Source organism: Lytechinus pictus, chromosome 8 (assembly GCF_037042905.1).
Source record: "Lytechinus pictus isolate F3 Inbred chromosome 8, Lp3.0, whole genome shotgun sequence".
Lineage (NCBI taxonomy): Eukaryota > Metazoa > Echinodermata > Echinoidea > Temnopleuroida > Toxopneustidae > Lytechinus > Lytechinus pictus.
The window spans coordinates 24,297,880-24,442,058 of NC_087252.1; the positions used below are offsets into that span (position 1 = coordinate 24,297,880).

A 144,179-nucleotide genomic window follows, 5' to 3' on the forward strand; every position below is an offset into this window, starting at 1 on the left:
CTTTAGTGAGACATTCTGGAATGTTCTTAATCATTCTATGCTAGGAATATCCTTAAAGAGAAAATAACTAAATAAAATGAATGTAATTGCTCTTACAATTCTACTTATATTAAATAAATAATAATAATAATGATAATAATAATGGGGCGTCGGGGTCTAGTGGTTACGACTCTCTCCTTTCAATCAGAACCCAAGCGATGGCGTGATTTCCTTCAGCAAGAAATATACCAATTTTGTGCTGCCTTATGATTAGAATAATAATACATCCAAGAGAGGGTTGTTAGAAAGAAATAATTATACTCATGTCGTATTTTCACAACATTCGTTCTCTATAAAGGACAGTCTTGGATACGGTAACATTTTTTGTAATCCAATTCCGTCTTGATTTTATTTTCGTCTTCACTTTAATTTATTGTATTTAATAATTTAATATATCGATCTGTTTTTGTATTACTGTAATACCTGTATATCATTTTTTTATAATTCAGTTTTTAATTTATAAAATAATTATACAACAACAATCAAGAAAACAATGGATTATCACACATAGCATTACAATATAAACAAAAATTGAATAAAAAAAAGAAAAGAAAAAGGAATATAGGAGCGACATGAATTTCATCGCAAAGAGATTAATAAAGATAACCATGAACATTCACAGCAAATTACAGCTCAAATCTCCCTTTGCGGAAATGAAGAGTTATTTAACCTGGCTTTTTAGCTATCCTATACTCTGTTTCTCTATTAACATTCAAATATTTTTTTTTTAAGACTGGTCAATGGTCAAACATATTTTTCATTTTTTAAGACTAGCCAAACATGTATAGGGTATGTTTTTTCCCCAAGCTTTTCCCCGGGGGATATATTCTGGCGACAACTTGTTTAGGGGCCAAAATTTATAAATAAAACCCGCGAAAATCTGGTTTAGGCGGGGTTATTTTGCGCACAGAGAAAAACTCGTTTTGGGCATGTTGGGGTGTTTGGAAATAATTTGGCCACGCTGTGTACAGCAATACATTTGACTGCCACCCCGGGCTTTTTAGCAACGGGTGGGTGTTTCATAAAGCTGTTCGTAAGATAATGACTTTACGCACGACTGGTGACCCCTTCTTGTGCCAAAATGATACAACCCTATGTCATTCATTTATGACCTAAGAACATGTTCCTGTCGTTCGTAAAGTTGTGCGTAACTTTACGAGCAGCTTTATGAAACACACACCGGGGGGGGGGGGGGGCGTTTCATGAAAGGACTTGTCAGACGTTTTATCCGACAAGTCCCATTTTATCCGACAGTTACCATATTAGTAACAGTACCTCTCAGCCAATCAACATCAGAGAAAGATGTCAGATCTGACAACTTGTCGGATGAAAATGTTGATGAAACACACACCGGGTGTGAAATGATATGTCTATTGATATACCAAAGGCACACTAAAAACCATTATCATTTTTTTGGGGAGAAAATTACATTTCTTTGATTTTTTTACAATACAATGTAGAAAAGCTGCTCGCATATGACGCCACAAATCAATTAATTGAAATTCTAATAACTTTTTTTATTATTTGATGGATTTTTCTCAAACCTTGGGCAATATATTTTTTTTGCTATTATTTTTTACAGTATATTTTCACAGTAAACTTTTTGTCAGGGTGAACAGAAATAGTTCAATTTGATAGGCTGGTAGTAATCTTGTTATATGAATTAGGCATTTGTTATCTTTATGAAACCGGGACACTGATCTTCAGGTGTTTTACACAAGGGTGGAGCCAGGACATTTGATAGGGGGGGGGGGTCTGGCAAATATATATATATATATATATATATATACACACACACTTCCTATATTCGTGATTTGAATAATAGTTAAAAATTTGTCAATTTTTGTCAATTTTTATACTATAGATCTGCCACGTTTTCAACTTCGCGCTCGCATTTTTCATTAAAATTGTGAAACATTATGTGAAACACATAATAGTAGACCGGCCAAAAGTAAAAAAGTGCTCTAGATAAGGATTCGACGGCAAAATTTGTTAATGCTTGGCATCCCAGCTAAAAGTCTTGCAAAAATACCCAGGAATAGCGTACGGCCGGATGCCAAGCGCAATTTTGCGTGAAAGTATCATTTTTAGCGTAAAAACTGAAAGAATGTCGAAAATCACGCATTTTGATATTTTGACATATTATCATCATATTTTTTATTATCTTTGATATGAGATTATTTTTATTCAGAGTTTCAAATTATAAGTCTCATAAATATGAATTTCAAATTTTAATATTACACACACACATATGGCACAGGAAAACATAAAACCGCGATTTCCTCAAAATAAAAGTTTGTGAAAACTATCAATAGTTTGAAGTTTTTTACGCAGCTTAAATTCTTCGATTTAACTGCGTTTATCCATCAAATGTATAGTAAATGTCCTAATGTCACAAATATTAAAAGAATTTTTAAGTAAGATGGAAGATATCTCACTTTATGTTATCCGAAAGGAGACAATGTGCATTTTACCAGGTGCGCATTTTGAAAGAAAAATTGAAAATACCGTACATTATGTACATAATTACATGTATAAGTACATACTAAAGCGAGTTTTTAATTACATGTATAAGTGCATTCTAAAGCGAGTTTTTAATTGGATAGCACAATTTGTCAATTCTTTGCATCCCAGCTAAAAGTCTTGCGGAAATCCTGAGGAATAACGTATGGGCGGCTGCCAAGTGCACTTTTGCGTGAAAGTATCATTTTTTGCGTAAAATTTGAAAGACTGTTGAAAATCACGCATTTTGATATTTTGACGGATTATCATCATATTTTTGGTTATCTTTGATATGGAATTATTTTTGTTTAGAGTTTTTAATTATAAGTCTAGTAAATATGCATATCAATTTCGAATATTACACACACATATATGGCAATATGAAATATAAAATCGTGATTTACTAAAAATAATAGTTTGTGAAAACTATCAATAGTATAATGTTTGTGTTCCGCATCTCAATTTCGTCAATTTTAGCGCTAACCGAATAAATACATAATAATTGTTGTCATGGCACATATAGTGAAAACAAATGTTGAAATAAGATGCAAGATATATCCTTTTATGTTACATATGCGAAAGATAACAATGAACATTTATCGGATGCGCATTTCTGATAAAATACAAACAGCGCACAATATTACATCTATATTGCATATACTAATATCAATCAGTGCGATACTCGTCATGATATTATATAGGATTATATTTACTTTTGTAGAGTTCGATCTTCTTGCTATTTCCGCGAATTAATTGGTGCTGAACGTAAATCTACCTGTGGCGATATTCATAAATAGGTCTGATATTTAATTTGCCGTTACCATGGTAACATTAATTTTGTAGGAATATCTATATCCAAAATCATAGAAACAGTAGCGTATCTAGGATTTTCCACAGGGGGGGGGGGGGCAAAACCGTCGGCCAAAAAAATTGACAAGCAAAAAAAAAAGGTCTTCAAGCTCGTTGGGGGGGGGGGGGGCATGGATACGTCTTTTGCATGGGTTGGGACTCGTCAGGGGGGGCAGACTGCCCCCTCTGACCCCCCCCCCCGTAGGTACGCTAGTGCATAGAAAATATACATGTATGAATAAAACGATCGAGCTAGCATTTTTAAACTACTCTGTCAATCTACATTTTACTTCAATTATTGGATTATCAAAGTCTAAAAAAATATGGCCGTTGCCACGGCAATACCTATTTTTTGTCTCGCCTGCATGCATAGCAGAGCAGGACTAAAGGAGCCACTTTTCCGGCGGAGGCGACGGTAGCTTTGATATAACAGCGTCATATCAACCTTGAAATCTTAACCAAGGTTACGTTTTCGAAATTTCGTTATAACTTTGAACGTATATGAAAAAAATTAATGACACTTATGACATTATTCAGGTATTACTGATCGTCTTGCACAAGGTTTAGATCACATGATTAAGGTCAAAGGTCATTAGAGTCACTGAACTTTGGCCATATGGGGGTATTTTTTCTTAATGTCATCATAACTTTTGAATTTTATTTATCCAGTTCATGATTAAACTTGAATATAAGGGTATTAAAGTATGATGGATCATTTTGCACAAATTTCAGTTCACATGATCAAGGTTATACGTCATTTAGGTTCGATGAGCTTATTATTTTATTATCACATGAATGGCGCTTTTGTGAATAATTATTAGTTTCAGTTGTTTCTAATGTTCTGCTGCTATAATTATTATGTGAAAATATGAATAATAAATGTTGTTTGGTCTTTTGCATTGCAAGTTATAATTTTCATTCAATTCATTTTGCTTCATTACAGTTTTCGCGTTTGCTATTATCATAGGTCCATGCTGTTATATATCGTAGTCTAAGACGGGGGCCGGACAGTCCGACCCTGGGCAGCCCTGGACATACATGTATGTATTGCCAATGCCAATTTGGGAAATGCAATCTATATATTACAATATCTGCGCTGGACGCTGGTCATAAAGCCCCTTTCACAATTGACGTACGACCTGTTTACGACCACCTGCAACAGTTTTTTCTTGTTGTTGCACGATCGATCCCTTGGTGTCTTGCGAGCACTCGCAGTCGTTGTAGACGATCGCACAAACTCGAGGTGGTCGGAGGTGATCGTGACTGGTCGCATCTGAACTTTGAACATGTTCAAAATCCAAACGCGATCAAATACGATTGATTCACTCGCAACAGGTCGTACCATCGGTCGGGCGATCATCGTGTGAGTGTTGTTCAACGTTGTACGACTTGGTGCGAGAGGTGGCACAAGACAAGGTTTCCACTTTGGCGAGTTAACATCGCGAGTTATGGCGAGTTATAGCGAGTTGCCAAAATGAGGCACTCGCGATAACTCGCATAAAGCTCACCATGAAACTCGGGATAACTCGCGACAACTCGGCATGGCTCGGCGGAGCTCTTTTAAGCTCGGGACAACTCTCCTTGAAGTCGTGAGCAGTTTCAAAAATTTTGAACATGTTCAAATTTTTTGCTAACTCGCCGTAACTCGTGCTGAACTCACCTTAACTCGTTATATACTCGCAGTACTCGCAATAACTCGTAAGAAGCTCGAGATAAACTCGTAATAACTCGTAATAACTCGCCACATCTGAGTATACGCGAGTGCGTTCCGAGTTTCCAAGAGCGAGATACGAGCATTGCGATCGTTTTACGAGTCAACAGGAGGAGCCCACGAGATTAGCGCGACCTTAGATCGAGCACCCCGAGTTTCGTATGAGTTTATTCCGAGTGCGTGGCAAGTGCTCAGAGGCATGCCAGCTGAATGATAAATATCCAGTGATCTATATTTTCCCATACATATTTCAAAGTGAGGGCACATTTCAAATGACCACGCACGTATACACACGTACTTTTAAAGAGGCTGTTGTCAATACTTCTAACAAATATTAAGGAGAAATATGCCTCGACCCAAGAGATCTAAGAGTCGTGCAGGTATAAAAGATGTCATTCAAACAGGAGTTGAACTAGAAGAAGTGGAGGATGAGACGAATGGAAAGGAAGAGGGTATAAATGTCGAGCAGAGTCAGGAAAAGGAAAAAGAACAAGACCAGGTCCAAGCTCAAACTACTGAGCACCAGGCATCGCCTGGTCGGATAGGTGGGGAGGAAAATGAACCCATCCTTCTCCACTCGCAGGGTTCTTTGTCTGGCACCCCAGGGAAGACGAAAAAAAGAACAAAGAAGTCCACCCCTAACAAGAAGTCCACCCCGAAGATGCGAAAAAGGCACCTAATCGCATACACATTTACCGATGAACAAGAAGTTGATTTAGCAGAGTGGTATAGAGATAACGACTGTCTGTATAACAGGCGACTAAAGACATACAAGGATACTGCAAAGAAGACAAGGCTAGTAGAAGAAAAGGCAAAGGAGTACAACCCCGTGTGCTCCGGTAAGTGAAGATGAATATTTGGGTGGGGGGCGAGCTAGCTCTGGCGGCAAAACGAAGCTTCGCTTAATATTTTTTGCTGCATTCATTACTATAATTTCTACTATGATTATGATAGCAATAATTATCGAAAAATCCTGTAAACAACTGCCAATATTTGGTTCTGAAAATTTTGATCTCCAATTTTTCGTTTATCCCGTTAGCTAGCTAAGTATTTCACTGTATGAGGAACATCAATTTAATATTAATAAATTCGTTTGTTTCTTTCCATTAATATCTGAGATCTAAATTACTAGTTTTTGTCTCACCTGCATAAAGTACAGAGTTAGACTATAGGCGCCGCTTTTCCGACGGCGGCGGCGGCGTCAACACCAAATCTTAACCTGAGGTTAAGTTTTTGAAATGAAACTTGGCCATAAGGTTAATCAAGTATTACTGAACATCCTGCCTGCGTTTCATGTCACATGACCATGGTCAATGGTCATTTAGGGTCAATGAACTTTGGTCGAATTGGGGTATTTGTTGAATTACCGCCATAACTTTGATAGTGTGTTGGTCTAGTTCATAAAACTTGTATCACTGAACATCCTGTGCGAGTTTCAGGTCACATGACCAAGGTCAAAGGTCATGTAAGGTCAATGAACTTTGGCCACGTTGGGGGTATTGTTGAATTACCATCATATCTCTAAAGTGTATTGGTCTAGTTTATAAAATGTGGAAATGAGAGTAACCAAGTATCACTGAACATCTTGTGCGAGTTATAGTAGTTTTCAAAATCAGCACTGCTTCTATATTGAATTGCGTGATGCGGGTGAGACGGCCAGAGGCATTTCACTTGTTTAATTTAATTTTTGCAGTTGAACAGCTGAACAATTTCCTCAAGTCTATGAGGACACAGTACAGCCGTCTGACGAACCCAAAGTCTGGAAAGGGGACCAGAGACACACCTTTAAGTGAGAGGGATCAGTGGATTCTCAATACATTCCGCTTCCTCGAGGGACATATTGTGAGGATGAAAGGGAGAACATTGGGAAGGGTAAATATTTTATTTTTATTTTATTTTATTAAGATCTGTACTATCTGATCTATTTGCTACATTTAAACAAATATATAAAAATCGCCATGGTGTGTCTTTGTCCAAGAGATGTTGATAGATTGACTTTTTTTGCAGACCTCTAAAGGACGAGTAGCATCCCAACCGAGAGAAGACGAATACTCTTCCCCCGACCAGGATACTGAGACTGATGAGCGTGATGACAACAGTGAGAATGACCAGACCGCCCAAGAAGCTGATGACGCCACCTCAGAGCATGAAGCTGGCTCTTCGTACATCAACTTATCAACTGTTGGCAAGGGCAAGGGCAAAATGAAGAGGAGGTGTACAACACCCAAGGTTGATTCCTCTGACGAAGCCAAGGAAAGAGAACTGCTGGAAAAGGTAAATTTGGTTTGTTGTAAAAGAAAAGACAGTACAGAAGGAGTAATACATGTATTTCATCAGTGTTCATGAGTATTTATTTGGGAATGCAAGTATACACTAAAGTAAATTCAAACATCCCACATATTACAAAAATCATTCCGTTCTTTGGGGTCTTTCTGTGATACATTAATAAGTAATTAAACATTATGATACAGAACATTGTAATGTATTTAAAGAAACCGATCATAAAAGTGTTACATTAAGATCTCAAAATGTGTTTTATATCGTGTGCAGAACATTTGGTTAATTGTGATTTTTGTTTCAGTACTCTAGAGATAATTTCGTGATATCGTAATTCCAGGTTAAATGCTAGATAACTTATGAGTTCTGTGTAACATGGTGAAATATAAACGATGCACCCATAAGTATTAAAGTGACTGGTATCCTTATATTTTGTTTTAGCTCCTCCAGCGAGCAGATGAGGTCAGAGATCTACGAAGGTCTTCTTTCGCCTTGTCATCTCCCCCCACAAAATTACCCCCCCATGAGGAACAGGTCAACGGTTTCGTAGCGTACTTGACCACTCAGCTGCGACAGATCCCGCAGGAACGGTGGCTTAACTTCACCATAGACATCATGAAGATGGTGCAAAGCTACATTTCACCTCCTTCAATACCTGCTCCACTTGCTCAAACCCCTGTTCAGTCCCAACATGAAGAGCCCTTCCATTCTATGCATCAGACGTCCCAGGGAGCATTTTCTTACGGCAGGATGCCACCAACGCCCTTCTCTCCATCAACATTCTCTTCACGCCAACAGATGACACCACAACGGATGACAAATCCACCTGGAATCTTCCACGAATACCATGCACCGTCGCCTGCGTCATCGTTCATGCAACAGCAAAATCCAGGTCCTTCAGGATTCCAGAGATCGTCAAGTGGGTTTTTTCAGCAGGACTATACCAACAACATCGAAACGCTTCAAGCTCCATCGATGTCTCTGAACCAGATGGGAGTTCAGGACGGTGGGATGAGAAGCTCACCGGAAAGTGCAGCATCAGCAGCAGTTCCGCCACCCTCGACAACAAACGCCTAGAGTAGGCTCTTCGGCATGTGGCGATATCTGTTTTTGTCAGTTGTTAAATTAGTGTTCTATTTCTAAAAGTTTGGTTTTAAACGTTCAGATTTTGACTTGCATGTTTATTTTTTTGTTCTAAAGTAGTAACAGGGTTGATTCCTCGGTCCATGCAAGATGTTGAGACTCATATTGCTACAAATTTTGACTATGTTTGATGGATAGAAAAAAAAGATCACCAATAATGGATGAGCCAATTGTAGTTTTGCATTACGTGCGTTTAACTTGACTTAATTGTTCTGTATTCAAAATCATTGGTCTTGATTTACGAAGTAGAATGTGGCTAGTACTCCACTGTCATTTGAGTTTGCCAATTAATCCGATGGTAAGATGTGGTAGGTCCAGTTCTCCCTGAAACATTAACAAAGAACAATGAATAATTCATCAAAATTCTCTCAAAAGCGTACAAGTGTAGAATTGAAAACATTATAAAAGTAATTTAATTGTTTTTTCTCCTATCAACAACTATTAACATGTGAGAAAAGGACCTCTTATTTCCGATAAAAATGATAATGTTTCTGTCGTAGTTTCCGAATGTGTTCGTTTACAGACCTTTTGTGTAGTTGAAATTTTGACAATAAAGTGGATTGCCATAAAATAATTTATTCTTCTTTGTCATGTGTTTGTGGTTTCCTAGCATGTACAATTTTTAGAGTATAAAATAAAATGAGATAATCCTTAATCGATACCATTGTGGAAATGACATGAAATTCTTGAAGGAAATTTGTTTTGGGATAAAATGTAATTCAGAAATCAGGTAACATGCATCTTTGGCAAATTTACTACACGAAATCTTACATAGCAATAAGTCAACTCTGAATATTTGTATGCCTATGTGGGGAAGACTCTAGATACAAATGCGCACACCGTATCACCTTTTAGATCATCTTCTCTTGCCAAGGGACACTACCAGCTGGAGAGGTGTAGTAGCTGCGGAGGTAGTCACGTTGTGCCTTTGCCGCTTTGGTGGTATTGTTGCCTCTCATGACGTCCAGGCTCGCCAACTCGCGATCGCCCCTCCATATTCCTGGAATGATGTTGTGGGTCGCTGGGTCCTCAAAATCCACTAGATTATTGTGCAGCTTTGGGAACCGGATCCTCAAAAGGTTATGAAGTACACAACACGCCAGCACGACAGATTGTACTCGGTCAGGGGTCAGGTACAGTGTCCTTAGAAGGCAGCGGAACCTGAAATAAAAAAGACCAAGGCGATTTTTTTAAACAATATACGTTGAACCCTATCCAATGTAGCAATTAATTTAACATGTTTAATGCTCTGTATGGCATAATTATCATACCTGTGCGCCAGTATTCCAAAAGCGTTCTCGACAACGCGTCGTGCTCTTGACAGCCTGTAATTAAACAGTCTTTCCTGGTCGGTCAACAGGCGGTGAGGATAAGGCTTCATCAACCAACTACGCAAAGGAAATGCGTCATCAGCGACAATCGAAAAGGGGATCGGTTCATCGTCGTTTGGCAGAGGTGATGGTGGGGGTATTCCCGCTGTGTCATCTTCCAAGGCTTTTCGAAGTTCGCATTCCGAGAAAATCCCACCATCTGACCAGCTATACAAAATAACGATGAAAAAAATTATATATGCATAAAAATTATGAATATACATATATATATATATATATACACATACTTAATGAACAAATTGAAACAATGAAAAAGTAACCTGGTCCATGAACCTATACTGGTTCAAGGCAATATATATATATATAAAGTATATATATCATCCTGACACATGTTACGTAATTTTTAAAGAAACCAATTATTAATTCCAATTATTTGGATAACATTTTTCATATATTGTATCCAAATTGAGAACTTGACACACATGACTTGAATTATATTTATCGTGACTCACCTGCCGTTGCTCCCAACGTCGACATACAGAAAGCGATATTCTGCGTCTACAAGGGCAAGCAATACCACAGAATGGTAGCCCTTATAATTGTAGTAGACTGACCCTGCATTCGTCGGACATTTTACAGCGATGTGCTTCCCATCTAAAGCCCCGATGACATTGTGGAAGTTCCAACGTTCCGAAAACCCTTTGCTTACGGACATCCACTTGGCTGGCTTGGACGGGAGGCAGCACACTTCTGGAGCTAATTCTGCTATGATAGCTTTGCATGTTTCTGGGACAATGCGGCAGATGCTACACTTGGCGACTCTGAAGTTGTACTCCAAGCTTTGGTATGAATCCCCTGTCGCCAGGAATCTCAGGGTGATAGCAAGACGAAGTCCGGCACTTAATGCTTTCCGCATGAACGTGTCCTGCTTCTCGATGCGAGGACCAACACGGGATAAGAGTTCTTGAAAAATCCCAGAGTCAATGCGTAGAAAGTTACGAAAGCCGTCCAGGTCTTCGCCAGCTAACTCCGCCATCAGCGTCTCATAGTGTCCGTATGTTGGCCTCCTTAACAACCATGGTCTTGTCCAAAACCTCCTTTGGATCTTCTTGGTCTTCTCTTGAACATCTCTTTTTCTGCGGCGCCTCCTTGACAACAGGGTCGCACCAATTGTGCAGAAGATCAGGGTCTCTTCTTCTTCAAGCAGAGCGAAAATGCTTCTGGCATCCATCTTTGAGCGCCAAAAATGTGCATTTCCCGCCCCTTGGTCGTATAAACTCTTATCTTGATAACTCGTTCATAGCTCGCTTTAAGTCGTATAAAGGTCACTGCAACTCATACTAAGCTCGGTCTGACTCGCTTCGCACTCGGTTCACTCGTACAGCGAGCGTAGTGAACTCGATGTTGAATCTTTTGTCACTCGTGCAAATTCCAGAAAAATATGTAAATTTCACGCGAGCTTGTGCGAGTTAAGGCGAGTTGGAGCTCGCGCAGCTCGCGTATGACTCGCAACTCCAACTCGCCAAAGTGGAAACCTTACATGTTGCACATGTGCTTGGAGACCTACAGAGACCAGTCTTGCGACTGGGTGCGATAATATGAGACTGTTGCAAGACCGATCGAAATTACGGCTTACTACATTCCACTACCGTTGCATTCGCATGTATGCGACCGTTCAGCCCCTTTCACAATTGACGTCCGACCAGTTTACGACCGCCTGCAACAGTTTTTTCTTGTTGTTGCACGATCGATCTCTTGGTGTCTTGCGAGCACTCGCAGTCGTTGTAGACGGTCGCACGAACTCGATTTGGTCGTGGCTGGTCACATCTGAACTTTGAACATGTTCAAAATCCGAACGCGATCAAATACGATCGATTCACTCGCATCAGGCCGTACCCGGGGTCGTACTATCGGTCGGGCGATCATCGTGCGAGTGTTGTTCAACGTTGTACGACTTGGTGCGAGAGGTGGCACAACTAAGTAGTCGCATTTACTTGACTGGAGGTCGTGCAACACTTGCACATGTGCAAGCGACCTACATGTACAGAGACCTGTCTTGCGACTGGTTGCGATAATAATATGGGCCATAAGACTGTTGCAAGACCGATCGCAACGGCTTACAACATTGCACTACCATTTCATTCGCATGTATGCGACCGTTCCACTCGCAATCCCTCGTGCAACACTCGCATGTGATCGCACGAGCACAATAAGAGCATATGCGACTTACTCGTGCAACGGGGTTTACTGGTTGTTTTTGTTGTACAACAGCTGTTGCAACTGTGAAAGCCTCTGTGCGATCTTATGAGATGACTAGCGATTGATGCCTGTTGCAGCCTGTCGCACGACCAAAAGGTCGCAAATGGTCGTACGTCAATTGTGAAAGGGGCTTTAGCCTTTAGATTTATTTGTCATAATGGTCGTGCGACTACATTTCCCAACATGGCAATACATGTGATGAAATGAGCTTTAAGAATTAAAATGTGAACTTAAAGAACCTACTCTTTTAGTATTTCAAACATCATTCTCCACAGATAATTTTTTTTAGCTTATGCAAATGGTTATTGACCGATCTATTTTAATTTCTGGTCTAATGAACTGTTCAATTAACTGATCAAAGAGACCGCAGTTGCATGAAACAACACCTTCTACATTCTAAAATTGGGAAAATGAGCTACGGACACTGACATAAGCCTTTTGATAGAAGATGCATGGAAGTGAGGGGGAGGGGAAACTTGCCCCCCCCCCAAAAAAAAAAAAATCAAGAAAAGGCATAAAACAACAGAAGCAAAATAATAGAAAACTTGTTGGGGAGGGGGTCATTTAGTTATTTATTTATTCATTTATTCTTTTATTTATATATTTATATATATTTATCTATTTATTATAACCTCAATTGAATGTAAATATTGTAATTTTAAACATTTTTTTTGGTTAATAAACACAAATTCTTCCCTAAATTAAGGCTTTTGCTTAAAAGACTTGGTCAGTCAGCTCACTCACCAGCAGCGTAGCTAGGATTTTGTCAGCAGAGGAGCACGGGGGCAGGGCTTGGTATTTTGCAGGGGGTACCAAAATAGATTGATTCATCAAGTATTTATTATTAAGTACATATTAGCTTTATTCTCACAAGCACGATTAAGTATCTGACAAGGCCCATTTGAATAATGCGAGCGCGAAGCGCAAGCATTTTATAATATGCCATGAAATTTAGAGCTGAAAGTTAGAAAGTTACACAATTCGTAAGTGTAATCATGAACATGTAATGTAATGTTAAAAATTTCAGATATTTTTTTATATTCTGACGTGAAAACGGAGCATTTAATACATATTAAAAAAAAATGATATATAGGCTATTGATGCGAGCGCGAAACGCAATCTGATTTTTATATTCCAATCCGTAAACTGGACATTTTGATGACATTTTGAAATAAAGAATGTTATGTATCTGTTTTTGAAAAAATCCAGCACAAGCCGAGCTGGCTTTTTTTTAAAATTAGAAACGAAACATTCTAAGGCGCGATAGCTCAATCGGTAGTGAGGGGGTTTCGGATTCCGGTGGCCTGGGTTCGATTCCCACTTAGCGCGCTAGTGCCAAATAAGGCATTTAAATGGTAGTAAGGCATTTTAATCCTATAGGTCCCTCGGAGAGTACCTTAAGCCATCGGTCATCTGGTTGCTTGCTTAGAAGCATTCACGCTTTCTTAGCAAATGAGGTAAAACAAAAATCGTGAAATCATGAACAATGATCAGTATTTAATTATAGCATTTGATGCGAGCGCGAAGCGTAAACTGAAAATGTCGAATTAAACGAAGGATTTTAAACATGTTTTTAATGTAGAAAAAGATGAATATCTTACTTAACAAAAACGTTAGCGCAAAAGTGCGAGCTAAAATTGGGAGAGACTAAGAGCTAAAGATTGGACATACAGTATTCACATTCATTTAATAATGGACTGGATGCGACTGGATTCTGAGAAATTGACACTTCAAGCAAGGTTTTTTTTTTAAACAGATAGCAAGTTGTTTATCTCATATATTAATGCCAGCGCGAAGCTCGAGTCGAAAATTTATTTGCCATCTTTTTGTAATCCCGTGTAGGGTGCCTATCTCGCTAAATCACAATAAGATATACACTCGAATCGCGAGCAGAATACTTTGGGTATATTACAACGGCGTACAGTACCCAGGATTTTCCAAAGGGGGGGGGGGCAATTTTTTTGGAGGATATTTCGAAGGTTTTCAACCACAAATAAAGGATTTTGTACCAGAAAAAAAAAATCGTCAGGGGGTACGTCCCCTGCATGAGTTGTGACTCGTCGGGGGGGGGGGGGGGGGGGGGACAGTCTAGCTGCCCCCCCCCCCTTTACGCTAGTGGTATATTATCTTGAAAACGGGATACTTTCAGCTCCATGTAATCCTTTCGGACACTACACATGACCTTAGGCAGCGGGGGGAGGGGGGAGAGGAAGTTGCGGCCAGAAATTTTGTAACTCGTTTTAAGTATGTATACTTATTCATGTAATTATGTTAATAATTTACAGTATCTTCAATTTTACATTCAAAATGCCCCCCCCCTCTCCCCGCTAAATTTTGCATGCCCCCTTTCGGAAAATATTTCTTCCATCCTACTTGAAAATTCTTTTAATATTTGTGACATTAGAAACGATCGATATTCGTTAGATGAACCAATTTAAATCGAAGAATTTAAGTTGTAAAAAAACTTAAAACTATTGATAGTGTTCACAAACTTCTATTTTGAGTAAATCACGATTTTTTATGTCATATTGCCATATATGTGTGTGTAATATTCCAAATTGAAATGCATATTTAGTAGACTTATAATTTGTAATTCTGAATAAAAATAATTCCATATCAAAGATAATAAAAAATATGATGATAATCCGTCAAAATATCAAAATGCGTGATTTTCGACAGTCTTTTAGATTTCACGCTAAAATGATACTTTCACGCAAAAGTGCACTTGGCATCCGCCCGTACGTTATTCCTCAGTATTTCCGCAAGAATTTGAGCTGGGATGCAAAGAATTGACAAATTGTGCTATTCAATTAAAAACTCGCTTTAGTGTGTACTTATACATGTAATTAAAAACTCGCTTTAGTATGTACTTATACATGTAATTAAGTACATAATGTACGGTATTTTCAATTTTCCTTTCAAAATGCGCACATGGTAAAATGCACATTGTCTCCTTTCGGATAACATAAAATGAGATATATTCCATCTTACTTGAAAATTCTTTTAATATTTGTGGCATTAGGACATTTACTATACATTCGATTAAGAAACGCATTTAAATCGAAGAATTTAAGTTGCGTAAAAAACTTTAAACTATTGATAGTTTTCACAAACTTTAATTTTGAGGAAATCGCGGTTTTATGTTTTCCTGTGCCATTTGTGTGTGTGTAATATTAAAATTTGAAATGCATATTTATGAGACTTATAATTTGAAACTCTGAATAAAAATAATTTCATATCAAAGATAATTAAAAATATTAAAATAATCCGTCAAAATATCAAAATGCGTGATTTTCGACATTCTTTCAGATTTTACGCAAAAAATGAAACTTTTACGCAAAATTGCGCTTGGCATCCGGCCGTACGCTATTCCTGGGTATTTTTGCAAGACTATTAGCTGGGATGACAAGCATTAGCAAGCATTAACAAATTTTGCCGTCCAAAGTATAAAAAATCGTTTTGGCCGGTCTACTATAAGCTCTTTAAAAGTTTCATCCATGTCAAACAACCCTTCACAAATGTATTATTAGGATCAGTAAATACAGCTCACGCTTCGCTCTCTAGGGGGGGATAGGTCTTCGATGCCCTTTTTCTATTTTTTTTTACATCCGAAGGCGTCACACATGTTTCAACGATAGAGCATGTTTAATAGCTCCATGCACAGTAAAAACGCTGTTTAAAATTTTTATACAACGCTGTTTACTATATGAACCTTACAGTAATTGTTTAAACAGTTTAACAAGTGTTTAAATCTTAAACAACAAAGTTTAATTTTCAATATCTAATCTTCAATAAATTAAACATGACTGTTGACACTGTTAAAAAACTACTGTAAGGTTCATATAGTAAACAGCGTTGTATAAAAGCTTAAACAGCGTTTTTACTGTGTGGATAGAGGTAATTTTTAGGCATTATGTACCATAACGCTTTTTTATGTTCATACGCAGAGAGAGTGAGAGAGAGAGAGAGAAGAGGGGTTCCTTCTTATAGCTATATTTATCCAGGGACGCATAAAATATCGCGAACCTGCTTTCGTAGACATCTGCCTTTGCGGTTAGTCTTTTAATCACAGACCCTGTAAATCGAAACAATCCATCTCTACTAGTAGATGCGAACAACAGGTGCGGATCCAGGGTTTTCCAAAAGGGGATGGGGGCATTTTTGTACGGGAAAACTTTGACAAGTAAAAAAAAAGTTCTCTCTACAAAATAAGGGGAATTTTGTTCAGGAAAAATTTGACAAGCAAGCAAAAAAAAAAAGAAAAAAAAAAGGTTATCAGAGAGGTTTCTCTACCTCATATGCACTATGGGTTATCACTGCAAAATACAAAAATGGAGGTTATTTTGTTCCAGAAAAAAATTGACAAACAACCCCCCGAAAAAAGGTCCTCACTTGCAAGTTTCAAAATTTATTGATCAAAATCCACACATATTGGATCATTTCAATTTTACAAAACAAATACTAATGTGGACAATTACAGTGAAACATGAAGTTACAAATCCAATATATAATGTAAATAAATATAAATACATGAGATAATTGCATGAGATTTTCCCATAAAAAACATTGTTTGTGCCTCTCAAGGAGGGGGGGGGGGGGGCGGATGTAATCTCACCTGGATCCACCACTGGCTAACAAGAATTTATTTGTTTAAGCTTTGAAAATTGTTTATTACAAACTCTTAAAGGCTTATTAGTAAGTTATGCTGTTAGGGGTTTGTTCTCTAATAGGCCTCATTTAAAGGACAAGTCCACCCCAACAAAAAGTTGATTTGAATAAAAAGAGAAAAATCCAACAAGCATAACACTGAAAATTTTATCAAAATCGGATGTAAAATAAGAAAGTTATGCCATTTTAAAGTTTCGCTCAATTTCACTAAACAGTTATATCCACATCCCGGTCGGTGTGCAAATGAGGGAACTGATGACATCACTCACTCACTATTTATTTTGTATTTTATTACATGAAATATTCTAATTTTCTCCTCATTGTCCAGTGAAACAAAGTTTTATTTCTCCCTGAACATGTTGAATTACCGTTGCTTAACATTTATGGTTCAGTCAAGTTGGTCCTCATTGTCAAATCTGCAAATTTTTTTATATAATGTATAATTCGAACAGTAAAAAACTAAAGAAATAGTGAGTGAGGGACATCATCGATTCTCTCATTTGCATGTGACTATATTGTGCATATAACTATTTTGTGAAAAATAAGCGAAACTTTAAAATGTCATAACTTTCTTATTTTGCATCCGATTTTGATGAAATTTTCAGCATAATGCTTGTCTGATTTTTCTCTATTGATTCAAATCAACATTTTTCTGAGGTGGACTTGACCTTTAAGAATTTGTTTGCATCAGTGGTCTGAACCGAAAATATAACATGTCATCCTCCTAGGATTATTCAGCTAAAACTAGTTGACCACACCTGGATATTGCGAACCAGTCGGCCTTTGATCACATATCGAACCGACGAGAAAAGACCTGGGTGCTTTTGTTCTTTTTATTTTGCTTATTTCTTTCATTCGTTCGAGACATACACACAGCGTGGAGTTGCAACAGATAGAGAGAGCGCGGGAGAGAAAAATAGGCAATTTTACCGGGGCAATATAATCACCATTCATTAGAATACAAGCTCACAACAAAAAGGTCCCCGGTTGAACTCTTTCGCTTGCCACTGCAAAACACCATGGCACGATGCTTGTGATGTCACTCAGATCCACCGTGATTGGTCGAATGAACTCATTAGTATGCTAAAGAGGCGGAGTCTCTATGTTGGCTAATCAGAATATCGCTTCGCCCATTGGCTACTTAGCTCATTGTAGTAAAATTACCTGCGAGGATTTCGGCGTGCGCAGACACTAGGCAACACATTCTATTTTTACTCGACCAATGTAAAATACCGCTGCCCTTTACGTAGTACTGATATATATTCTCTTTGTATTGGTTGTGGTATAATTACCAGGGAGTATGAAATGACACTCAACAGAGTGAAGCTAGGGTTTTAAGACAAGAAAGCATGTCACAAAAAATTGCAGTGAAATGCAAAGGAATTCCACTGGAAAAGCGAATAAGCGATTGTCTTTACACTACTCTGCGGGAGGGTAATTTATTCATGACGGTGGGATTTAAAGGACATGACAATAATAAGTAGTTATGCAAATCATGTTTGTGTCGCAACTGAACATGAATAATCATGATGAAATATATCAAGAATCCACCAATGACAGTAGTGATGAATATTCATCAGAAAATTTTGACCAATCACAACACACTAAGCCGAAACCTTCGCTCTCATTCACCATTTTTAGAGTAAGGGGTCTGTGGAGAACTCACAGTATTGGATCACAGATTACGTTGGATTTCCTCACTTTTTTGAGCCCGAATTCTTCCGAAAAGGTAATGTAACGTAAGAATAATATATCAAGATTCATAGCTTATTGATAGAATTTTAAATTTGTTTTATTAAGATGAAGTTTAAGCTGTTTGTTTGCAAGTATGTTGGTGTAGTGCAGTGTTCGATAGTTACTACGCCGGTACTCACGTATAGCTCGCGTGTACAATTCGCCGCCCAGCTGATAGGTCGGCGAGCTGATACTGCGTATAATTCGTATTCGTAGGCTAGTGCACTGCCGTAGTAGTACGCTGCCGATCGATGAGATCTGCACTGGCACTGCACTGCAGAATTGCACACAGTTCTATGCAATGGGCCTATGCCTGGCTATGTGAAAAGTATTTTTTTACCCAAATGGATTGAATACTAGTGCCCTTACGGTACTATGAAAATTATGAAGATGATTGTGCATGACTTGAGTTTTACTAGAATTATTACAATTCCGGTACCGTAGCCTAGGCCCTGTATAAACTGATAAAACAAACGTTAGATAATAGATGATTTTTAGATCACGATTCACTCACACAATCGTATTAAACTTTAACTTAAAGTTTAAGTTTAAAGTGACAAACCGACTCGAAAGTTGTTTGGTTGGGAGTCTACAAACAGTCTAACTAAGTTAGCGACCTTTAAAAAAATTATTGATCGATTTTGATTAATTTTAATTCCCCAAAGTCATATGAAGCATGTAATTTTGCAGGTGAATGTTTTTAAAGTTGATGAAGAGTTGATCTAGGCCTTGCCGCCTTGGTCTATATTTGTTAAACATAATAATGCTAATAATTCAGATCCGAGAAATGGGCCCCTCTCTTGTCGTTATTAGCATTCAATTTGTTAACCCCCTTTTTTTATAAATATTAACAATTTATTCCATGGGAGAGGAAAGCTGTCGTCTCACTGACGAAATCAACAGCAGCGAAACGGTCTGGAAACATTAGTTTACGAAAATGCTTATCTATTGAAGAAGAAACAAATAAACCGGAGGAGTCAGAAAAAGGGGGGAAGGGGACCCCTTAAATACATTTAGATTCGCTGTTTATGGCACAAAACAGCACTGTTGTGAATTAGTCTGCAAATAAAGACTAATATTTGACACTTAAACCAACAATACCATGTCTAGAGAGAAGACTAGAGTCCAAACTCTTTTTGTGTCTGGTACAGTACATAATGAATCTAGTCTCACTACTTCAGACTCTGTATTAATATGCAACTATGCAAATTGTGAAAAACAAACGTCTGTGGCCTGCAGACTAGGTGTGAACGGGTGTGAGTGTGTAAAAATTACAAGCGCATTCTATATCTGCACCGAAAGAGAGTTCAAGCAACTACATTTATCAGTACAGCTCATAAAAAGTTTAGCCAAAACCAATTTTAAATTTAAAACATGATTGTTATGCAAGAATGAGTGACCCATTTTTATTACTTATTTTCAATTTATGAATGTATTCTTACTATCCAATACAGTTCTTACATGTTTTAGGTGTTTAGCATGATAGAAGCTGATCACTCAAGCGTCAACATACTTCAATTGATTGATTTGGTGCACAATACTACTACTACCCACTTTGGTTTTTATTTGTTCTTAGGGAATGTGTAGGCCTTTTGAGTAATCTAGAACATGTTGAAACTTGCTCCTCACAACTGAACTGTAGAAATCTTTCAAAAAGTATATGTAGTAAACAGTACTCACTATTTATTGTCCACAGAATGACTGACTGCCCTTTCACACAGTAAAAAAAAAAAATCATAATTGAAATGATGACTCCAGTGAAAAATAAGGCTAATGACTAATCAGTCACAATTACAATCGTAATCATTATTACAATGATGATTCAAGATTCACATGTGAAAAGGCCCTGACTATCTTGTGAAATGAACATTAGGACTTTAGGGATACTCATACTGTTGCAAATTTTAATCAGCTTTTATATCGAAGGCATGGGTTATAAATGTTTGAGAACAAAGCTGAAAAAACAGTGAATTTAAACTATCACTATTCAACAATTATTATTATGAAGGCTAGGAATGGCATTTCACCATGATTTAATGACTACCTTCCTAATTGAAAAGTAATTCATTGATTTTATACAATTATACAAATATTTAGTAACCCACAGCAACAGCTAATAATAATAAATTGCATTTTTGTAAATGGCAAAATATATTTGTGATATGGTTGGTAGGGCTTAAAGTGTGCATTAAAAATGCTTTATAGTGGTATTATAGATTTCATAATATTGCTTCTGTAATGCAACCCATTTTTTGTAAAAAAAATAATAATGTAAATGAAATTAAAGTGGTGCTATGTTTACATTCTTATTTCTTACTGTACCTCAGACAATAAGACTTTAAGAAAATTCCCATTCTTGTATGGAGTACAATATTGGACTTCACAGATCCCGTGAAAAATTGTTATGGAAGTCACATAGACCTGTTGAATCTACCAGAAGCTCATATAATTTTGCTTTCTCAAGTGCTTTCATCATACAAATAAACTAAAATACATAATGGTCCATTGGTTTTTCCCCTATAACAACACAACAGCAGTGTCGCATTTAAAACCTTGTCATCCAGCCATGGATGGTAGTATTTTGGGAAGTGTTATTTCTTTGTTTTGGGCAACTATCTCCAACAGGATTTGCCAATAATAAAGCAGCTTGGGTCATTAGCAGGTCACTCGTGATACGTTCACACTGGAAACATCACACATAATGACAACATAGTCAACATTTATTCATGTTCACACAAGTCACCCATCAAGCCAAAGTACAATGTAGTAGTATGAACTGGTTTTATAGATCCCTGTTTTTGTCTTGCCTTTGCTTAGGTCCGGATCTCACAGTTTTGAGTTTGGGTAGTTCTAGTCAGAATGAGGCTTGTTCCCACAATGTACTATACATGTACATGTACATGTATGGCTCAAGTCATTGGCGTAGAGAGAATGGGGGGGGGGGACTCGGGGGTACAGGACCCCTCAAAATTTTCATGTCCAAGAAAGAAATATTTAAAAAAAGCAAAAGAAAGAGAAGGAAAGGCCAAAAAAAATGTAAAAAGTAAAATTTTCTTTGTACATAGTACAAATAAGATTTAAGTTCAAAAATCAAAAATTTTGTTCGCTTGCTTCTCTCACTCACAGATTTTTAGAACTAATTAATGCCTCATTCGTCAACGCCATGTCATGCTCCTTAAATTTTCGGCTATAATTGAGCTACTGGCTCTTAACTATAGGTTCCATTAGAATAGAGAAATTAGTGCTGTGGCATCATAGTCGTGGCGGTCATTTTGTTCAAAGTGTTGTGTGTTCAAGTCCCGGGGGGCCAGTCAAATATTGCTGTCCACATGGGTGACCAAAAAAAAGCACATTTAAACAGGTGTTTTTTCAGTTTTGTACGCGGGCCGCGCATGCACTCGTTAAGGGTATCAAAAACACTGATTTTCAAAAAAAAGTTTTTTTAAAAAGACTGGTCAATGGTCAGTCGCGGGGTCAAACGTATTAGGGTATGGTTTTTTTCCCGAAGCTTTTTTTAAAGACTAGCGAACTAACGTGTTTAGGGTATGTGTTTTCCCCAAGCTTCCCCCCCCCCCCGGGGCTTTGTATTATTTTAACCCTAACTGAACTGGGGGCATGCAATGCCCATTGTTTTTGTCTAATTATTAAAACTTATTATTATCATGGAGAAAAACTTGTTAAGGGGTCATTCTGGTGATTACTTGTTCAGGGGCCAAAATGTGTGAATAAAGCCTGCAAAATACTTGTTTAAGGGGTTATTTCTCACACAATGAAAAACTCGTTTAATGGGGGGTGTTTGAAAATAATTTGGTCATGCATGTGAACAGCAATATATTTAACTGGCCCTCCCAAGTCCCTCTGCAGCACTTGTGTCCATTGGCAAGATGATCTCTCTCCACTTTTACCACTCTTCATCCTGGTGGGTGTTTCATGAAGCTTTACATATGATACAAATGACTTTACGCATGACTGGTGATCCTTTCTTGTGCTATGTGATATCCCTATGTAATTGAGTTATGACCTAAGAACATGTTCCAGTCGTGCGTAAAGTTGTGCGTAACTTTACGAACAGCTTTATGAAACGGCCCCCAGGTGGATGTCATAAAGCTGTTAGGAAGTTGAGAGCTACTTTAAGAACGACTGGTGATCCTTTCTTACGCGATACATAATCACCAATGAACATTTTGGTGTTTACCATTTACCATAAGAAAGGATCACCAGTTGTTCTTAAAGTCGCTCTTAACTTACGAACAGCTTTTTATGAAACAGCCCCCCTGGTACCCATTAAGGCGACCGCACACCTTACGATTGGTCTGCTACCCGATTTCAGAATAAAATGTAGTAGAATTTGATGCTAATATCGAGACATGGAATATCTTACTGTGTAATGTTCTAAATCATCGTACGAATACCTATGTTCAAATCTGTGACTATGCTATCATCCTTAGAATAAAAGCGAATGTAATATCTAGTCGTAGTGACGTCAATCACGTCATAGCAGTCGTACGATTGGCTACGATTTGAAACTAATTTGGCCTTTACTCCAGAATAAAGGCTTGCAATCTTTCAAAATGATTATATTAGTATTCTTTCAATTGATTTTTACCTCAAATAAAATGATACATTTATGTTCCATTCACATTTTCAGAAAATGAGCAAAATGCGATTTGTTCCAAAATCGGATCGCGAACAGTCGTAAGGTGTGCGGTGGCCTCTTTTATGCAAAAGCCAAAGTACAGGATGCCTTTGAGTTTGGGAACTATTGCAGGAATACTTCTCAGGGAGTGGAGAAAGGGTATTGTGTCCAGGCAAACGAGCACCCGGAGGTAGTCTGCTGTGCAAACCCTTTACTTGAGTTTAAGGGTTCTGAAATTGAAACATAAAATTTAAACTGTGCTAGTCCATTGCGAAGGCTCACTTGTTGATCAAATTTTCAATCAGGGTCTGTGCCTGCAGACTAACAGCCTGGAGAGATTTCTCCACATTTTAGTACAGATCAACAGCAGAATGTAATACATGAAGTATGTTTCATTAAAAAAAAAAAGGGTCTGCAACATGGAAGTAGTCTGTTTCTGTTTTGATTGTGAAAAGTGGCATCATGATGGCATCATAATGAGATAAATATATGGATCAGTTGATACTTGATTTTCAGTCAGAATAAATTGTATCTTGTAAAGTATGTGCTCTGATCGAATCATTAATTTGTTGCTTCAAGATCCTGTGATTGCAAGTTCAGGTTTCTTAACTTGTAGGCTAGAAGTGTATGGCAAGCTACGAAATGCTGCAATTGGATTGACTATGATTCTCATATTCAATCCAAATATTTCAAAGCAAAGATATATTGCTCTATACTTGTATTACAGTATAGAGTAGGACAGAGCCATAAACACAAATTGAAAAAAAAAATTATCTGATGACATCATTACAGGAATAAAAGAACTTCAAACTTTTCAAGGTTTTTATGATAGACATCATAATTACTGATTAAAGATCAGGAAGCTATCTATACATTCATTGTTACTCACAATCCAGCAATATAAACGATAGATAAATTATGATTAGAACCGTTTTTTTCAATAAAGTACAGCTACAGTACTTGCAACTTGGCCTGAGTCAATTTTCCAATTTACCCAGTAGGTAAAAATTATGGGCTATGCAGAAAGTGCAATGTATAGCAATGCCAATACTATTCTGTTCTAAAGTTGATCTGTAAAATCTTTAATAATAGTCCAGTTCATGCTTTGTATTCACTACGGTTCTCTTTTTTTTAATGAAGTGAAGACTTTTTATACAGCCCCCAAAATATCAAACAAATCGGCAAAACAAATAAAACACCATACAATGAGTAACAATACTTTGTTCTAGTGTAAAAATGAAGTGTACATGTATACGGTATAAGAATGTTTTAAAGGTGTTTTTAACACTTCATGTAGCTTTCAGAATGCCTCTTCTGCTTCTGGATAGATAATATAAATATTGATGATGTTTGCCAACATGAACTTTTTGTTCTTGGTTTCGTGATAACGATGTGGTTGTGTGGGTTGTGTGTCGCAATATTGAATGGATGTTTAATAGTCCAGGGCTCTTTGCATGTAAGCCTGTGGAAGTGAGTCATATACAGTACACCCACCATCAGTTGACCATATTACTGAAAGGAAAGAAAGAGAGAGAGAGAGACAGAAAGAGAGAGCGAGGGAGATAATTTAGAGGGTGTGTGTACTAAAGAGACAAGGACAGAGAGAGTGAGCGAGACAAATTTCGAGGTGTGAACAAAGAGATAACTGACAAATATAGATAGAGAGAGAGAATGATAAATTTAGAGATATGTACATGTATGTATTAAAGAGAGAGACACAAAGAGACAGGGAGACAGAAAGAGAGAGAAGAGGGGGGGGGGGAGAAAACAACTTCCATGCTTAATAGGGTAATGAGTGTAGATTGTTTGGCAATTGGGATAAAGAATTAAAGAAGAATCGGACACAATTGATTCTGTTATAAGTCAAAATTTGTCAATTTGTTGTTTGCATAAATTTGCCCTGTATGGTTTATGAAAGAGGGCATTTGGTAAACCTTAACCCCAAGACTCCAGGGCCCCATAGCACAAAAGGTACTATTATGGTAACTTTGCCATCCAATGGTAACTACCATGGTAATGCTGATCACCAACCAATCAAAATCAAGGATTCCAGACAAGTTACCATTTGATGCCAAAGTTACCATAATGGTAACTTTTATGCATCGGGTCCCAGGACTGAGTAAATGACCTTCTAAATTATTTTTCTTTTGTGTGTAATTTTCTTACAGATCACAAGATGAATGGGAAGAAAGACAGAAGCAGGCGGAACAAAAAATCAGAATCCCCAGCGACCCCGGCAACCCCAGACTCCAACCCAGGAAGGACCAGAAGAACAAAGCTCTCCAAAGACGAAGATGCAACAGATGACTTTGTGAGGCACAAAAAGTTACGGAACGCCAGCAGGAATGGAAGCAGAATGGCAGTGTCCAGTGATTCGGGGACCAGTGAGCCGTCATCGTCAGGAGCAAGTACACCAAGGCCTGGTTCCCTTGAAATCCCTATAAGAGAGACAAGTACAGAATCATCTCCTGTAGGGGAGGTCCAAGAACTGCCAAAAGGGAAAGGAGAAGTGGTATCAAAGAGGTTGGTTGTTAATAGTGATATTGTAAGTGCCAGGACTACAGAATCACGGCAAATGGTGCAAACGGTTACTGAAGTTAAGAGCATGGCTGAAGTGGTCCAGGATAGTGAAGATGATGAAGAAACGGACAGCGCCCTCTCTGGGGATGATGAAGCCATGCAGTCAGAGTCAATGAATGAGCCAGTATCTGCCTTGACTCCTGTCAGGACTGGTGTGAAGAGGCCGGGAGAGTTCCCAGAGTCTGCTACACCCCAGAAGAAGCTAGCTGTTGATGCCAAAGAATTGGAAGGCCAGAGGGTACTGGCGAGAAGGGGTGAAGCATTTTCTCCTGGAATAATCAAACTTGTAAAAAAGAAGAGCATTGGTGTGTTGTTTGAAGGGGACCAGGGCCTTACTATGTTCAATGATGTTATGGACTCAGATCAGATTTGTATTGTCAGTGATAAAGTGCCTCCAGTGAACACACTGAGTAATGGGTCCAAAGTATGTGTCCAGAGAGACGGCAAAGGACAGTATTTTGAGGCCTTTGTCAGGGAAATGAGACCAAACTCCATTTATCAAATTGTTATGGCTTCTCAGTTACGAGAAGGCTCAAGTAGCAGTTCTGAAGACATGACAGTCCCTCTTTGGAAGCTGAGGATGTTACGACCTCCGTGGCAGAACCCTCCCTCTGGACCTGTTCAAACTCCTGGTGCAATTGCCAGACAGCTGACATACAGTCCCTTTGAATCCAAGAATGAATCTATTCCACTGCCTAATCTGCACTTTGACTTGCATAAAGTGACACCTCCAGAACAGAAGACACTTTCGGATCGACTTGTCCAAGACAGGAATGTCTTTATCCGTGACAGGCACTTGAGTGGTGAAAGGAGAGTTCAGTTGCCTCTGGAGGATATTGGGTCAGATGACGAGCTCAAGAACTTTGACAGGCCCCTGGAATTCCGTGGACGACCAACACTTACTCCAGGAACAACTGGTACGTCCACCCCTGGTTCTCTCTACTCTCCTTTTGAGAGCAGCCTGGCTCGATTACCTACCAGCTATTCAAATCGCAAAAGACACATCAGCAGTGCCAGTAACGCATCAACCATCTCCATTGGTAGCACCCATTCCCTGACACCTCCACCAAAGTACAAGAAGGGTGAAGTCATCTGCAACGCCAATGGAGTCCGCAAGAAGTTCAACGGTAAGCAGTGGCGACGACTGTGCTCCAGGGAAGGATGCAACAAGGAGTCCCAGAGACGTGGTTACTGCTCTCGACATCTTTCCATGCAGGGTAAGGACCTGACAGGGGAAGCATCTTCTGGCCAGGAGCAGGACTGGGACAGTGACTCAAGGTGTTCAAGTGCCAGGACTGTCCGCACAGGTAAGATGGCTGATTATCATATACAATCCTACACCCAATTTGCACCTCACAGAAAATCCCTGAAAAATCACAAGCAAATAATCCCATGCATGGAATATGTGTGTAATGGATTTGTCTGAAATGTTGATGTGATTTCTAACTCCCACTGGCTAAAATTTGAAGTCTGTGGCACCTTTGGCTATAGGTATGATATTTCTTTTTAATAGGCGAGACTAAAGATTTTTTTTTATATTTAAAGGGAAAGAGTGACATTTAGAGGTTTAATGCAAGCGCATCAATTTGTTTATTTCAATTATTAATCTCTTAAAAATAGGGGATTCCCTCCTTGTGCTCCTGCACGATCATATTTCTTAGGCTTGGCTTACGTTTTTTTATAACTAATATCTTGGTAGTTCCGGGTTTTCTCTGTGGATTGATACTTGCACAGAGTATGCAGCAAGTAATAGAACAATGAAGAAGGCCAAACTGATTTACACATTTAATTTGAAATAGGAAAATTACAGCATACTGTACTTGAGCTGTAATGCAAATTGCATCTCTGGCTAATCAGCCTTAGCATAGTGAACTGCCTGACGATGATTAGTCTGTTATCGTATTGAGTATTTGGATTGAAAAAAAAATCCCTTTAATAAACAAACATGACAGTCTTATGATCTCAGGGAAAAAGAAAATTGGGGGGGGGGGGGTGGGAGTTCAGGGCGATTTCAACCCCCAAAGTATTAAAGTGCGCAAAAGAGAACCAGAAAAACTTATTCACTGCAATGTTCAATTTTATCCAATATGGCAGGTGTAGGCAGTACTGTACCTTGTTTGTGAAAAGTGTTCCCCTGAAAAATGAATGTGAGAACTACATGTATATTATTCAAAACAAGACATGATCAATTATAGTTTTATGTTCAACTTAAAAACATTTTTGAAATAATTTGTTGGCTTCCAAAGTTTATGAATTTGACTTGCCCTGCGTGGAGCTTCATTTTCGCTTTTAATGAGCTGAATACAAACCAGCTTACAATTTGAGTGTACTGTAGAATTATAAAGGAGCTTTTTCAGTACGTGCGCTTTTCAAGGAGTGAGCTGCAAAATTTTCTTAAATTTTTGTCATTTCCTGGATGGAAAATGTGCAACACCCACTATACTCTGTGAATAATTTATATCACTCGTGGCCCTGGGCCTCCTCTTCATGAAGGCATGCCTAATTTGTACTTTGATCAGAAATGTTTTAATAGAAAACTGCCTGAATGGAAGCTTAAACGTATTCAATTGACATTTTAAGGACCTTGTGAAGGCAGATTTTCAGAGTGATATGATATGAGCACTGCTGCTATGATAACATCATTCACAATTCTGTAAAGTGCAGTGTCATGTCTGGGATTTAATATGCCTGATAAATAAAATGCCCTGCATGCAAGTTTTAAGCGATGAGAGACACCCATGAAGCACTTCATTAGAGCTGTAGAGTTATATGACCCTCCCCTAATAATTTCTGGAATAGTGATTTCAATGCTCTCAAATCACGCCCCTTTACAAATAGAATTTTCTTTGAGATTTAATTTTCACATCCAAGCGAGGCAATTTCATTTAAAGATTTTTGGTCTGTCTCAGGGGGGGGGGGGGGTGGGGGTGGGTGGTGGGGAAAAGATGAAAAACTCCCATTGGCTGAGCACTGTAGAAAGTAGAAATTTGAGGGGCCATGACTCCCCCCCCCCCGGCAAGTGGCCATGCTTCATCATTCGATACATGTACTGTATCATCAATAGCGTTTAACAATTTTGTGATTTTATACATGTAGTTATTCTACAACATTTTGGTTAATAATTTTATACACATTCATTCAATTATTGTTTGAAATAAATATTCAAAACTATAAAGAACAATGATTTTTTAATTAAATTGAAGAGCCTCTATTTGTTTGCACTCATAAAAAAATAAAGGATAAGCATTGATTTTTTTAGTTTTCGTAACAGTTTGCGAATTGGACTGTGATATATGTTTGATATCCCGAGTCCTCTATATGTGCAAATGACTTTGTTTAACAATCAAATATTCACTGTGTATTCATGATAGCACTCATTACAGTTGCACAATATCAAGCAGTCAGCACTTGTCGCTTTGAATTTGTGCCTTATTTACATACATTATTAAAGAGAGAGAGAGAGAGAGGAAAAAAAAACTCTGCCAAGTTCATTCACATTCACCATCGATTGATTTTGATCATTTTGTAATCGCTTTTCACAACAAACAGTCCAAGCTGGAAAATCATGTCTGCTTTTTGGCAGTAACTCCTAGCAACAGGAAATTAATGTTATGCTTCTATTGAAATGAGGATGGCGGCTGGTAAATAGCATCTATAGGGGATGTGAAAAGATGGAAAGAGAGGGGGGGGGGGGCATGCTACATGACAATAGAGAAAGGGGGGGGGGGTGTAGAGTAGACAAAAGCATGCGGAGCGGGAAGATGTTTTAGGAGACAGGAAAATTATTCAGGAAGATGGAAAGGGGATGGTAGGGAGGAGAAAACGATCCAAGCTCAGTTAAAAATGTTGAATTCCTTGGATGAGGCTAATAACCTGTCTCTGTCAAACCGGATTTTGACATTTCGTCGTTGGTTTCCAGAAAACTTTAGTTTGAGTTCAAGGGCTGGATAAAAAAAAGTAGAGTAAAGAATTGAATAGAGAACTTTGGTCTATGCTAGTCTGGTAAATCAGACCGTACACTGTATAGAAGTTTTTCTTTGTGCACAATACATTCCCTGGTATCTGCTTTAAACCAGATTTAGTGGTGCAAAATAATTGATTTGATTTGAATTTACTTTTTCCTTGTTTTCATTTACAATTCATAATAATGCATACAAGTACATACATGTACAGCCTGATAAACAGAGAATAATTATAATTCATGAAAATATATTTAAATATGGTAAACAATATATAAATATGGTAAACAAAGAATGATTTGATTTATGTACAATGTACATGTACAGTAATGAAGTTGAAAACGTGAACATGACTAGAAAAATAACAGTAATGGATTGGATCGCTAATTCTGGGCTGTGAGAAAACAAAATCATTGTATCATAAATTTACATTATGTATTTAGTGTGCATATTCTCCTACATTAAAATGTCAAATAAACCGAAATGATTCATTGTTTATCATGTATACATGTATGTACTGTACATGTACATGTACATGGTAGAAAGCAGTATGTAATCCTTGAATTAGTCTAGTGAAAATGGGATTTAAAAAAATTATGTGTTTATTTAGTATTCAATCACATGTATACAGTACAATCACAATATTTACAAGTAATTGAACATTATTTGAAACTGTTCAAAAGTAGTAAACATCACAAAAACAAAGGAATAAAAAATTGATTTCGAGCATTAATACTTGGTGTATTCTGTGTACATCGCATTGAAACATTTTACAGGAAAATATTTTGGATGACTTTGTTTTTATTTTTCTCCCCAAAACACCAATTATAAATACATGTACACTGCCTTGCAGCCTTCCGGAATATAGTATGTACAGTATAGGCAGGATATTACATGCAAAAAAAAAAAATGAATTTTCAGGGAAAATACCTAATGTACTTTGAATTTTGGGAAATGACTGCCCCCAATGTACATGTATCTGTGCCCGATATACTAAAACTGATTTTTTTTTTTTAATTGTTTTTTTTCTATAATTTTGGTACCGGTACATTTTGTTTGCATCCATGGGCATTATACGTATGTACATGTACAATTTATATTTATCCAATCATTTGGAATCGCTTGACACGTACATGTACACTCTGTAATTTGTTACTTGATTCTGAATTAATATTTTATCATTGTGACAACCGTTCCAGTCTTCTGTTATAGTAGGGTGATGTATGGTCGGTCTGTGTTAATTGATTATGAACCCAGAACTATTGAAGGTCTTTATGAGGTCGCTCTCATTACGCTTTCTAAAACTAGCTTACTGGAAACCGATTCAGGAAACCAGTTTGGAAGTTTGTTTTGCTAGCGTTCCCACCTGATCACACGAAAGTGGTTTTCAAAATCTCTTCGGGTATTAAAATCAATCTTGTTTTGCCATGGAAACGCTCTCAGTGGGGTGACATGTTTCACGTGAAATTCGAAAACGCAGCGTAGGCATTACACATCTGTCGTGCGGAGTAGTGCCCTCAAATGTGCGAAGATCGCTTCCCGACGAATGGTTGTGTCTTCAATACGCTATAAAAACCAGTTTAACGAGGCAAAGCGATCTTGAAAACTACATCGCGTGGTGGTTTTCTAAACCAGTTTGGAAGATCGCTTCCAAGATCGCTCCGACTGTTCTCACTACACGTTAAACTAGTTTCCACTAAACTAGTTTCCAGTAAACTAGTTTTAGGAAGGTAGTGAGAACGGTGTTTATGTGGTTTATACAGACCCTCTTGTCTGGACTTGAATTTCCTTTGAACGGTTTCCCTCCATAGTCACATACACACACAAAAATATTTTTTCGATCATGTCTGAAATAAAAGTACGAGGAAAAACATTTTGAGGAAGAAGTAGAAAATTAGTCACAGCCGAATGCTGATGATAAAGGCATGGCATCTTGTACATTAGTTTTGATCAAAACCTCCCTCCATTTCGGAGTTCAGATACTATAGTGGAGGACAAAATATTTTACCTAAATTTTGAATGTGCATGCATCTTTTTTCTGGGTGGGGGGGGGGGGGGGAGGACACCCTTCTTGCATTGGCAAGGTTAGGTCAGTTGATCAGGATACAAGTACCGTATTAAACATTTTAAATTTGATGTTGAAGGTCTGGGGTTCAAATCCTACCGCAGTGTTCCTTTGTCAAGTCGTCTGTCTGCGTTTGCCACTCTCCACCCAGGGGTATGTTATTGGAACATGCGATGCTTGAGTGCCACTGAGGACTTGGTCTGCTTGTAATCTACTACTAGTATATTTTCCATGTGAGCGTTATAATGTGCCCTTTGCAAGTGGCCATCTCATGTTCTCTCTACAGGTCTAGGGCATGTTTCTTGAAACATCTTGTTTACGATTTTCACCGATTGATTGGCTCTGAGCCAATCAGATGCATGGATTTCAGAAGCTAATGTCATTGAAAAATCATTATTTGTTTCATGAAATGCTTCCTCGTTGTCGGCCTACCACTTTAGCCTCCATGTACAAGTAATCTACATGTATATGGAGAGTTTTTTTTTGGATATAGCAAAGTGGAATGATGCAATATTTTTGTCAGTCTTTGCATTATTAATCCATAACTACACGTACAAACTTCATGTTTGATAGAGTAACTGCAACTTCCAGTAGCCAGAGTGTTAAAAATAATCATTATAGTCTGTGGTCCAGACTATCAGATCTGTTGATCACCCATAACAATAGATCGAAATCCATTGACGGATTTTCAATAGTGGAGCTAGTCCATCCATATCTCATTGTATGCAAGAGTGTGGAGGTGTGTTTTTTTGGACTTTAGACTTGAGTTATATGTGTAGTCTGTCGCCACAGACTCTAAATAAATTTACACTTGAATACCATATGAACTTTATAAATTAGGTTTTATGAGTGTATATTTAAAGGTAAAATAAAGTAGTTGGAGCAAACAATTATTTAATGAGAAAATCTTTTAAAGGTTTAAAAGGTTCATGCTCACAACATTAACATGCATCTGACCAATGTACCGGTAAACTTATCTTTGTGATATCATGAAATTTAGCTGAGCACCGATAATTCTGATCATCACTAAACACAGAAAGGCATATGTGGGACAGTGTGTTAATATCGCTTGGAAAAATACCTGACATTTGATGGAATTCTGTGCATATTTTGCTCATTTCTCAGCAATTATGCATTTTCTTCCAGAGCCATTTGGCATATATATATATAGGCCTACAGTATTTTTTATTTATACATACAAACACTTGGTGGTATAAATTTCATTGGATTCTGTTCGAACTCGTTTTGAGGTCGTTACCACAAGTATTTATCTTTAAGGGGCCTACATACTTGCAGGGTGTTCAAGTGTTCAAATTTTACGTGGTTTACCATATTGACATTATAACTAGGCCAGGTTATAAACATTCAATTTTTTTTTTTGCTTTTTTTTTTTAATTACAACTCACTCAAAACTCTTGTAAAGTATTACAGAATAAAACTCACAAGAAAAAAATATGCCTGTGTGGAATAGATCATAATTCAACTCCAAAATCAGACAATTCTGAATGCTAAACTACTACATGTGTAATACTGTACTTGTTGCAATGACAGGCAGTCCTTTGGCATGCTTGCAAGTTTTTGATACTTGCACATTACATTTGATTTGATTTGATTTGATTTGATTTTACATATTTCACAAGTACAAACAAAATTATGAAACAATATCAGAAAACTTATGAGAATACAAATCAGACAAGGCATAACAATTAATTCAAATTAAAGAAAATAGCGATTTGGAATTAAAAACAATTTAAAAGAGTGAAATATGAGGGAACCTACCTGTTGGTAGGCACCTTATAATGTATAAAAAGCCTACAGAAAATAGGCCTAAATGTAGGAGTCTCCGCCTTTGCACACTAAAAATAGCCTGGGTAACTGGTGCATGCATTGTCTTGATATGCAGACCTTTTTTTTCATCAAAATGTCCCGTGACCAATGTTGTGTGGACATGTTTTATTTTGGGCCATTTTCAAAGAGTTTGAATGATGAGACTACTGGTATGTACTTGAACCAGCTGAAGCTCTCCTTTCATAACAATAGGGGTGGGCGGGGTCACACCTTACATGTATTTCCAACTGACAAACAACTCATAACTGAAGTCAATGACATGGGGCCCTTTGCAGAAAGAGTTGCAGTCAAAATCAAACGCAACCTGATTTTTAACCAATCAAAAGCAAGCATTTATAATGTACATGTAGGACTTGCATTTGATATTTGGACTTGTGTTTTTTATAACGGAACTCTTCTTGCAATGGTCCCATGACGTGTAACATAGGGGCAAAAGGGAAGGGGGGGGGGTGTAGGGTGGAGAGGGGAGCGAGGTACATGTAGGTAGGGGAGAGAGAAGGGAAGGGGAGGGATGGGGGAGAGATGGATATCATACATGTAGAATAGCTGTCAACTCGAATGTAGTTGTTATGGAATTGTACCATTCAATAGCTCTCCTTTGTAATAATTTTTTACTTCAATGGCAAAAAGAAGCTGCTGAAAACTGCTTATCTAATAAAATTAGAAAGTCAAAAGGGGCCTAAGCTTTCGATCCTAGCAGAATCTTTGTCGGAGGCAAAATGACCAATGACCATTTTTTACTTCAACGTAAAAAAATAGTCCAAACCTCATCTAGGGCCTATTCAGATTGAGACTGCATTATCAGCAAGTGTCTTCACTGTATTAATCTTGTCACTATTGCTACCTCAGATTTCACATATGTTGGCCCACCCTCTACAGTATGTCTGGCGATTGTTCATTAATGATTAGTAGTGATCACTCTCCACCTTAAATCTTGTTTTGTCATCACTCACTGGTCTGAGTGGCTTCCTATGGGGGCTGGTGCCCTTCTATGCTAGAGCTCCTGTGAGTTCTGAGCCGATACGGGCTTGCCCCTTGAATTGTCAGTGAACGGAGCAGCAGGTAGGAGGGCACCAGCCCCCACCAGGATCTACATGTAGCTAGGAATTCCGATGGGTGATGCAAAACTGTTCTCTTTGAAATAATGTACTTGGTTGTATTTGTTAAGATCTCTTTTTTATTTGTTTATATTTGTTGTTGTTTGTATATATCCAAAGGAACTGTTGCTGAGCTAGCGCCATGAGCGTATCTGGACGGTATGTGCGCTCAATAAGATACCACAATTATTATTATTTTATCAGGAGGGGGGGGGGGACACCACATCCCCATTATTTTCAAATTTTGTACAGCAACCTATGGGAGAGGGACATCTGGGGTCTCTTTCAAAAACTTGTTAGACGGTACAACAGTTTAATTAGAGCCTAGATGCTTCTGAAATCCTCAAAACTGATTGGCTGATACTATTAGTAAATTTGTTGTAGAAATTGTGCATTCGTTATTTAATATGACAATTCTAAAATATGAAACACACTCCTGGTCCCCCCTAGATGGATAAAAAAATATCAAGTTTAAGTTTTGAAATTTATTGATCAAAATCCACAATTATTGGATCATTCTCAATTTTGACTGTAAACACTTTTATGAACAATTACATGTACATGTACAGTGAAACACAAAATTAAAATCAATTACAAAAACAAATTTAGAGAGAGAGAGAGAGAGAGATGTATTCATGTAGAATATATTGGGCCCTTTTTTTTTTACAGATATATTGTAATAGTTTTTTAAAGAAACGTGTTGTGAACCATTATGTGAACTATATCATGAGATCACTGCTTTATGCCTGTGAATATTGCACAATAATGAATGGAAATGTCACAATCTTTATAGGGACACCCCCATTTTCATTTTGAAATACATGAGAGTTCTTTCATTTTGCTGTCACCCTGAAATTTTTTGTGACTAGTTTTAATAATGAATGAAATTCTAGTGTTCAAAGAGACACAATTAAAAGTGTGTACATGTATGTACATGTATGTACATGTACTGTATAGTACAAATATTTGTAAAAATTCCCCTTTCTAATGCATATTCTGCCTTGCAGCCTGACCAGGGTAGCTTTTAATACAAAAGAGTAAAGAGGGGATGATATGCAGTGCTCAAAAATAGAATATTGCATACATGTTTTATAATTGATTTTTTTAATATGTGATTGTCTCTTTGAAACAATATTGTGATACTGTACAAGTAACAGTACTGTACATGTACATATTTTGTAGGCCTATGTTTTTTTTGTTTTGCAATCCAATAGAGCCTGTTGTAGTCTTATACTGCAGACGCTACATGTATAAATGTTGATTAGCTTCTCTGCATACATCATACAGCCACAATTCTACAACTGAGGGTCATGAAGATTTGGCATTATTTATTCATAGCTAGTATTATTGGGTATTTTCATGACTGTGCACTCTGAGTGTTGTCTTTGAAAAGCAGAAATCAATAACTTTTAGTCTACATCATTGAATGCCCCTATACATGTAAAGTCTCCTTTCATACAATTTCACAGAAACATGTAGAGGGGAGAGGAGGGGGGGGGGTTTAAAGGGAAGATTCGATGCTACCATGATAAAATTAGTGGTCAGGACCTGAAATAGTTTAATTTGGCCTGTGGGGTACATGTACAGTAGTTTGTTGTGCAAACCCTTTTATACTCAAGGAAAGAGGTCTAAATATGTAGTCTACGGTCCCTGCCAATTGAATTGTGTACAGGAGGCCCTTCATTGCCCTGAAATTGTATCAACAGCAAGTTGTATTTGTGCTATTCTTGTGTAAAGACCTACTTGTTGATCAAAGTTCCAAGCAGACTAGGGGTGGGGGCACTTTACACATGCACATCATGGTTTTGGACAATTTAGGGTCAACGGGGGGGGGGGGGGGGGGGGGGGGGGGGAGGGGGGAGGGATGTGCCCCTCTTACCCCCGGATCTGCACCAGTATACAAAGAATCCTCTCACTTCATAATAAACATGGGAAAGTCTTTTCTCAGATAGTAATCAGGTCTGAGTGCACAGACTATTCAAATTCAGCAGCAAAGGTCAGAATTGACAGGCAAATGTAATTTATTCTCCCTTCCAGGTGTTATTCTATAATTTACCCCAACCCATATTTTTTTTTTTACTAAAGGCCAAGTGATGTACATGTAGGCCTACATGTGCATGTACATTGTGTCCTCATGAATACATGTACATGATAAATTGGATTCTGATTAAACTACATGTATATCTATAGTACTATAAAAATTGAAGTATTTTTTTCTTCAGATCATGTACATGTAATATGATAACAAAAAAATGAGAATTTATTTTATTGTGATTCTTTTTGGCATACAGATACAGTACATTATGCTTGTGTCTGATAATTTGTAAGAATGCATAACTTTTAATATTTTACATCAATCTGTGTGCTTTTGATTTTTTGAGTACTGCACATGTTTTCTCACAATCAACTTGAGTTAAAGTGGACTTTTGTCTTTAAATTCCATACATATAGTATGGTACCTAATATAATAGTAGTGGATCTCATCACACCCAAACTGGACTCTCTGTAAATACATGTACATGTAGGCATGCTATCACATTCTAACTTGTGTTTGAATAGGTTGAAAGCCCCCCCCCCCCTAAAAAAATGGACTGATGAAAAAAAAAAGTGGATGTTAGCAGTTATTAGTTTACAAGTACAGTACATCCCAAGTGCACACTTCTGGACCATATTAAAAAACCTCAATAGGTCTAGTTAATGGGCCATACAGGTACAAAATGATTGCTTGACTTTAAAGATTTTTATGTGTACAGATACAGTATGTGCCTTGGTCATGATCAAGTTGCATTTGATTATTTTAATCGTGGCAACTCTTTGTGGAATGTGCCGAAATCCGTAGGTTGGGGATCTCCTGGTCAGAGTTTGATTCCATAGTGTCCTGAGGCCTATGTCTTCTGAATCACTGTACAGTATGTTTCCGCCCTCAAACTAATTGTTAGATGTAGGGCATAGGGTGTTAAGAGTCAAGGTCTACTAAAAATTGTGAAGGCCAAGGTGACTGTCCAAAATACTCCACAGGGAGTGGAAACTGTACATTGTTGTAGTACTTGCTTTTCAGTGTGAACATGCTTCTCTCCAGTACCATGTAGACTTAAAATGTACAGTGCCTTTGCAGAGTATTCTCCTTCTAGACACCCATAACCCTCTCCATCCACCATCCCCAGGGAGTGGAGGATGGACAATGTGAAACATTTGCTTTTCAGTGTGAACATGTTTTCCCACTTGACCCTGTAGACCTACAACACTATTGCACAGCCTTTTCATTCCAGACACTGTCCAACCCTCTCCATCAATCTTCCTCAGGGAGTGGAGAATGAAATTAAATTAAAACATGCTTGCTTTTTTAGTGTGAACATGCTTCCCTCCTTGACCCTGTAGACCTACCTACAGTGCCATTGCAGAGCTTAACCCTCTCCATCAACCCTCCCCAGGGAGTGGTGAATGACCATTAGTTGTGTGCTTACTTTTTAGTGTGAACATGCTTCCCTCCTTGACCCTTTTAGACCTACCTACAGCACCCTTGCAGAGCCTTATCCTCCCAGACACCCTCCAACCCGCTACATCAATCATCACCCAAGAGCTGCGTTCAGCTCAAGAGCTCTGCAGGATTTGATGAAACGTCATTTTACATGTAACCAATGATATATCACCAGAGCTTGTGAAAACTATAGTTACATGTACACTGTCATATATTTTGACCATTGCAGACCTCTTGAACTATTCATTGCAATAATTTTCTGAAGTCAATAACAGGTATTAATCAAAATATTTCAAACATAGTCATAGACCATACAAGTACAACAGAAAGTACAATAAATGACCAAAGTATTAGAGAACAATGATATAAAAATAAACTTGTTACCTGTGGAAAGAAGAGCAATATAATGTTATTGTACTTTTTATAGGGTGGGATTTATTATATTGCTATTTTAGAGAAGTGGATAATTGAGAATTCACTGTCATTAACTTTTAGTCTGCTATTACGATATACTGTTGTAAAGTTGCTGCAGACAAATTAATGAATATGCTCTGTTCTATGATAATAGGTTTGTACATACACCGCTCTCTGCATTTCACTTTGTACACCTCTGCCATATGGCTCTATTAAAGCCTGGCATGGAGACTAGTGCAGTTGGGTGGTTACTCCAGCAGTAGGGCAGCAGCTCATAAACATGCGTGGGTGTCAATACTCAATGACTGCCAGGCTCCCAGGGTAAACCCAGTATGCAAATAGAGATGGTAATCACATGCAAATGACATGCAAATCAGTCAAGCGGCAAACCTGGTTAGTCCGCTCGAGCAAGCCCGTGTTGTTGACATCAGCAGGGCCCAGCCAATGGGGGCTAAGTAAGCTCAGGTCACTGCACGCCCCCTTATGGCAACCGTCCCCTGATTGGCCGGGTGGGTGATGATGTCATCAGACTTGCCTGGGTCAATGAAAGCCCCGCCCATCCTTCACAAGCCTTCTACTCCGGATTACTATAGACTCCTGTGCATGAGTGAAGTCTGCAGCTCTTGCTCTGTCGCTCTCTCTACTCTAATGCAAAGCCTATGAAACGCCACAGCAAGGTCATAGGACTACTACTATTGTAAATGTTCGTTCTTGCCTGGCTGGACTACGGGGCCTTTAACTGCTCTGTAAAAGTAACTGCGCCAACTCGGCACACTGGCGTTGTGTTGTGGGAAAAAGAAAAAACACAGGAGATTTTTGCTTCAGTGATCAATTGTTTGCCCTTATAAACTACTGCCACAGCAAGGATACCATTATGTCGCCAGTAAGCTGACTTTCATTCTTTTGCTTTTGCTTCAAAGTTGTCAAACGAGCTTTGTATTTTATTGTTTGTTGTGCTAATTTTGATTAATTAATTGCCATTCATTATTGGTCTGCCATGATTTTATGTTCTTTTCATTACCCTTTAATTTGATTTCAAGTGAATTGAAATCCTATACTAGATAGCCCTATAGTCTATGCCTGGCTAGTCATACGGCATGTTGCATACCTCTTTTTATTTGATCGTTTATGAATAATATCAATTTTTAAAATTTTTTTTAATACAAGCATTAAATGGTCAGTCCTTTTATTACCATATAAATTTTCTCCTGTTGCTGAAACATATATATGTAAGACTAGTATGCCTAGATCTATTGAAACCTTGGCCCTGTCAATTGATTTCAAAGTGAAAATAGGTCATTTCCATCTGGGGTCATTGTCTACTAAATAATATCCTGTCAACTAGTTAATAGTGTAACAATGAATGGATTATGTATCTTTTGATCAAGTTTATTCCTTGAATATCACACCTAGCGATGTGTTAAAAATAGATATTGAAAACAAGTGTTTTTGTTTATGTTATGTGCATTACAAAACCAATCCTTCAGTAGTGCTGATATGAAATTTCATCATCTGCATTTTCAATTTTTTTTTCCTCTCCCTTTTTTGTCATTTCCACCAGTCCAGATGTTTCTTTAAAAGTGTAAAAACTGTTAAATCCTGAACTACCTTCAATTTTATTTCATATTCACATTCTTTGGTAAATGATTTTATACACATTGTCAAAAAAATGAAAGAGAAACAGAGAGGGAGGAGGGGGGTTAGAAAATTTGATTGAAAGTATGTTATTTGAACCAAAATTGAAAAATGAAAGAGAAACAGAGAGGGAGGAGGGGGGTTAGAAAATTTGATTGAAAGTATGTTATTTGTACCAAAACTGAATTCATTTAAAAAATCTTATTTTGATGCATCTGTAAAAAATAAAAATTAAGTAAAAAAAAAAAAGATTTACTAGTATACAAATCTTCATATTTCATTCAATTTCCCTACATCTTTTGTTGTTATTTTAAATGAAATTGAAAACATTTATAGTTTATTCATCTGAAAGGTCTTGATCAAGATTTTCTTATTACAAAAATAAAAGAAAAACAACCTAGAATTTGTTTGTACATGTACAGTGTATATATACATGTAAGTGCAAGATTAAAAAGAATGAAAAAAAAAAGGCATTGAATTAATATACCATCATAGTTCTTATTTCTCATTATTGGAAGGTGAGATGCTAATACATACATGTATGTACTCAACTTCCTCTTTTAAAGGTCAAGTCCACCCCAGAAAAATGTCGATTTGAATCAATAGAGAAAAATCCAACAAGAATAACATTGAAAATTTCATCAAAATCGGATGTAAAATAAGAAAGTTATGACATCTTAAAGTTTCGCTTATTTTTCACAAAACAGTTATGTGCACAACTCCGCAACACATAAATGAGAGTCGGTGATGTCCTCCACTCACTATTTCTTTTGTTTTTTATTGTTTGAATTATACAATATTTCAATTTTTACATATTTCACAATAAGGACCAGTTTTACTGAACCATGAAGTGTTAGAACAATTGTAATTCCCCATGTTCGTGGAGGAAGAAAACTTATTTCACCTTCCAATGAGGAGAAAATTAAGATATTTCACATAATACTAGAATACAAAATAAATTGTGAGTGAGTGATGTCATCATTCCACTCATTTGCACACCGACCAGGATGTGCATATAACTCTTTTGTGAAATATAGCAAAACTTTAAAATGTCATAACTTTCCTATTTTACATCTGATTTTGATGAAATCTTCAGTGTTATTCTTGTTGGATTTTTCTCTATTTGTTCAAATCAACTTTTTGTTGGGGTGGACTTGTCCTTTAAAGTAGATGGTCAAAGAAGAATAGAAAAAGCGGCTTCATATTCCTCAAAGATTTGATCATTAAAACACAAGTGCTATTGTATTAAGTGAAAGATCAAAAGAAATTGAGTATGCCATTGACGTGATGGATATAGTATCATCAAAATATTAATCATAAACAATTTTATATTTCTTAGGATCAAAGACCTGCAATTATTTTTAAAAAGATTGTAATAACAAATTAACAAACTCTCCCACAAAATACAATTTATTGGACATTCCAAGAAATATAGACTCATTTACATTTAAATAGAAGCTTTGAAGCTATAAAAAGTAAAAGTATAACATCCAAAAAATAAACATTATCCCCACAAAGCATAAACTGTTTTAATGTTTGGTCATTCCAAAGTGAGAAAATATAAATCAAAGACATGGCCAAACTAAAATCACCATATACCTTGTATTCATTTACAGATTGAAAAGGAAATGAGAAATATACATTTATGGAAACATATAAATCTTTCTGTCAAAAGCATGTCTGACATTTAGTTGATACCTTCTTTTTTTTTACATGCTCCCACTCCTTAACTCGTTAAGTTTATATTTCAGTGTGGAGAGTAATCCTTATGAAATATGTATGGATATATTTTATCTTTTGTACAGTTTAATAATCGCCATCTTGTGAGATTTGTTTTTTGTTGTTGTGATATTGCCTTTCAAGATATGGAGATATTTTAATGATGTGATTTGGTTTGTTTTGGACTGTTCCTTTTCCCCAAATTATAAATTTTTACAAATATGCAAGTAAATTTGAAACACAGCCTCTCATGTAAACTTAAATGACAAGTCCACCCTAACGAAAAGTTGATTTGAACAAAAAGAAAAATCCAACAAGCATACAGTAGCACTGAACATTTCATCAAGATTGGATTTAATAAAATAAAAAGACAGTTATGACATTTAAAGTTTTGCTTAATTTCACAAAACAGTTATATGCACATCCTGGTCGGTATGCAAATGAGAATGATGATGTCATCCACTCTATTTCTTTTTGTATTTCATTATATGAAATATTTTAATTTTCTCCTTATTGTCAAGTGAAAGAGCAATTAATTCCTCCCTGAACAAGTGGATTTAGCATTGTTTGATACTATATGGTACAGTCAAGTTGGTCCTTATTGTCAAATCTGTAAAAAATGAAATATTGTATTAAAAAAATTAAAAACATAAGAAATAGTGAGTGAGGGACATCATCGACTGTCTCATTTGCATGTCACTGAGTTGTACATATCACTGTTTTGTAAAAAATAAGCGAAACTTTACAAAATATCATAACTTTCTTATTTTACATCCGATTTTGATGAAATTTTCAGCATTGTACTACATGGATTTTTCTCCATTTATTCAAATCAACATTTTTCTGGGGAGGACCTGTCCCATGAAATAAAAAACAATATTCACAGAATATCTATGCCAAATACATGAAGAACTTTTGGGAATTGGAAATACACCATTTCAGCTTATACTTTGATAGTATTTCCAGTATTTGATGTCGGCATATTTGTATTTCTTTTGTATTTATAATAAAATGAAATGAATCCAAAGGAAATGATAATTTTGATTTTTGTTCTTTTCTCAATTTCAACACTAGTATTTCCTGACATTCAAAAAGTCATTTTATCATTGAAATAACATAGTAAATAACATGTTTAGATAAAACATTCTAAAAATGTGTTCTAGAAATATGGGATCATTAATTATATACAAAGTCTATTGCCCAAGTAATTTTGATGAATATGGCATAGGTTTTCCAAAGTTGCAATTAAATCATATTGTGTCCCAAGATTCTATTAAAATGAATTGTTTTGCCCAACTCACCAAGAAACATAAAAAGAAATTGCATGAAGAAAAAAACAATTGAAAATAAAACAATATTATTAAAGCAAAGGAAAGTGGAAGGGGTAGGAAAAAATAAGGAGGGTTGCAAGTTATGAAAAATAGGCATTAGATAAAACAAAGACTTCAAGAAAGATTGTAGCTGTTCTTTTATATTGTGTTTATTCAGATAAATATTGGCTAAAAAGTCTGTTTTCAGCAAGGTCATGAACAAATTCAAACAAATAGAGAAGGAATATAGAATTAGAGTGAAGACCAAAAAAAAAGGCATATTGGTTTCCAGGTGATATGTTCCAATTATAAGGATAAAATAAGGTAATTAAACTTAAAGATAATCTTTTGTATAATTCAAAATACCATTATCACATTTTGATGACTTTTAATCTACTTTCTGCTAGAGTTCTAGCTATTTAAAAAACAAAAAATATGAAAGAATCCCTTTTTCCATGCAAGCAATAAAAATGAAGAATATCGATCAGTATATTGAAGTATTTAGAATACTTTGAAATATTTCTTTACTATGAATTGCATTTTTTTTACATTCTATTCAAAATGGGATATGGATATCTTTTTACCTGATAATTGCAAAAAAATGAAAAGAAAAGAGAGTTCTACTGAGGGAAGGCAGATGTTACAAGTTTTACAGTTTGTGAAAATTAATGGATGTTGTATAAAAAAGCTTTAAAGGGGAATCCAGCCTTGGCCATTAAATGTTGTGTTGGGAAGGAGAGAAATAAATTAAACAGAATGGTGAAAGTTTGAAAGAAATCGGACAAGCAATAAGAAAGTTATAGCTGCTTTGAAATTGAGATCACTAATACTATGTAGATTTCAAATTGGCAACTGGGTAAGTAAATTATGACAAGGGGCAAGGACAACTTTCTCATAGGCCATGTACTTTATTATCAGGGATTTGTGGTTTTCTCCTAAGTACCCATTCCCCTGAGGCAGTAATCTAAATATAATCCTGGTAGTATATTGTTTTATGTCCTCATGAAAGAAAAATATAATTTGAAATAAAACTTTTGGGAAAAATGACATTTTAGCCATAATATGTATTGGAGTACATGGAAGAGTAGTCCTTGCCTTACATCACTATGACATCCCATATGCAGCCAATTTTAAGTCTCCATGGGTACAGTGATTACCAATATTTATAACTTTAAAAAATTCATAACTTTCTTGTTGTTTGTCCAATATTGTTCAAACTTTCACCTATCAACTTGTCTGATTTTTCTTTTTCTAACAAAAACAAGTTTTTATTTGGGTTGGATTCCCCTTTAATATACATGTATATATCCACTTTTAATGCCATTTGCCCTTCCCCCCCAAAACACATGATGACATACATGTATTCACATTGATAAATTAAAGTATTCACATTATTTGTTTATTAGAACAACCACAATTGTTAGGGGTTGTAGATTTGAAAATAAGGAAAACAAAAGTAAAAATCATAAATCAACGTTTTTTTCAATACAGGGTCATATACATGTACGTTGCAAGGACTTAATTACAATAGACAGAAATGTTTGAAGATCATAATATATTTGCTTGTAAAACGAACCATTTCTTATACAAGAATGTCCATATTTTAATTTCTTTTACACTATAAAATTAATCTACAATAAATGACAATTCAAAGAGATACATGTACCTTGTCCAAAGGACACTAAAATTGAATTTCTGTTTTACCAAAGTGCTGATTGTTATCAAAATGGATAGTGCTAGTTATTGAAAGGACAAGATTTTTTAAAAATATATATTTTTGAAAAAATGTAGTGTTACTATATTGTGCCATTCTAAAGGTATATGTATCTATTCACATTTTAGTAGATTAATATATAGCTAGGTCCCAACTGATGATCTATAAAATTGAAAAGAATATAAGTTGCATTTTCAAAATCATATAGCTATAAATAAAAGCACAAAATAAGTTTTGTTTTTGTGTTGCTTTGTCTGAGAGTTTTTTCTTTGAAAGGTTAAATACAATAATTTGATTATTTGTTAAAGCTCTTAATAGTTTTCATAGAATAGAAAGAGAGAGGATAAGTAATTGAAGAATTGTAAATAACAATTTGGAGGAGGTAGACACAACTCTTCAAGAAAATTGTATTTTTTTTACAATAAATGCCATTATTAAAAAAAAAAACATACATTGCAGCACTCATAGCTATAAATGAAAGTTAGGAAATCAAATTTTTGAGAATAGAATGAGCCCCCCAAAAAACGATATCTCATTAGTGGGAATAAAATATTTTGCTTTCTTCTGTGTTACTTCAAGTGCATGCTAATCTAAAGAATAGAATGAGCCTATCATCAAATGAACAATGTATGTACTAATGAGAAATGTGGATTTCTATTTAGTATTCTATTGTTACAGGGTATTCCAAAAAAAACCCCATAAAAACACACAAAAACAGAATTCTATTCAAAATTACATCTCTCTGTCTTTTAACAAAACATTAATTGTTATTTCTGACAACAAGAAATATTTGTGTCAACCTCAACCCATCTTTGCCATCCCCCAAAGTATGATGAGTTTGGATGTCAGAGAGAGAGAGAGAAAAAAAAAGAAGGGGGGGGGGTAGAACATGATGCCAGCCGAAATTCACTTGTTTTTCAATCATTGAAACATAATGCACTAATTGATTGCGAAGACTGTCACTGCTTTGGCCAAAAACAATGCGCAGAACTTGCCAGTGCTTTTGGAGGTTTGCCCACTGTGCAATAGTAATACATTGGAACCTCTCCAGGCTTGCAAAAGATTGAAATGTTCTTCGCATAGCACATCGTCTTGTCTACACTACAGCAAGGCCCTTCCTCTGCGCCATCCCTGCTTTCTCTTTTGACATGAATTATATTGTAAAGGGAACAAATATGAAAATGCAGGCGCGGAAAATCTTGTACGTCCTATTACAGCCCACAATGTATATATCTATATTATATATATACATATACACTGCGTATGTGATGACACCAGGTGCGTAGACTTTGGCCCAGCCGCCTCGAACTTAGTGCGCCACGGTCCCAGTGTCAAGTGCATGTTGTAAAGTCATCGCCGGCCTTGGAGGGAGGCTAACTGGGCATGTTTTGGGGCGAAACCACATAGAGGTCATGTGATGGGAGGCGGTCCTACTCGAAGGCTGACCGCTAAGTGCCTAATGGACACCCGGCTTAGTGAAGAAAATGAGGGATCGGGCTGGGGCGGAGGCTAGATCAGAGAGTGTCATCCAGAGTTCACATCCAAGTCTTCTTAATATGCAATGTGTTTTATTCATATCTGTATCCATTGCGGGTTCCGATGGGCACAATTTTTCCTTGTGCGTCATCGAGGAGCAGGCGAATTAATGTTTTTGTTTTGGACGGATGGTTTTCTCTTTCCGCCCATAAACTCCCAGCAGTCTTCCACATCATGATAAAAAATACCAAGGCTATTGTTATTAGCCAATCTCCAGACTGAAATTATAGGAAAAAAAAGGCTGTAAAATTGATTGTAGATCCTTTGGCCAGAGTAATTGACCACTCGATTCCATAATCAATCCATTTTCTGGATTCAAATAAGATTCACTCTGTTGCAGATGAAACCATTGTTTCTTTACAAGAAGAATAGAAAACAATCATCTTCTTTTCTGTGTCCTGCCTGTCTTAGAGCTGTCTCTTTCCACATTTTGTCATCTTATAAAAATGGATATCTCCATTATTGAAAGCTAACAAAGAAATCAATATCTGCATGCAAACACTCCTTTTCTTCTGTGTACTTCAAATTCAGATTTTAATTTAATATTCTTAATGATTTTAGTATGAATCTCAGACTGTCTTCTTATAAATTGATTTCATTCTTAGGCAAAATTATTGTACAAAATCTTGAAAGCTGATTATTGTGATCGATGAGAGAAAATATTTTGATATGCAAGTACTTAAAGGTGTTTCCCACTTTTTTCAGATCTTTTGCTTTTGCCTGTTTAATTTTTCAGCTATTTTATTAACTGCAGATTTTTCATTCAATCATTTCATTTTACATATTAGTTCTTTATTTTGATTTGTTTTATTCTGTTGAGATGTTGCAGTTGTAATTTGTTTACTATTGTTTGGGGATATTGATATTCTCAAAAGCCCATATGATCGATGAAATGCAAGTTTGAAATTTCAATTCAGAAATAAAAAAAAAATCCCTAAAAATCATTCTGCACATCTCATTCTCTTGTGATCATTTGATTTCTCTCCATTTATCATTCTGGTCTATGAATTCCTTTCTATATTTCTCTTTCCTTTTTCATATGTGTTTCGATTAATTTCTTTCCACAAGATGTATAAGGGCTGAAACAGTGGACAAAGGATCATAATCCACCTTGAAAAAAAAGTCACTTTTTAGGGGCCTGTTGCAGAAAGAGTTGCATTTAAAACGCAAGTCAAAATATCAAGCGCAAGTCCCGAATATGGGTGCTTCATTGGCTGAAAATCAAGTTGCGCAAGTTTTTTGAGTTGCATTTGATCGCAACTCTTTCTGCAACAAGCCCCTGTTCTTCTATCAGGGGGTGATAAACCCTTACCCTTTTTTGCATATATTTTAGAGTGTATCCTCATGTATATGTCTTCATTCTGTAAATTTTTCTTCATTAATTTCCACACTTTTTCTGTATTTCTATATTAAACCTTGTGTTTATCTCATGTTGCTTATTCTGTTATTTTGCATCTATTTATCTTTTATCTCATGAAGAAAGAAAAAAAAAGAAAAGCCCTTTTCAATATTCTATTTTGTAATCTCAAGAAAGACACACCCCTAGGCTCCGAACACCCCCCATCTGTTTTCCTTAATGGGAGCTCCAGGCTCCAAGGAAAATTTCTATGTTCTTGAGAATAGATAAAGAATGATAATTGGTAAATATTCCTTCATTTAAATTCTTTTTGTCAACACATTCAAACCTTACAAGTATGTAGTGATCTTTTCATAGATTTGTTTTATTTGAAAATGACTTTACAATCAGATTTAGGGCCCTCTTTCACTGAAATAAAACCCTCTGAATTCTTATTCAATATGGAGTTTTAAACAGTTGATCTGTTTTTATCTTTTGACAATTTCATTGGTTTATGATGATATCTTTTGGTGTGATAATTTATGTGAATAATCAACATCAAATCTTATCTATTCCGATCATTTGAATGTATTTCTAAAAGATGAACAAATGATAATGTTGTTGGTCTTGATTTTATATTTTGTATGGCTGCCAAATCGGCTGGTTTTCTTGTTTTTTGTGTTTCAAAGAAATTTTTATCAGCATATGCCCTGAAGGAACTGTTGACTTTTTGTTTCAATACTTTAGCCATACTGCTGACAATGGAACGGTATTTTCCCTTTTCAGGTTGTTGAGACAAAAAAATTTAGCTCGAAATATTTGCAAAAATAATATGCAGTACATGAATACACACAATAAATACAGGAACGTTGTTGACTTTGAAATAGAATGTTAAGTAGAGCATTAGATTCTTTTCTGAGTTTAACATTCTAAAGGTAACAAGTGAAATATTATGAAAAAAGCAATTTGTATTGGGGCAATACATTGATTTTGGGGGCACTTTTTAAGAAAAAAAAAAGTAAAATAGAGAATTTATGACTATTTTCATTGACTCACAAAAGTCACAAGGTTTAACCCCCATTCCCCACCCCACTTAACAAGATGGATTGGTGTTGGACCAATGTCAATGATGATGATGATGAAAAGGTTGTACACCTAAAATGTTGTTTAAAATCCTATACAACACTTTACTATATGAACCTTACAGTTGTTTAAAAAGTGTTAAGTTTAATTTTCATTATTTAATTCTCAATAGATTTAACAGCATTGTATAGAAATTTTTTAAGCAAGAATTTTATTCCTTAAAAAGGGATAAAAAGAACCAAACTGGAATCAGATAAAGAGTTTCAATCAGCAAGGAGTGATCAAGTTTAATTATGGATGCATTTATACCGATTGAATTTAAATGGTTGAAATGTACGTAGGAAGATTTAAAAATGTCAGAAGAGCTTCAGTATGGAAGAAAAAAAAAGATTGAATTTCTAGAATTTGCATACAAAGTACCAATTAAAAGAGATGAACTTGCAGCCTTTTTGGAGTTTGATTCTCCATTAAATTATTACTGAAAACAAAATCAGAATTCACATGTATTTTACATGTAATCAGAGTTAATAGGGAAAAAAAAAAAAAAAATTGACTTTGTAGATTTTTGGACCATAACTGAGGAAAAATTCATGTTATCAAGTTTTCTTTGATTGAACAAAAATAAAGAATAAAAATGTAATTAAAGTTAGATCATAATCATCAAGGAAAAGAATTACAATTTGTCAAATACACATACCAACTAATGGCAGCAGACTATTGAGCTTTGTTTTCATATACACTGTAAAAACTGTGGTGTTAAAACTGACACCAATTGGTGTCAATAGAGGACCACACCCTGAGGTGTTAAAATAACACCCTAGAGATTGAACATAACACCAAAGAGTGTAAATGTAACAACCATAGGTGTTGTAATAACACCTATAGGTGTAAAAGTAACACCACCAATTTAACACCGGTGTAAAATAAGTGGTGTGGTCCTCTATGTACACCGGTTAACACCACAGTTTTGCTGTGTAGTTGAAGTTTTTAATCAGGACGTTGAATATTTGTAATTTGCATAGAACTTGAAAGAAGCAGAGCATTTTACCTTTTCCAGTCTAAAAGTTTATGATTTTACAACAGGTATGAAAATGCTAATTGTCTAAAGGAGGAAAATTTGTTGAGTTTACAGATTTGAACCAGTTGAGTAACGATCACTTCTGAACCCCCCCTTGAAAATCTCAATTTAAGAAATTCATTGAGTGCCTCATGGAGAGCAAATGAATGGTGATAATTGAAGTCATTTTTTTTTACCAAATTAGATTTTTCTTGCTTTGATTAAAAATGTTTTTCTTTTGATTAAGAATGTTTTTCTTCCACTTTTATACTGTATATTTTCTTTGTTTTTCATATGTTTTTCATGAATATATTTGTTAAGGTAGATTTTATATTTACTTTTTAATTTGTTTTAATCATTAATTGTATTATTATTATCTTAATTTTTTTTTTTTTTTTTGGGGGGGAGGGTTGATCTAAAGATATAAAATAAGTTTCAATAGTAATCGTTCAACATTCTTACCTTTTTTGAATTTCATAAAGATTTATTGCTCTCTGATTTCACCCAGTTGTGCAAGTTTACTTAATATCTGTTAATAATACATGTAGGTGAACATAAACAAAATGATTAGCATAATAAAATTAATCTTTAGTGACTGTCTTACTCTTAAGATTGAAAAGGGAGTGAAACTTGACTCTGTTTTAACTTCTTACTCTTTGTTCTTTGAAAGTGAAAGTGTTAGACAAAAAGGAAGAGAGGATGAGAAAGAGAGGGAGAGAGAGAGTAAGAGAGATAAACGGAGAGAGAGAGGGAGAGATTGGGAGATAGAGGAAGAGAAAGAGGAAAAAAGATAGAGAGAGAGAGAATGAAAAAATAAGAGAGAAAGAGAGTAACTAGTCAAGGAGCAACTTTATACTTATCCCACCCATTTTCCCCTTCACCACGGCTGCTCCTAATTTCGGAAGTCGGCGCATCTGTCCCCCTCGCTGGCCGAGCGATGACCAGGCTGAGGGAACTGTCGCTGGTTTTCAGCTGCCTTAATGGAATTTAGAGTAACCTTTTGAAAAATGACAGACTTATTTTCTCCTGGAATTATTCATATCAGTATGCCTACTATTGCCTGTATTGGTGAAGGTTAGGACATAGGTCAACCCACTCTTCTTCTTAATGGATGTGTTCACAATAAAAATCATGAATGTTTATATGAAATGGTATTACCCTGAACACAATTTTACTTGTTAATTTTCTATTCTTTGATCTTGATGAAACTTTAATGTTTTCATTCAACAGGAGTAACATGATTCAGACCTCTCCTTTCTTTAATTTTGTCTTCTTTTCTTTACACCTTGTTTTTCCTTCCCCTTTTCACTTTGATAATTAATGGGAGGGGGGGGGGTGGGGGTCAACTTCCTCTTCCACCAGTAGCCCCTCCCTCGTTGCACAATGTCATGTTCTGGAACTTTGATTTTTATAGGGGAATTGAAGTCTTCAAATATTTCTTTTTCTATGATGAAGATGAGTGTTTCTTTTTCCAGATTAAAATCAAATTCTCAAACTGTTTGAATTTCTGTGATGGAACTTTGATTTTTCAGGCAGGAAACTAACTCTTCAAACCTTGTGTTTTTGTGATGAGTATTCTTCTTTTTTTACAAAAAAACAAACCATACAGCCACAAAATTTTCTTGAATTTGTTGTTGTTTGGATCCAACCAGATTTTCAATGATTACTGATACCCTTTGCCAGTTATCTTTTATAGAGATTTGTGCAATTTGGGTGTCCTGTTTTTTTGTCATGTATTGGCTATAGGCGGTGCTGCACCATCCCGAGTTTGCTCAATCTCGAGATTTTAGCCCGATCGGCCCTCTTCGCGATTAATCTCGAGATTCAAGAAACTCTGTCTCCACCATCGCAAGAAGAGCGATTCCTGCTCGAGCGAGGCATCGATACATTAAGGTCTGACGCCATGAATAAATCCGAGTGCGTCTGCACCTGCGAATTAGCGCGATAATTCGTAAAATAGCGCGCTAATTTGCAAATAATCCCAAGTTGACTTGGGATTGCAATCTCGAGATTAATCCTACGAACTAGCGCGATAATTGCGTCTCCATTACGAATAATCTCGAGATTGTTCAGATCGGGATAATTTGCCGGATCAGAAATAGCGCGCTAAATTGAAAACTCGGGATGGTGCAGACGGCCCTTATGTGTGTTGGAGAACTTGACCAAAATTTGAACTTGGGCATTTATTACTTTATCTTGGTCTCAGAAGGGCCGTCTGCACCATCCCGAAGTTTCAAATTAGCGCGCTATTTCTGATCCGGCAAACTAACCCGATCTGAAAAATCTCGAGATAGTTGGCGGTGCAGACGCTATTATCGCGCTAGTTCGTAGGATTAATCTCGAGATTGCAATCCCAAGTCAACTCGGGTTTATTTGCAAAATAGCGCGCTATTTTGCGAATTATCCCGCTAATTCGTCGGTGCAGACACACTCGAGATTGGACTCGGGGTAATTTATTCATGACGTCAGTCCATAATGCAATTCGCGTTCCACTTCCGCCTTGGTCAAAACAAACACGTGCGTAAGTCAACTTTATACATGCGAATAGCGTTCATAAGCAACGATGGTGTCCCCACCAGTGAATGGATTTTGGGAGAGACCCCGGGAGAGACCAGACCGAAGGGGGAGCTGGAGGCGCTCATCGCATCGACGATGGTCATATTCAATAACAACACTGACAGCAGTGTTGTCTTATTCCTTCGCAAAATGTGAGCAAATAGCATTTCTTTCCTCCTTCTCCCTCTCTCTCTCTCTCTCTGTCGTTGCCTCCTACTCCGCCATCATATTTCACGAAGAATACAACACTTCTTCACTCGCTGAGCTGAAAGGATTGTTGCATAACACCGGTTGAATTCGGCGAAAGTACTAGTGAAAGGAGTTCATCGCTTGCATAAATCGCGGGAAGTTATTCAAAAGCGCGGGCCGTTGAAACTCGAAGATCCGATAGTGCGCATGCCCGGAAATAGCGGGTTTGTTGCCGGAATCGCTCTCGTTGGATGGTGCAGACGGGGTTTCGCCAATCTCGAGATTAATCGCGAAGAGGGCTGATCGGGCTAAAATCTCGAGATTGAGCAAACTCGGGATGGTGCAGCACCGCCTAGAGACTCTAGACCCGTCATCATTGGACCGAGTTGTCAAAATGCAGTGTCAACCTTGCAGCTTCTGCACATTTCAGTTAATGTCGGAACATGGGAAGCATTTCATGAAACAAAATGATAATGATTTCACTGACTATTGTTACAAGCTACTGAAATCCTTGCATCTGATTGGCTCTGGACAAATTTGTCAGTGAAACACTCCCCAAAAGATGTCCCATTGTACCAAAGTAGAGTCATGATTGTAAAGCCCATAGATCTGCAGAATTGTCTTTCCAAACGCATCTTTTTCAGCCTTTCATGTTGTTTATTGTCAGTGTGCTGGGTTTGTGTTGTAAAGCTGTTCATTTAAACAGCCGACAGAGAAAGGAATCGTACACAACATATGTTTGTTAATTTCTTGAAAAACTTTGTTTCTTGAGAGAAAGTGTTGATTAAATGCAGCCTAGCTTGAGCAAACTGTAGTTGATAGCAACACACCTCTTGCAGTTTAGTCCATTGGAACCATGATGGAGATTGCCATTAAATGAATTCATGGGAATGTTGTCATTTTTAAATTTGAATGACATTTATTTTGATAACGAGCATAAAATTCATTAAATGCAATCATTGTTTGAACAAAATGTCTTTGAATGTTGTCTTTCAGATTAAATGCAGCCTTGCTTGAGCCAATTCTTCCCAACATAGGAAATGTATGAGGGTGATAGGCGATTTCGCCCTCATAAAAGCCCAAATCGCCCCCCAAATTCCCTCCAAATGCACACTTTGGGACGACCATTCTTTCTAGAGTCGCCCCAAGATCTGTACCAAACATTATTGAAGATTATTCAGAAAATCAATATTCGAACTGTGGTATATTAAGAATATTATTTGCTTAATTACTGCATAATTACTTTTTACCCCTAAAAAATTGCCCTTCAAATGGAAGAAAGAGCCCCCTAAATTCTGCCATCTCCCCTAATAAAATAGCCCCTAAAAATTATTTCCTACCCTAATTCTGACTGATGGTGACCTGCCCCTCGTGTTTGGTCGAGTGAACCTTGATGGGGATTGTCATCTAAATGAATGAGAATGAAGTCAAAGTTATCTCTGGATACCAAACATAAAGTGACATTTATGTTCGGGGATAGCGGAATGTCCAGGCGACCTGCCCGAAGTACAATCAAATTCTCTTTGTCCACTTTTTATTTTATCAATTTACAGCGGTGCATCAGTGTGAGTGATTGTATATAAGGCAGGGTTTTCTAGAAAGGGAAAGCAAGAGAGATGATTAGAGGGGGATGGTGAAATGATGACTTGTGTCTTTTCTTGATATTCATCATTATGAGTCAGAAATTGATAAAAAGTGCGAGAGAGAGAGAGAGGGGGAGGGGAGAAAGGGGGGGGGGGATAAGATTTCTTCACTTTTATTCATTAAAGGTAAATAGAAAATAAAAAATTAAGTGAGATTAAAGAAATAATTTTTAGAAAGGGGGGGGGGGGTAATGCTCAATTCATTCATCACTGTGCATGTTGATGGTGCTTGCCCAGTAACAGTTCTCTTTTAGTATAAATTAAGAACAATTTTTTTTTGTAAAGATAGGAAAAATGCACTTTTTAAAATCAAGAGCATATATTAGAGTCATTGTCTATGACCTCCACAAAGAAGCAAAGAGTGAAAATTAATCATACATGAAAATGCATGAAGGCATGTTGCTATGCCAGTCACAGTGCAATAGTAAAACTTTATCTGATGATCTGTAATGAATTAATAATAATGACTCCCCTTGAGGCAGGGATTAGAACACTATAGTACCTGCATGTCCTGTATATGGTCACTAAACTACCAAAGTCTAAAGAAGTTTGCATTAGATTTTATTTATCTTTCCGACTGAGACACATTTCAACACATATAGCCAAGGCCTCCTGACCGGAGTGAGTTTTCGAAATGTTTCCCCAGATATCCGACTTCCTCTCTGCTCTGTACACAAATGACTTGTATCCAGTTCAAAAGTGACAGTACTTTAAAGCCAGGAATGTCTCAATATTGTTTTGTTTCGTTGAGGTTTAGGGGCTGTGCCAGGGTATTGTGATAGCAGGGGGCGGGGGGGGGGGGGGGCAAGGCAACCCCCTGTCCTCTGCTCAGGGGCAGATCTAGGATTTTCCGAAAGGGGGGGGGGGAAGAATTTGTACAGGATAATTTTGCAAGCCCCCCCAAAATGTTCTTCAATACCAAATCGAGGTAATTTTTTCCAGGAAAAATTTGGCAAGCAAAAAATAAAAAAGGTATTCCCCTGAAAATATTTTTAGTGCCTCTCAAAGGGGGGGGGGCGGCATGGATCGAATGTGCCCCTAACTGGATCTGCCAGTGCCTCTGCTGTATAAGTGCCCCTAGTTCCGTCGGGGGGGGGGGGTACTCAAATTATAACATGATTCCTACGAAAATAGGTGGCTCTAGAATTAAATCTTGGTCTTAAAACGGGGGTCTACGACGGCTCTTGGATCAACGATCGCTGAAAATGCAATGCTCTTGAACTGAACATATAAAAAAGAGGGTCCCCGGACTCGTTAGATCATAGAATCATATCAAACTAGCGCAAGCTAACTCGATATGGCTCTAGCTCTGTGCCGATCGAGCTCACCGCTCCATCCGGCTGAGTAGGTCTTCATTGGCGTGCATTGGAACAAGAAATCACAAAATAGAGGGTCTCTGGAATGGGGAAAAATAGGAATTTCTATGGCTTTCTGAATTGGTGATACTCTGGAACGAAAATTTAGACTGAAAATGGGGTCTCAACCACGGCACATACGTATCATACATTTATACTATTAAGTATCTCCCCGGGGTTTCGTTAAATGGTAAATGACCAATTCCACACTTTGTTGTTGTTGCCTGCATTGTCACAATGAAAAAAAAATCACATCTTGCCTCAAAGCATTTTGTTATTACATGTAGATGAATGTGGAGCATTGCAAACAATTACCATGAAAAAACCTATTTCTGGATTTCTTTTCAATGCCTGGATGCCTGCAAAAAAAAATCCACTATGTTATGTTATAATTTGCACAAATTCACAAGTCCAGAAAAAACAATAAGGATATCTTCAAAATCAACTAAATTTCAGATCTATAGTGTTGTGGCACATGAATGGAGATTGAACATGCTCGGTTATCAATAGGTACATCTGGGCCCCGTCTTACAAAGAGTTACGATTGATCCAATCAATCGCAACTATGGACAGTCAGCAACATCAACATGTCAAATGCCTGTTTGTTCAAAATTGATTTTTTTTATTAGATATGCTGTTCATGTATATTCATACATTCAACGTTCTCTTGAAGATTATCTGTGCTTCTCTCTGTTTACAAAGGACATGTGCAAATATCCGGTAGTAAAAATTATGACACTAATGGATTTCCATAGGGTTACGATTGATTGGATCGATTGCAACTCTTTGTAATACAGGACCCTGGGCCCCGTCTTACAAAGAGTTACCATTGATCCGATCAATCGCAACTATGGACAGTCATCAACTTGTATTATGCATGTTTGTTCAAAATATTTTCAAACTATGATGTATATTCATGCATTCATTGTTTTCTTGAAAATTCGCTCTGTGCTTCTCTTTGTTTACAAAGGACATTGTGCCAATTTTCTATGGAAAAATTATGACAGTGATGGATTTTCATAGAGTTACGATTGATCCGATCAACCTCAACTGTATGGAAATCCATCAATGTCATAATTTCTTTCTACAGGAAATTTCCGCAATGTCCTTTGTAAGCAACAAAATGCTAACTGAATTTTTAAGAAGCAAATGTATGTCATATCTAGAAAATATTTTGAACAAACTTACATTTTAGATGTTGACTTTGCTGGCTTTCCATTGTTGCAATTGATCAAATCAGTCGCCATTCTTGGCAAAACGGGGCCCTTAATACTGAATACTAAATAGTTTAACATACATGGTCAGGGTGCTACATAACTTTTTAGAAGTGCTTGCCCGGTCTGGCAAGTAAATTTTTAAATAGTTGGAATATACTTGCCCAAAAATCTATTTCACTTGCCCGAAAAATTCTTTGAAATAAAAGTTTTACCTCTTCAAAAGAAAGTTTTGCAGATTTATAAACCATTGGCCTTTTTCTCTCTTTTGATATGAACTGATCTACCTTGTTATTGCATTTCGTTTTCCGAAGTGAATTTTTCTTGTCTGCCATGACCAAAATTAGGGTCAATATCATATCATCGACCCTAATCTTGGTCATTCTACTGTGAGAATTTTGCTTTCTACTGTGTGAATTGTGCTTGCCCAATTCGGGCAAGTAGTTTTGGTCTTTACCTCAAAACACTTGCCCGACTCTAACTTTTACTTGCCCAGGGCAATCGGGCAAGTGCTTACATGTATGTAGCACCCTGATGGTGTATAGTACCATGTGAAAAGGTTCAGAATTTGCTAATTTTTTTTATTTAATAGAGACATTGTTCCAATATGTAGTGCTAAACATTAAATATAAATATTAGCCTTTTTATAGATCGACCAAATTTGGAACCTTTTCACATGGTACTATACAACATGTATATATGTTAAATTGTAGTGCTACATAAAAGCAGAATATTATCATCAAATATGCTTTGTATTTCCAAATATCTGCCAGCCTTTGGTGAGAAGCATATCTCAAATTTGACAACGATCAATATGTCTGACCCATATAATTAGTCAAAAGCAATATTATATACATAAAGTAAAACAGTTTACATACTTGGTGTATATACATTTACAACATGAAAAAGGATCAAATGAGAAAGTGCTTTTAATAGAGAAGTGTTCCGAAATATGAAATGCTACATTTATATGAAAGCAGAATATTATCCAATTTAATTTCCAATGTCTGCCAGCCTTTGGTGCAGCTATTACATGTATCTCAAATTTGACAACAAACAGTATGTCTGACCAATATAATTAGTCAGTAGCTATGTTATGCGATGAATAGCTGCCAAGCCAGCTGGCTGCAAGCCAAGGGAATTTCTGTTATCAGATCTGTCTGTATGAGAATGATTTCAAAACACATTGATTCATTTGCAATTTAAAATAGTGGAAGCATGGAAATGATGGGTTATTTTTTTTCTAGCACACCTTTTTTTTTGACTGGCTCTGTACTGTAATAAAGTGCATGAGGGTCATTCAGACGGAGTAAATGCTTTTTATTTTTCAGATTCAAATGACAACTACATCTGTGATTGGGTAAAGGCTCGTGCACACCTTATGACTGGTCCACGATCGTAAATCGTAGCCAATCATATGATCGCAATGACGTCTTTGTGACGAGATATTCAGTTCACTTTTATTCCAATACGAAGGTAGCATAGTCACACAGAAAGATGTTCCACGTCCCTATACTCGCATCAAGTTTTACTACACTTTATTCCCAAATCGGATTGTAGACCAATCGTAAGTTGTTTGGTGGCCTTAATATTTCAAAGAACCTATAAAGAAACTTTTCTCTTCAGGAATTAGGAGACTGTTTCCAGACAATATGAAATTGCCAGCATTGTCATTCTCTGAGCTGCCCTTACTTTTTTTCTTCAATTTTTGAGATATGAGGTTTTGGTAAGAAGTCAGATTTAAACATGTTATATCTGGTTTGTTAAATAAAAATTTGCAATACAATAAAAAAAAAAAAAAAAAAATTAAAGCAAAACCAAAAAATGCAAGTATGCAGTTTTGACTAAAAGAAAAATACAACCTCATGTATGCAGACACAACAATTTTATATTAGAATGGCATTGTTATATACAATTGATTTATTTGTGTAAAAACTGATTATTAGGAAACTAGGATAAGGTCATTTTCTTTCTAACTTGATGACCAGTAGTGTTTTTTGTGTGCCTGAATGTAAAAAGTCCCCTCGAGATTTTTTTTTTACCTTATAATTGAAAAAAAAAGTTATAATTCGGCAGGCCTTGGGGAAATTTTAGTGGCTCTCTGTGTGAATGAAGTCCAGTGGCAACAAAAACAACATGCAGATTAAAAAGGAATCATTCATATGATGCATTTTTGTGATCTGTCAAGATGTGTCTGAACAGTACAAAGGATAGGCTAGAGCATATAGAGATTCTGTTGAATATTATGTGCTCTATATAAAGCATCTATTAATATTATTATAGAGTCAATTCGAAGGACATGTACTGGGAGCATTATCAAATTTTGGAATAATGTTGTGTGTCTGAACAGGCTGTTAGTCGCTTTTGATATTTTCACTCTACATGATTTTATCATCTCCATGTCAAGCTACATGGATTGTAATAAAATAAATTGTTCAAACTCCATCAAAACACTATTAATTTAATTTCAATAGTGTACATGTAGTTCTACAGTTGACTTTATTGACAACTCATATAGAAAAAACACACAAAAATAAACAAACAAATTGATTCTGGTAATTTGTGTGTGTCTGTTTAGATTTTCTCGCTGTGAGAAATGGCAGCCTGGATCAATGGTTTCTATGGGACCTGTTATTTATTTTCCCTTCAAGTATTGCTTGGTATGAATGGGGCATGTGCGCGACTGAAAGGAGGATGATGTCACCACACGTATTGAAACGTGGAGCGGAGTCTAGATGACACTGAGGGGGTGGGGCTTAGTAATGTGATAGCAGAAGCCAGTGAAAAAAAAAATCATCGGGCTATAAACTAGAGAGAAAAAAAATGTCTAGAAAGTGTGTTTTTGAGACCTCAAGTGCTGCCTTCTCCCAGGCCCCTCGTGAGCATACCTTTGATGTGAACAGCTATGGTATGTTTGCACTCGGTTCATTGTCTGTCATTCACCATACACGATTTTAGTCATCAATTGAATGAGTTGATTCAATGAGTTTGTTATTGAGTCGGGGCTCTGATTTCTGCTAACTTTGCTGAAAGAGAAATGGGGGGGGGGGGGGGGGCTAGGAGAACAGACATACCTGTAAGGATGGGAAGAGAAATAGAGTCAATAAAATTCATTTTAAAGGAAGGAAGACTTTCTTTTTATTAACTTTAAGTATTCTGATTTTCTGTTCACTTTGCTGAAAGAAAAGGGAAATAGGGGAGGGGCAAAGAGAAAGGGGTGGGGTAAAAAGATTAGACAGAAGAGTGTGTGGGGGGGGGGTCATGCGGGAAAAAGGGAAATGAAGGAAATTCATGAGAGCTTTAAAAGGGTTCTGATTTCTGTCAACTTTGCTGAAAGAAAATGAAAATTAGGAGGGGCAAAGGAGAAGGGGGTGGGGTAAGGAAAATAGATAGAAGGGGGTGGGGGTCATGTAGGAAAAAGGGAAATGAAGGAAATTCATGAGAGATTTAAAGGGTTCTGATTTTTGTCAACTTTGCTGAAAGAAAAGGGAAATGGGGGGGGGGGGGGGGGGAGGCAAACGAGGGCGGGGAAAGAGAAATATGCACCAAGAAGGGAAAATAATAAGGGAAAGTCATAAAATAAAGTACATGTACTGTAGTTAAATGTCTGGGTAGTAACAGATGAAAAGGAAAATAGACGACAAACATCTTTAGTCAGATTTGACGATTTGGTTTTGTTTGCATGACTTCATGTAAATCAAAACAAAATCAAAGGATTTTCACAATTATGAGGAAATTTGTCCAATCCATTTTCATGCCACTTATATGAATTAATAGTTTACAACATTACATACATTTAATAGGTACGGTTTATTGAAAGAGGACTGAACATTACTCTTGAATAATGTTGACATTCATGATTCTTTACATTGCCAAAAAAAAAAAAATACTTCGCGACTTTCCAGGAATCTGAGATGAACGTGACCAATCATGCACCCTGGCTTTAATTTTGAAAAAACTTGGCTCTGACCCATCACCCATTTATTCACCTTGAAGTCTAAACCCTGGATATTAGACTTGAACCAACCCACCCTGAGGTTTGCGTGAGGGTCTGGGAAGCGAGGGCAGCAGCAGCTGTAGTCTGCATGCACAGACCCCTGTCACTGGTCAATCACCAAACAAAGTCTGATCCACACGACTATACCCACTCCATGAAATATTGAACATCATTGGCTCTGTTATACAGCTGCTCCCTACTGAGTAAGCGATCTGCTGAGCTAGGCTTTCCTCAATACTATTTGGGATTTTATTTTTGTATCGTGTTATGTCAGAAGGTGTAGACTAGATTGCATGGTAAGCAAATAAATAGAGCTTGGACTTGAGCCAAGGCAATGGATGTGTTGGAATGGACCCTGGATAAAACATGCCCAGCTGGCTTTGGCTCAGGGTCAACATTAGTTTACATGCACAGACCCCAGTATGTAAAAACAAGTTATAAAGCGGTCTGGATGGTAGACTAAATCAGATGGATTAGGATCAGGGCATGCGCCTGCAATCCAGGCTGTGTGGGGAAGTTGCAAGTTGATTCAGAGGTACGAGGTTTGAGCCCTAGTCACATCTTTCAGATATCAACGTTAAAGATCGGTCCCAGATGTACATGTAAATAATCATATCTAATTGATACATGTCTGTAAAAACTCAAACAAACAGATTGTGTATTCTCTCTTGCCGAAACCTGTCTTTGTAAATACTCTCTTTAAGTTTTATGAAGTTCATGAAAGTGCTAAGAGGGTCTGAACCTGGATAGACTGTTCAGTTGGCTGAAATGAAGCCTGTACAGTATGATGTCAGTTACGGTAAGTCTTTGATTGCAGACACTTAAGTAGAGGGTGGCCATGTGTGGATGCAAGTGGAAACTTTGCAAATGGCCCATCATGCTATGGGCCTGTTGGAAAAAGAGTTGTGATCGAACGCAACTCCAAGGATCAATCGCAACTTGACTTTCAACCAGTGAAATGCATGTATTGATAATGATACTAGCTGTTAAGCACTTTTTGCCAGAGGAAACAAAGTGCTGTGTGTGTGTGTGTGTGTGTGTATTTTAGTTTTTGTCAGACGTGTATCAATGCTGTTGTTAGTACCCCGGCTTTTAATAGCTGTGCTGCCACGTAGGCACTGAAGCAGTCAAGGAATTTCTTCCTACCGTTTACCCATTCACCTCACCCGGGTGGAGTGCAGCACAATGTGGGTAAATTTCTTGATGAAGGAAAACACGCCATGGCTGGGAATTGAACCCATGTCCCTTGGATCGGAAGATGAGAGTCACAACCACTAGACCACGACGCCCCCACTCTATGCAACGGTCACGCTTTTTCTTCACAGTAGGGTGTTTTGGGTCTGCAATCAACTATTCCTCATGAATGATTGAGATTTTGAAATTCTAGTCAAGCCTGTTCACATTGTCAAATGGACAGTGGGTTCAGTTTTCATTGCGAAAAATCCATTTTTAAAAAGCTCTGAGATTGACCTTAATATTGACACCATGTCTCGATGAATCATTGAGACCAAGAAATTCTTCCATGCGTGCTTGTAGGTCGGTGTCAGGTTATTGGAGGATAATAGAGTTTATGAGTCAGAATATTTCAGGTTTGCAATCAACCCATTATTCTTGGGTATGAATGATTTAGATGAGAAACCCCAGGTTGAGCCTGTTCGCACTGTAAGGTTCGCATTGGGCTAGGAATCGCGAGGAGATGCTCTGAGGTGTTTTGGCTCGGTCATTACGTTGTACATGATTTAGGTGCTTTAAATAGACCTTCACATTACCGTCATGGCCTGTGGGCCAGGCTGCTATACCAACTTCAAAAAGAGGTATCAAAGAGAATTCCTTGATGGATATCTTGGTGATATCTCAAAATCAACCTCATTTCTATAATAAAAGCGATGGAGGAATATGTACTGTATGTAATCTGGCCTAACATTTCAATCTTTTATAGGGCTCGGCCACTTTTCATAAGGGTACAGTTTTCATCTTATATTACAGCACAAATAGGGAAAAATAAAAAGGCACAAGAATCTTAAAGGCCAGTTAAAGGGGCATTGAGGCCACTAAATAGGACTTCGTCTTTGCATCGGTATGTATGTGCCCCTGCCCCCCCTCCCGTACCCCTTTAGTTTGCAGGCTCAGACCCTGATTGAAACTTTGATCAACAAGTGGGTCTTCACACAAGACTAGCAAGCATAGGCACGCATTCAAACCACTTAAACTTGAGTGAAAGGTTTGCATATAGCAGACTAGTACCCCCTACCCTTCCTTGGAAAATGGCAGCTGAGGAGGATTCCGGATGAAAACACGGCCAAAAGTGGCTCATACTTTTGTAAGCGCGCCATCTCATGAAGATGTGAAAGATCCCTTGATGTGTGAGCCAAACACAGGAACTTCAACGAACACTCTTACCAGGATACCTCGTTATGGACAGTAACCATGGTAACGGGACAGGATGGCCATCCCAAGGAGGCGATATTCTTGGAACAGTAGCTAGAACAGATATTCTGTATTGTATACTACTTTTCTTTCAGATGTCAATCTTTTATAATCTTTGTATTGTATTTTTGACTGGAAATGAAACTAAAGAATTCAGTGGGTCTTATCCTATACATCTCCCTGTTCCATTTTTTCATCCTTATTTTCAGTCTGTGTTACTTCCCTTGTTATCTTTCACAGTTCTTTCTTCTTTAATATTTCCCTTTAAGTTAACTTTTTGAGTTTTGCATCCAGAATTAAAACTACTTCAAGGAAATGGTGAACACGAAAGAATTTTCCTATCTTTTTACCTGACAACTATAAGCTACTAAAAGCCCTGTGAGCTTAATTGGCCAGTACCAAATTTGCGATGAAAATTACTAATAAGGTGTTTTGTTGAAATGCTCCCCTTACCAATGCACATGTTTTACATATAAATGTATTCTGTTCGATTTCACATGAGCAAGAATAAGTGTATTAAGATGTTAAGACTGGTTATTTGTTAGTAAGGTCCATGCCTAAAGGAAATAAACTGCATCTCTCGTCATATGTACAAATAATCATTTTTAGTCCCCCTTTCAAAAAAATTGATTTTTCCTCTTTTACTCACCCAACTATCAATTTTCGTTCAGATATTCTGCCCTCCTGCAGAATTTATCCAATTTAAAAGTTCACCACAAAAATGCTTATCTATAGATACGGTATATGCCTACCGCTGAAAGAATTTTATGTTTTTCATGCTATTTATTTGGTTAATTGCATTTAAATCTACTTTCAATTCTTCATTCATTTTGTACAGACAGATGGTCTCCTTTGGAAATCAAATTCTCAGCTCTCTTTTTAGAATTGATATGATCAAAACCATATGGGTACCATCCAAGATAGTTTTTGATTCTCCTCAAATCTTTCCCTCATGGTTATTCAAAAGCATTTATGAAGTTGGCATTTGCCAAGATTGATGAGTTTTTGTTTACGTTTTGCAGCTAAATTTGTCAAATTTCTATTACTTCTGATTGATAACTTCAGTGAGCCTGTAAACAAACAAATAAAAAATGGCTAATTGTGCACTAAAAATAAAATTTATTTTGGATTTCTTTGATGTACCATTATAGTGAAATTATTGCATTCAGTTACTTGTTTTTCAGAGTAATAGTTTAGTTGAATCCTTACATAGAGTCTCTTTTTAGGAAGTCAAAATTAGCAAATGTTTACCTATATTTTTCTTTATTGGGGTGCAGGGGGGGGGGGAGGGGTGGTGAACCTAAAAAATATTGTAGTCCAATGGCGCATGTTATTAATCAAAGGTAAACGATCTTATACCCCTTTCAAACGGGCCTCTTCATTTTTCCCCGGCGAACTGCTCCGGCACGCAATCCTCACTTCCCCGGCAAAGAAAAAAACACTTGTATGATAAATATCGTTTGTAAAAAAAAAATTGTATGTTTGAGGGTATTTAACTCTATGGATTGATCGGATCACTCTTATAGCGTGACCTTCCACATTTAGCCACAGAAATAACAGCTAGCTTGCGCACAGAATCTCATGTCGGGGGATTTCGGGGAGAAAAAAATTTGACCTCTGATGTCATTAAAGAGGAGAAGTTCTCCGGTGAGCTTTGATACTGGCCATTTCACTGGCGAGCTTCGCCAGGGAAACCATTTTGCCGGGGAATCTCTCCACCTCCCGAGGTGGAGAAGTTCGCCGGCTGTACCTTTCATGCTGGACACTTTCCCCTTTGCTGGGGAACTTCACCGAGGGAATGCACAGTATGAAAGGGGTATAATGGAATCCTCCCCCACTTACTCGCCCCTGTCAATTATCCCACAGACAAAGGGCTGCATCATGATAAAACATTAATGTCACAGCACTCTACCTTTACATTAAGTGCATCTTCAATATAACTTTGACAGATTAAACACTCCCACGGTTGTTGTTTTGAGGGGGCTGCAGTGTTTTGGTGTTTGCGCTAAGTAGTTTTGGACAACGCAGAAAAGGTCCTAGGTCACCGCTTTGCAAGACGTTCTTCACTCAAAGAAAGATGTCTGAATATGCATCCTAAATGCCCAGACTAGGACTTTTGTATAGATGGTCCATCTCTTTTGCACTCATTGGCCCGTATTCTGAAGTCGGGTTTAACTTAAACTCGGGTTGAAAGTTGTGGTTTTAAGTATGGGAAGCCAAAAGTGTCAAAATTCTTATGTTTACTGTGCTCTTTCCTGATTCATTGATGGTGAAGACAGTCATCTATTTATACTTCCTAAACAATTATGAATGATTTGAAAGCCAAATGAGCTGAAATATGATACCTGTATGTTAGTGATTTATGTAAAAATTGGCTATCCATACTTAAACCACAGCTTTAAACCTAAGTTTAAGTTAAACCCGACTTCAGAATACGGGCCATCATGTCTCGCTTTATTTCCAACTGGTCTAATGCCAATTCCTTCATTGACCTACCCATCTACTATATTAGTCTACCATCACTCATCAGTTTGTCCACTATCCACATGGTCTAATCAAGGAGATATCCACTTCGGCCACTCACTATTTCGTCTAATCACCAGTTGGTCCAATAACCATTTAGCATTTAGTCTAATTGGACCAAGTGTTAATTGGGCGAAATGAATGAAAATGAAATGGATATTAGACCAACTGGTTATGAGACAAAATGGCCAAGACGAACTTGTGCTTAGATGAAGTGATTATTGGACCAAATGGCTGTTAGACAAAGTGTTGATGGACAAAATGGCATTTGACTATTAAAATGAAGGTAGGCAATGTGATGAGTGGAGGAGTTGCCAGTAGACGAATTGGCAAGTTACCCATGTCCCAAGACCCCACTTGTTGATTAAACCGTCAATCACAGTCTGCGCCTGCAGACTAGGTCACTGTGATGCCAAGGGCCCCCTATAAGTGAAAGGGGGGCATCCACTCTGAAAATTAATTGAACATTGATGGGTGCATAGAGTTGGCATTCCAGCTGAAGATAATGATCATCCATCTTTGGATGAAGTCCATTGTCCATCTTTGTAATCAAACAGATCTTACCTTTTTTTGATTGGCTATGAGCGTAGTTACAATGGAAGTTGTGATCAGTGGCATACATGTAAAGTGAACATCATTGGTTTAAAATAAAAACTGACTTTGAACAGTCCATGAGAAAAGGACATTTCAGAGTTTGATTTTATCAATTAGTTATGCTTTTGTTTGCATTTTCAATTGCATTTTCATTGATATTGCATCCTGTTTTCACTTTGATTGCACTTTTATTGCATCTGTATGCATTTGTTTCCAAGTCAAAACAACTCTATTATACATGTATGATGGATTTAAGTCAAACATAAAAAACAATGTTCCTTGTATTCTTCCGAGTTCATGAAAACCAACTCCACGAGCGTGGAGCGTCCCTGTAAACAGGTGAGAAGAAAAGTTTGGTCAAGGCATTAATGAATCCATCGCATCGGCACGTCCATCTCATGGATGGGTGACGAGTTGATTCTTCAATATTTGTCGACAATAGCCATCTGATTAGACCGCACGCAGATCAGGTGAGATGTGACAAAGCCGAGCTATATTTAAATGCGATTAAATCACAGAACCCTAGAAATTCTCTCTCCCACCAGGGTTGTAACGACGACGACGACGACAACGTCCTCCCCATTTGCATGCTAAATACAGTTTGAAATAGGAGATTGGGGAAGAAAGCAAGCATAGCGTGCAATGTTTACGTTTATGCTCTCTATGAAGAAGTCACTGTAGAAGTTTACATCATTGAATGTGGTCTGTCAACATAGCGATTGTAGTGTATTCGAGGAGGCGTGACCTAGCAGGCGAACGCTTGCTCCTCGTTGGACGATGTCGTGGTGGGTTGGCCCTCGCCGCCGGTGTATAACCCAGACCTAGTTTTGCCCGGGAATTTTATTTATGTAGCAACACCCAGGCAGGAAACTAGCTAAAGGTCAAAGTTCATCTGTCGGTTAGTCTGCTTCCTTTTGCGAATCTATTAGCCTTTTCCTTTCATGTACTGGATGTGTGGGAAAACAAGCGATGTAATTGAAGGTATTCAGAGAAAGAGAGCGAGATAAAGAGAGAGACAGAGAGAAATGGAATGGTTGTAGACAATTTTTTGGGGGGATGAGAAAACAAATGCATATGAAACACATTTCTTCAATTGTATTTATCAATATCATTATGTAGGTGCAGAAGATTTTCTGTTATAGGGGGGAAGAAAAGTTTTCACAGCATCTAGAAAAGATGCCCAACGGTGGGTAGAAGTGCTGTTGAAGTTCTAAAGAATTTTTTAAATGACAAGAAAGGTTAACCGTACACTTGTCAATGAGAAATAAGAAAGTAATAATGATACTTTATAATTGCGTAGGAAAGGGAGATGTGCTATTACAGGTGAAGGAAAAAAAAAATCCCATTACCTCCAAAAGATGCATTTAAAGTGCTAAAATTTTTAATGGTGGTGTTGAAGTTAAAAAAAAAAATGAAAGAATGCCAATGGATGACACTTCTTAATGAGTAAGACTGGGTTAATGTTCGATGAACCGGGGCAAGGTTTGAAGATTTTCAGGTCTTTTAAATCTATTCCCTTGCTCTTGCTCAAGGCCCTGCGTGCCCTGTAGGGAAATAAGATCTTTCGCCGTGAGCTGAACACGCTTGGCATCAATATCAGCAGACGAACGAAAATCGAGACGGAGCACTTGCCGCCGGAGGAGGTTCGTCCGTCCGTTTCCTTCAAACACAATTCCCCCTTCTTTTTTCCCCCGGGTGTGTAGGCAGTGTTGTGAATCTCGAAACCATCCTGCATTTGCATTTAGGGGAGTTCAAACTCGGGTGAGATGATAATTTAGCTTCTGTTGGTTTTTTCCTTGATGACAGAGAGAAAGATAGAGACGGGGAGAAAGGGGTCTAGCAGCAGGGATGGCGTATGATCGTCTTGGATGTGACTTGCATTTTTGATTGAGAAAAAAAAATGGAATGAGAGATGGAGAGAGAGGAAGAGAAAGAGAGAGAGAATGAGTAAGAAACTGGAAAGAAGGAATGAGAGATAGAGACAGACAGAAAGGGAGAGAGAGAGAGACAAGGGGAATTGAAATAGTAAGAACTTAATAAAAAGGGGAGAGCTAAAGAAAATGATGAGGAAGACGAATGGGAATGGAGGGCAAATAATGTATTAACAGGAGGAGGTGAGGTTTGTAGGCATAGGCCCGTTTTCTGAAGTCGGGTTTAAGTTAGACTTAGGTTTAAAGTTGTGGTTTAAGTATGGACAGCCAATTGTTACATAAATCAGTAACAATAGAGATATCATATTTCAGCTCATTTGGCTCTCAAATCATTCATAATTGTCTACGAAGTATGAAAAATTATTGTCTTCACCATCGATGAATCAGGAAAGAGCACAGTAAACAGAAGAAACATACAACTTAATAAAAAAATGATACTTTTGGCTTCCCATACTTAACCCACAACTTTAAACCCGAGTTTAAGTTAAACCCGACTTCAGAATACGGGCCATAGGGGTTAAGAAAAAGTGAATGGGTGTTGAGAAAAGGACTTGGCTTATGTATATTTTGAGAAATGTGTGTGACATATTGAGTGAGAGAGAGAAAAGAAAGAAAGAAAGACAAACGGAGGATAGAAGAGAAGTGAGACACATGTGAATGAAAGTTGACAAATGAGATGGGTAGGATGGAAAGAAGAAAAAAGAAAAGGTGATGAAGCAGGTTCGGGAATATTATCCATTTTCAATTTCAATTTGACTTTGAAATACAGATTACGATACAAACAGATAGTGAAAGACTTTTTTTGCTCAAAAGAAGAAGAGATTATCCTATTTCGCCTGAGCAGTAAAAACAAAAATTAGTGACGAAGATTGTGAGGAAAGGGAAATATACACAAAAATTTGAACAGTGATTAGAAGAGGAGGAAGCGGTTTGGATGCTTGCAAATACAAGGAATTGGAACAAGTATTCGGTCATGTTCTCGCAGACGTCATTAATGTACTTTCCGTTTTCTTTTGCTCGATTTAACCGTAGAACCTGTATGAGACCCCCTCTCCTCGCTGATTGCCGGGCATGTTTTTGACATTATGCAATATTGCAGTTGAATTGTGGATGGTGAAACGCACTGAACTTAATGCGAACTTCAGAAGCATATACATTCTCTCACTTTGGGGAGGGCTTAGGTTGTGTTTTTTTACGCGAGACAACTGCTTTTACTTCTTGACCAGATCCTTCTACGATTAATGAAATCAGTCTGCTTTATCTCTGTTCGTTTCAAGTTGATTAATTTTTTTTTGTAAAGTCATTTTAGAGTTTAGTTTAGTGTTACGGGCAGTGGTTGGGCTCTGGAGTAGGAATTAAGTGCTAAGGCTGAAAGATGGGAAAGATAGGCTTGTCATTTAATACAAATTCGATGCGCTCATTTGGTCAGTGTCCTCGCACTTATAGCTGTTCAGTCTTAAAGGAGAATGAAACTCTTGGAGCAAGAAAGCTTTTGTGAAAGCAGAAAAATCAAAGAATAAGATCAACAAAAGTTTGAGTAAAATAGGACTAGCAATAGAAGAGTTATGAGCATTTGAATGTCAAGATCACTAATGCTATGGAGATCCTCCTTTTGGCAATGCGACCAAGATCTATGATGTCACAGATCTCCCCTTTTGGACACTCTCCCCTTTTGGACACTGAAAATATACCCCAAAACATCTCTTTTTGCTCATTCTAATCATATGACAAAATGATTCATCAATGATATAATGTTGTGAAACCTCTGTACTTGTCCTCTCATAAAGAGAACACCTCACCTTGTGATAGACTATAAAAGTTAGAATATAAGTGAAATAAGTACTAAAGTAACGAGGGAGTTGTACGTGTGTGACATCACAGATCTTGGTCGCATTGCCAATGGGAGGATCTACATGGCATTAGTGATCTCAATATTCAAATGCTCATAACTTTCTCATTATTCATTCAATCTTCCTCAAATTTTCAACAATATGTTTCTTTGATTTTTCTCTTTGATATGGATTCAGCTGGTTTCATGGGTTTCATTCTCCTTTAAAGTTACCGAATTTGACACTTTTGCGAAGAAACAGTGTAGAAATTATCGTAAAGGAAAACAATGTGTGCATGGAAATGAGTTAAGAAACTATTATTTGAATAACATAGTAAAAAGAAATTATAAAAGCAGGTTTATTGAAACATTGAAGTAATTATATAAAGCAGGATTACATGTATAAAAGAAGGTTTGTAGAAACATAAAAGAGGGTTTAAAGAAGCAGATGGTTTATATAGAAACATATAAAAGAAGGTTTATAGAAACATGCATTTATGATCACTTAAAGAAAGTTGTAAATAAGCTCCTAGATAAAGGAATAAAAAAATCAAAAGAAGTATAGCTTACAAAGAACATCCCAAAGAAAAAAAATACAGAAAAGATGCACATGAAATAAATCAAAATGATACACTTTTAATATACTTTAGGATAGATGCTCACCAAAACATATTTGGCTATACATGGAGTTGAGTCATCCATTCATAATTGAAAGAAACTTTATCAAATATTCATCATCTATTTTCATCTATTTCTTATTCATCTTGATCATGATATAGAGGGCAAGTTTCATAGGAAAGTTTGGAGTGAATTTCTACCCCCCCCGATATCTCAGTCTTTCTTCACTTTGCTTTGGTTATACTTATTTATTGTTAATATTTCTTTCTATATTACTTCTTTATTGTCTTTGCGACTTTTTTTCTTTCTCTTTGTCTATCTTTATTTTTCTCCTTTATTTTTCTCTTTCTTTTCTTCCTCAATAGATTATCTTAATATTTTCCTTCACATTTGAGTTTTTCTCTCCCTCATATTTCACATGTCTTTTTCATACTTCAATAAATTTCATCTAGTTGCCCACCTGTTCTCTTCTCTCCTGTTTTTGTCCTCTCTCTGTCTGTCGGTTGTTCATCTGCTTTGCCCCCTTTCCAAAGTTGCCCTTTCACGTTTCTTCTCCAATCAAGAGTTCAAAACATTGTGTAATAACACAGAAATAGATCATGAACACCTTTTGCCTTGCATTGGCCAATTTTAATCAGACACGATTTGCGTTATTACTCTTCAATGAGAGTAATGCGAAGGGTTCTCTGGCCTAAAAATAGAGCGACACTTCACCCAATAAACTTGGTTTAACACATGTTCAGTGTACGACAAATAATGCTCTCGATATATCGTGATGAGACAGAATAATTGGCTTGACTATGTAGCTCATATTCTACGTGTAATAGCTCAGGAGAAGCGAGGGGTATACATATATACTCATCAACCAATTACAGTAATGGCTCAAAAATAAAAGCAAATATTTCCCCCTTTCGTTCTCTCCTCGAAATTGCTCATATGACGATGACGTCGAGAGTATCCCAGCCATGGGTTTGTGAGAGAGGTGCGTTGTCGGGATGACATTGCAAACGATGTGATGTTAAGCCTTGCTCCCAGGCTCTCGGATGTATTATATATTTTCCCCGTCAGGTGATTTGGATGATTAAAAATCATAATTTCCATGAACATGTATAATTATTCAGAATGCACTGTATGTTCAGACGATGCTCTTGCAGGGCATAAAAAATGCATTGATTATGAAAAAGATGGTTAAGTTAAATCAGACTATCCACAGCCAATCTGGATATATTTTTAATCCTTTGAATTTAGAGTGTATAGTTTTCTCCTTATAATTTCTCTCTTTTTATATTTTCCCCTTTGTATTCTATTTTATATTTTGCAACTACTAGTTACAGTGTGCACTGTAAAAACTGCGGTGTTAAAACTGACACCAGTTGGTGTTAATAGAGGACCACACCCCGAGGTGTTAAAATTACACCCTAGAGATTGAACATAACACCAAAGAGTGTAAATGTAACAACCAAAGGTGTTGTAATAACACCTATAGGTGCAAAACTAACACCACCAATTTAACACGGGTGTAAAATAACTGGTGTGGTCCTCTATGTACACTGGTTAACACCACAGTTTTTGCTGTGTGTGTTTGTGAATCTCTTGCCTCAGTCACACTTAACGAAACCGACCCCAAACCGACCAACGGTATGTCATTGGTAATAACCTAAATAGCTTTGGTCTGTTTGGTGTCTGTTTCAATGGTGTGACTGCAGCAGCATAACTATCTTTTAAAAAGTTGATTCATTTCTTTGTTCTCAACAAGCCCAACCTGACTCATCTCTGTATAATTGATGCAAGTATGAAAGGAAGGGTGTGTTCAGGGCAATGATATAAAACGCTTTTTATCGGCTTGTGTGCTGTATCAAAGGCTGCCGAAATTAATGAAAAAAAATTGTTTGATGGCTCATAAGACATTCATTTATTCATTTTTAAAACTTTTTATTTATTTATTCATTTGTTTGGTTCTTCATTCATTCATTCATTCATTCATTCTTTCACCTGTCCGTCCGTCCGTCCATCCATCCATTTGTTTCTGCATGTTTCGACAGTTTACATCTTATGATCATGAACATTACAGCATATGATAAACATTTATAAAAATATTCAATTATTTCACAATTGCATATGTCAATTGCATAGAAGCATAGAGAATTTTGAGAAAAAAATACTTTATTTTTATTGATCCAATACTTAAGTGAACATAATATTTTGCAACAAATATCTTTCAAATGCATGATTCTAGACCAAAAATTATTCGCTTGAACACATCGTAGATGTTGGGTTGGTCTGAGCCTTGTATGTGATAGAGATGGAATCGGTAATGAGGAAATACTAATAACAGACTATGAATCATAAAACCAGCGGAGATCTTTATTGCCATTTGGCCTTTTAAAAAAAAAATCAATTTGGGGTACCCGGTAGTGATCTTTTTAAAACAGCAAAAATGCTGTTTAAAATTTCATACTTTATGCTTGGGTATGTCATCTGAAATGTATCGTGAGAAGTGGGAAAATTTGGAGTGGATAAGACAATGCTAGATTAGTCTTTTGAGTGATGAGAATGATGCATGGCATAATAAAAAAAAGAGCTATGTGGTAGTTAATGTTAGCTTTTGAAATACATCCTTAACATTTTAAATTCAGCATTTTCTCTTTTGACTATTTATTTATTTATCTATTTATCTATTTATCTATTTATTTATTTATTTATTCATGCATGAATAGGTATTGGATAGATGTAAAGAGAAAAATATTATTTAGAGGTGTTCTACTGGGATTCCTTCACGAAAAATAATGATGAATTTATAGGTATTCTAGATAAACATGAAGGTGTATATCGTAAGGAAATATGTATCAGTATTAGATGTATTAAATTATAATTCCTCCCATTTGTTTTGCTTCCTTCTTTGGCCTCCTCTTAACATGGGTAATGACAAAATCCTTTGTTGTCATCTTTCAGCTTTTCCCAAAATGGCACAAACTAAGATTTAGGGAAACCAAATGTTGATCTATTTATTGTCTGAAAGGCTTTGCGGTTTTCAACAGCAAATCTTGTGGCTGGCTCGTGAAGAGCAAAGACTTGCTCCGACAAGAATACATGATGCTTCACCGGAACTCTTCAGATATTGCCATATATCCAAACTGGAAGAAGATACAGTGATTTATATGGTTCAAAGGATTATATTCTGTAATGTCATCTGTTTTGCGGCGTGCCATTTGTATTTGATGTCCAGCAGAAAAGAGCACATAGTAAAATTCAAATTTTCATATTTGAGATTAGAGGATATCAACCATGGTATCCTTAGAGATTAATTGTAATATTGAAAAAGGATGAAAAAAGTCTTGGATTCTATTCCAAGTAAACATGAAAATCGTCACTGGACATTGCAGTTTGATCCCTCTTAAGCCAATATTCATCAAGTATCCTTAACGTGTGTTCATTCTTTACTTTCGTTTCAGACTCGCGACCCCAGATTGACCCGTCTAAGTTTGACATGGACGAGGCTGAGGCTGCCAACATGCTGATATCGCTGGGCAACTCGCGATCGGGAACGCCGTCTTTCACACCGATTCAGCATCACTCGGCTCCCCACTCTCCCCGTACCGCTTCCAAGACGCCGTCTCCTGCCCACTTCGGCCACCGCAGCCAGACTACTTTCATGCCCATCTCACAGGTATAAATCATCATTATTGTAGGCGTACAACAGACTATGCTGCAACAAAAACATCTTTTCTGTCTGATGTTTGTTTTGTTTAAATTAGTCTTAAATAGTTGAAATAGTAAGGAATGTCTTGATAATTCATTTCAGAGGTCAACAAATCCTACCATTGAAATAACTTTACAGATTAATATTCAGACACTTATGACACATTGTGTTGGTAGAGTTGTTGAACCTGGATCGATCGGTCAATCAATCAATCGATCGATCGATTGATCGATCGGGTCAGTCAGTCAGTCAGTCAGTCAGTCAGAGTTGGTTAAAGCCATGCTTGGCCATCAACTTTGACCAAGCTACTCTGTCCATTCTCTTTATCCTTTTTACAAATATTTTAAACATGTCTTGATCAGTCATTTCAATTAAAGTAAAACACATAAGGTGCATGATTTGGTGATAATGCATTACTTTACATGACGGTATGATTCAGGAAGACTGGATAAATTCAAGAATTCCTTGTCAGCGATCCCATTGAGAGTTAGTAAAAGCCATCCTTGGCCATCTACTTTGGCCAAGCTCTAGCCTGTCCATTCTCTCCAAATGTAATCATACACCTCTGCTGCCACCTGAAAAGAGAAATTAGGTTCTGGGTGGGTCCGTTGTCATTATTCCTCTTAAAGGATGGAAATCTGGGGCCTGTTTCATAAAGAACTCGGTTACTTTGCACTTTTGGTAACTACCATTGTAACAGCATAGCGGCCAGTCACAATAAAGCTTTTTATGGGACTCACAATAATGGCAAAGTTACCATAGTTGTAACACTTTTTGAAACGGGGCTCCCTGACCCCATCTTACAAAGACTTGTAAGTGATCTAAACTTGTGTTGTTAGGAGATATGATCAACCGCAAATTGAGTTTGATTTGAATTGAATCTATCGCAAAGTTTTATAAAACACGGCTGCTTGTGGTATCCGTGGAGGTGCATATCAGTGCTTGCATGATGATAATAATTATGCTTGCTGATATAGTGCTTAAGTCACTTTTTCAGAAGTCTCTAAGCGCTCTACATGTACAGTTACGCAGCATAATTACAGTGTCTTTAGCAGAACGGCTGTTACACGCTCCATTCACCTCACCTGGGTTGAGTGCAGCACAATGTGGGTAAATTTCTTGCAGAAGGAAAACACGCCCTGGCTTGGAATCGAACCCACGTCATTAGGATTGAAAGATGAGAGTCATTACCATCAGACCGTGATGCCCCCGCATAGATTTGATTGGTTCAGAGAACACATACGTCAGTGAAAATCACTGGACTATTTTATTTGCTTTGTGAAAAACTCCCCTGGCGGGTGCATCATCCGATCCCTCCCGCTACTCGGGTCTAATGAGGACACCTCCCATATGTAGTCCGCTTTGTATGCCGGTCATGTGCCTGGATCGGCGAAATGAATATGCCCGTTTCACCCAAAGCGGCATGTACCAGACAGCTATAACTAAAGTAATTGGTTATTTGCAAGACTGTCCTGTCCAACCTCGCCTCAAAATATACATCCCCGAGACCTCATCTCCAACAACATCAGTATTCCTTGCTGCCCCCATTTAAATCCTCTCTCCTCTTTTTTTTTTTTTTTGGTAAATATTTCCTAGTAGTCTTGTTTGAGTTTCCTAATGTTCCACCGGAGGCATCGTGTTATGTACTTAAGAAGGGTATCCAGTATTTATAGGGATAGTTGAGAGGCGATTGTTTATATGCTTTGATGAATGTGTTTGTTGATTATGCTTCACGTTTTGTCATGAAAACGCTCCATGGTTCATCAATCATGCCATTGAGGGTGGGGACGAGAATGGCAATGGGGGTGCAAAGATTTCCGGTAGGGACAATACAAAACAATACCTGTAAAGTTTGCGAATGTTAGATGTGCAAAATCGATATTCATGGTGGGATGTCTCTGATGAATGTTTAACACTATGAAGCTAATCTAATGAAATGATCAATTAGGAATTGATATTGCAAAATGATGAAGGAAAGAATTGCGTACTGTTTTGGAAGTGCATGTTGATTTTTTAAAATCATCAGGTGTCCCGCCATTACCATGGCCAAATTGATGAATTGGGAAAGACATTTATTTGTCTGTCTTTTCTTGAATGTTTATGAAACAGCAGAATGTTACTTTTATACAATTTTGTTATCCTGAAAACTTGAAAAAGCTTTTCAAACTTTAAAAAGTATGTTTCAAACTTTTCTTTTTCTGCTGCAGTGTTTAAAAAAAAATCCCACCTTTTGGTCTCATTTCACTCCATTACAGTTATTTGTTTGAACAAATTGAAACTGCAAATATATTGATATTATTAGTTATGTTTGTTTTTATTGTACACATTTCAAGATTACCCGAAGACTAAAGTATGAAAATTATTTACATATCATGCTCAGAATTTAGATGTTTTTACAGAGTTGAATTGAAACCGAAATTTTTTATTAATAAATCTTTAATCAGACATCAAATGCAATTTTATATTAGTTTTAATATGTACACTGTACCCCAAGTTTGGTAATTACAATGAGACAGGATTTCAATATTGAATGTCATGTGTTTTTATATCAGACGAAGCAACAAACAATATAAATATGATGCCAAGATTAATGCATTTTTGAAACATACTGATATATTCTCAAACAAAAATATTTTTTGAATAATGAAATCATTTTTCTTGCACTTTGGTTTGAATTTATAGAACTGGGGAGCATTCCATGAAACAAAAAGTCAGTGATTAACACTGACTACTGTTATAAGCTACTGAAATCCTTGTATCTGATTGGCTCAGAGTAAATTGGTTAGTGAAAATGACACCCTCACCTCACCCTCATGACACCCTCACCTCATCTTCATATTGATCATTGATGAGATGAAATTTGTTTTATTTGAAAAATGATGCAACTATTACACAGATTGGTTAGTGTGGCTTGTAGATGAGCATATCTGATAACGCATTCTTCAGAGATGCCATATTTCAGATTTTGCCTGATTCAAGGCCTTGACAAGTTTCCATTCCAGGCTTTTTCCGGCTTTGTATTATGTACCATGTATGAACCATGTATGAACCATGCCAATGAATATACCGTTTACCATAAGAAAGGATCACCAGTCGTTCTTAAAGTCACTCTTAAATTACGAACAGCTTTAAGAAACACCCACCAGGTCCAGTGAGAAAACTAACTGGTGTTCCTGATTCTTACATTTGAAACTTTTGAATTTGATTCGTTTTCAGATGCAACACGGCTCTCACTCTGGCACTCCAAGCCGATGGGGAAGCAGTACACCAATCTCTGGAAGATCGTCTGAGGTCACATCCCCTAGACTCCAGCCTGGTCACAGCTCTGGCTCTACACCGACAGTGCAGACAGGACTCAATTTTGCCACTCCGGTCAGCCCTCACAAGCTCCAGATTCGCATGGAGCATGCCAAAAGGGAGTATTCCAGGAGAACAGATAGCCAGGACTCTGGAGTGGAACTAAGCGGAAGTACTCCCAAATCGCCTGTCTCGGCCCAGCTCTCTGGGTCGTCGTCAGGCACGCCTAGCCAGCTGTCGGGACAGCATATCCTATCGCCGGTCAACGTCACGAAGCAGCAGCCAAGAGCAGTATCGACACAGGCTCAGCAGCAACAGCAGCAACAGCCACATCAGCAGCATCCTCAAGGAGAGAAAAGCCACTTTGAGTTCCCCCCACCACCGTCTGAGAACAAACTCCGAGCTGCTCTCTTGGCTCCACCGAATCAGACAATGTCTGGCAGTATCCACGTCCAGGAAACCCAGACAAGTCCCAGTAATGATAAGACCAGTAAAGGAACACAGTCAAAGGAAGGACATTCTGGAGATGATGTCTTTGTCCAAGAAACTAGGAGGCAGAAGAGCGGTGACCAGGGGCGAGAGGTTCCTCAAGGTGGGCGCGTCGTACCCCAAGGCGAGCAGCAGGTTGGCCAAGCCCCCATGACACCATCAGCTTTAGTACCGCTGGTGACAAAGGGCGCAAAGGACAGTAGCAAAGGAGATAAGAAGGATGGAAGTGGTAAGTATGATCACGTGTGTGGAACTGTGGTCTGATTAAAGCGCCCTCTCACACAAGAGGTCCAGAGCTTGCACCTTACGAAAAGGCGTTTCATTCACATGTGCTCCTCCTGACTGAAATGTGTGAAATGGGCACCTGATCTCTGTAACACAAAGGTTTGCGATGAATCCTAGTTCATCTACAACCAGATAGTCTACAAACCATCTGGTGCAATTGCCACTTAACCCATCTACCATATTGTCTAGTTTACAGTCAGGCAATACCAGTTTCGTTTGATATTCACTTGGTCTCTTACCAAGTCTACAAGGTTATTAAAATGAACTGTTTCTGAACCAAATTTTAATTTGACAAAGTAAAGGAAATAAATGGATGAGATGGAAATTAGACTAAATAAGAATTAGACTAAATTAGAATTAGGCTATGAGTGGGTATTAGACCAAGTGTAGTGTACATCTAGACCAAACAGGAATTGCACCAAAGTGATAGAAGACAAAATTGGTATTAGCCCATTTGGCATTAGACTATCTGAGATCTAGACCAACTGGTTGTAGACCAAGTGAATTATATCAAAACCATTAAAGCAGACCTGCCAACCTTCTACAGCAAAAAAAAAGTATTCTTAGGAGGAAAAAAAGTATTTTTGACAAAAAGAGTATTTTCAAAAATTTGTCTCAATGAAACAATCGCCAGCCTGTTGTAGTGAGATCAGTGAAAACACATGTATGTGAAATGACTCTACTTGAAAACTTGATAATTCACCCTTTTAAACATGTGCTCGTAGGCAAGAATTTACTTGTTCCTTTCATGCAACAAGTTACTGGCCTGACAGTGATTTTTACCAGTCTAGGACTGCAGGACCGGCGCTAGTGTCACGTGCTGTGTATAATTCATACTCCATGATCTGAAATTTTAAAACAAAGTAACAAATCATACAAAAAAAGTATTGGTGTATTCATATCAATAAAGAGGAACAAATACTCTAAAAAGGGAACGGTTGGCATGTCTGTTAAAGGTATGTCGGGAGCTGACTCAAAAGACTGATTTGAATGCAATCTTCATTTTTTTCTGTAGCCCAAGTTGTAGTCCCACCTGGCCATGTACCCGTCTTTTACTGGCATTCTCTGGTCCCGATCTTCAACATCAGTCATCCTTCGGCTTCTTCCTCTCCGACACCCAGCGAAGCCCAGGCTATACCTGGCAGTCAACAGGGAGCAGCCAATCAGATGCAAGGTGAGTTGATGATGTCATCAATGGGGGTGGAGCTTCGGGGCTACGTCCCTTTAAACTTTATCACTGATGGTTACATAGCCATCATGCTTACTACTGTGGCAGCCTTGCTTATAATGGTCAGTCAGTTCATATGTCCATATACATGGCTAAGTTTGCAATCTATTCCATCTGAATGCAAACTACACTGTAGGTCCAGGTGCCCATTTAGGGAGGGAGATGCAATCAAATCCACCTCAAGAATTTGAATGCATGCTGATTTTCTAGCAATCAGAAGCGCAGATTTGAGACTTTCATGTTGATTTTGCTTATACACAAACTATCTGATAATTCTGCAATGGCCCATAGACAGTACATGTTTCATATAATGGACAATGATATGACAACTTAGGAGCTCTGGAAGTATTTTGTCGGAATAAAATGCAATGATCTTTTTCTCATTTTCTTTTATGTATTTTATTTTTTGATGCATTTTAAATTTGATTCAGTCAAGAATTTTAAACTCAAGAATTTGATTGCATGCTGACTTTCAAACAATCATAAGTGCATATTTGAGACTTTCATGTTGATTTTGCTCGATCACAAACTACATGCATTGGCCCGAGGATTATTCTTGTTTCACATAATGGACAATATTGTGATAATTTGCTCTAGATATCGTATATTTTGTTGTGGGAATATAACACAAGGATTTTTTTCTTTCAACAGTTTTATTCATTGTAAAGTATATAGAGTCTGCTTAGAAAGGAGTTATGACTATAGCTTGTTATACATGTCTCATGCTTCCCATTTGTCCTCTGATATCTCCACTTTTTCTTTCTTTCTTTCTTTCTTTCTTTCTTTCTTTCTTTCTTTCTTTCTTTCTTTCTTTCTTTCTTTCTTTCTTTCTTTCTTTCTTTCTTTCTTTCTTTCTTTCTTTCTTTCTTTCCATCTCTCTCTGTCTCTCCTATTTTATTCTACATCTCCCATCTCCCTTTCTGTCTTTCACTTCTCTACCCTTCTCTTTCTCTTCCCCTTCTCTCGACCCCTCTCTCTTCTTTCTCATTCATTATACCCCCTCTCTCCATCTCTCATCCCCTCTCAACCTTTCACCTCTCCTCTCTTTTTCTCATTCTCCGTGTATCTCCCTCCATCTCTCAACACCTCTCAACCTTTCACTTTCCTCTCTTTCATTTTCTTCATCTCTCTTCATCTCTCTCCATCTCTCTTTTCATCTCTCTCCATCTCTCGTCATCTCTTTCCATCTCTCTCCATCTCTCACCTCCTTCCTTCCTTCCTTCCTCTCCCTCCCCTCTCCTCTCTCAGGTGATACGATAAAGTTGTCTGGAGTGAGAACGGTGCAAGGAACGACTATCCTGGGAAAACACGATGGACTCCTGCCAAAAAGGGAGGAAGGGTAAGACGTCACTCACACTCTACCTGTCTCTCTTAACCTGTCAGTGACCCTGGGGAGCCTTTCATGAACAGTTTTGCAGTGATATTCACTGACCAATTTGCTCTTGGCCAATCGGGTTCAAGGATTTTGGTAGCTTTTAACATTTGTTGATGACAAAACTAACAAAACTATTCATGAAATGCTCCTCAGTCTTGATGAAGAAGCCATTTTTGTGTTATGATTATTCTATGGAGTTATGATTCTTTCTGTTCTAGAATATATCAATTACTCTCTATCTTTCTTCTTGCTTAATTGATATTGTGGTTGGTATTCATTGATTATTCTTGGGATGGGTATTATTATGAGCATCAGCGTATCAACATCACCTTTATAATCATAATCTATAATCATTATTATACAACTCCCAAGAATGTTCTGTATTTCTGATTGGTCCAAATCGGATCACATGATAGTCAGCAAATTGCAATATTGCATCCAAAATGCACTATCCTGTACTCTGACGTCATACCAAATGTACTATCCTGCACTCTGACGTCAGAGTGCAGGTTAGTGTGAGGTCTGGAATTATCTAGAATTTAGATCAAATATAGCATTCGGGGCAACTCAGTAACATGGGTGGGGGGGGGGGTGTATAAAACAAACAATGCACGCATTCTTGTGCATAGAGGACCTAAATAACAAACTCTATGCTCGACTCGCCAAATGGATATACCGCAATCAGTCCTGCGGACCCCGATGCGGTATGTCCATTGGCTCTTCTCGCTTATCATTCATTATGTGGCCCTGCATGCACGAGCTTATGTGCATTATTTGTATACTACCATCACGATAACTACTGTCATCATCATCACCGTTACTACCACCATCATTGTCATGCTCATGATGATGATGATGATGACGACGGCGACAACGATCATCATAATTGTAACTGCAGTAAATACATTAATCATTCATCCTATCTGTCTCTGTTTTACCCTCAGACCCAGTGCGTTTACTTTCCCTCCCACTGCCGATAGCGTATCTCCCAGTAAGAGACGATCACAATCTCTCAGCTCATTACCCAAGGATGAGAAGGAACCAAGAAGTCCAAGAAAGGTCGGTCGAGCCCCTACTTTTCACAGCTTTTTCCTTCTCCCTAAAGGGCTTCAGAAATTTTGTGCTTAGAAAATTTGTTGCACCATCAACTTTGCTCATTTTCCTGAAGACGACAAGAACACACTTGTCAAAACATTGAGTTTGGGTGGTCCGTTTTAGGACCAACATTTGCCCAAGAAAGATACATGATGTTCCGTGAAACCTATACACTATTCTTCTTCGCCATAGAAACCTTCAGAAGTTACATCTATTAATTGAATTATTATCATAGAGCTGCTCTGCTTGATGATATGATTTTGTTTTTTTATTGTAATTCAGTTCAAGCCAAATGACACATTGTATTAAACTAAAGTAGCAATTTATGGAGCTGTTTTTCATTTTATGGGTGTATTCTGAACATTTTGTGGGCAAATCGCCCATTGCCGATTCATATTGTTTGCCTGTTGGCGTTTGTATAGTGGTTTCCCTTCCTCCTTTTTCTTCACAGAGTCGAGATAAAGACCATGTGAGGCGTCCCATGAATGCTTTCATGATCTTCAGCAAGCGACATCGAGCTCTGGTCCACCAGAGACATCCGAACCAAGACAATAGAACGGTCAGCAAGATCTTGGGAGAGTGGTGGTACGCGCTCAAACCAAAGGAGAAACAAAAATACCATGAATTAGCATTCCAGGTGAGTTAACAGCTCTTAGCTTTCGTTAGCATTTCTATTATAGAGTCATGGGTTCAAGTCCCAGCCTTAAGAAAGGTGGTTAAAACATGGCAATAGAATGGTCAGCAAGATTTTGGGAGATTGGTGGTACCCGCTCAAACCAAAGGAGAAACAAAAATACCATGAACTAGCATTCCAGGTGAGTTAACAACTGTTGGCTCTCATTGACATTTCAATCAGAGAGTCATGGGTTCAAGTCCCAGCTGCAGCATTATTTCCTTCAGAAAAGATATCATCTTTGTGGTGCACGCTACCCAGGTGTAGTAAATTGGAACCTGGCAGGAATATTAATTTCTTGAAATTCTAGTGCGCAGAGATGGTGGTTTGGCTGTAGCCATTGAGATACTGGAAATTAGTGTCTTTAGCATTCTGCAGGAAGGGAACAAGTTTTTTTATATCAAGTTTTTCATCATCGGGGAGCTTTTGGAACACAGGATGAAATCGTAATAGGACAGTTCAAGTACATGTATCAAACAAGATTGAATTGTAAATTCTGAATCCTGAATTCCTTTGGACTGAGCATGTACAGATTGATACTGTAAGCACAATCAAGAAGAAATGTTTATGTGTATTTGTAATATTATCTTCTATGAGTTATGAATGATTTTCATGAAGTGGGGTAAAATATGTATTTCTATTAACAGGTGAAGGAGGCTCACTTCAAGGCCCATCCTGACTGGAAGTGGTGCAGCCGGGAGCGCAAGAAGTCGGCGAGCGGGGGGTCGGGTTCCGGCGGGCATTCCACCAGCCCCATGGCTAGCCCAGGCCCCCTGACTAGCCCCGGTCCACTGACCAGCCCTGGTCCCGTCACCAGCCCTCTCCTCCTCTCCCCATCACATCACATGATGAGCCCACTGACCAGCCCGCTGCCACTGATTAGCCCCAGTCAGCTGACTAGCCCAGGATCTCTGCATCGGGCTAGCCCAAGTAGGATGCTGAGTCCTGGAAGGCTTCGGAGTCCAATCCATGGGGAGATCCATAAAGAGAAGAGAAGACTATTTGAGTCTGATAGTGCAGACTCTGGTCCTAGTCCTGCTTGGGAACCAGGTGAGTTATAGACAATTATTGACTATTTGAGTCTGATAGTGCGGACTCTGGTCCTAGTCCTGCTTGGGAACCAGGTGAGTTATAGGCAATTATTGACTATTTGAGTCTGATAGTGCGGACTCTGGTCTTAGTCCTGCTTTGGAACCAGGTGAGTTAGAGACAATTATTGACTATTTGAGTCTGATAGTGCGGACTCTGGTCCTAGTCCTGCTTGGGAACCAGGTGAGTTATAGACAATTTTGACTATTTGAGTCTGATAGTGCAGACTCTGGTCTTAGTCCTGCTTTGGAACCAGGTGAGTTATAGAAGGTGATTGACCATTCGAGTCTGAGATTGCAGTCCTGCTAGGGGACCTTGGGAGTTATACAACAATTGTTTATGCTGAGATAATTGAACTTAAGATAAACTCATATAATTATGATAGATGTGATAGACTGACAACAAGAAGTGAAAAGCTGTTGAGTCCTATTGTGTGGACTTTGATCTAAGTCCTGCCTGTGTACCTGGTGAGTGCTAAAAGATGAAGCATAATCTTGAACACACTGACAAACATTTGAGAGTACATTGGATGTGAGAAATGGGGAAATTCAAGAGCAAAGAATAGGATCTTTGTATTGTTGATTAATTAAAAAACTTTCCTTTCTTTTCCCTGTAGTAAAATCTGATTCAGAAAAGTCTATATCGCTTTGCCCCATCCCTGAGAAGGAGAAAGCGCCCCCTACCTTCAAACAGAGTCCAGTGCCCATGGACCGTTGCCAGTCGGCGGCCATGTTGCAGCTCCCACCTAAGAAGCGTTCGTTGAGTCTGAGTCATATGATCATGGGAAGTCCGACCAATCTTCACTCTCCAAGGCCGACGCCTCCCACACCCAAACAGGTATGAGAGTGTTAGCAGTCCTGATTTACTGGACTTGGTCCTTATCTATATAGAATAGAGTGACATATAGGCAGAACCATAATATTGGAGAAGCCAGGAAGTTCAAAGTAGAAAGTAGAGCTAAAGAAAAGAGGTCATCAAATTAAGATACATTGCAAAATAAACAATCCAATGCACTTATACATGTACATAATTATTCAAGGAAAGATGGATGAAACTTTTTAAATAGAATCTTAATAGAAATAGAGAGACTTACAGGCAGAACTACATTATTCTGTCGCTGTTGATGTAACTCCCGTAGGAACTCGGCAAAGAATTTGAAGAAAAAAAAGTATTGGGGAAGCCAGGAAGGTGATTATTACCATAATTCTCTTCTAATGATTTGTATAATTCCTTACAGACCACACCCAGTCCAGTCAGTACTCCGGGCCGTTCCTCCCCCCTGAAGCCCAAGGTGGGTGATGAGCCACCGTCGACCACCAAACCTCTCGCACCCCTGACCCCTCTCAAGCAGCCCCCCAGACCTCGGCTAGAATCGGAGGAGACGCTAAGCGATGACGAGAGGATGGTCATCGATGAGGAGGGCGATGACGATGTCATCGGTATGTTTTGATTTCTTAATTAAATTCATGCATTTTGTAATGACCTTTGAAAGTCTGGGCCCCGTAACACGAATTTAAGCGATTAATCGCTAATTTGAAAGAACAATTCTGATTCGTTCCCAGTCAGTCTACTGAACAAAGTGCGCGTGCAACAATGATCGTGATAAGCCATTTCATTTAGCGATTAATCGCTAACCTTTGTGTTACGGGGCCCTGGGGTTCCTCTTAATAAAAAAATTGGAAATGCTAATTGCATTCTTGTTAAGTACGTGCGCTTGTTAAAGAAAATAAAGATTAAAGAATAAAAATTAAAAGTATAAAGCCCGTGCAACCAATGTTCATTATCTTAAGATGCCTCCTTTCCCTATTGGTTGACAGCTTTTTCATATATAGCACCCGCACTGTGAGTGAGAATAGAAAATTAAAGAAATATTCTACTGAACAATGAAATCCTGAATGCAAGAAAGAGTGAGGATGTCTTATCAGTGAGGTCCCAGGAAAACTTCTGTTGTAATGTAATAATGTAATTATTTTTTATTTCATTACAAGCTGCCAATGGAGAAGAGAGAAATATGACACAGAGCAAACGCATTGATCTGGAATGCAAGGAAAACGTCGAAGTCAGCGACTCAGAGACAGAATCTGAAAACGAGACGACGATCGAGAACAAAGCGTTCCCTCAGCAGCGTTTCTCCCCGGTCATGAAGCAGCAGCTCCCACCCTCTGACAAACCCTACAGGCCTAAGCCAATCAAGATCAAGCCTGATTCAAACTCACCAATCAGGAACGAGATCGGGGGAGATCAGACGGACGGAGCATCCTCCAGGCCGGTGACGACGAAGAGTACGTTCCAGCCGACCGGTGCGGTGTTCAAGGCGCATTCTCCGCGTGGGAGGACGGATGCTGTCGGGAGCAAAGCAAAAGCTTTCCATGAGTATCATCCGTGGAAAGGAAAAGCAGACTCAAATCAGCAACAGACTTTATCTAAATCTGAACCTGCAGGACAGGAAAGGACAAATGAATCTAAGGATAATCAGGGTACATCGCATCAGGGATTGGATGATAGAAGCGGGAAGGACCCGAGAGACAGTAGCGTGTCTGGACAAGAGCCTCAGCATTCCGCACCTCGAGAGGCATTGGTCAGGAACACTCATTCGGTTGGATTACCAACCACCGTGCGCATTGCACCAAGCCCCGGGGCGGTGATCGTTCCAGGTCATGTGACCATAGCTCCGAACAGGCCGTCGTCTACTCCGGCCAACTTGAACCAGTCATTGCCAACGTCTGTCATTGTTGCGAGGACATCAGACATACAGAGTAATGTCCAAGGAAGCGGGAACTTGGCGACGTTAGTGCCAACGTCAGTCCAAGCAATTGTTAGCAGAGGATCTACCTTGCAGCGTGCTTCGAGTATGGAGTTCCAGAGTGGCGTTGTTCAGATCGGGAGACCGGGTGGACTCACTAATGTGACTATTGCTTCGCCAAGTACGCCAACGACTCCTAAACCGGGATTTCCAAACATTAAACCTCTCACCACGAATATGATCGCCACGAATGCTGTCAATGTCAATACTATCCAGGGGAAGATACTAGCAACACCGCCCCCAGCGGAAGCGCCTGTCCAGATCCCGACCACCCCAACGGTTCTGACCAACTTGGTTTTGAAACCTAACGGGAGCGTGGTTCCGGTGCAGACGTACAACATGGCCCAGAATCCTGCAGTTGCGCAGCTCCAGTACATCCTGCCCTCTATCCCACAGATCAACACCGGGTCGAAGGTCACCGGCACCACCAACGTCCAGGTCGGGAGTCTCCAACTGACCCCGACACAACCCCAGTCTCAGGTGACCATCAAGGCTGTCCAGCAACCAAGCCAAGTCACCCTTGTCACCAATCAGACACCAGGGGGCGCCCCACATGCCATATCGGCTACCTCCATCAACCATGCTGCGCCCAACACGGGAATGATCACCCAACAGATCTTCAACCATGGGAACATCCATACCGTTATCCCGGTTATCACGACGCAACCGTTACCAATGAATCTTGCTCAGCAGGTAGTCACCGTGTCTCAGTCATCGGGATACCACACGAACACTCCGCATTCTCAGCAGAGAGTCACAATAGGTGAGACCTAAGGCCGTTTAATAAAGCTGTCTGCTCATCATGCACACAACTTTTTTCATGACTTGAGATACCGAGAATTTTTCCCATTTTAAGAAATAGGAGTGAGCTTTCTATGACAATTCTAATCAAATAGCAAACTTTGCATTCAAATTTGCTTATTAACAACAAGAAGCTTAGTTATGATATATAAAAGGGTCAGGCCCATGATCAATTGGGCAAAATGAATTTTCATTATGTTTATTTTGAAGGATAAAATATGGATGGATTTTAAAAAATTCATTTACCAAACTTGCACATTAAAAACACATCATAAATAAAACATATCGAATTCAACAGTCCTCAATATCGATTGATCTGAATTTGTGTAATAAAGATCAATCGCGATATGAAGTTGATTTCAGTCTGTCCCATTTGTTGTTCGTCATTTGTTCAACATTAAGCATCTTTGTAACGCTCTTGATTTTCATAATGGTAAGGGAATATTATGGCTAAAGTTTTGTTAATGTCCTTCAGGTGAGCATTTCAAGAAACACTGAGTATCAATGATATATGTTATAAGCTACTAGAAATCCTTGCATCCGATTGGCTAAGATCAAATTACTGACCAAACATTTCATGAAATGCTCCCGACCGTTTTCCAAACATCACAACATTGCTTCTTCTTTTGAAGGGCCTGGTGTGAGCTCGCAGCCGATGAACATCATCACCCAGCCGTGCAGTCCAGTGGTCACTGTGGCCGCAGCGGCCATGGGGAAGAGTACGGTGTCCACTCAGGCACTGACCTTCTCCAATACGGCCCTCCTGGCATCACAGCACCAGCAGCAGCAACAACAGAAGTTTGTCTTGCCTCAAGGTCAAAGGTCATTTATCATTCCATTTCATTTGATTTAGTTTATCAGTTCTGCATCCTGATTTTCTTGCATACCAGGAGCCTGTTTCATGAAACATGTTAAAATGACAAATTTATAATAACAGTTTAAAGCTACTGAAATCATTGCATTTGATTGGCTGATTGTAAAGTTGTCATAGAAATTATAACTAGTTTTTTATGGAACAGGCCCCAGAGTTTTTAATGAGTTCAAACTAATTCACTTTTTTAGAAGAATTTATCAGATTCCACAAAGAGATATAATTAATTTTGGGTCACCATTTAAAAAAAATATTAGTCTTACTGCTTTTGCTAGTTTATTTATTTCAGTTGTAATGATAGTGATGGTGACATAGTATTTTTTCTTAATTGTATTGACTTTACTGGAATGTATTTTAATAGTTAATTTATACTTCTGGACATGAAATAGATGAAATGAAAATGACTTGAAGCAGATAGAATATCTCACTATAGCATGGGTTGTGTTAAGGACCTAACCTAAGTAAGACCTATGAGTTAACAATGACCTTTGACTCCATCCCAATCTCAGGACCGTGACGTACGTTCAGTCAGCAGCCGCGGCCTCTCCTAACCCTGTGATCATCCAGCAAGGGGATGCACTGAGAGGGAACGGGGGCAAGACTAAAATACAAGTACCGACTCTGATTCAACCAGCTCTCATGCCAGTCAAGACCACCAATACTCAGGGTAGGTACTTCTCCACAGCAAAACCGGTCTTTATTGACCACCCAGGGGGAACCACACAAAATATGGCCTTTGTAGACAGGTGGCTGCTATGCTGCCCAACTTTGGCAAAAGGAAGCAAGTGACACATCAGTCAAATTTGAGTTATTGTTGTTTCTGAAACACCCTTTGTATGTTGCACGTTCAGGCAAATTTGGGGAAGAAATTATCGTTCTATGGAAAGATATTGAAGAAAATATGCTGTTAAATTGCATTGATGCCTATGTAATGACGAAAACACATCCCTCATTTACAACAAATGATACTTTTGTAACTTGCTTCCTTTTGCCAAAGTATGGCAGTATAGCCAGGTTGATATTTGCTACACTTGTGCTATACTCACCTATCAAAATCATCAAAGTGCTCTTCGTCATCCACTAGCCGAATAGCCGCTGGTAAAAACGATTCGGAAAGAGTCTGAAACCCAGAATTACCCGAAATGCAAGCACAAAATAATGGCCTTTAATGACAGGTGGTTGCTATTCACAGGTACTTATGCACATAATCTGCCTCCTTTAGACCAAGTATGAGTAAATCTATACAGATACATCTGTAACTCTTTATCATTTCTATATTCATAGGTTCCGCTAAGATTCTACCAGCAACCAAAGCTCCCGTTCAGCCCCAGTCACAGCTCACCGTCGCCCCCAAACCGGTCAAGACAGTACCCCCTCTCACACCGGTCCTGAGCCTTGCCCCTTCACCGCAGGCATCTCACCCTCAATCACAACCGATCACCGGTATCGTCATGACCAACCCCGCCCCTGCATCCTACTCCTTCTCCACCCCATCATCATCATCCGTGACGATGTTTGCAGGCCCCCAGCCTGCGGGGATGACGCTGTCGACGGCTATGACGACGACGTCCACGCGGCAGGTTGTGATGCAGGGGACGACTATGGTCGGGCAGCCCATCCCAATCACTGTCTCCATCAAGCAAGGGGATGCGGCATCCGGTAGAGGGAATATCAGTGGGGTGCTGCATCACTCTAATACTGCGCCCAACGCAACAATAGGTAAGAATCCTTCCCTCGTGTGAAACTGTTCCCTCTCTCATACTGTACATGCTGAAGTCTCCTCTAGGATGTGTTTCACAAAGACTTAAATGTGACTTAGAGTGATTCTTTAATGCCACAAGGTACTTCGTATCTAACGCGCATAGGGTCATTGATGAATGAAGTGATGACCTATGTGGTGATACTAATCCATATACAACTGGGTGTAAATGTGTAATAAGGCATATTTTAATCTTTTTGAAACACAACTTGGGTGTTTTTAGATATTCTGCCTTTTGAATCCTAAGGCATATTGGTTGTATTGCTCATGTACAGCTTATAGAAAATTGTTTGATTACTCTGGAATAAATCCCTGATTAAACCGGAGGTAATGTTTCTCAGCCTGTAGGTTTAATTGCTGAGAAAGGCCTTTGTGTCAGTTAACTCAATTGCCTCATTATTAATAAAGCAGGTAATCATGTTGTAATGTTTTTTTTTGTTTCTGTTTTACAGGTCAGACCCAGCTTCATATCGACAACTCCGGCATCCAGCCGGGACCCAAAAAGATCAAAGCCACCCTGGCTACCATCCCAGTTGTGACTACCTTACCACCCCATAGCCCCTCAGGGACGGGCCGTGCGACCATGGGCACCACCATGCAGATCGGCCACTCCAACGGCAGTGTTTTCACATCAGGGGCTGCCGTTTCAGCTAGCCAGGGCTACGCCAGCTACAAAGCCATGCCCAAGCTTGCACCTATCCAGAGCGCATCCAGTGAGAAAGGGGGCGGGAAGAGGAATGTGATCGGCAGTGGTGGGAAAGAGGGCAGTTTAGACAAGAGTGCTGCTCCAGGGAAGGTAGACGTGCATGTCCCGATCAGGCAAGGTGGCGGTGGCGAGAGCCACGTTCATGCAGCGCAGACTGTTCAAAGCTTAAGAAATCTGCCAAGGAACTCCCAGGAGGACCCCAGAAAGGACTCCCAAATGGATACAAAAGAAAAAAATCTGAACAGGGAGGAGAAAGTGAATAGGAAAGACACTGAAAAACCTTCACCCCTTTCACATGCAAGTGATAAACCCGCAACGCAGGGGGACGACGGTGATGTGAAGAGGGATAAAGAAAGACTGGAAACGGACAAACCAGAGCTTATCAGTACTAATCAAGGATCGAGTGGACATGAGACGGGCCATGAGGATGACGGAGGTCATGAGGGGTCAAGGGTCAAACCACAGAGGTCCTGCAAAGGTCGTCTATACAGGAAACACATGGAAGAGAATGGCAGAGGCAACAAGCCGCCGAGGAGAGAAACCAGGGTAAGAACACAAGTATATGAAAGGCTAGCCAATATAATGGCCTGAACTAAAAAAAAGAAGTAGGATATGCTAAAATAGAGGTTGAATGGCTGAAATGCGTCATTTGATTTAGCCCTTATAGACCCAGGTTATTTGGACCCATCTCACTGCTGAGTGAGGCGGCGCTGGTGGAGGATTCGTCATGAGATCTTGTCCTCGACTTTTTAAGTGACAAAAAGTGGCATACACGTGTCATGTCTCATATATTCTTGCAAATTTTGTGGTTAATTGTTTTACAAAATGTCAATTCAATTGATTATGAATTCATCTTGCTTTAAAGGCTTGGTTCCACTGCACTTACGGATGCAGATAGGATGTTAAACGGAAAAGAATCTTGCCATCCGTTTGAAAACGTTATGTATTCGTTTGTGTACTCTTTGTATACGTGTTTCATACGCTCTATATCCATCGAGCATCCGTCCAATGTGATATCATCGTTCGCCCATTTTGTCCATTGTCTGGAGCAGATGAAAACGGATGGAACCACCCTGAAAATTTGCTTGTCTGCTATATCTGTTATGAATACGTTTTGTGTCCGTGGGCCAGTGGGACCAGGCCTTAAACCTTCATTATGAGTTGATTAGTTAATGTATTTCACCTCTCTTTGGTCAATTTGTTGCTTCACAGTCTAGCAAGTCGGCGGAGAGCCCAATCCAGGAAGAAGAAACTGTCTTTCAGTCGCCTAGCAACACGGACACAGACCCACCCCCACCCTCATCATCATCATCCTCCTCCTCATCATCATCATCTGTTGCAATAAGGCCCGCTGAGGGAAGAGAGAGTCAAGGTCAGGGACATGCCACGGAGAAGAGAGAAAGTGATGGACCAGTCGATTCAGAAGAAAAGAAGGATGAAAGGTCGCAAGAGGCCTCTTCACGGGGTTAGTGCAGTCAAACCTGTCTGTAATGGCCCGTATGTTACAAAAGCAGTCTTTATGAGCAGGTGGCCTTTAGGTTCACGTTCCCTTTGATAATGTTTCTATGAAGAAGGTACATGTACATGTATCCAGTGAACTTGTTATAGAAACTGAAGGGTGTTTCATGAAAGTTGTCAGCGCTGACTAAATTGTCAGAGCTGACAATTTCAGTGAAATCCTTGGTTTTGATTGGCTGAGAGGCACTAACCTCTGGCTGTTACCATGGTAACTGTCGGAGAAAGACAAGTTGTCAGTGCTGTCAACTTCATGAAACGGCCCCCAGGTCTTTGTAAACAGATTTATAGGTTGTTTCTTAAACAGGTTTGACTGGATGAAGGTTCCCTTCTCTAAAGGAAACAAAAATACAAGGAGAGAATCAATCTTATCACAATAAAATGAGAGAAGCAATCTAAAACTTGTTTCATCAAACTCGGTTATAAAATAAGCGAGTGACGGAAGTTTGAAAATTGTTATTGTACTTGCTGTTGGGATCCTCAAATTGGCAAACCTGCTTCAAAATTGCTGATTTTGTGGACAACTCTCCATTTGTTTTGTATACACAAATTTTCAGATTTTACCCTTTATTTTACATATTTCACATTATCTTCTCCTGACCTTGACATATGTGATGTGAATTATATATATTCCCATGACATATCTTATCATCAGGAGGAGGCAAGATACAATATGAAAGATAATGGGGAAACTCCAAAAATTTTGTGTACAAAACAAATGGAGAATTGTCCACGAAATCTGCCATTCCGAAACGTGTTTGCTAATTTGAGTATCCGCATAGAAAGTAAAACAAGAATTTTTAAACGTCCATAACTTGCTTATTTCATAACCGATTTTGATGAAATTTGTTCCTCTCATTTTGCTCTTTCCAATAAGATTGCTTCTCTCCTTTGGTTTGGCTTTCCTGTAATTCAATGAAACGTTGATAAAACCATGGGCTGAACACTCCCGGGTGACCATCATTTTCATTTTTCGAAACTTATTCACAAGTAAACTACCAACTGAATAAGTTACCAACTATTGGTAAAATAAATCTGCATTGCATTGAATGGAATTGGTTGAATTTACTTTATTTCAATTGAATTGAATTGAAACAAATAAAATCAAAGGCAATAGAAGCGGATAGAAAGGTCAATTTTTCGTGACTCCAATGCCCACACCAGCACAAATGCTAACACCAACGCTTAACTTGACATCACCCATTGATGAATATGTATGATTGTTAAAAAAGGTAGATGATAATTAAACATCTGCGTGTGGGAGAGGCAACCCATGTTTGTCTCCTTGCGTAATTATTTCTCCATTAGATTTTGTCACTCCTTTGATTGAAAGGGGTATTAGACCAATCTATGCGTCCAACATCGTTTTCTTTCCACTTCGAGATTGTAAAACTTTCAAAATGAGATGGTACAGAATCTAATAAAATGACAATCCAAGTGTCTGTATATGTATGAATAAAAACATGCGCCAAGGGATTCTGTAATTATTATTATTATTTGTTTGGCGTCACCTGTGCCTGGGAGGCGAAAAGCGAACTGAATCACTATGACCCGCAGGTCTCTCCTCCCGATATAACTGATTGGGGGGAATGCAGGTGGACCACTACACCGGGGTTTCCCCCTACTCTTATACGAATAGTGCAGTGGGTTCTTAACGTGCAAAGGTGATGACTCTCCTCTACACGGGGCCTCCATTTAACGTCCTATCCGAGGGACGGAGTGTTTTCCATTGTAACATAGCCTGCATCTATGAAACATGGGAGAGACGTTTACACACAACGCACTGGCTTCAGTCATCCGCCCGGGGTGGACTCGAACCCACGATCTTTGGTTCGACGGGCAGACGCGTTACCGACTGAGCCAACACCGCTTACAAAATAGCAAGATGAGCATGTTTTTCACCAAAATGTCTGGTCTTTTTACAAGCAATTATAATACACTGTCCCACATATGTCTATCTGTGTTGGTGATCCTTAGTGTGATCGTTTTTCAGCTTAGATTTCATGATTTTACAAGGTTCAGTTCATATTTACACCTGTACCACATCGAGATATATAGTGACAGTTAACCTTGGTCTTACAAATTTTCTTATGAAATCAGTGTTTACTGCAACCTCTTTCATTTACATGTATCTTAAACTTCAACAGAACCAACAGGACAGGCAGAGAAGCCATCCAACAAACAGCCTCCTTCCCCAGCCCCTCAGCCAGCTTCAAACCCACAGGACACGAGCACCCCTACCAAAGAAAATGGACAGGCCCACAAGCCCGCCACCACCAGCGATGAGGCATCCGCTTCCACCTCTGTGGCCATGGATACGCATGCATTGACCTCGGGAGCAATGGGAGGAAAGGACGGCAGTAGGCAGTTCTCGCACATACTGAAGAGAAAAATTGACGATGGGATGGAAAAGTAAGTGACATGTTTGTGTTGCTACGAGCTTCACAACATCCTGTCTAGGATGGACTCTGTCAAAGATATCTTGGGAGGCAGTTACGAGCTGAATCTTGTACCTTGTATAGTGTGTCTTGTCCTGGGTGTCCCTTATTCTTACAAGGAAGTATATTTGGGGTCCTACCTAAGTTTTCTGTGTCCCCATTGAAAAATATGTTTCAATACCTCTCTTTCATTACATGATCAAGTTACGTAGTTCTGTTTTTCTTCTCTAATTGATTCAAAGCTTTGATTTCTTGACCCTATTATGAGCTGAATTTTGTACCCTGTATCGTGATGCGTCTTGGTTGTACCAGAAGTCCACAAGGAAACGGTTCTCTTGACAGAAACATCTGTGGCCCAAGTCTTATTTTTCCCCATTGCATCTAACCCTTTCACGCCACAATGAGTTACCTAATTCTGTTTTTCTTTTGTAATTGATTCCGTACGTCACAATCCAGGGTCCTTGAGGAGGTCAACTTTGAAGCTCAGTTCCGACAGCTTCCCGAGTACCATCCAGAGGACCACACCAACGAGAGAAACGTCATCCCGCTCACCCCTGAGGCTATCGTCAGCAGCTATAGGAGGAAGAGGAAAGGATCTACAAGTAAGATACCCAAGCTTTGCTGCCCTCTCTGGGGGCCGTTTCATGAAACTGTTCATAAGTTAAGAGCGAATTTAAGAATGACTGGTGATTCTTTCTTGTGTTAAATGGTATTCACCATTAAATGTGCATTGGTGATTATTTAGCGCACAAGAAAAGATCACCAGTCGTTCTTAAAGTCGCTCTTAACTTACAAACAGCTTTATGAAACACCCACTTGGTTTACTGTCCTTTTAAGGACTGCACTCAATCCCGACAGATACTCTTTCTTACCTCCACTTTCTCGCCTCTCCATTTCACTTTCAGCTCTATCCACTTTCCCTTAGTCCTTTCCTGGACTTGACACATGGGACCGTATTCTGAAGTCGGGTTTAACTTACACTCCGGTTTTAAGTTGTGGTTTAAGTATGAATAGCCAATCGTTACATAAATCACTAACAGTAGAGATATCCTATTTCAGTTTCATTTGGCTCTCGAAATCATTCATTATTGTCTAGGATGTATAAATAGATGATTGTCTTCACCATCGATAAATCAGGAAAGAGCACAGTAAACATAAGAAACATACAACTTAATAAAAGTTATGACACTTTTGGCTTCCCATAATTTTAGCACAGAGTTAGACCATTGTCTAAGTTAAACCCGACTTCAGAATACGGGCCTTGGTGTACCGTAAACCACTTCCACGAAGCAAGATACTGTCCTTAGTGGCTCGACTCTGCATCAAATCTCAGGAGCCCATTTCACAAAGAGTTGTAATTGTTGCAACTCTGCCAATTTGTAACTGCCATTGAAAGATTGATTGTGATTGGCTACTGAGCTCTGTTGCCATGGTAGTTGCCATCGTGGCAAATGTACTATAGTTGGAACTCTTTATGAAACAGGCCTCAGGATGATTTTTATGTACAAAATGAATGGGATGTTATTAAAGCATTGTAAAGATAATTTCCTTCAATAGGCAAGACACTTTGATATCATTAAAGTGAAAATGTCTGGATGAAATAGCAGATCAACTCATGACATTTTTTAATAATGACTTGTGAAGGAATAAAAACATGCCATTATATGATATGAACATAACATCACAATGAAAGTTCAGCTTTTAGCTGATTTCAGCTATTTTTGTATTTTATTTTATTTTTATTTGTTTACTTTGTTCAAATGAAAAGAAGCTTTTGCAATTTCAGCTATTTTAAAGCTAAATGAACGTAGTTGCAGTAAAACACTGATTTTGTGAGAAAGTCTGTAAAACCAAGGTAAAGTATTGATATATCATCGTGGATCTAGATCTGGTACAGTTACATAAACTGAACTTTGTGAAATCATAATATCTAGCTAAAAAACGACCACACTGAAGATTGCCAACACATATAGGCACACGTGGGACAGTGTATTATTATTGCTGGAATAAAGACCCGACGGAAGTGACCGAATCCGCGCTTATTTTGCTTATTTCTCAGCAATTACACAATTTCTTCCAGAATCCTTTGGCACATATTTTTTATTCATACAAACAGACACTTTGGTGATCATTATATTGAATTCTGTAAAAAGTAATTTTGAGATCGTTCCCACAACTGGAATTTATCTTTAATTTGTGATCACCTGCACCACTGAAATAAGTTAATAAGTTTATTAATTTAAAAAAATATATTATTTTCATTTTATTTTTTGATATTACAACATAAGCTACTTTCTATTTTGGTCATCACTCCCCTGAAATAAGTTTATGAGTTTATGATATTATTCTTCCAGGTAAGAGTGAATGCGATTCTGACAACGACCCGACGTCACCATGCAAGCTGAAATCACCCCACCGTAGGAGCTCGAGCAGCTCCGAACCCAGTACGCCAGGCAAGAGAGTGATCGGGGACGACTCTGTCTTCAAGTTCAGCGACAAGTCTGCGGTAGAGGCCTATACCACCAACATGCGAGGTATGAATAAAGAGTTGAATTCATTCAAGTCTTCTAGCAGTTGGTCTAATTTTCAGATCATCAGTATCAAATTGAATCAGGGTTCGAGGTTTGAGCCCTCGTCGAATCGTTCGAATGGTAATGTTAATGATCGATCCCAGGTGTAGATAATCTCTTCTAATTGACAGGCCTGCCAACTACATGTACTCCTTTTTTACAACCAAAAAGAGGAGCTCTCCGTTTTCTCCATTTATTTAAGATAAAAAAAGAAATAAGCCCATGTTCTCCTTTTTTCCATTTTCAGATTTTGGCAGGCCTGAATTGATACACATCTGTAAAAACCCAACTATCCTTATACATGCAACATTAGCTGAAAAATGGATTCTGAACCTAAGACAGTATCACAGACCGCCTTCCATATAAAATATCCTTTTTTTTTCTTCCCACTATTAGATGAATTGGATGAATATGAAGGAGAGCTGGATCGCTCTGCGTCCTCCTCGTCCTCTTCCCTCTCCACGCTGCGAAGGATCTTGGATCAGAGACGGATCCTCGTCACGGAGCTCTTCAAGACCAATGGCTACTTCCCTTCTGGTAAATCAACTTTCTCTTTCCCCCTAGATGATTATCTTGAAAGCATCTTGGGATACGGGTATATACAGTGATGCTAAAAAAAAATTGTTAACCCCACCAGAAAGGGAACATATTTAAAAGTGTTCAAGTTGTGCCATATTTCAGATATGTAATTGCGAAATCGGGTGATAAAATATTACATTCAAAGTTTGTTTCTCCGAGCTCGCCGGACATTCAACACTCAGCATGAAGAAGTGCATTTTCTGGTGGGGTTCACTAACGTTTTAGCACCACTGTACACCACCTTCAGTGATATTGTAGGCAAAACTATGCTCTTCACTGTGGGCATAAGTAAGAATTATCCAGACAAGGTACATGCATACCTTTTAGTAGTTCCTGTCGTGTTCGGGGTGTTTGGATTGTCGGAAGTTGCCTTGTTTTGGTAATCATGCTAACACCTTGAACAGAATGGTGTGCATTATTTGTTTTATTGAATTTTGATATGGCTCTTTGCATTTTAATGTACTTTCATCTCGGTTATAATATTTAACCCAAGACTGGTCATACATGTAGGTGTTATTAAAATGGCATGTTTACACACCATACATGATTGATCACGTGTGAGCTGTCACCCAATCATTGGGATCCTCTGCACCCGTGGTATATTATTTACTATTGCCTGATGACCTCTGATCCACAGCCGCTTCCACTGCCGCATTCCAGTCCAAACACCAGGACATGTTCCCATCCAAGAACTGCCTCCAGCTGAAGATCCGTGAAGTCCGCCAGAAGATCATGCAGCAGTCGTGGGATGAGGAAGGCCAGGAAGGAGAACCCGTCGTACCAGGTGAGGCTTACTAGTCGCAATCAATCCATGTTTGCCACTCTCTACCCAGGTGTTAAGTGGGCACACAGTAGGATGAGGACGTCAATGTGGTTTGATTGGCATGTGTGCATCGATAAGTAAACTGTTGCCTGGCCAGGGTAATCTCCAGGGAGTGGAGAGGGCGCACTTTATGTGTGGAACAGTGATGGATCCTGTGACCGAGGCCCCGTTGCACTATGGTAACTTTGCTATCCAATGGTGACTTGCATGGAATCCTTGATTCTGATTGGCTGTTGATCAGCATTACCATGGTAGCTTCCACGGGATTGCAAAGTTACCTTAATAGTAACTTTTATGCAACAGGGCCTGGGGTATCAATATTTACAATGTAAAACACTCTGAAATGCATCGTATGAAAGGCAATATAAATGTAACTATTATTATTATCATTCTTATTAAGCTGTGTGTATGTCAAAGCAGATACGAACCAGCCACCTAAATTGCACCACCTCAAGCACTCAACTACAAAAAAAAACTGGCCCGATTGCTAACCCATAATGCACCATTCTGAGCAATGTAATCTTAAAGTGTATACCTACCTGAGTGATAACATGCTAATTCACTTCACTACTTGATACAGTCATACCACAGTGATGATGTTACCAAGTCACAAAACCAGCACTACTCCTTTCGAAATATTTTAGTTTCTTTATACAAATGAAATTTCGAGGCTTATGTATTATCTCTACGTAGTATTAATAACAATCTCAATATATATATTTATTGAAGGCTAGATTAGATATTTATAATACACAGTCAATGAGAGACCACAAAGAGTGTCCGACAGTTTGCGTTCCCTTCAATCATGGCTTTACACGCAGCTGGTGACCCCTGTGCTAATGGAGATACCTCAAATTTACCCTGCTTATACATAATTGGAGTGCGCTGACTGTAACCCATATCAAACGATCAACCTGATTCATAACATCTAGGACCAGGCTAATGATATATTCATCTCAGTGGGGCTAATTATTTATTCATGAGGTCATATATTGGGCCCCATGGACCATTCCAGTGAAATTTGGGTTGAGGAGGTATTTCATCATGCTCTACTGAAATATGGTATAAAAAATGCTGAAATGAATAAAAAGGGCAAATTGATGTCACACTTCGGTACTGTAAGCTGTATGAATAAGGTATTAAAATGTTTGATGTTTTATTTCTATTCTGACCAGGTACCCCATCCACACCCAAATCTCCAGTGCCCGGGAAACTTCACCTGACGTCCGTCAAGAGCGTTCGCCTCGGCGGTCCCAATCCCACCAGTAAGATGGCCCTGTCGTCCACCCCACTCAGCAGCGCCAACTCGGCCCTCACCGCCAAGTTCACCCTGACCCCAGCTCCGCCCCCTTCCCCCATGGCGAGAGGGGGTTCCCCTAACCCCCAGGGGACACCAACCATGACCAAGTTCCACTACTCCCCGCATATGAGCCAGCAGCCCAAGCCCATGTCACCGTTGGTCAAACTCTCCAACCCCCAGCCAGGGTCTCCGGCACTCCACCCCATCTCGGTCGCCTCCCCTGCTCTGCAGCATGGCCAGACCATCTTCGTCTATCCTGCCAGCCCCGGCGTGAACCAGTTCCAGCCGGCCCAAGCCGCCCAGGGCAGGCCTCCTACCTCAGTTGTACAAGGAGTGGCACCCCCCGGTGCAGCCAATTCGGGGGTGACACATATAGCTCTTCATGGGCAACCTCATATCAATCTGCAAGGGAGTGGGAGTGGGAACCAGACACCAAAATGAAAGCCCTCCTACCATGGCCATGCAAGGAGTAGCACCCCCGGAGCAGCCAGTTCGGGGATGACCCATATAGCTCTTCATGGGCAACCGAATATCAATCTGCAAGGGAGTGGGAGTGGTAACCAGACACCAAAATGAAAGCCCTTCTACCATTGTCATGCAAGGAGGAGCACCCCCGGTGCAGCCAGTTCAGGGGTGACATGTATAGCTGGGCAACCACCTATCAATCTGCAAGGGATTGTTAGTAGTAACCAGACTTCAAAATGAATGCAAGAGAAGAACCCTTCTGTATTGAAGAATGTATCTTCATAAACCCTTCACAGGCAATGTAAATCATCATGAAACATAAAATCATGTCATTGAAAGTCATCTGAAGTTTCAGTGTTACACAAGCCCCAAGTATAACAATATTCTGACCACCAATAGGTCTTTTGTTGAAGTTATTCAAAATCAATCAAATTTAATAAATTCCAAGCACTTAATATGCATGATGATTGTCGAATTAAGATGCCGATGTTCGATGCATGAAATATGAATAATACTGCTCAGTGAATGAGCACCATGCTAATTAACTGCGTTTGCTTTTGATATATCCTGACGCTTGCAATTCTCAACGCTTAGCGAGCCCCAAAGAAAAGGAAGAAAGTTCAAAGCGATTTTATGAATACTTGATGAAGAAAGGCAATGTTCTTTTTGCAATATGGAGGTATTTGGTGATGTCAGAGAAGGAAAATGGAGCAAAGCGCGTTTGCTCGATTGGTGCAATGAATAATGTGTTCATGTTATAGCATAGAAACGTTTTTGAAACGGTGTTCGAGGGGCAGTTCTATAATATAATCAACCTTTTTCGTCCAACCCCCATATCTCTTCGATTTAACTTCATGAACTGCTCAATCCATGAACATTTGAAAGCATAGCGACTTCTTGTGTCAACTTGAAAACAGAGACAAATTATTTCAGGAATCTCCATTATTTGGAGGGTCGGACAAACATATTTCATACCATTGCCCAGATGCAAGGGAAGGTTGTGAAAATAAAAGCAATATTCTTTATCCATGAATGTGATGATGTCATGTACACGGTGAAATATTTGAAATATTACTATCTCTAATATGAATGATAGCGGAGGAACCTAATGCAGAAGATCACGATTCTTGTGTATTTATCAAGGCCGCGGACATCCCACTATTTGAGAGTTTCCTCAAGAGATTGAAAAAAAAAAGGATGAAGGGAAATAATGTTTCTATCTTGAAGCAAGAGTTATACTTTACACTCCAAAATTGAGATAGTAATATTTCTAATATGAATGATATCGGAGGAATATAAAGCAAAAGATGATGATTGGTATGAATGAAGCAAGGTCACATTCTCTCGCTATTTAAGAATTTCCTAAAGAGGTGAAAAAAAAGATGAAGAAAAGTGTGGATATTTGTAGGAATGAAGCACTGGTTATGTTCACATAACTCTCTTGAATTATTTCTAGGTAGCTTGAAAGATAAAGCTAATTTCAATTGTATTGTGTCAATGAATTTGTAGTGTATTGATTAGGGGAATGTTTCTGATACATATCTGTTATAAGCTACAGGTATGGAAATCCTTGCATCTGATTGGCTCAGAGCAAATTTGTCAATTAAAGTCGCTGATTATCGCTCCATGAACCGAGGGAGCATTTCACGTAAAGTTCTGTCAGGGATTTTCACTATCTAATCTCCCCTCAGCCAATCAGATCCAAGGATTTTAGTAGCTTATAACAATAGTCAGTGTAAATCACTAACTACATGGTACATGAATCACTCCCTAGGAGAGGAAGTAGACAAAAATTTTATGACAAAATACCAGTCATGGGGAATATAAATTATGATCAATTGCAACTACTGACTTATGGATAAATGACCTGTAGACAATTTGTATCAAACTGATTGAAAATGTTGGAAGTTTTGAGCAAAAAGTAATTCGCGTCGAGGAAAAGTGATCTGCTAATTCTGGTAATCTATCTGTTCTGGGTACTCGAGTACTCATTGAGTGCCTTGGAGTCGTGTTTGAAATTTCAAGTTATATTTCAAATTCTTTCATCTGTATTGATTTTAAAACAAACATATATAAAAAAAAATCACATTCCTTTTAACCCAATTTCTATTTTGCATGGTTAAAACTCATTAAAACATTTAAGTTTTACTATTATGAGAATAATTTGGCTGAAGTACTGTGGGATGAACTTATTCCTAAATTTACACCTAAATGAACTTGAGCTTTGCTAAACCTATGAATGTTATGGGACATGTATGACAATTCAGTTAATGAACTGGGATGGAAGGGGATAGGGTATTCAATATAATCTTTCAGGAAAATTAACCAGCTCATCTCTTTGCCCTTCCCTTTTTAATCATGGCGACTCAAATTGAAAGCAACACAAATAAGGAAGGAAGTATGGTAAACTACTTGCTTAGAAACTCGGTGATAACCTAGATCATATAGGTTAATGCTTTTGTCTAAGACTGATTCATCAGACCCAAAGAGATTGTCCCAAAATCAAAATATTAATATCACTGATCAGATAGATTGTTTGAAACCCATTCACACAAAGCTCCTTTTTTGACAAGCAAGGTGTGCCCAGTTTGCACAGTGAAGTGTGAACGCACTATATGTATATTTTTCGCGAATTCAATGGTTTGCATGTGTATTCTGCTATCAGTTTTCACGTTTACAAACCGTAAGAAGAGGCGGGAAAAGGATTGGAGCACATAAGTGTCTAAATACATTCATGCTGCATGTGTACAGGGCCAAGTTACATAAAACTTCGCAATTGATCATTGGGCCAGTATTTACGAGTGATCGCATTGAGTATTGTTCATGATCAATCGTAAAAACCAGCCCCATGATCGATCGCCAAGCTTCATGTTACACGGCCCAGGGTCCCGCAACGCAAAGATTAATCATACGCGTGATATTAACGATTGACTGTACACTGTCGTCTCTGCAATCGATCGTTAAAAAATGTTCTGCGATGATTGCTACGCTTTGTGTTGCGGGCCCCTGATCGTTATTTGACTAAGATTGTGTGATAATGAAGTATGTTCTAGTATTCTCAGAAATATTACAGTGTGTGACTATGGAAGTGGTATTATGCTTGTGTATAGTGGTTTTCATACTCGTACGTTGCCATGACAATGCATGACTTTCCTTCACTCTCATGGCGGAGTAGTGTCTTTTAAAATTGCATTTCGGATGACGGCAGGTAAAAATTCAGTGGTAGGTTATTGGGTGTTTTTTTTAAAGAAAATATTTGTATCGGGCAGTTGGATATGATCATTCCATCAATGTTTTTGTTATCGACTGTGTGAATCGTATAAGTGAGTTTCTCCCATATGAAGGATGCACTTTGTGACGATATTAGTTCGTTGGATATTTTGTCAGTGGCTTTGGTGTTGTTTCCATGGGAATGAATGACCTTGGAAGAATACGAAGTTGTCGTTTTCAATGAAATTCTTACCGTGAACTTGTTTGCATGTACGTTTCGATGAAATTCTGACCGTGAACTGTTTTCTTGTACATTTCAATGAAATTCTTAATGTAATTTGCTGCAGCTTTTTGAATAGAAATGTAATTTAACAGTAACTAGATGAGCTTTATGTGGTGAAATGCTATGCTTTTCTTCCTCCGTAGACCTTGTTCTGTGCTTTAATGCATATCTTGAATTGCTGTTGTTTTTGTTTGTATCGAGATACAAGCCGACATTATTATAATATAATGTAAATTTCCTGAATGGTTGAAATGCATATCTGGGTGTCAAATCCACCTCAAAATGGGATTATTTCAGTTTTGTCTGTCTCAGCATTTAGTATATCTTGGAATAACATAGCGAAGATATTTTTAAAGAAATTCAACAATTAATGGTTTTGGAGAAATGTTAGGATTCAGTGAGTGCTTTCAGCGGTGATGTTGGATAATATTTTAATGTGTACTGTAATGAGGGTGGTTTGATTAGTATGCTCTGTCGAGGTCCAAACTGCTGTCACCTAAAGGTTAACCCATTGTCTACTGTCTCGTATGGTGGCTCCTGTTTAAAGCTTCTCAAAGTTGATGCGTTCAGTGGCAAACGGATGAATGAAGTCACTCATTATGGTTTCAAGCAGATGAATCCTTCAATGGGCTGTGTATGTAATGCCTGTTGAGAGGTCTACCTTATGTAGCAACGGTACTCTCTTTTCAATATTATGCAAATTTACTGCAGAAATTGTTGCAAAAATATGTACACAATGCCTTGTGAGAGGACTACTGATGTTGCAACGGCACTCTCTTTTGAGAATCATGGAATTTTTCTGCAGAAATTGTTGCCAAATTGGGATTGTATTACTCAAAGAGTACATTTATCGATGACTCATGTATGCAGTCGGTGTTGTATATTGTATACGTTTAGCAATGTCCTTCTCTCAGCCATAGACTATACACGTATACTGCATTCTTTCATTATATATCAGTCCTTTCTTAAATTTCTTTTCATTAGAAGACTGGGATGGGATTCTTAAGGTATTTTCACTTCAAGATTGATATTCACAAATTGCTAACATTTGTTGTGTAGATAGTGTCACCATACAAATGATATTTTTGCTACATTTGGTAAAAAGAATGTAATTTGCGGTGTAAAGTGTACATACTATGTCCTATCCTTTTGTAAATAATTTGTATATACATGGCGAATGTATAGAGTGTGAATGGCGGGCTGTTTCACATGGTGGTCGTGTTCGGAGCTGGATGGACTTAAGTACGGATTTGAAACCTTCTTGCAATAGATCATGTATGTACTGTAGATATATGTAGTCGTGTGTGTATATGTGATGCTTTCGTGGAACGATGCCAAAAGTGTATACAAGCTTGACGATGCGTATTAATCATAAACCAAAGTTAACCCACCCCAGCAGGCTTAGCGGGTATGTTGCTTTAAATATCAGACCACTCCTTAGTTTGCTAGTATAACGGTGAATGAAGTGATGTGTTTCTTCTAATCATTTATTTAAATAGGATAAAAATGCCTACATGTATGTCAGATTTAAACAAGCTGGTTTCATTATAACTGCGCATACTCCTCAAGGGTGGCTTTAGGTCGCAATAGTACTTTGTGGTGTATTTTAAAAAAAAGGTGGATTTTAAATTGAAAGTCCTGTATAAGTGTCTGTGCACATACAAAATGGAACATGTAATCTCGTTGGTAGATTATGCTATAGTGTTCATGATCTGGCCAATGAGGAGGCGTGTTGTATACTGCATGAAATCCTGGAATATCGGCACGATTTCAATTTTAAATCGACGTCTTGTGAGAGCCAACCTTGGCCCTGTGGCAATCAAAGATGCGATCAATCAAAGATGCGATCAATCAAAGATGCGATCAAACAAAGATGCGATCAATCAAAGATGCGATCAATCAAAGATGCGATCAGTCATACAACGGAGTGTGACTGGAAGCCTATGGGGAACCATGTACTACAGTTAAAATTGATTGCAAATATTACTTGCATCTATTACAGGGCTCTGTTTCACTGTGCATTGCTGTGTTTCATATATAACAACATTATAGATTAAATATGACTTCATGCATACACACGCAGAGCTGCCAAGTAGTACTGATTTTCCGTATTTAGTACTGAAAATAGAGAAGAATACTGATGGTTTCATGCAAAATACTGATTTCTAAAGTTTTAGTTTATGTGTTGTCCTATGGTATTCTTGTGAAAATACTAATTTCCTCACCAAAATACTGATTTTCAGCCTTGAATATACTGAAATGTTCTTGTTCAGGTTGGCAGCTCTGCACACGATGTGTAAAATATGATGTGAGAAGATGTTAAAAAACATATCTTTTGACCTTCCCTATCTACAGAGAAGATTCTGTACTTTTAATGGAAAAAAAATGAGCTTAATGTTGGAGTGGAACGAGTGTTTAGCAAAATACATCTATTTTTCTATAGTGTATAGATAGAATTGTTAATGTGTTAACAGTATTTATGAAAGGATAAACTAATGTTTCTTGATTCTTGCCTGTTCATCCGTAGGAGATGGTGTGTTGTATTGAGAAAGCCTGCCATATGGGAGAGAGCGGTGCCTGGTCCCCTCTCATGGTGTATGATGCGATGCCTAATTGAACAAAACTGTATCAAGTGTGTGATTGCTTGTCAAGGGAAAAGAAGGGAGTTTTACCAGTCTGGATTGGTTTCTCCCCTTTTCAGAAGCCATTTTAAAGTTGTAATTTTTTTTAAATTTGTGTTGTGAGCTGTTACGAAAATCAATGACGAAATTGATTGCCAACTCACGGCACAAAATATTAGTTTTGAAGCTTCATTGTAATAGGAGTTAAACATTTTTTTCTCTGCAAGTTATTGAAATTTTATTTAAGTTAAAATTAGCTTTTGTTGGAGGCGAAATGTATTATTTTCATTAAAACACATTACGTGTACCATTGTATTAGGTATGTACTATATAGTGTAGACCCATGCTCTTGTCATGTACTGCAGTCTAACAATATATGTCTGAGAAATTCATTCTACAGCCATCTTATACACATATCTAGACATGGACAGCTAGCTGTTTAAAACTATACGTTTTCAAAATGAATATGCGACCATTTAGCACCATCTGATGAATCAAAACCAGATGATATTGTTACATTGCAATACGTGACAGGGATTTTGTTCCAAGGCGTGTGATATTTTCATCCTATTATACTAATGCCCGGAGGAAAGCGTTTAATGTATGCTGTATATTTGTTATTTTGTTTATAGAAGAAAAATGTTTTACGACTATTTTTAACCGAAATAAAGTGCAATGATTAAGATTTTCTATATATTTCAGTAAGAAAAAAGCTATATTCTAGATTTAGATACAAAAAATGATGTGTGTATTCTGAGAAGATAGGTATGAAGTTGGTTGATGATCATTATAATGATGAACACATTATATTATAGAGTTCCATTTTCGCCCTATGTGTGTTTAAGATGATTAAACTTTGTGATGCATATATATTCCTGCTTGATCTACACATATATCCCATGAAATAGCGCAAAAAAAATGAAATTACTATAAAAGAGAATATAGTTGGTCCTAGAAATATTTGAGAATCTTTATATGCAGAGTGTTGTGATGCATAATGACTACAGTATTTTTATAGGGGTGGGTGAATTACTCCGCAGTCGAGATTTGACGAGGATTTGTACACAATCCTCGCAAATTTGTAGAATTTTCGGAGTGTGTTATGCATTTGTATATGTTGCTATAGACTCCTACGAGTGGTTGCACTTGGCAACCCATTTCATACCCACTGTTTGTCGTAATGTATGGTGGAGTTTAGGAGAATAAAAAACGAGAAAATCTAGATAGTGTGATTTCGAGGATTTTTTTATGTTTTTGTCAGGCGAGCCATTGACTTTAGGAGAGAGAGATATGTAGAAGAGATTGAGAGAGAATGAGAGAGGATGGGGAATAGGAGATTGGTTTGAAAAGAAGGGGGGGGGGGGGTAGGGAGAGAGGGAGAAAAATGGCCGTGGTAGGGTGAAGAAGATACTTTAAAAGAGCACAAAAGACAGGTACATGTAATTGTAGAACAAAAATATGATTGAGTAGAGATTAGATAAAAGTAGAGTAGAAATTAAAATGTTACAGGAGAGCCGAGAAAAAAATCATGAAGCCATCACTGAATCTAAAGCCCCCATCACACTTATTCCGAATCAAGCAGAATTGGCCTGAATGAAAGGACTATGTTTGACCACCAATTGGTCATTTAATCAATTTGGTCATCTACTTCCAACATCGTTCGAGAATACCCCTCGAATGTTTTGAACATGACCAAAACCTTCGGGACGGCCAAAAGAAATGATAAAAATATTTCGAATGCACTCAGAATGCAGTCAGAATATTTAGAATGCCCCTAGAATGTCCAAGAACGTAGCACGAATTATCAATCTGGCTCCATTGCGGTTCATTTTGACTAGTGTATGATGATACACCTGGTCAATTTACTGAATTTCATCTCCAGTTTGATGAATTCAGAAGTTCCTCCCAAAAATTTCTAGATTTTTTGAATATTTTTTCTTTCCAGCTTCTGCTCGATTCCTGCTGATTCCGAATAAGTGTGACGGGGGTATTAAGCAAATCTACGACCCGATTATCGATTGCTACGTCACCAGATCAAATCGGGTCACTCCGGTCATCGCTGAGGAAGGCTGCAGTTATCAGCCGAAAATTCGCGGTAATTTCGAATTCTTTGTGTTGAGACCAAAAGTTTCAACTTAATGTTACTGTATCTTGTTTTGTTCTTGCCCCTTTCTCTTCTTTGGTCTTCACCCCACTCATTCTTACTCTCCCATGAGCAGAGCACCCATCCTGAACAAGAGCTTTTCAGTTAGTTTAAAACTTGAAAATCAATGATTGTTAGGGAAACTGGGTGCAGGCGAAGTAGAGATCAATGGGGGGAATGTGACGAGGGGATAATAATCTGATAATGGATCAATTCAATTCTATTCAATTCAAAATTTATTTCAATCAATCAATCAATCATAAAAAATACAGGTATATACAAATTACATAAAAACATGGGATTGGGAGCCCCTGGAAGTTTTCATTAAAAAAACTTGTGGATGGGGCACCACCATCTATTCAATTAAATAAGAATAAATATAAGACATATATAAAGAGTGAACAACAAATAACACTGAAATACAATTTAAAGAAAAAAAAAGAATAAAGAAACAATGGGCTAATATAGGAGAAATAAACAAGTGTGGCATTGGCAGGAGTTTTTATACTGAGAGAAAAATTCAACTTTCAAAAGTTTTTAAAACTTATTTTGGGTTTTACTTTGTTTAATATCATTATTTCAATCGTTCCACAGCTTGATTCCTCTACAACATAGGATTTTGGGTAATTTTAGTTTTTGGAAGATATTGGTGAAGATCTGATGAATGGAAAGAGGCATTTGCGTTGAAGAGATTATTAAAAATATTTGGCAAGAGATTTGAATGGTAATTGTACATGAATATATAAGTATACATAAGAGCCAAGTCACAAATTTTCAATATTATACAATCAAGAAATAATTTGTTTGTGTGACTATCTATTCAAATGTGTTTTGAATCCATTTCCCCAAACAGCAATAAGTGAGATGGGGGTAAAACCAACGAACGTAGAGGGCAGCAACACACAAGCTTGTGTGTTGCTGCCCTCTACGTTCGTTGGGTAAAACCAAAGTATTACCCAACCCAATCAACCCAACAATCAAAAATTCCGCGCCCAATCCGAGTACAAAGGAACAATGAAGGAATGCGGGAAAGAGATAAGGAATCAAGGCAAGGAAAAGATTCGAATAACAAAAAGAAAGATTCTGTCAATACATTAATGAGTGTAGCACCCCTGGATTTCATTATGTTTATTCTATTTGTGATACGTAAGTTACCACAGTCTGAAAACGATGATCAGTTTTTGGAATCTGTTGTACAAGCTAGTCGTAATTTCTTAAAGACAGACATAGTCTGGTAGGGAGGTAGGGTTCCCATGCACCCGAATGATATATTTTTTAAACCTACATTTTTGTAATCCTTAAAATGTTTATTGAATGAATTTTGATGTTCCCAAAACGAAATATTGTCCCATGGGGTTCAAATTCAAGATGGCGTCCAAAATGGCCACCATATTCATGGGATTTGGATTTTCGTACATAGATTCCGACACAAACATTCATTTGCCACAACATTAGTGTCATATGAAAGATAAATAAATTTTCTACAAGTTGATACTATTCATGGGTGATGAAATGGTAATTCGGCTGAGATTTTAATGAGAAAAGTACAATTTTGAGATTTTTTTCCAAAAAATTGAAAATTTGTGAAATACATGATTTACCATAAATCTAAAGAAAAAAAAGAAATCGCCTCGAAAATTTCTAGAAAACTTTCCTAATATACAATTATTAAGTGGACGAAATTCCAAAGTGATATCATTATTAGTCACAAACTTATTAGGTCTCAAACTTGAAAATTGAATTTTCAGAAATTTAGCTTTTTTTACTGCATATCGGAGACTTGGATATATTAATGTATATTGTTTCATTTTCAACCCAGAAAATGGAAAAAGGCCTTCATGAGATGCGAAATTATCTATTATTTTGTTGGTAGAATTTACTACAATCCCTTTATTCTTCGATTTCAAGTCGGTTGATATAGTTTTTAAAAGAATTAAGACTTTTGGCAAAAATTTTGTATGTTTTTTGTTAAAAAAATTGCACATGCACTGTTATTGATCAGATTTATTATGAATATCAGTAATTAATGCACAATCTCAACATTCGATATGAAAGATGATGTATCAACGAGAATATTGGCAGGCTTCATGCCACCATGAGTATCTTCATTTGCTTCAGATCGAAGGAAAATATGCTGAATGTATTAAGCGATTTTGCGCTTAAGTGATGCCAAAAAGCAACCTCGGTGTGGCAGTCACACCTATGAAAACGATTGCAAAGTGATGAATGGTATGCCATTCAAATAATACAATAGCTCTGATTAGCCTTTCGCATCGATTGTGTTGGTATGACTAACACATCGTAATGTACAGTATAGAATGTGCATGGTAATAGAAATGTATCTGATTCAGAAGGATGTAAAGGGAAAAAAGGTGTTTCTGTTACATCATAAAGAAATTTATACACTAGCACTGCAGGTAATAGAGATGAAGTTCTGACATATCAATACATAACTGAAAGGAACATGTCAAAGCTACCCCCACCAGCCCACCTTATCTGTATTTTGAATTTATGGCCTGTATTCCAAAATCAGGTTTATTTTCCAACACGTTCTAACTCTTTTCTAAATTCATGAAGAGCCAATATTCTGTTTATTGTATATCTCTTATGTTTACAACTCTGTTCCGTTTGCTTTCATAATGAAGGAAAAAACCTCAATTATCATTCTCAGACAACTATGAACCATTTGGGGGTCAATATTAATGGAATTTGCTCTCCACAGTAAAAATCAGTGGGGGTAATTCTGTCGTCAGTCCATAACGTAGTTCAGATGACCGAAGATCTGACATGGTATGTGATGGTCGTTTACAAAAACAAAAGAAATCACGATCAAAATCAAAACGTCGAAAGAACTAACCAATCAGCGAAATGGACACAGCACACGATACTATCACAGATCCTGATCATTATCAGTCTAAAGGCAGTCTATCCAACTTTGCATAATTTGACATAATACATACTAATGGACCACACACAGTTGTAAATTCAGAAGGCACAGTAGCATTTGCTAACATTTACATATGCCCACAGAGCCGGTCAACATCAGCTCTACCTAAGAGTTGACTCAAGTGCAAGTACTAACACTATCATAGTCCGTACGCCAAGGAAATATAAAGTTCAAAGTGGGAATCATTAGTGAAACAAACACCAGTAAGACTTGAGGCTTATGGTGAGATTCCAATTGAATGTAAAGGTACACTAATTTGACATAAAATGTTACAGTCCAAAATGGTCAACATAGACATTCTATGCACCAGATGTCAAGGTTTCAGCTATCCTTGGGTTGTTAGGTTGCACTGACCTTGGAATTATCACACTTTACTCAGTGTACAATTATGACACACCAACACCTAACCCTAAACCTGAACAAATACTTATCACAAGTGATGAGGATCTCGAACAAGCATTTCCAGAGCAGTTCGATGCTATTGGTAGTTTCAAAGGAAAAAAACGATGCTTCATGTCAAGGACATCGCTAAACCTACCATAGACGCACCACGCAAGTACAGCACATTAATTGAAGGACAATATCAACGTGGAGGAACACGACAAGAATCGGTACTTGTTCATGGAGACGGCATAGCAAGAAGGCTCAGTGTTCAACAGCTCCAAGTGCACAATCAAGAAAGAAGCTATCAACTTCTTTGGCTCCAAGTGCACTAGATCAGATATCTACTCAGATCCTAGCAAGGTAGAAGCCAACACATTACCCAAGTACTATTACCCAAGGACGAAGAGGATGATGTTCAGAAATGCCTAATATTGTTCAAATACCTAGCAGCATATATTCCTAATTTGTGGGAAAAGTCAGCACCACTTCGATGACTTCTCCGCAAGGAAGTACCGTTCATCTGGGACGATGATCATGAACATTCCTTGAACAGCCTGAAATGTGCAGTATCATCAGGTGCATGCCTACAGTTCTATGACCCAGAGAGAGAGAGGCCTGTCGAAATGGATACATCAATGAAAGATCTAGGAGCATGCCTTGCTTCAGGATGATAACCTGCTGCGTTTGCATCCAAAGTCTTTCCACTGCACAGTCCAACTACTCAAACACAGAGGGAAATCTTAGTCTTAATGTTTGGTATCAAACGCTTCTATAATATCAGTTCGAGAAGGAAATTCACAGTCATAATCAATCATAGACCACTGGAAATTATATGAAAAAACTCTTACAAGTGCACTGCCGCATCTACAGCGATCGCTTATAATCAAAGTCCAAGGAAACAGGTTTCAAGTCAATTACCGACCTGGAAACAACCCATCTGCTCTTAGGAAAAATATTCGCATATGCGATCGACTTATTACTCTTCGGAAAACACAAGAGGACAGAACTTCAGAAAGAAACAGCTAATGATCCAATACCTAGATCATTATGGCAGATAGTTACTAAGAGTTGGCCTGAAACAATCCAAGAGTTATTGAAATCCCTTATGCAGTATTGGTCGTATAGAGATAACATCGGATTATCACATGGAATACTCTTCACGGGAAGTCAAGTCATCGTACCGAAGTCACTGAGGAATGATATCCTTGGACAGCTTCACCTAGGACACATGGGAATCGAAAGTACCAGCTGATTTGCTCGTGAGACAGTGTTGTTGTCAAACATCAACGAGGACATCGACCAGTTGATAAAGCAGAGTGAAACATGCCAGAAACATCAAGCAAGGCAGCAGAAAAAAAAGGTGGAATATCAAGCACATTACTTCTTCTCCACACTATCCAAGATCAAACGGATTAGCTCAGATGATGGTTCGTACAGTCAAGAATATGTTGACAAAATGTTCTCAGACTGGCCAAGACAGTCAACTAGCAATGATGAACCTGAGAGCAACACCAGTCGAAAGTTACTTTAGATCACCAGCAGAAATGTTATTTGGTAGACTCATCAGAACCACATTATCAAGTCACTATTTCTCGAGAGATTCTACTGCCACTGATTTTCTCTTGAATAGGCAAGGCAAGGTGAAGGAAGTGCATTATCGACATGCAAGTTCTGATCTACCACCTCTGCATGTAGGACAGCCAGTGAGAGTTATACATCCAAGATAAAACACTTGGATACCGGCTAAAGCATTCAAAGTCTGTGAGGAACCCAGGTCTTACGAAATATCAAAGCCAAACGGAGGAATCTTGAGAAGGAACGGATCACACGTGAGGGATCCACCATCCCCACTCCAAAGCAGGAATCGAAATTAGCGGTCGCCCGGGTGACGTTGGCAACCAAAACTGCCATCATGGTTGCCCGGATGGCAACCAAGAAAATTCCATGGTTTTTTTTCTCAAAGAGAATAAAATTCTCTTGAATTTTGCAGCAAGCAAAATTGCTTTTCCAGTCCAAAGTTTACAACTTCTGGATCAGGAATATATCTTTCAAGATCACATTGGCACAAAGTTTTAGCTCAAAAAGATCGCCCAAATGTAGCACATGAGCCTGCCAATGACTTCTAAGATTGACTGCCTTTTTGTCAAAGTCCTCCCTAAGAACCATAAAGCTTGCATTTTGACATGATATAAGTTTATTGTTGGAAGTTGTAAAATGCAATTTACAGGAGGCCTTTTCCGTGGTACTGATTCGTCACCACATTTTCTACTTTTGAAAATATTAAATAGATTAATAACACAGCCATTCACATCTCAATGTTCCAAAAATGCATTCCCCTTCTTTACATTGGTCAACAGAAAGAGGTTTTTGGCACTTTAATGTATCAGAATTGTTTGATTTAATATGTAAAGAATAAAGATAACCCACTCAATTAATTTCTCATACTCAGAATACCCTCAAAATATTTGTAAGAGTTCTTTTGTCAGAATCCAAGATGGCCGTCAAAGTGGTGGCCAAGGGACAATATTCAAGTTTTCAGAACATCAAAATAAATTCATTCAGTATACGACTCCAGGATTGAAAAGGTGAAGGTTAGAAAAACTTATCAATGTGGTGAAAAGGGGTGGTAAAGATAATGACAATATAGTAATTTAAGTCTGTAAAATGCAGTAAAAAAATCTATTTCTTAATAATTGTATATTAGGAAAGTTTTCTAGAAAGTTTCAAGGCAATTCCTTTATTTTTCTTAGATATATGGTAAATCAAGTATTTTGCAAATTTTCATTTTGGGGGAAAACAATTTCAAAATGCACTTTTCTTATTAAGATCAGCCGAATTACCTTTTCATCACCTATGAATAATACCAACTTGTAGAAAATGTATTCATAATTCATATGACACTAATTTTGTGTTCGAAGATAAACCTGATTTAGGAATACAGACCATAGATTCAAAATACAGATAAAGTGGGGGTAGCTTCGACATATTCCTTTGAGCTGTGTATTGATGTGTAAGAACTTCATCTCTATTATACCTGCAGTGCTAGTGTATCTTATAAATGTTTCAAAGAGACAATATTTAATAAATTTCTTTCTAATGTAACAGAAACACCTTTTTTGTCTTTGCATCCTTCTGAATCAGATGCATTTCTATTACCATGCACATTACATACTGGACATTACGGTGTGTTAGTCATACCTACACAATCGATGCGAGAGGCTGATCCAAGCTATTGTATTATTTGAATGACATACCATTCATCACTTTGCAATCGTTTTCATGGATATGACTGCCACACTAAGGTTGCTTTTTGGCCTCACTTTAGCGCAAAATCGCTCAATACATTCAGCATATTTTCCTTCTATTTGAAGCAAATGAAGATACTTATGGTGGCATGAAGCCTGCCAATATTCTCGTTGATACATCCTCTTTCATATCGAATGTTGAGATTGTGCATTTATTACTGATATTCATAATAAATCTGATCAATAACAGTGCATGTGCAATTTTTTTTACCAAAAACATACAAATTTTGGCCAAAAGTCTTAATTCTTTTAAAAACTATACCAACCGACTTGAAATTGAAGAATAAAGGGGTTGTAGTAAATTCTGCCAACAAAATAATAGATAATTTCGCATTTTATTAAGGCCTATTTCCATTTTCTGGGTTGAAAATGTGACAATATACATTAGTGTATCTCCGCTTTGCAGTAAAATAGCTAAATCTCTGAAAATTGAATTTTCAAGTTTGAGACATAATAAGTTTGTGACTAAAAACGACATCGATTTGGAATTTCGTCCACTTAATAATTGTATATTAGGAAAGTTTTCTAGAAATTTTCGAGGCGATTTCTTTATTTTCTCTAGATTTATGGTAAATCATGTATTTCGCAATTTTTTCAATTTTTGGGGAAAAATCTAAAAATTGCACTTTTCTTATTAAAATCTCAACCGAATTACCATTTCATCACCCTTAAAAAGTATCGACTTGTAGAAAATTTATTTATCTTTCATATGACACTAATTTTGTGGCAAATGAATGTTTGTGTCGGAATCTATGTACGAAAATCCAAATCCCATGAATATGGTGGCCATTTTGGACGCCATCTTGAATTTGAACCCAATGGGACAATATTTCGTTTTGGGAACATCAAAATTCATTCACTACACATCTTACGGATTACAAAAATGTAGGTTAAAAAAATATATCATTTGGGTGCATGGGAACCCTATCTCTCTCCCCTACTATAACATAACCATGGAAATGGTCAAGTGCCACCTTAAATAAAACTGTCTGTCTCTGATCATGGACCTATGAAAAGATGGACGATTAACGCGAGCATTTCTTTGACCCAATGATAGTCACCGTCACCTGGTTATGCGCATCTTAATGAGAACATACAGGTGTTGTAACAATAGCAATTACCATGACTACCAAGGGTATCTGATCACTCAAAGACGGAACAGTTTCCCGGTCTTGATTTTTGTTGGCTGATCCCCTGTTTCAGTATGTGCCTTTCAGTCAATATGCTTCATATATGGATCAGCAAACTTGAGAAGCAGACGATTTTTATGATATAAAATATGATATTATTCGATCCGCTAACTACCGCTCACACATAAGGACCTCAATAACATTGAGAGATACACGATCTACACATGTTATGTGCCACGTATATCTGGAATATTATGGAGAAACTTGGGAAAATTGAATTTTAAATGGTAAACAATCAATCACGATATTGCCTCTATATTAAAATATGCAGACATTTCCCCAAATAAAACACATGGAACTAAGATAAACAAAGGTAAACAAAAACTGCACACCGATTATCCATTATTTCATTGATTTTCTATCAACTGCGCATATAATTTGTGAAATATAAATGTCCAATCACGAACTAATTCAGTCCCTTCTCACGGTGACGATCATAGGACCAAAGAAGACTAGTATGAAGAGAATGTTATTCAGATGACAATTACCGTCACCTGTTAGTGAATTCATTATCTAAGCGATGAATGTCCATCTCTTCATAGGTCCATGCTCTGATCTAGTAATAGTCCAGTGGAATGCTCAAGGCATGATTTCGCATGGGTCGGACTTTCTAACTTCTCTTTTTGATAATAATTTATTGGGTTCCAACCCAGACATTATTTGTATTCAGGAAACATGGTTTAATGATTTTAATGTGTCTTTCATTCCTAATTACTTTTGTGTTTGTAGAAACAGACAGGATGGTAGGAGAGGTGGTCTGGCTATGTATTTTAAAAAAGACATCGCTTTTCAGGTTATGAAAGTTCAAGAGTTTATCGAATATCAAAGGGTAGATATTTTTTTAAAGAAAGGAATTGTTTCCATTATCAATTATTATAATCCCTGTAAAAAGATTGAACTAGAAGAATTAAACTTCATGATTAGAAATGTGCCAGGGAAGCTTATTATTTTAGGTGACTTTAATAGCCACAATCCTCTATGGGGGAGCAGCAAGCTTGATTCGAACGGAATAACTGTTGAATCTTTCATGGAGGTTAATGATCTAGCATTACTCAATGACGGATCACCAACAAGACTAGACCCGCACTTTGGTTCTTATTCCATGTTGGATTTATATATTGTCTCCAAGGAACTAGCTTGTAGTATGGAGTGGCGAGTATTGACCAATAACTTTGGCAGCGACCACAATGCAATCGTGATGAAATTAATACAGACAAATAACGCAAATATTAAAGAAAACGCAGATATAGGTTGTAGATGGAGTTTTAGAAACGTAAACTGGGAAGAGTATAGAAAAGCAATTAAAAATGAATTACTTAATCTAAATTACAAGAGACATTACTCGGCATGCAATTTGGATATTCAAGGACGATATGATATAATAGTTAAGGTAATCTTGAATGCTTCGAAGAGGTGTATTCGTCGAGTGCGAATAGGAGGAGAGAACAGAGGTAAAATAACTCCCTGGTGGAACGAAGCATGTCAAAAAGCGGTGGCGGAGAGAAATCATATTAAAAACAGATTACGAAGATATTATGATGTAAATGATGTTCAACTATACTTGAAAAAGAAAGCGTTTGCTCAGAAGGTGCAACGGCGAGCACGATATGACTATTGGTCTAAATACTGCGGTAAAATGAATAGATTTACAGACATCGGAAAAGTATGGAAACAAGTAAAAGGAATGAGAGATAGCGCAATGAACACTCATATTTTCCACAATTTAATCGTTGACGGCAATATCGTTAATGAATCTAAAGATAAGGCTAATGCGGTTGCCCGTTTTTTCAAGTCTATTGACAGATCTTTTTATAATAATGATAGTGAAAATGAAGATAATTTATGTAAAGAAATGTCGAATGATGACTGTATTAATGACGACTTTAACATGAATGAAATGAAGAGTGTTTTCCAAGATTTGATAAACTCAGCGCCAGGTAAGGATGATATTCATGCGATTATGTTAAAAAACTTACCCCAAATAGCGCTTGATGTTATATTAGATCTGTACAACGACATATGGAAAACTTCAAATTTCCCTTGTCAGTGGTATGAAGTGGTTCAAATACCTATTTTGAAACCTGGAAAGGATTCTAGTTTAGTGTCGTCCTATAGACCTATTTCTTTATTATCAACCCTGTTTAAAGTCATGGAGAAAATGATTAAAAACCGTCTGAATCGGTTTTTAGATAATAAGAATACGTTAAACCCACTTCAATCAGGATTCCGCAAATATCGCAGTGTCAAAGATCATTTAGTCAGGCTTGAAACAGATGTTCATTTAGCATTGAAGGAGAAAAAATATACCGTGGCAGTTTTTCTAGATAGACAAGACCAATATGGGGAGAATTTGAGTTCAAGGAGCATTTTGGGGTAAAAGTTGGGAACTGGTCTATTTCACCTAATTTGAATGTGCTGAATCTGATAAGACCGGTTCCCAAGCCAATTTTTCATGTTTTGACCACCTAATTTGCATAAACAAAATGGCTGCCAAATTGACAATTTATAATCTTATTTCTACACTATTCTTTTATAATAATCGCTTTCACCGATATGGATACTGCAAAATCCTGCATACTGAACATGTACCATTCGGGAAAATTTGTTATTTCTGTTTCCGGCTAATTAATTATGCAAATTTATGCATATTTTGCAATATTATGCTATAATTTGATAATTACACCTAAAATGTTTATTATTTGGGGTACAAATAGCATTTGTATCATTGTGATAATTATTTGGCCCCTAAATATAATACTCAAGTCAATTTTATATGTATTTTATTGTTCTTTGATATTTCTTTTGTGTTCTTGTATTTTCTGCCATTTGCTTTTGTATATGTTTGATATGAGATCTTTAAAAAAATAATATCAATGGCAAACAAATTTTAAGCTTCAATGATAGAATCATTTGACAAACTTCTTTTGCCACAACTGTTAATTGTACTCAGGAACAATTACACACACATGCTCACACACACACACCTGTATATAGAAAGTAATATACTTGCAAGGTATATTAGACATGCCCAATATAAAAACATTGATGCTGATCCTATAATCATGACAATTACCAAATTCAATGAACCCGTAAGAAAAGAAGAGTTAGAAGTTGGAAAACCTGTAATCATGCTGAACTTAAATTCTTGAAATAGATATATTAAGATATTTTAAAACAGATCTAATAATCAATTAAACGTATGATTTACGCAGTGTAGTTTATTAATCGGATATAAGTATCAGTACATAGTTAACATCCAAAATTATATCTTTGATTCAGCTCCATCAGAACTGCAATCATGGCAGTTAACCAAAGAACAATTTGTAATAAATGCAAAGGGTATGTATTACTGGATCGCTTACTAATTTTTTTGGTCATTACTGATTTATTTATTTATTTTGCAACGATACATTTTCCCCAAGTCAACCATCAAAGTGATAACTGAAAACCACAGCTTCTATCCAGTCCTTGCCTTGGAAGATTCTTCGACGAACGATACTGAATACAGAAGAGGAAATGATAAAAAACAAGGGGCTAAACACAGATTAGCTCCATGGTTAAAACATGGGCAAAACAAGAAGGTTTCCAGCCCAGTCCCTGCCCAATGCAGAACAAAATTTCACAGTATGTCCTATGGTTAAAAAGTGCTATAGATGCCTGTTGAAGGTAAATCAACATGGAGACAGTTGCAGAAGTCCAGTCTAGAGGTTATCCGGTCATGGATGATATTTTCCGCACCACCGCATGTAAGACAATGTCTGATCTCAGCAATTCTGTGGAGCAGGTAATATGCAGATTGGCAGACATGTCATGTGTGTTTCTTCATCCCCCTTGTTCTATCAAAGACTACGCCAAGAGATCTAGCATTGCATACTGGAGATATGTAGCTTCCTCACCTATCAATACTCGAGTTGTAGTCATAATAATTACGCATATATGGAGATGACAAAACTTCGCTTTTTACTGTTATGCTCCAGGAAGTTGACCTTCATCCAACATCGAATCCTCAATGGCAGCACCTTCAACAGCAGCTGCACGAACCTCTGTATCTTTAACTTTTAGATCAAAAGTGAGGTACACAGCTGGATGTCATCAGCATAGAAGTGTATACCAAGACCATGTTGCCACATTATAGAGCCAAGAGGAGTGATGTACAGTTTGAAGAACAAGGGACAAGGACAGACTCCCAAGGAACTCCATATCAAAGGGTAGTCACAGGAGACTGCATGCCAGTGATGAATACAGCTTCATACAGCTCTGTTGGCAAGGTAAGAGGAAACCTGCCATTGGAGTGCAGAATCATCAATTCCAAAACAGACTGTCAATCTCCCAAGAAGAATGACATGTTCACTGGTATCAAAATCGGTTGACAAGTCAAACATAACTTAGGCAACTGCTTTCCTCATAGAAAGAGAAATCCTGGCTCTACAATCGAAGAAATTCTCGACCTAGACTTTGATGGTGATATCTCAGACTCGCATGCAGCCTATCAGAGCTGGGTAAGCTATTGGATGATGTTGGGTTTAATACCGATCAAAATAAGTGGATTAATAATCACCTACAGGAACGCTAAACATGCCAGGAACCCACCATCCTCTGAAAGATATCTTCGTTATCAATTGAAATAGTCTATCTTATGAAGATATGAAGATGTGTGAATATTAGAAGTTCGATAAATGGCCTAGAAGACATTAGACAATTCACTGCGGTATTGAAAAGGTGCACTCCAAGCATTTTAACACCTGGAACAACATCTGGTTAGACAGCAGATTCTCTCTCAAGACAAAAGTTTAGGTTTTCTCTATGGATCTGTGACATGAGAATCAGACATAATTATCTCAAGAACACACACACGATGACTTCGATACGAACTGCCTCCGCAGAATACTTGTACTAAATTGGTTTGATTTCAACAATTAGAGATGACTTTTATAATATGAGGCTGCCCTATCAATCAAACCATCCAATGGAACACCAAATCGATGATAACTGACATTGATCATTCATCACCCGCTGCCAAAGGTAAAGGTGTATATCAAGCTGGGGGAAGCTGGATGCCTCTAAGTTGGATGAAGCGGCAATCCTAGATAGGTTAGGTGCAGTACTGCATCGGAAAAGATATATAATGGAGATGCACATGTAATCCGTTAATGAAGTCCAATGATAAAAATTTTTATTAAAAGGATATGCAGTGACTTATTCGTTGTAGAACTTTAGAACATCACAGTCTGGCTTTTAAAACACGGAAAACGGTCTAATTGATAGGCAAAATGAGAAATTAGGTAGATTATATGTGGGTTCAGTTCCATTTTTTTTTTCAAAATTGGGACAATAAAAAATTTGACAAGCGTAATGGAGAGAAACACAGGACATCTCATTTTCAGCAGACTGTTTTCACTTCATTTTGCTGAAGAAAAAACACTTAATATATATACATGTATGTGTGATCAGATTCTGTTGGTCAGGAACATAACTACTCCAAAGGATATTAAATGCAACTGATTGACTATTAGGAGTTGAGAATTACAGTACTGTTATGATTCAAATTTAATAATTCATCATCTAAAATTGTAAATATGAATGAATTGATTGATATCATAATTCAAGATACCATTTTATAATAAAAAATTTAGCAATTAATAGTGACATTCGCTTGAATAAAATTCGTTGGATCTCCACCAGTGTGCTTTTAAATTGCAGGAGTTTACCTTTGTATGCAGATGTGGGTGTGGGAGTGGGTGCATCTGTTTATGCCCATGGAAATATGCGAATAAAAAATGTTAAAAAGTGATTACAAAATTAAATCATTGAAGATTATGATTTTCTGCCATTGATAATCAATAATTTGACAGATCCCATAACAAAACATGTACAAAACAAAAGGTACAAAATACAAAGAAGTACATAAGAAATAAAAATAATACATTATTTATAATGATTTAAATGCTATTTGTACCAAAAATATAAACATTTGAGCTGAAATTATCAAATTATAGCATAATGATCCAAAATATGCATAAATTTGCATAATTAATTAGCCGCAAACAAAAATAACAAGTTTTCCCGAAAGGTACACGTACGTATGCAGGATTTTGCAGTTTTCATGTCTGTGAAAACGAATATTATTAAAGAACATTGTCGAAATAATATTCTGAATTGTCAATTTGGCAGCCATTTTGTTTATGCAAATTAGGTGGTCAAAACATGAGAAATTAGCTTGGGAACCGATCTTATCTGATTCAGCATATTTGAATTGTGTGAAATAGTCCGGTTCCCAACTTTTACCCCAAAATGCTTCTTAAAGTTTATGTAGGCCTCTTTTTCCAGAATGGGTCTAGTCTAAGACCTGGAAAAGGCGTATGATTCGTTATGGAAAGGAGGTCTCTTGAAAAAATTGTCAATGCTAGATATTAGTGGAAATTTATTTTTCTTTATTAGAGCTTTCTTAAGAAATAGATATTGTAACGTGAAAGTTAACAATAGTATGTCAGAAAAGTATGTATTAGAGCATGGAATCCCGCAAGGGAGCCCATTAAGTCCTGTCATTTTTACATTGATGTTAAATGACTTAAAAATTAAAGAAAGTGGAGTAAAACTATCATGTTATGCAGATGATATCGCGATTTGGTTTACTAGCTCAAACTTAGATCTGGTTCGCCAAAAGCTGCAAGAAGCCCTTCATGAAATCGAAATCTGGTGCTGGAGATGGAAATTAAATATTTCTCACACAAAGTCTGTAGTTTTAGTTTTTACCAATAAACAAAAGAAAGATATTACTTTGAAAATAAATGGGCATGTTTTGCCTCATTGTGAGCAGTTCAAATTTCTTGGTATGTGGTTAGACTCAAAACTAACTTGGTCTAGCCACATTAATGCGATTATTGATAAATGTAAGAAAAGATTAAATTTATTACGTTGCGTTTCGGGTACAGCTTGGGGGAATAGGTATGAAATTTTGATGATGGTTTACAAAGGTCTTATTTTATCTGTTTTAGACTATGGAAGTGAAATGTATGATTCTGCCTGTACATCTCTTAAGAAAAAGCTTGACTCTATACAATATAGAGCTTTGAAAATCATTACAGGAACGATATACAATGTATCATTAGAGTCTCTACAAGTTTTGACCGGTGAATTACCGTTGTATCTTCGGAGAAAACTGTTTAATGATAAATTTAGATATTATTTATTGTTTAGCACTTCATGCCATCCAAGTAGAGAAATTTTCATTGAACATACGAACAGACACGAATGGAAGGAAGGGGAAAGACCTTTCAAACTTCGAGCCTGTAGTGATGAGGTACTTGTAGAAAAGCAAGACAACTTATTAACAAAAATCCCGGAATGGCGTTTGTCCCGCCCTCCTGTGTCGTTTTATGCTCATCGGATAATTAGAAAGAAGGATATGCTAACGGCCGAGATGAAATCTATCGTTCTAGAAAGAATTGGAATTGTGTGGAATGGTTATTTACATATATATACTGATGGATCCAAACAGGAAAATTTTAGAACGGGGGAGGCATTTTATGTTCCTCAATATAAAATAAAAAAGTATTTCAGGTTATCCAATGTAAGTATCATGAGAGCGGAACTCATGGCCATTTTAATGGCACTTGAGTGGTTACACTCCTTTGAGAAACCATGTTCAGTTGTAATTTTTTGCGACTCTTTGTCAGCACTGAATATAATTGATTCATATTTCATAAAATGCACTATTGTTAATGAAATTTTATTTAAAATTCATAAACTCAGTTTGAAAGATATCTGTATTAATTTTGAATGGATTCCCTCACATTGTGATGTTAACGGCAATGAGATCGTTGATAAAGCTGCCAAGAAAGGAGCTGCGAAAAATTCTATAGACATCGTTTTACCAAACACTATAAATGAACTTACATGCTCACGCATGACATTTTATAAAGGTATCTGGCAAGCTGATTGGAATGCGTCGAGAAATGGTAGATTTTTATATGCTATTCATGATAATGTTTTTAAGCAGGTATATAGAAAAGGTTTTTCTCGAAAAGTGGAATGCCTCCTTCATCAAATCACAGTAGGTAAGTGCAAATTGAACTATTATATGTTTCAAATTAAACAGCACTCTTCAGGCCTATGTGAGGTGTGCAATGTATTTGAGACTATTGAACATTATGTTTTATTTTGTTCAAAATATGTAAAGGAGAGACGCATTATGTTTAATAAACTCAAGATGAATGACCCGAATCTTAAACAATTATTAATTAATCCCGATTATACACGGGAACTACTATGTTTTATATATGCCACTAACCGTTTTGACAGTTAGGTGTGGTGTGTGTGTGTGTGTTTCTTTTTTCTTTTTTTTCTTTTCCAAACACAAGACACGATCTTATAATACTTATTAATAAGAAACTAAGAAAAGACAAAACAAAATAATTTTTAACGAAGATAGTAAGAAATTATATAAAAATATAACTAGTAGCCGATTGGTTAGCTGGTGTGCCCTTTTCCACGAACAATCATTCAGCACGCGCGATATTTAATTTCTCTATTTGGATTAAAGGGTTATTCCTCGAAGATGTTTAATCTTGTAGGACCTACTAATATAATAGGTGGATGGGTGACTAATCTACATTAATATGTCATATAATCGTCACCAATGGTTTGACGTCGTATGGATCTCCTTTGCCGACGACGTCCTACTTACGAAAGCGACTGGCGTGTATTATCTGGAGAGATTGAAGAGCGCCATCATATTCAACAACAACAACAACATATTATAAAGTGAAATTCATACATGTCTGGGTAAAATAAACTTCAGTTTGCGGAGGACACCAGTACTTTTTGATAAGCGAGTGCATCAATCATCAATGTGAGGTTTCCAGGATAGAAATTCATTTATCTGGATACTTAAAAAATTATATTTGATACCTGGGAAATAATCTTGCCATCCATAATAACTGGAGGAATGTCAGTACCATTTTTTAAATTTTTTTTTTTAATAGTACAAATTTATTTTTTTCAACGTTTAGTGAAAGTTTATTGCATTGAAGCCAGACAACGACTTTACGAAGTTAAATATTTATGGTGTTAATGAGAGGAATAATATTTTTTGAGAAAGAGTAATACTGGTATATCATCAGCACAGAGTATGAAATTAAGAATTGAGGAACAATTTACAAGGTCTTTGATATACAAGAGGAAAAGCAAGGGGCCGAGGACGGACCCTTGCGGAACGCCATGTGATACATGACTGAGAGTTGACTTGACACCAACAACATACTGCATGCGATTCGATAAATAATTATCAAATTATCAAACCAATCAAGAGCAAGACCTCTTCTTCCACAATGTTTCATTTTTTAAAAGAAGTATGTCATGGTCAACGGTGTCAAATGCTTTCGAGAGATCCAAAAATATACCAATGGTGAGATTACCCTTATCTATTTCTTGCATTATACGATCATACATGTGAAATATTGGCATATACGTTGAATATTTTTTTTTTTACGAAAACCAATTTGTTGTGAGATTAATATATTGTTCAAAACGTTCAAAAACAATTTTTCTAGTATCTTTGAGAAGATTGTTAAAACAGAAATTAGTCTATAATTGAAGAGTTTAGTTGCAAAAGGGGCAAGATCCACTTTTTACCATTCCGAGAAAAGGTTACACTTCGTAATTCCGAAGGTTCGTAATTCCGAAGATTCTTTATTCCGAAGGTTTGTAATTCCGAAACACGTAAATTGCCTATACCTCGATGTTCGTTAATCCGAAAACGTAAAAGGGTTCGTTAATCCGAACATTTGTGGCGTTATTCCGAAGGTTCGACAATCCGAAAACGAAATAAGGTTCGATGTTCCGAAGGTTCGTTAATCCGAAAACGAAATAAAGTTCGTTGTTCCGAAGGTTCGTTAGTCCGAAAACGAAATAACGTTCGTTAATCATTTCGTTTTCGGACTATCGAACCTTCGGATTTACGAACCTCAATTCGTTTTCGGATTGACGAACCTTCGGAATTACGAACCTCACTTCGTTTTTGGACTAACGAACCTTCGAAAATACGAACTTTCGGAAGAACGAACCTTCGGAATATCCGAACCTTCGGAATAACGAAGCTTCGGAATTACGAATGTATGCGCCGAGAAAAACCATGTTTTTTATTCTCACTGCTATACTCTCATGAGAAACTAAATTGTCATCATGTACTACCCTATCATGTGAACATAAAATTGGGTATAAAAGAAATCTAACTGTCTTCAATTTTTTTCTATATATTCTTTTAAAAATTATCATTGTGGACCTAACCCCTTTTGCAACTAAACTGAAATGAATCCAATCTATTTTTATTAAAAAGGTGATTTTTCTTTGCAGCTTTTAGTCACATTTTCATGTGAATTTAAAATTTTCGTTGTTTTCATCAGAACGACTAAAAATTTAGAGGATTTGAGACAGAAAATAAGAATTTATGAACAATGGACCTAACCCCTTTTGACAAATGAGCTCTTCAGAATAATTTGTTTGCAAAAGGGGTTAGGTCCACTCCAAGAAAATCATTTTTTTTAATTCTTCCATATTGCAATATGCGAAACTAACTTTTCGTGATACCCTACCATGAGAACATAAAATTGGATATAAATGAAATCCACCTGTCTTCATATTTTTGTAAATATTCTTTTCCAAAAAAATTCTGTGTGGACCTAACTCCTTTTGCAACTAAACTAAAATGGACCTAGCCCCTTTAAAAAAAAGTGGTTTTGCTTTGCCATTTTAGATCACTTTTTAATGGGAATTTCATTTTTTCTTTGGTATCATCTTATAGAGCTACTAAAAATCTATACAGTGAGACAAAAAAAAAATCAAATTTGATGAAAAATGGACCTAACCCATTTTGCAAGTGAGCTCTTCAATTGACAATGTCTTTACGGTCAACTTTTTGAACATTTGATAAATTTTAGCTCTTTTAAATGCATTAGGAACTTCCCCATATTCAAGAGACATATCATATATATGACACGGTGGATGGACACATTGATAAATACATTTTTTCACAATAGATGGGATGATATCATCAGAGCCACAGGAAAACGTTGATATCAAGGAGGAGCAAACCGAAATAATTGAATGAATATTGTTCTATCCTAAAAAAAAACATGAATTCTGTGTCGGAGTCGGGGATGACTTGAGTAAGATTTTTGCCCAAATTTGCGAAATATCTGTTGAAATAATTAGATTTCATTTGATTGGTATAAAAAATTCATTAGTATAAAACATTTTGGTTGGTAGAGAAATTTGAGCTTTTTCCACCAACATGCCCCATATGTTATTAATTTTCTGCCATGTTTTCTTCATGTTTCCTCTTAAGGTGTTATTTTTTATTATAATATTCTCGTTCAGCAAACCGAAATACTTTTACCAAACAGTTTTTAAAATCGTTTCTGGTCCAGAGTATCTATGAAAGATTTTATGTAGGATATTTTTTCATAGATTTCATGATGCCAGAAGAAATCCGTGCTTTGTGGAATCGTGTTTTTTTTACTGCTAACAGTAGGAAGATATTCATCATAGGCATCATAAAAAAATATTAAAACAGATCATAGGCATGGTTGACATTGTTGGATGCATAGATTGGTTTCCAGTCAAGACAGCTCAATTTCTTTTTAAAGCAATCAATCCCAGCATCATTTATAATTCTCTTCAGACGGGGTTCCCTTGAAATTGAATTTTAATTAAATTTTTTTTGCAATACAAAATATTGAGAAATGATCTGAAATGTCAGAATATAGTAGCCCACTTTCATATTCAAATTGGATTGCATTTGTAAAATTATTATCTATAATGGTAGCAGATTTATATGATATGCGTGTAGGCTTGCTGATTGCTGGGAATAAATTGTATGAGAACATAGTATTAACAAACTCTTTGCTTTTAGTGTGGCTATCAATATTTAACAAATTGACATTGTAATCTCCCATTGTGTATAGTATTTTCTTTAATTGTGTATTTCAGAAAGCAAAGAATCCATATCATGTAAAAACGAATCAATTTCAGTATTGGGAGATCTATAGACATTTCAAACAATTATATTCTTAGAGTTAACATTGACAATTTCAATAAAAATAGTTTGAAGGAATGGATTATTTACAGTCAAGTCTGGTCTTTCGAGGAATTCAACGTTTTCGGAAATATACAAGGCAACACCCCCAACAGACACTTCCTTTTACATATTTGTGAACATTATAATAAATATATTCAGGAATATTCTCTGTAGATTTATCTGCAAATTTTGTGGTTTGATATTGGTTAGTAAACCAGAAAGTTAGTATTTCAAATGTTAATGAACATTGTTTACATTTTTAATGTTGATGAACTTTGAATGTGATTTGAAAGAATGTTCAAAATCATTCCTTTCAACAATATTGTCATCGTGGTCTCGTGGTTAAGATTCTCGTCTTTCAATCTGAAGGACGTGTGTTCGATTCCAAGCCATGGCGTGTTTTCCTTCAGCAAGAAATGTACCCGCACTGTGCTGCACTCGACCCAGGTGAGGTAAATGGGTACCGGCAGGAAGTCATTCCTCAAAAAGCTGTGCACACCAAAATCGGTAGACTAGCTTAGTAGGGGTAATATAGGAGCTCCTTGAGCACCTAGCAAGATGGAAATATGCGCTGTACAAATCCTTTATTATTTTATTATTTATGTATTAATGTGCTGTTTTTCAAGTTACCACAATTTTTTTTTTGTGGTGGTCTGTAATGGCATATAATAAATTTTTCAAGGCACCCTTATTCCCGATTATGATGACACATTCTTCTCGCCAGTAAGAAATATTCTCGTTGAATTAATTTCGACTGCTTATAAAAGTGAGTTTCCGAATTTTGGTTCAAAAGGAGGCACGATTTTGGAAATCATTTTCTCCCCCAAGCTTTACATTGGTAGGTCATTTGTCTATTTATTTATGATTAAGTTATGATAAATCATCGCTAGATCTCGGTTTCGTTTTTTCTGGGACGCGCTGTACATCGACCATCATTAATGATGGTGACAGTGAAGGCCTATCACGGTTTTTATGGTTGTTTAAATGGGTTAGTTTTTACCCCAAAAATATTGGATTACCAAATTATTCAGTGAGCAAAAACAATTCGAAGAAAGGATGCCAAAAACTCATTTGGCGGGGGGTATCTGAATTTCAAAAAGAAAATCACATGACTAAAAAGTTCAATATCTGCTCTTTTCTCTGATACCTTGATCACAGAAAATGGTCAAGAAGTAAATAAGTTATGATCCCTCGAAACAATGCTTGTACTTCCATAATTTCATTAAATAAACGTGTTTTCACCGGTTTCCCACAGAAGCTATCGCAGAGTAACAAAAGACTTTACGCATGGCTGATCGTCAACAAAACGGAGTGTCGAGTGAGTTTGAACGCTAGCCTGTAAAACCTCTTCATTTTATGAAATTATTGAAATTCAAGCCTTATTTCAAATAACCAGAACTTTGTTATTTCTTGACCATTTTCTGTAATTGAGGTATCAAACTAAAGAGCAGATATTGAACTTTTTAGAAATGTGGTTTTCTTTTTAAAACCCAGATACGGCCCGCCAAGTGACCTTTTGGTATCCCCTTTTCAAATTGTTTTTGCTCACTCATGCGTGAATGAGAAATAATCTAAGTAATACAGATGAAAGAGGAGATTCTAAGCTTTAAAAGGGTAGTCCATTTGTCTATTGTATTTGTGATTAAGTTATGATAAATCATCGATAAATCTCGGTTTCGTTTTTTGTGGGACGCACTGTATATTGGTATCATCCCCTGTCCAACTGCTCAGACTACATTCCGATGTTGAATAATAAGAAGTTATGACAATTATAATTTTCTAAACAGTAATTACTACATCTAAATCTGCAGTGGTCATATGGCGTGAGGTAATCTATGACGTTAAAATTTTGTATTCCCTTTTATTAGGCCTATATTTGCACGATTTGAAATATAGATCTCTTCGTCCTGCCTGTGGAATATGGATATCTTCATTGAATCATAGAAGTATTAATTTAATTTAAAAGCTTGTAAATTAAATGTTGAATATTTTGAAAACACATTAAAAAATTTAGCACATGAATAACCAAGTAACAACGATCCATTTGTTTGCCCAATTCAGTTAAAGAGGAGCTCTTGTTCCTTATATATGAACCTGTCTCAGTGTCATCTTTATCAGGAAATTCAATCGAAAAGTGCCTACCCATTTCCGCATTAGATAAAGACAGGTATAATTTCGTTTTTCTCTAAATATATTCAATATCATGTCATCGAAATTTAAATTAATCCAAGGGGGGGGGGGGAACTCCCTCAATTACCCACCTCTGAAATATCGAACATATTTTGATTTTCAATCTATTCGGACGAGAGCTACGCAAAAACTGTAATGTTGACCGGTGTACATAGAGGATTCAATGACATTTGCTACGGCGACCATTACTCCACTGTAAATTCCATACTAATGGAATGACCAATTTCAACCCTGGATTTAACGCTGAGTACCATATTCTAAACCTAAACCTAAATCTAACATGACACCCTATTGCAACCGCATAATCCTTACCCTATGTAATCGAAGAAATAAGCCCGTAACAATTGTCGCTGGAGCAATTGTCGTGTCACCACATCAAGTAAAACACCAGTCATTTTACTCCATTGTTAAACAGTGTTAGGCAAACACGTATTCATTGACGCTTAGTTGAACACATAGAGGGTGTCATTACAGCAACTTTGGTTGCTATTTTGACACTCATTGGTATTATTGTTACGTTATAAGTATAAGGTATAAATTTCCGCCCTTTCACACGGTACCAAAATCGTAATTTGAATGATGATTCCAGAGATTAATAATTTTAATGACGATTTTTAACAAGTGTGAAACCAAACTAGAATCACGACCGCTAATCACAATCACGTACGAATTCAAATTCTACTCTGGAGGTAAATTCCAGTAGAGTTTCACTGAAATTACGGTACGAATTTTACGTGTGAACGGATTGACCTTCAAAAAAAAATCTTTTAAGGGGCCGAGCTTATAGTCTAGGAGATAGGGGGCTTTATTCAGAATTTTTGGTGGGGAAGGTTTGACAGGCTTATCCGGGGTAAAATTGTGTGCTGATTCCAAAAATGTCAGTCTCATTGACCGTACTCACGACATTTTAGCCATTTTGGCCAATTATTGACCAAAAATGACCAATTTGACCACTCTTTGGAAAATAGTCCCTTAACAGAATGCTTTTGTAACCACATCCAATTAAAAGGGTCTATCCTAAGCAAAAAAATACACACAGATTCCAAATAAAGTAATTTGATTTTCCAAATCACACTAGAAGTGGTCATTTTGGCCATGTTTTGACCAAAAATGACAATTTTCATGATTTTTTTTGTCCGAAATGTGTTACAAACATTGACCAATACAAAGATTGGATGTCTTTAGAAATCCACATTTATTTTTAAAATGTGTGCTGGATCATAACAATCAACCTCATGTAATTTATTCTGTCAGTTTTGGCCTATGATGGTCATTTTGGGTGCTTAAGACATAAACTGACCATTCGCGCAGTTATGCATTATAAACTGTTCAAATAGGCAGGAAATTGAGGTCTTAAGCATGTATTTTCTGCTTCCCTTATTAAATGGTAATGTATTCATAGGTCCTTCTTGTGTAGAATTTTATGCTGATTCCAAATATATCACTCTTAATGACCCTATTCAAAGGCTTATGGTCATTTTGGTCATTTATGTCCCTCAAAATGACCAATAATACAAGTTAAATTCATCAAAAAATACTACGAATGTTTCCAGAATCGTTACAAGGGTGTGCTGTGACACCTAACATTGATGTATTAATCCTTAAATTGAACATCTCAAAATTATTTTGACCTCATGTAACTTATTCCATCAGTTTTGACCTATAAAGTCATTTTGGGTACTTTAGACATAACTGACCATTCGCTCAATTCTGCATAATAAACTGTGCAAATCGACAGGAATTTGAGGTCTTCAACATGTATCTTCTAAATGCGATTGCATTTAAAGGTCTATCTTGTGTAGAATTTTATGCTGATTCCAAATACATCACTCTTAATGACCCTATTCAAAAGATTATGGTCATTTTGGCCACTTATGGTCCTCAAAATGACCAATAACATCAGTTCAATTTATCAAAATATATGTCGAATGTTACAAGAATCGTTACAAGGGTGTGCTGTGACACCAAATATTGGTGTATTAATTATTTAAATTGAACATCTCAAAAGCTGAGTATTTTGACCTCATGTAACTTATCCCATCAGTTTTGACCTACATGTATGAGGGTCATTTTGAGTAAATTAGATATTACTGACCATTCGCGCAGTTTTGCATAATAAACTGTTCAAATAGGCAGTAATTTGAGGTCTCCAGTGTGTATTATTTTCTTCCCCTATAAGATGGGAATGCATTTAAGGTCTATCTTGTGTAGAATTTTATAACTCAGTCTTATTGACCCTATTTAAAATCTTTTGGTCATTTTGGCCTCTTTTTGGCCCCAAAATGACTAATAACATAATTTATCCAATAATACTTAGAATGTTACCAGAATCATTACAAGGGTGTGCTGTGACACATAACACTGGTGTATGAATCCTTGAAATTGAGCATCCCCAAAATATTTTTGCTAACTTGGTCATTTTGTCCACCTTGACCCCCGGGCTTGACCTCTGCCCAATGTGTGTATTAATTCACCTTATAGCGAACATGGTGAGGATAGATTCAGGATTGCGTTAATATTAGCATCAGCTATTGTTAAATGGGAAAGTTTGAAAGCTTTTGGGTGAACATCAATACAATGATTTCATATAGTCCAGTGTTATTGGCCTAACTATTGGATCCTGGGCCATTTTGACCACTTTTTCCTCAATGACCAGTGACCACTCATGCTTTGATGATTTAAAAGGGGCTCAAATGTTGGTCATTATCATTGTCAGCATGAACTACCAATAATCGGTGAAGAGTGGTGATAAATGTGATGAAATCCTTTATATTGAGTATACATAAGGTTGTTTGACCATGCACTGTGGTCATTTTCATGATCTTAGCCACCTTGACCACAATGTGGAATGTAGCTATAAATGGAAACTTCACATATATGGGGCAGCAAATTCAGGAATAAGACATTTTAGCATAATTCAATGTTAGTGCATATTTCTAATCTTCATGAAGTACATTAATTCCTTTATGAGCTAGTACTCATTTTGGTCACTTTAGGTCCCGACAATGACCAATAACATTTGAATGTATCAAATCGGATTCAAATGTTGTTGTCGCTCTATAGTGTTAATAAGATGTATTATAATCAATCATTATAAGTGACAAGTGTAAATTAAATGTTGAATGTTTGAAAACACATTAAAAGATTGACCATATGAATAACTAAATAACAACGATCCATTTGTTTGCCCAATTCAGTTAAACAGGAGCTCTTGTTCCTTAAAGGTCAAGTCCACCACGAGAAAATGTTGATTTGAATAAATAAAGAATAACACTGAAAATTTCATCAAAATCGGATGTAAAATAAGAATGATATGACATTTAAAAGCTTCGCATATTAAAAAAAAACCAATGATATGCACAACTCAGTGACATGCAAATGAGACAGTCGATGATGTCCCTCACTCACTATTTCTTTTGTTTTTTTTATTGTTTGAATTACACAACATTTCATTTTTCTTTACAAATTTGACAATATTGACCAACTTGACTGAACCATATACATGTGCAGTATTTAACAATGCTAATTATCGTTGTTTCAATTGACAATAAGGAGAAAATTAGAATATTTCATATTTCCTATAATAAAATACAAAAGAAATAGTGAGTGAATGACGTCATCAGTCTCCTCATTTACATACCGACCATGATGTGCATAAGTTATGTGAAATTAAGCGAAATTTTTAAGTCTCATAACTTTCTTATTATACATCCGATTTTGATTAAATTTTCAGTGTTTTGCTTGGTGGATATTTCTCTTTTTATTTAATTAAACTGTTTGTTGAGGTGGACTTGTCCTTTGAACATGAACCTGTCTCAGTGTCATCTTTATCAGGAAATTCAATCGAAAAGTGCCTACCCATTTCCGCATTAGATAAAGACAGATATCATTCCGTTTTTCTTGATTACCTCGAAATGAAAAGATTCTATTTTTATATCTCGTAACTGCATGGTCGTTCTATATTCACTATCATGCTATCAAAATTCAAATTAATCCAAGGGGGAAACACCCTCAAATACCCACCTCTGAAATATCGAACATATTTTGATTTTTAATCTATTCGGACGAGTGCTACGCAAAAACTGTAATGTTGACCGGTGTACATAGAGGGTTCAATGATATTTGCTACGGCGACAATTACTCCACTGTAAATTCCGTACTAATGGAATAACCAATTTCAACCCTGGATTTAACGCTATATACCATATTCTCAACCTAAACCTAAATCTTACATAACACCCAATTGCAACCGCATAACCCTTACCCTATATCATCGAAGAAATAAGCCCGTAACAATTGTCGCCGGAGCAATTGTCGTGTCACCACATAAAGTAAAACACCAGTCATTTTACTCCATTGTTAAACGGTGTTAGTCAAACACGTATTCATGGACGCTTAGTTGAACACATAGAGGGTGTCATTACAGCACCTTTGGTTGTTACTTTGACACTCGTTGGTATTATTGTTACGTTATAAGTATAAGGTATTACTTTCCGCCATTTCACACGGTACCAAAATCGTAATTTGAATGATGATTCCAGTGATAAATAATTCTAATGACGATTTTTTAACAAGTGTAAAACCAAACTAGAATCACGACCGCTAATCACAATCACGTACGAATTCAAATTCTACTCCGGAGGTAAATTCCAGTAGAGTTTCACTGAAATTACGGTACGAATTTTACGTGTGAACGGATTTACCTTCAAAACGTCTTTAAAGGGGCGGAGCTTACATGGCCTTTCAAGAACTTGGTTTCTTTTTTGCTAAAGATGAATTGCAATCATCATTACAAGGACGGTTCAACATTCTCGTGTGAAAAGGCCCTTAGACACCTAGCTTAGGGTATAGGGCCCTCTTTATGGACACCAACCTGGTGTCAGTCTTAACATATCAGTTTTTACAGTGTGTATATTTTGACTGGTGTCCAACACAACGCACTGCAGTACGGTCTCAGTTGTAAAATGTTTCGCACTCATTCACTGTAACAAATATATATTTACCTTGGAGCTGAGCTGATTGGATAAATACCTGGCCAAGGTCAATATGTCAGTGCGATTTTGTATGATATTTTCAGTTTTTCCCATTTTCAATAAGTGCAGCAGTGCTTGTCATTTCTTTTTATATTTCCTTCTCACTGAGTGCATACTAAATTATCATACCCGTATTGGGGCGGTGGCTGCGGAGAACACTAATCATGTTCTTGCTATTACACAGTAATGCGCCAAACATGCCAAAAGTTAGCGGCTGCTACTTTACCGGGCGCCATTTTTAAAAAGGTTTCTGTCTGGTAAGACGCTTTTATAGTGCCATTTCTTGGCATTGCCACTGTTCTGCCATGGTTACATTTCCGAGTGAAGACTGTAATAGTTTTGCTGCCAATCAACTTGGGTAAGAGGACAACATTTACTATATATTGTGTTGACTTTTAACAGATTTATATAACACGGAAATCAATAAAATGCATATGTCTCAAAGTTGCCTATTCAAATTAAACTGTCAGTTTTCATACATTTCAGTTTTGCAGAGTGGGGCAGGCCATTAAGCTGGAATTTAAACATTGCTTTCCTTTAAAAAGCAAAGAAGATCACGGTGATATAGGTGTCCATAATTGAGGGATGTTTGACATAATTTAAAAGACTCAATGTTTTATGAAAACTGTGTATGATTTTATGATTCACTCTTGAAGATATGTATAGCAGAGGGGTCAATCCTGGGGGGGGGGGGGGGCGATCGCCCCACCAATGAAAATATTGGGGGGGGGGCAAACATATCGTTTGCCCCCCCAATGATTTCACATGTGCAAAAGTTAAATAAGATTGTAATGTTAAACCGAAATCAGCAAGCGAGATTGAAATACACAACTCGTTCTTTATTTAAAATCATGCTAAAAATTTCCGCTTTCCAGATTGAAATATAAAAAATTTCAGCTCGCACTTCGCGCTCGCATCATTTCTGTAGCAAAACCCCATACTTTTTATGATTAAATATATGTGAATAGAATGTACCCTTTTCAGTTCTAATCAAAAGAACACCCGCTTTGATTTGCAATAATCTTTTGTTGGATATAATCTTGTTCTCTATTAAAAACGTCCATTAAACTGTCATTTTTTCAGATCGAAATATCAAAATTTGAAGATCGCGCTTCGCGCTCGCATCTATTGTTTTTTTAGATACCCATCTTAATCATTGGTACCAAAGTGCTTAGAATATAAACCTTTCTGGTCAGAATATAAAGAAATTTTAGCTCGCCCTCGGCACTCGCATTATCTGTGTAGTGAGATATGTATCCTCATTATGAGTTACTACAAACAGTCCTAAACAGGCACCTTTTTTCAGGTCAGTATACTATAAAAAAATTCAGCTCGCGCTTCGCGCTCACATTAATTTGTTGGTGAGATGTGTGTCTCTATCTCATTAGTCATATAGATATATATGTATATACATGTATATATACATATATATATATATATATATATATATACACACCTTTTTTCAACATTTTCTTTTATGGCGCCGGTAAAGTGCAAAAATTTGTGCGCCGCTCTGCAGTGCGCCCCCCCTTTCGCAAAAAGCTGGATCCGCCTATGCGCTGTGCTGCACTCGACCCAGGTGAGGTAAATGGATACCGGCAGGAAGTAATTCCTCAAAAAGCTGTGCACACCAAAATCGGTGGACTAGCTTAGTAGGGGTAATATAGGAGCGCCTTGAGCACCTAGCAAGATGGAAATATGCGCTATACAAATCCTTTATTATTTTATTATTTATTTATTAATGTGCTGTTTTTCAAGTTACCACAAATTTTTTGTGGTGGTCTGTAATGGCATATAATTAATTTTTCAAGGCACCCTTATTCCCGATTATGATGACACATTCTTCTCGCCAGTAAGAAATATTCTCGGTGAATTAATTTCGACTGCTTATAAAAGTGAGTTTCCGAATTTTGGTTCAAAAGGAGGCACGATTTTGGAAATCATTTTCTCCCCCAAGCTTTACATTGGTAGGTCATTTGTCTATTTATTTATGATTAAGTTATGATAAATCATCGCTAGATCTCGGTTTTGTTTTTTCTCGGACGCGCTGTACATCGACCATCATTAATGATGGTGACAGTGAAGGCCTATCACGGTTTTATGGTTGTTTAAATGGGTTAGTTTTTACCCAAAAAATATTGGATTACCAAATTATTCAGTGAGCAAAAACAATTCGAAGAAAGGATGCCAAAAACTCATTTGGCGGGGGGTATCTGAATTTCAAAAAGAAAATCACATGCCTAAAAAGTTCAATATCTGCCCTTTTCTCTGATACCTTAATCACAGAAAATGGTCAAGAAGTAAATAAGTTATGATCCCTCAAAATAATGCTTGTACTTCCATAATTTCATTAAATAAACGTGTTTTCACCGGTTTCCCACAGAAGCTATCGCACAGTAACAAAAGACTTTATGCGTGGCTGATCGTCAACAAAACGGAGTGTCGAGTGAGTTTGAACGCTAGCCTGTAAAACCTTTTCATTTCATGAAATTATTGAAATTCAAGCCTTATTTCAAATAACCGGAACTTTGTTATTTCTTGACCATTTTCTGTAATTGAGGTATCAAACTAAAGAGCAGATATTGAACTTTTTAGAAATGTGGTTTTCTTTTTAAAACCCTGATACGGCCCGCCAAGTGACTTTTTGGTATCCCCTTTTCAAATTGTTTTTGCTCACTCATGCGTGAATGAGAAATAATCTAAGTAATACAGATGAAAGAGGAGATTCTAAGCTTTAAAATGGTAGTCCATTTGTCTATTGTATTTGTGATTAAGTTATGATAAATCATCGATAAATCTCGGTTTCGTTTTTTGTGGGACGCACTGTATATTGGTATCACCCCCTGTCCAACTGCTCAGACTACATTCCGATGTTGAATAATAAGAAGTTATGACAATTATAATTTTCTAAACAGTAATTACTACGTCTAAATCTGCAGTGGTCATATGGCGTGAGGTAATCTATGACGTTAAAATTTTGTATTCCCTTTTATTAGGCCTACATTTGCACGATTTGAAATATAGATCTCTTCGTCCTGCCTGTGGAATATGGATCTCTTCATTGAATCATAGAAGTATTAATTTAATTTAAAAGCTTGTAAATTAAATTTTGAATATTTTGAAAACACATTAAAAAATTTAGCACATGAATAACCAAGTAACAATGATCCATTTGTTTGCCCAATTCAGTTAAAGAGGAGCTCTTGTTCCTTATACATGAACCTGTCTCAGTGTCATCTTTATCAGGAAATTCAATCGAAAAGTGCCTACCCATTTCCGCATTAGATAAAGACAGCTATAATTTCGTTTTTCTCTAAATATATTCAATATCATGTTATCGAAATTTAAATTAATCCAAGGGGGGGGGGGGGAACTCCCTCAATTACCCACCTCTGAAATATCGAACATATTTTGATTTTCAATCTATTCGGACGAGAGCTACGCAAAAACTGTAATGTTGACCGGTGTACATAGAGGATTCAATGACATTTGCTACGGCGACCATTACTCCACTGTAAATTCCATACTAATGGAATGACCAATTTCAACCCTGGATTTAACGCTGAGTACCATATTCTAAACCTAAACCTAAATCTAACATGACACCCTATTGCAACCGCATAATCCTTACCCTATGTAATCGAAGAAATAAGCCCGTAACAATTGTCGCTGGAGCAATTGTCGTGTCACCACATCAAGTAAAACACCAGTCATTTTACTCCATTGTTAAACAGTGTTAGGCAAACACGTATTCATTGACGCTTAGTTGAACACATAGAGGGTGTCATTACAGCAACTTTGGTTGCTATTTTGACACTCATTGGTATTATTGTTACGTTATAAGTATAAGGTATAAATTTCCGCCCTTTCACACGGTACCAAAATCGTAATTTGAATGATGATTCCAGAGATTAATAATTTTAATGACGATTTTTAACAAGTGTGAAACCAAACTAGAATCACGACCGCTAATCACAATCACGTACGAATTCAAATTCTACTCTGGAGGTAAATTCCAGTAGAGTTTCACTGAAATTACGGTACGAATTTTACGTGTGAACGGATTGACCTTCAAAAAAAAATCTTTTAAGGGGCCGAGCTTATAGTCTAGGAGATAGGGGGCTTTATTCAGAATTTTTGGTGGGGAAGGTTTGACAGGCTTATCCGGGGTAAAATTGTGTGCTGATTCCAAAAATGTCAGTCTCATTGACCGTACTCACGACATTTTAGCCATTTTGGCCAATTATTGACCAAAAATGACCAATTTGACCACTCTTTGGAAAATAGTCCCTTAACAGAATGCTTTTGTAACCACATCCAATTAAAAGGGTCTATCCTAAGCAAAAAAATACACACAGATTCCAAATAAAGTAATTTGATTTTCCAAATCACACTAGAAGTGGTCATTTTGGCCATGTTTTGACCAAAAATGACAATTTTCATGATTTTTTTTGTCCGAAATGTGTTACAAACATTGACCAATACAAAGATTGGATGTCTTTAGAAATCCACATTTATTTTTAAAATGTGTGCTGGATCATAACAATCAACCTCATGTAATTTATTCTGTCAGTTTTGGCCTATGATGGTCATTTTGGGTGCTTAAGACATAAACTGACCATTCGCGCAGTTATGCATTATAAACTGTTCAAATAGGCAGGAAATTGAGGTCTTAAGCATGTATTTTCTGCTTCCCTTATTAAATGGTAATGTATTCATAGGTCCTTCTTGTGTAGAATTTTATGCTGATTCCAAATATATCACTCTTAATGACCCTATTCAAAGGCTTATGGTCATTTTGGTCATTTATGTCCCTCAAAATGACCAATAATACAAGTTAAATTCATCAAAAAATACTACGAATGTTTCCAGAATCGTTACAAGGGTGTGCTGTGACACCTAACATTGATGTATTAATCCTTAAATTGAACATCTCAAAATTATTTTGACCTCATGTAACTTATTCCATCAGTTTTGACCTATAAAGTCATTTTGGGTACTTTAGACATAACTGACCATTCGCTCAATTCTGCATAATAAACTGTGCAAATCGACAGGAATTTGAGGTCTTCAACATGTATCTTCTAAATGCGATTGCATTTAAAGGTCTATCTTGTGTAGAATTTTATGCTGATTCCAAATACATCACTCTTAATGACCCTATTCAAAAGATTATGGTCATTTTGGCCACTTATGGTCCTCAAAATGACCAATAACATCAGTTCAATTTATCAAAATATATGTCGAATGTTACAAGAATCGTTACAAGGGTGTGCTGTGACACCAAATATTGGTGTATTAATTATTTAAATTGAACATCTCAAAAGCTGAGTATTTTGACCTCATGTAACTTATCCCATCAGTTTTGACCTACATGTATGAGGGTCATTTTGAGTAAATTAGATATTACTGACCATTCGCGCAGTTTTGCATAATAAACTGTTCAAATAGGCAGTAATTTGAGGTCTCCAGTGTGTATTATTTTCTTCCCCTATAAGATGGGAATGCATTTAAGGTCTATCTTGTGTAGAATTTTATAACTCAGTCTTATTGACCCTATTTAAAATCTTTTGGTCATTTTGGCCTCTTTTTGGCCCCAAAATGACTAATAACATAATTCATCCAATAATACTTAGAATGTTACCAGAATCATTACAAGGGTGTGCTGTGACACATAACACTGGTGTATGAATCTTTGAAATTGAGCATCCCCAAAATATTTTTGCTAACTTGGTCATTTTGTCCACCTTGACCCCCGGGCTTGACCTCTGCCCAATGTGTGTATTAATTCACCTTATAGCGAACACGGTGAGGATAGATTCAGGATTGCGTTAATATTAGCATCAGCTATTGTTAAATGGGAAAGTTTGAAAGCTTTTGGGTGAACATCAATACAATGATTTCATATAGTCCAGTGTTATTGGCCTAACTATTGGATCCTGTGCCATTTTGACCACTTTTTCCTCAATGACCAGTGACCACTCATGCTTTGATGATTTAAAAGGTGCTCAAATGTTGGTCATTATCATTGTCAGCATGAACTACCAATAATCGGTGAAGAGTGGTGATAAATGTGATGAAATCCTTTATATTGAGTATACATAAGGTTGTTTGACCATGCACTGTGGTCATTTTCATGATTTTAGCCACCTTGACCACAATGTGGAATGTAGCTATAAATGGAAACTTCACATATATGGGGCAGCAAATTCAGGAATAAGACATTTTAGCATAATTCAATGTTAGTGCATATTTCTAATCTTCATGAAGTAAATTAATTCCTTAATGAGCTAGTACTCATTTTGGTCAGTTTAGGTCCCGACAATGACCAATAACATTTGAATGTATCAAATCGGATTCAAATGTTGTTGTCGCTCTTTATTGTTAATAAGATGTATCATAATCAATCATTATAAGTGACAAGTGTAAATCAAATGTTGAATGTTTGAAAACACATTAAAAGATTGACCATATGAATAACTAAATAACAACGATCCATTTGTTTGCCCAATTCAGTTAAACAGGAGCTCTTGTTCCTTAAAGGTCAAGTCCACCACGAGAAAATGTTGATTTGAATAAATAAAGAATAACACTGAAAATTTCATCAAAATCGGATGTAAAATAAGAATGATATGACATTTAAAAGTTTCGCATATTTAAAAAAAAAACAATGATATGCACAACTCAGTGACATGCAAATGAGACAGTCGATGATGTCCCTCATTCACTATTTCTTTTGTTTTTTTTATTGTTTGAATTACACAACATTTCATTTTTCTTTACAAATTTGACAATATTGACCAACTTGACTGAACCATATAGTATTTAACAATGCTAATTATCGTTGTTTCAATTGACAATGAGGAGCAAATTAGAATATTTCATATTTCCTATAATAAAATACAAAAGAAATAGTGAGTGAATGACGTCATCAGTCTCCTCATTTACATACCGACCAAGATGTGCATAAGTTATGTGAAATTAAGCGAAATTTTTAAGTGTCATAACTTTCTTATTATACATCCGATTTTGATTAAATTTTCAGTGTTTTGCTTGTTGGATATTTCTCTTTTTATTTAATTAAACTGTTTGTTGTTATTTGTTCTTATTATACATCCGATTTTGATTAAATTTTCAGTGTTTTGCTTGTTGGATATTTCTCTTTTTATTTAATTAAACTGTTTGTTGAGGTGGACTTGTCCTTTGAACATGAACCTGTCTCAGTGTCATCTTTATCAGGAAATTCAATCGAAAAGTGCCTACCCATTTCCGCATTAGATAAAGACAGATATCATTCCGTTTTTCTTGATTACCTCGAAATGAAAAGATTCTATTTTTATATCTCGTAACTGCATGGTCGTTCTATATTCACTATCATGCTATCAAAATTCAAATTAATCCAAGGGGGAAACACCCTCAAATACCCACCTCTGAAATATCGAACATATTTTGATTTTTAATCTATTCGGACGAGTGCTACGCAAAAACTGTAATGTTGACCGGTGTACATAGAGGGTTCAATGACATTTGCTACGGCGACAATTACTCCACTGTAAATTCCGTACTAATGGAATAACCAATTTCAACCCTGGATTTAACGCCATATACCATATTCTCAACCTAAACCTAAATCTTACATAACACCCAATTGCAACCGCATAACCCTTACCCTATATCATCGAAGAAATAAGCCCGTAACAATTGTCGCCGGAGCAATTGTCGTGTCACCACATAAAGTAAAACACCAGTCATTTTACTCCATTGTTAAACGGTGTTAGTCAAACACGTAATCATTGACGCTTAGTTGAACACATAGAGGGTGTCATTACAGCACCTTTAGTTGTTACTTTGACACTCGTTGGTATTATTGTTACGTTATAAGTATAATGTATTACTTTCCGCCATTTCACACGGTACCAAAATCGTAATTTGAATGATGATTCCAGTGATAAATAATTCTAATGACGATTTTTAACAAGTGTGAAACCAAACTAGAATCACGACCGCTAATCACAATCACGTACGAATTCAAATTCTACTCCGGAGGTAAATTCCAGTAGAGTTTCACTGAAATTACGGTA

The 144,179-nt window shown here is 37.4% G+C and overlaps 4 protein-coding genes across 4 annotated transcripts; 3 read left to right on the top strand and 1 right to left on the bottom strand.

The window, feature by feature from the left end:
* The first annotated feature begins 5,364 nt into the window (after positions 1-5,364).
* Positions 5,365-9,088, top strand: LOC129281549 (uncharacterized). The gene is made up of 4 exons (XM_054917474.2): positions 5,365-5,940; positions 6,795-6,973; positions 7,109-7,375; positions 7,820-9,088. Exons 1-4 carry the CDS (start codon positions 5,448-5,450, stop codon positions 8,453-8,455), a joined length of 1,575 nt encoding a protein of 524 aa, XP_054773449.2. The 5' UTR covers positions 5,365-5,447; the 3' UTR covers positions 8,456-9,088.
* Positions 9,089-9,372: 284 nt separating this feature from the next.
* LOC129281745 (putative nuclease HARBI1) lies at positions 9,373-11,083 on the bottom strand. Its single transcript, XM_064104169.1, has 3 exons — positions 10,365-11,083; positions 9,793-10,059; positions 9,373-9,682 (listed from the first exon to the last, which is right to left on the bottom strand). The coding sequence occupies exons 1-3, from the start codon at positions 11,081-11,083 to the stop codon at positions 9,373-9,375; spliced, it is 1,296 nt and encodes a 431-aa protein (XP_063960239.1).
* A 7,322-nt stretch (positions 11,084-18,405) lies between these two features.
* LOC129266176 (protein capicua homolog) lies at positions 18,406-29,186 on the top strand. The gene is made up of 2 exons (XM_054904022.2): positions 18,406-18,508; positions 25,318-29,186. The coding sequence occupies exon 2, from the start codon at positions 25,326-25,328 to the stop codon at positions 27,153-27,155; it is 1,830 nt and encodes a 609-aa protein (XP_054759997.2). The 5' UTR covers positions 18,406-18,508; positions 25,318-25,325; the 3' UTR covers positions 27,156-29,186.
* A 9,993-nt stretch (positions 29,187-39,179) lies between these two features.
* LOC135155116 (protein capicua homolog) lies at positions 39,180-103,027 on the top strand. Its single transcript, XM_064103819.1, has 22 exons — positions 39,180-39,473; positions 74,308-74,522; positions 77,772-78,570; positions 79,642-79,800; positions 81,103-81,193; positions 82,174-82,288; positions 82,776-82,961; positions 83,645-84,047; positions 84,703-84,923; positions 85,324-85,525; positions 86,075-87,652; positions 88,323-88,512; positions 89,071-89,228; positions 89,846-90,280; positions 90,773-91,572; positions 92,239-92,491; positions 94,689-94,953; positions 95,436-95,581; positions 97,334-97,513; positions 97,946-98,086; positions 98,766-98,912; positions 100,127-103,027. Exons 2-22 carry the CDS (start codon positions 74,343-74,345, stop codon positions 100,690-100,692), a joined length of 7,215 nt encoding a protein of 2,404 aa, XP_063959889.1. The 5' UTR covers positions 39,180-39,473; positions 74,308-74,342; the 3' UTR covers positions 100,693-103,027.
* The last annotated feature ends 41,152 nt before the right edge of the window (positions 103,028-144,179 follow it).

Bases quoted from the DNA above. Each gene is read 5' to 3' on its own strand.
- LOC129281745 (XM_064104169.1), bottom strand. From the start codon at position 11,083: ATGGATGCCAGAAGCATTTTCGCTCTGCTTGAAGAAGAAGAGACCCTG. The intron at 10,060-10,364 runs GTGAGTCACGAT...TATTTTGTATAG, and splicing joins GACGTTGGGAGCAACGGCAG to CTGGTCAGATGGTGGGATTT. The intron at 9,683-9,792 runs GTATGATAATTA...TTTTTATTTCAG, and splicing joins TTTGGAATACTGGCGCACAG to GTTCCGCTGCCTTCTAAGGA.
- LOC129266176 (XM_054904022.2), top strand. From the start codon at position 25,326: ATGAATGGGAAGAAAGACAGAAGCAGGCGGAACAAAAAATCAGAATCC.
- LOC135155116 (XM_064103819.1), top strand. From the start codon at position 74,343: ATGGACGAGGCTGAGGCTGCCAACATGCTGATATCGCTGGGCAACTCG. The intron at 88,513-89,070 runs GTCATTTATCAT...TCCCAATCTCAG, and splicing joins GTCTTGCCTCAAGGTCAAAG to GACCGTGACGTACGTTCAGT. The intron at 92,492-94,688 runs GTTAGTGCAGTC...AAACTTCAACAG, and splicing joins GCAAGAGGCCTCTTCACGGG to AACCAACAGGACAGGCAGAG.
- LOC129281549 (XM_054917474.2), top strand. From the start codon at position 5,448: ATGCCTCGACCCAAGAGATCTAAGAGTCGTGCAGGTATAAAAGATGTC. The intron at 6,974-7,108 runs GTAAATATTTTA...CTTTTTTTGCAG, and splicing joins AAGGGAGAACATTGGGAAGG to ACCTCTAAAGGACGAGTAGC. The intron at 7,376-7,819 runs GTAAATTTGGTT...ATTTTGTTTTAG, and splicing joins AAAGAGAACTGCTGGAAAAG to CTCCTCCAGCGAGCAGATGA.